Below are 144,179 nucleotides of genomic sequence, written 5' to 3'. Positions count from 1 at the left end.
AGTGACCACTTTAGCCTGTCAAGGACTATAGAGCACTTTAGTATGTAGATTAAAATAGCTGTATCACCCGAAATTGATCACAACTGCTCCAATGACTGTGCCAGCTAGGGATGATGGAGGTTGCAGTCCTATGCTCTTAGGGATACAAAATTGGAAATGTAGCATTTAATGAGAAAGAAATGATGGTCTTCAAGAAAATTGATTTTAATGGCAGCAAAGCGAGAGAGGGGTATGTGTAATGTGTATGTGTGTGGGGGGGGGGGTGAGTGGGAGTGTGTGAGAGAATCGTATTCAATGCTTTCAGACAAAGGTTTATTCCCTCAAAACATTAAAATCTGTTGCATGCATTCAGCTAAAGTCTCTTCTCTGAGCTTGCCCCCCCCCCCCAAACAATACTGTGAATTCTGATGTAGTCAATCAACTGAAATAACTCCTCTACATTTTCACTTTCCGCAAAAGATCCTAAGCTTCTTCTATTCTCATTGAACTGAAATAACTTTTCTAGGTTTGCTTTCTGTCATCATTTTGTAAAATGAGCTGCAAAATGTCCTCTTTCAAGGTTGCAAATGTTTATGTGCCTGCACATGGAGATGTTGGTTAGTTCTGAGGCTTTTATCAAGTCTTGCTATCTTCTGTTTTTATAAAAGATGTGGGAGAGTGCTTCTTGAAAGAGAACAGAACTCCCTTGCCTTTGCCCCAAGTGCAAACTAAGTTGGATTATCACTTATAGCTTTGACTCAATTCCATTCTCTTGAAGGGGGGAGGGAGAGAGAGAGGGACTGCTTCACAGAAGATAGACATAGGATTGGAGCTACAGCGTTTTCAGAAGTGAATTTGAGAGCATATTATTCCTGCGCTGTACTGAAGCTCACACTATCCAGAGTATCAAGAACTCTGAATCAATGCTTTTGTTCCTGGCTATTGATCTCAATCTTCGCTCTCACCGTCAGGGCTTCCCAGGCCTCCATAGCAACCATACAGCTGACGCCTGCTCAGTATTTTCACTGGCAGCATATCAAAGAACAGTAGAATTTGCAAAGTTTTAGGCAGGACAAGTAATACAAGTTGTCCTTGCAGTACCAAATCCTGAATGGCTTTTGTGGCAGGAAGTGCCATTTCTCCCCTCCCCTGCTGCTGGACTACCTATTTTTGACATTTTTCTTTTGTAAGCCAAAGTTAAGACAAAATCTTGATCATTACAGGCTTTAATTATAGCTACCTCTGAGAAAGCATAGCGTGTAATTGCCGATAACTGTATTAAATCTTTTTTTTCATTGTGTCCCAAATGCTTATAAATCACATGTAGTGTATTCTTTCATGGCAGGGATTTTGGGTTAGATTGTCCTTGGCCTCATCTACACTGGCCATATAATGCAGTTTCAAAATACTATTGAAAAAAGTGGCTTCACTGTGCAGGAATAGAAAATCCTGGAACGAGTTTCAGGTCCAGATGGTGATTACATAAACTGCAGAGAACTGATGGAACCCCAGGTGGAGCAATGGGTTAAACCGCTGAGCTGCTGAAAGGTCTGCAGTTTGAATCTGGAGAGCAGAGTGGCAGTTTGAAAACATGCAAATGTGAGTAGATCAATAGGTACTGCTCTAGCGGGAAGGTAACAGTGCTCCATGCCATCATACTGGCCACATAACTTTGGAGGCATCTACGGACAACACCGGCTCTTCGGCTTAGAAATGGAGATGAGCATCACCCCCAGAGTTGGACACAGCTATACTTAATGTCAAGGGGGAAGCCCTTACCTTTTCCTTTACAGAGCACTGATGCACATTAAGGGCTTTCTTTTGTGCAGTTTTATTGGAGTTTGTTGTCTGGGCTCTACAGTTTGAAGTTAGCTAGCTTCAAACTGCATTAAATGGTTAATGCAGATGGGAGCCTTGTGGTCTCTTCCAAATTGAAGACTTTATAGTTGTGTGATTCTATGTGTACATAAATTCTCTTTCACACACAAATAATGAAGAGAGAGAGATAGCACAACAAAGGTATCTGCAGGTCTGGCATGCAGTTTCATTTATCCACCTCCAACAGCAGACCAGAAGGGCCACTTAGTCAAAAATCCTGCCATGCAAGAATACACAACACATTTGTTACTGGTATGTATAAGCATTTAGGCAAGATTAAAAGAAATTGTTAATTTGGAGTGTTGTGTGGTTTCTGGGACATGTTCTAGTAGCATTTTCTTCTGATGTTTCATCTGCATTTGTGGCTGGTATCTTCAGAGGATCTGATGGTGATAAAAGCAAGTGGTAGATGTCCTCTCTATTGACTGTGAAATCTTCTTAGTTATTCACATGCTAATGGATAGACCCCACTCAAATATTTGCAAATCAGACTTGCCAATTGCACAGTTCCCACTTGATTAATAGACATTGGTTCTTTCCCCTACTCTGAATATTCAACAAGAATTTACACTTGCTTTTACCACCATCAGATCCTCTGAAGATGCCAGCCACAGATGCAGGTGAAAAGTCAGGAGAAAATGCTGCTATAACCCAGCCATAAAGCTCACTGCAGTGATTCAGTCCGTGGAAGCATTCAACAATACAAATTATTCATTTGTTAATTTTATGGATACAGCCTTGTGTCTGCATCTGACATTAGGGGCAGGATTAACACAAGTATGAAGGAAGCAACATGGAGTACTGTAACTAGAGGGAGCTGCCATCATGACATCATGACACAGGTCTGGGGCTGTTCCAAGGGTAATTTGTCTCAACATTAAAAGGAAACACTTCAACTTGGACCCACTATTTAAACAAAGAAACAGAGATCATCTAGAAGCTCTGGAGGTTTCCACAGATACCTTTGGGGTTGATAGATAGTCCCACAAGAGTATGCTGGGAGAACAAGAGATTCAGATTTGAAACAGTCTGATAAGAAGTGTCTCTAGAAGAGCAATTCAAAGGCTGCACAGGACAGCTGTGTGAATGAAAGAATGAATCATTTTGTTTTACATGTTACTTTTTCTTCCATGGCGGACATCAAGGCATCTTCAATCTCACTATATGTATAGCTGTTTTACACAAATTAATTTTAATGTTCTCATGGGGATTCATATGTTTTGGTTGTTTAGTGGTTGTTAAACATAGTATTTGTAACCATTTCTTCTTCTTTTCCTTTATAATGAAGCACTATCTGTAATGTTACCACCTAGAAGAATTGGAAGGAAAAGTTCATGCAACTTTCTTTTTTAGAGAGTGAGGGGAGGCATGTATATCTACTCATTTGTAGCCCATGTGGGACTTCAAATGCTTCACTTATCTCATATCGTAAAGTCAAAGCCGTGGAGTAATATTCACCAGACAAGTCATAAATCATGAGCAAAGACAGGTGCAATAAATACCAGTGTCAGAAAGTTACAAAGTGAAATTATGTTGTTTTGACAAGGTGTCCAAATGCATTGACAACAGAATAACTAAATGGACTCTTTTTTGGAGAGCTGGCAGAAAGACTGTGTAGGTAGTGAATGGGAAAACTGGGAGATAACTTCTTAAGAAAAATAACCCAAAGGCTTAAAGGCTTATCATCAAAACTCTGCTACTGCTGAACAACACCTAGACAGACATTTAAGACATTTGTCTTTTGCTAGCTTTCCTCCTCCTGCTACTCTGCTCACTCTTCCTACTATTCTTTGTCTTTCTCTCCTCCTCTTTTCATTGTAGATTTATTGAAATCAAAACTCTGACTCAGCAAACATAACATCACTTCCAAATCATGATAATGATGCCGATGATGTTGTTGTTGATGATGATGATGATTATTATTATTATGACAAATCTGTGATATTTTTGCATGGAATCCCATTACAGTGCCATACCTCCTTCAAGAGGTCCCTCTAGATACAATATGAATAATTAAAGTGGTCTCAAGAGCAACAAGACTGATAATATTGTTACACTAACTCAATAATTCTCAACCTGGGGGTCCCCAGGTGTTTTGGCCTACAACTTCCAGAAATTCCAGCCAGTTTACCAGCTGTTAGGATTTCTGGGAGTTGAAGGGCAAAACATCTGGGGACCCACAGGTTGAGAAACTCTGCACTAACTCATTTGGTGTTTTTGTTACTTATCATGGGAGTTAGATATAATGCAGCAGCTCTCTAAAGTGGAATATCTATTTTCCAGTTGTGTGTGTTTGCATGGGGGAGGCAAGTTGTAGTAATCTCAGAAGAATCCAAAATCTGTGTATCAAACCTGCATATTTGAGAGTTCTGGAGGACCAGGATCTATATGTGAGGGTCATCTTTGACAACTATTATAAGTGCCTTCAAGATCTCCTGTTTTGGGGTTTTTTGACATTTGCAAAGAAAGACTGATGTTTTCTTATAAAATAGCATCATGTAGAGAAGATAATCCCTTTGATATGAAATATAAGCAGAAAAATCTAGCACTAGTATATAACTTTTATATCAGTATAGAACAATTGATAGTTTCCCAATTTCATCTATCAAAATATGTGTACACATAGGGAAAGGTACCATACAGGCTAAATATTTATCTTCTGGTCGAATCATTGGAACTTTTAACTTTCAACATGACTTTAACACTGCTCCTTGACAAGACATCAGAAGATGCAATTGATCCACTTCACATCATACCTGATGTTTCTGCTCAAACAAAATTCTAAACTTCAAACAATCTCTGATCCTTCCTTTGTGGCACTGGAACTTGCTCTTATTTTCAGGGCCAATGTTGTAAAAGTGTGTGGGGTGGTAGTATGAGAGGAGGGTTGAAACATTTATTGGCTAGAATGACATGTTTGGCAGCACATCCTGTAAACTAAGCTGATACAGTGCTGTTGAAAGGAATGTGCTAGCCATAAATGAAGGCACTTGTAGGTCAAAGGCCACCGTGCCTAATTAGTAGAGGCCATTAAAAGAAGAATAAAAATCACATTTTATTAGCTGACTGGGGAGAAACTAAAGAGATATATATGATGAAATGAGAAAAGGCCAACAACATGTTCACAGTGAAAGTCTGCACATGCTTTAGATATTAAGTCCCATTGTGTCCAGAGAAATATTCACATGTGTATTTTGGGGTGTACAATCTTGCATCTGAGTGACACAGATCTGAACAGTTCCCATGAGATATTTTTCCTAAGTCCAGTTCTGCACCCTTGTACATTCTAGTCAACAGTTGCTCAGAAATTTGCTCTCCAGTCAAAATGCAAACACTTCTCTCCTTGTATGTCGTTTTCTGCCTCTTAGCTTCTCTGAGCTCATGGGGCCTAAAGAAGTGAATTGGGCTGTGGGGACAGACTACAAATTATTAATTTCAAAACTCCAAAGCAAAAGCTTTGAAATATTAGAGAGATTGTGGTTCAACAGCTTAACTAAAGAAGATTGGAATTATTTGAAGTTACTTTAATGATTTTTTAAAATAAATCTCAGGGGCTTCATATATCCAATATTTCACTTGTGCTGGAGAAATGAATAGTGAGGATGAAATAAATGAGTCAAGTTATTCATTCATTGGTTCTTAAAACATCAAGACTCAAGATACTCTATATTTTGATGGACAATATTGCCTTCTGTCATACATAAAGAACCCATAGAATACATTATTCTATGCACTATGATGATCACTAAATGGAGTCTCCTATACAAATAATCAGATGATGAATAAATCAGTGACTATGGTAGAACAGAAATAATGGAATTTCAGACTGATTGATCTGGTTTGCACAACAAAGTTCCACTTACTGGAACATGTCATCCAAATGTATTTAATTATTATTTTATTATTCCAGTTCAAAATGGTAGGGACAAGATTTGACTATATCACCCAAGTGGGAAGCTTCAGGTTTATATCGCCTTAGTTTGTCTTTGTCCCTGTTTCTTACTTCTTAGGGTGCTTCCAGATTAGACTTAAGCCCACTTTGAAGAGGGGTAAAGAAACCTGCTCTGAAGCGGGTTTAAGTCCCCACACCTTTCCCATATCTCGGGGTTTCCCAGGTGGGTGTTCCCATGCCTCCCCAAAGAAGGCTTAAAATAAATAAAAAGTTACTGGGTCACCATTGCCTTGCTCTGGCAGCCCTCCTGGCATGCTAAAATGACACACCAGGAGGTGCATGTGTGTGTGTATGGGGGGGGGGGGTGGCCTCATTGGGGGAGGGGTTTGACCTCATGGAAGGGGGGAGTTGGGAATGGGGCAGGTGCCCTCTTAGCTTCTCTGGGCTCATGAGGTCCAAAGAAGCTAATTGGACTGTGGGGACAGCCTACTGGGACTAAGCAGCCCCAGTAGTCTGTTCCCACGGGGCCCATACTCCATTAGAACCAGGCCTTTCAGGAAAGCCCAGATCTAATGGGATTTCTAAAAAACTCAGGACAAAGAATTGGGTCCGCTGCCATCCTCACAGACATCTTCTGTATTGGAACAATATGGAGGACAGATGGGGGACATTTGCCAGAAGGTTTTTTTTAAAAAGTGATAAATCACTTCGTTATGCACTGGACCTCATATGCATACATGCAAATATCTTAATATTAAGCAGATTTTAATGTGTGGATATGATGTTCAGCACATAAATGAGTGGTTAAAAAAAACTTCCACTGGATTTCTCCCTTCCCCAATTGTTTATTCAAGCTCTGTTTTATATTATAATGTTAAAATAAAGAGTTTCAGAGAGTTCTAATTGCTTTCCATTCATCCTCCCTTTAAATCAGCTCTGTGTCCATTTTACAGCCTAATCAGCTGATTATCTGTTTTGGGTTTTTAAAAAGTGGGCATGTGCTGAAGAAGTCTACACAGTGGAGGGAGGGGGAGAAATCACATGTTTTTTTCACGAGTTCGCAATGATGTGAGTATGCGCATTTTCCCACCAGAATAGAGGTAAAAGAGGACCTTTTAACCCAGTATTTTTCATTTGTTGCAGCGAATCAAAGCAGATTTATGGCTAGCGTCATATAGCTGCCAACCCCCTCCCCACCCTTTTAAATTGGTAACTTCCATGATTTAGGTGTTGTATAGATGGGCCCAGAGATGTGTTTTAGAGTGCCTTACACAATCAGTTTAACTTTTTTCATATCTTTGGACTTTGAGGATTCTGGTAAATTCTAATTAAAACAAAGTAAAACCAATCTGGGTTTTAGCTTGTGATTTTGTGGTTCATAATATCCTATTTCAGATTAAGACTCATTAATACAAGTCAACGTGAAAATTGGCCAATAAACAAAGAAACTGACCATCTTTTAAAACAAATGCTATGGAAGCCAGACACATCTGTGGACCTCATCCATAGCTACTTTTAAAATGTCACTTTTCCTTTTTATCATCATGTTATCTTTTCCCTTTATCAAAAAGTCTTTCTGACACTGGAAAAATACACAAAGTCTGACAGCTAAGGAAGGGGGAGAGAATAAAATCTGAAAATATCCCTTGTCAAATGTTGGCTGTTTCTCAGGGGGAATGTGAATGGAGGCAGTTCTATAAAAAAGGAAACAATTCACAAAGGGCAAACAGGCAAGCAGCCACCTCACCTGATGGTTAAGTGACCCATTAAAAGCACCCTGGGGAGCCTACAGTTGCCTGTTTCAGTTAAAATGGAATCAAATGCAGTTGAACCTGCATGCTGGACATTACAGTTCCTTAATTGAGCTGAAGGGCAAGACGTTGCCTTGAAGTCAAAGGTAAACTGTCAGTTACTTACTATTGGAGCAGGAAGGAAGTTTACATACTATAGATTGCCTAGAAGAATATATATTTCAGAATAGCTTTGTTTGATAAAATAATATTGTGGCTCTTGGGATATAATTTGAAGGGGGGGGGGCAGATTTTATTACTTCCACAATTAAGTAACACACTTATTGTCCTTCTTCCTGACTTCCAAAACTGAGATCTCTACATTACATGAATTTAAAATCAGAAGAACCAATATATTTCAGAACAGGAAGGGAATGGAGTTTTTCACAATACTTTCATAATTATTGTAAGGCAAGTATGGGCAAAATCTTAGGATAGGGAATGTACAAAGTTTCCTAAAGCAAACAGCAATTATTTTTCTGCTGTGTTGGAAAAATAAGCCACTGTTATCCATTAAAACAAATTGTTTGGTATATCAGCAGAATAATAGTTCCAGGAAATCTCATATATGGTCGAGTTGGAAAATAGGATGCATTCGCACCACACATCTCATTTAGACTGAAAAATTGTGGAGAGGGAGGGATTACTTTTCATCTGCAAATCGCTCTTTCTACCTCAGAGTTTCTACCTTGGAGTGTGGTGGAAGCTCCTTCCTTGGAGGGTTTTAAACAGAGGCTGAATGACAGTCTGTTGGAAGCGGTTTGTTTATTATTTATTTATTTGTGGTATTTGTATACCCTGAAGGGGATTCAGGGTGGTTCACAGTGGTTGGACTAGATGGCTCAACTCTATTTTTCTATGGTTCTATGAAAAAATGTCAGCATTGGAATCAATAAATCTTGAGAGTCATATCTTCAGATGTATGAACAAGGAGTAACTCCAGAAAAACATAATTTCTTCTATAGCTCAGCCTGGATCTACCACAGACACGAGGGGAAATTAAAAAAAAATGTATGTACATGGTCATATTCCAGTGGAGATATACTTTACTGAATAGCATGGGAAGTCATTATTTCCCAGTGTTTTAAATGTTTGGCCAGCTTTCAAAAATATGTCCATGTGAGGTTGCCACACATGTTAAGTTTAACCAGAAATTAAGATATTTGTCAGACCAGGAGTGGGCAAAGTGTGGTCTTACAGATGTTGCACTGCAACTGATAGGATTCTTCACTACTGTCAATGGCTGATTAGAAATTGTGGGAATAAGTAAGCATTTCTGATATTCCTGAAATTATTCTCTTTTCAGGACAGTGATTTCCTGTAAATTCCAGCAATCATGGAAGTTAGCAGCCCACTAGAAGATAATATAAGATGCTAGCAAAAACCGACTGCAGGACACCACAACTCTTTCTTCCTCTACATCTGTTTCAATTCTGCCCTTTATCTGGCTGCCCTTTCACAATGGATTGCCTGGTGGTGTGTATGTGTGCATGCAAGTGGGGCATTGTGCAATATTAAGCTCCCAGTGTGAATTACATAGTATCAGGGAACAAGGGAAAGAAAAGCTTTTAGCTGGCTTTTGATTTCCCTTCCTTGAGACTGGAGATAAAGATTGGCTGCAGAGCACAAGGTCCACTTGAAAAGGGCAATTCATACAGACCAGCTTATCAGCCCTCTGGAAGAGGAATCAGAGCTCACCCCGCATGCTGCATGGTGATAGTCGCAATCCCACATGAGGAGGCTGTGGGTGTGTGGAGATAAGACAAGCTTGGAGTTCAATTCCTTTCCAGACAAACTTGACTTTTCCTTTGTCTCAAGTCAGAAGGGAACATGTGTGAGCATTTCTGAGGCTCCCTAACGATGTTATCATTAGTTTGTGTTTAAGGTTAAGAGAATAGCCAGAAGTACAAAGAGGATGTGGCACTTGTGGTAAGAATTGCTATTATAGTTTGAATGCACAACTGATGTGGTCACATCCTAAAAACGATGCTCTTCTCCTTTCTGATTGTGAACACGTGTGTTTTTGGCACTTTTTCATTCATAATTTCTAAATTAAAATGTTTGTGTTCATTCAATTTTTGTATTGGCAAGCTTTGATTGATTTTTGATGGAATAACTAATTTCTAAAAGCCTCAACTGTTCTTCCTCACTGTTCAATTTCAAGAAGTTAATAATGCAGAAAGGAATATCTTGTCTGGTATTCAGGACATTTATCCCTTCTGTTACATTATACTTCCTCTTTCATCTTTCCTAGTACCAGAGTACAAAGAAGGCAAAATTTATTCGGTCACACAGACACAGACACCTAAAACAAATTGTTACTCATGCCTGGAAATACCTGTTAGATTCACGAGATTGGTAAGACAACACTTATGTGAATTCCATGGATCCAGTGGGTCAACTCTAGTTTGAACAAGTAATTGTATTTACTAGGCCTGGGCGGTTTCGTTTCGTTAATTCGTAATTCGTTAATAATTCGTTAATTTTTCCAATTACAAAACGATAACGAACCATTCTGGAGCAATCATTAAAAAAACCGAATTTTTAAACACGTTTTGTAAATGCTTCGTATTTCGTTATTGTATTCGTTTCGTTATTGTTTTGAGGTCGTTTCGTTATTATTTCCGCATGTCTGGGCCAGTTTTATGGTTTAATTAGTGAAAAAAAATATAATATCACACCAACAGTCAAGAACAGAGGGAGAGGGAAGCTTCAGAAGTTTTTGGAGGTTTTTTAGCATATTTCGCGGTCGCGTCCGCCATTAACGAATCGATTCGTTATTGTTTCGGAAATCGATTCGTTAATTTTTTACCATTTACGAAATTTCGTAAATATCGAACTTTTTAAAAGGAAAATTTTGTAATTATTTTAAATATCGAAACAAAAAAAAACCCCAAATACAAATCGATTTTAGAAACAAATTTTTGCGTTGTTACCCAGGCCTAGTATTTACACCATGGTTGGTTTGGTTTAATTTGTTTCCACTTGTGTTATGTTTGATGAACTCATTGCTATTTTTATAGACAGATTCATCTTAAGACAAGATTCTCACATGTGGAATATGCAACAAAATGGTACAATCCCATATAAGTGTGCAACTCAGTCAGCCATACTTTCTCCCAGAAAGTGCAATTCATTTCTCTGAAATAGGCAACTCACCCAGTTTTCATTGTTTTGGATGTTTTCCCCCCTTCCAAGGGTTTTGCTCTTGACAAATCTTGGTTTTCATCAAAGCTGAAGACAAATATCTCTCATGTTATTATTTTTGATGTGCAGTCACAGCCACCAGTGGAAATACTGGAAACAGAGGAAGTGGGTTTTAGATGACACTTTCTAGAATATAGAGTGTAACTATTTCATAGGATAACAAACAACCTGGTAGCAATTTTGGGGATATTGTTATCACATAGCATTGAATGTCCCTCTCTATAATGGATGTCTTTCAGTATACCAAATAGATTGATGGCTCTAATTTAACATAACTGTCACCTTTCCTCAGACAGTATACTCATTTTAAAACATTTTAATTATAGCAGCCCAGCAGCATAGTAAACACTACCATATTAAAAGCTGGTATACATAGAGCTGTTTATCTACTTCTCTTTGTGACTCTAGCATAGGCCTGGGCAAACTTTGGCCCACCGGTGTTTTGGACTTCAACTCCCACAATTCCTAACAGCTGGTAAGCTTTGGTTTGTGTTGGAGGCTATGTTACTACAGTTATTACTTCTGGGCTGAGGTTTAAATTTAGATTACATCATGTCACTAAAACCTCTGAAGAAAAAAAAAGCTGAAAATCCCATTGAGGATTTTATATCCTATCAATATTAATTCTTGAGACCACTGCAACCCTCATCCAATTACCGATAAAGACCAAGCTTGGCACACTGAGTCTCCATGACGCACTCTACATCCTGGTGTGGTTAGGAGGAGGATGCACCATGGACGATGGGACTTGCAATACCTGCACTCCCTTCCTAAGACCATTACAACTGCCAACAATGATGGATCAGGACCACAATTTACACAGAGAGCCCACATGACCCACTCTACATCCTGGTGCGGATTGGAAAAATTTGACAATGGATGATGGGACTTGCAGTCACTTCACTCACTTCCTGAGACCACTGAGACCCTCGCCAATGACCAATCAAGACCAAACTTGGCACACAGAGTCCCCATGACCCATTCTACATCCTGGTGTACTTTCGAGGAGGACAGACCATTGATGATGGGACTTCAAGTACCTCCACTCCCTTCCCAAGACTGCTGCAACCCTCATCAAATGACCAATCAAGACCAAACTTGGCACACAAAGCCCCCACGACCCACTCTCCATTCTGGTGCAATTTGGAGGAAGATGGATCACGTATGATGGGACTCGCAGTACCTTCACTAATTTCCTGAGACCACTGCGAGCCATATAAATAACTGAGACCAACCTTGATACACAATGCCTTTCTCAAATAACCCGGGCAGCGCCGGGTCCCAAAGCTAGTATGTTATAAGCTTAAAAGCTGTGCCAAGTCATCATATCAATAACATATAGCTGAACTGTGTTTCAATATGTATTTATTTATTGTGTCAGAAGTGAGTTGAGGGTACAGTTACCGCGTTGAGTCGCCAATTTAGGCTGAGAAACGGCGGTATACAAGGGCAGTAATAAATAATAAGTTATGTATTAAAAACACAAAGTTAAAAACTTGGCATTATACTAAATGTCCTTTGACAAGAAGCTGGTCACTTGGAGTGCCTCTAGTGTCACTATAAGAAGGTCCTTGAAGAGGTGCAGCAAAGGAGGCAAAGAGAAGGAAGAGGAGGAGGAAAAGGGGGAAGGAAAAGGAGGTGAAGGCTACTTGGAGGAACCAGGCCAAGGTGGCAAGGAGGCCCCAGACTCAATAAGGTAGAAGCCCCCAGAGTCTTCCTCTTGCAGGCACACATCCTCCACCCATGCCTGCCCTACAGCAAAGGGAACACGCTTCCTTCCTCCGCTTAGTCCTTGTTTGCCTCCTCACCTCAGCTGCCCTGGGAAATTATATATAGATAATATATAGATAGATCTCTCTCTCTCTCTCTCTCTCTCTCTCTCTCTCTCTAATATAATATAAAATACATAAAAGTGGATGTGTGTGTTTATATATAAAATACAAAACATATATATATATATATATATATATATATATATATATAAGTGTGTGTGTGTGTATATATATAGAGAGAGATACATAAAAGTGGAGATATATAAAATATATAAATACATAACTGGAAAAAAGTGGATATATATATATATATATATATATATATATATATACATAGAAAATAAAAGGGGAGACTGGGGTGGGGAAAAAGGGACTGGAAAAGGGGAAAAACTGAGCTGGGAAGGACTGGGGAGTGCAAGGTCTTTCTTCTGTTCTCAGCAGAGCAACCCAGGTGATCGCACTTCTGAAAGAGGAGAGGAAGGCAAGCGGGGGATAATGGAGATGGAGGGAAAGGTGCGCAGGGGCAAGGGAGGAGGTAAGAAAGGAGATCTGGGTTTCTGTGGGGAGAGGTCAGGGTCCCGCCAAGACCCTCACCCGGGTATAAGCCAAGGGGGCTTTTTAAGCCTTAAAAAGGGGCTGAAAAACTTGGCCTATGCTCGGGTATATACGGTAGTTTTTTATTTGTGATTTTCCCACTTACACTGCTGCCCTATACCCCAAGCTCCCTGAAAGCGGAGGGCCTACTGTTATTGGAAAACACCAAACATATTATAAATGGTTTATCACTTATAACCAAAAACTAGTAGAAACAATTTAAAACAATGTTTCTCAAACTGTGCTTCTCCAGGTGTTTTGGACTTCAGCTCCCAGAAATCCCAACCAGTTTACCAGCTATTAGGATGGTGGGAGCTGAAGCCCAAAACATCTGGAGGAGCACAGTTTGAGAAACTCTGATTTAAAATAGCTCGTACATGTGGGAATGGGATAAAATCAATTAGGCTCTGAGGGCTTTAACAAAAAGTTGTGTGTTTCATCTGGTGATGGAATGATGGTAACATTGGCACTCATCAAACTTTTGGTGGGAGATTTTCCTTAATTGGAGTACCACAGTAGAGAAGGCCTTTTCCCATGTTCTGGCAGAGTGCATTACTGCTACAAATGCTACATTTTGAAAGAAAAAGAACATACATTGGTGTGGAGCCTGCTTAATTTTAGTTATTTGACTTCTCCTGAATAATTGTAATGGCCCATCGGTGGATTTCAGCCCACTGTTTGAAGAAATAATAGGATATTAATCTAATTTCCTGCTTCAATGAAAGTCTCACCATTCATTGGGTGCACTTAATCTCTTACTACATAGGATAAGCAATAGGATTTAAGATTTAGACCTGGGATGGTGGTCAAGAAGTTGGAGAACTACAGCTCTCAGCTTTCCTCACTACTGGTTATGCAGGGGAGGGCTGCTTAAAATTGCAAGAACACATTGTCTTTTGGTGATTCTTAGCCTAGATACGTAAGTAATATGTTTCATTATATCTTCTCAACAACTTTCTGTATCAACAAAAAGAAGTGACTAAAATTATTTCTTTTGTGTTCAAGCCATAAGCTGTAGAATCACTCAAAACTGTTACAACTCTGCACCCAACAAAAGAGCAGTCCAAACCATAACCCATCTGTTAGTGATACAGGCAAGCCATGTATTCTCTACACACATATATACATTTCCTGCATTGCATATTATTTCAAATATTTGGTCTTGGAACTGCAAGGTGTCCTACTGTCATAACAGTCAAGTTATTCATTAAGCTGTCAGCACCTTTGCGTATTTCTACTCACACAGAGTCCATTTCTGATTTTCCATTCCCCTTTAGAGGACCTTCTCACTCATCACCATGAGCGGTTACTCTCATAACTGGTGCAATTGAGATTCTCATGTCAACATATGTAAACCAAAATCTAAACCTCCTTACTGCTAGGATTCCAACTCCTGAATTTCCTAGGGCACTAATGGATTTTGAGGGCCAGCTTGAATTTGCAAGAGTTTTGTTCCTATCAACATGATGCAGTTTTTGGCACTAACTTCTGAGCTGGGCTTGTAAAGTAGTATTAGAAGCTAAGAAGTAAAGCAAACAAGTATCAACTGAGAAAAAGAAAAAGAGCTATGATTGATTGCAAGCCCCAGTGTTTTGAAACTATACAGGACACACAAAAGCATAATAGCAAAATTGAGGCGCCACCATTGTTTGGACTTAGGATGGTGTTGTTGAACTACATATGAAGCTGCTACAGTAACAGGTAAATGTATGGCTGGGCACCTTCACCACCTATCTGAACCAGTGAACCACAGCACAAGCCAGGAAAATATACCAGGGTTCAATGTATCTTTCTATATCCAGCTCAATGGTTTCCAACGTGTTTGTTCATACTTATTTTCTATTTTATATCTGCATTAATGTGATTTTACACATGTAAAATGCAAGTCTCACAGACTGAATCTGGCTATGCTATTTTATGTGACTTGTAAGGCTTTCAATATCAGGGCAACATTTAAAGAGTCTTACAAGGGGCTTTCCACTTCTGCGCAGTGTTGGGGGGGGGGGGGGTGGGGAGAGCAGATTGCCTCCACCCCTGAAGCCAGAGATAGAAAGTTCCAAATCACTCACCTGTTGACCTTTGTTCAAGGTGAGGGGAGATCAAATGGCCTTAAAAGGGGGAGAGTCGGGCCTCAATAAATTGAGGGAGACTTCTCCATACTTTTTCCTTAGAGGTTGCCCAGGTTTAAATTACCAGGAGACCCAGGTGTTTCCACCCAAAACAGTCGAAGTGGTAGGCCGGTTAAGGATGCTACCTCGGCTTAGACACCAAGTTCTATACACACATTAGTTAGAGAAAGTTAAAAGTTAAATTGGTAACAATTCAATAAAGTTGCCCTTAATTTAACCCAATTATACCTTGTTGTGTCTTGTTATTTCGGGGGTTGGAAGGCAATTACAAATGTCCCTTTGATGGTAAGCATAAGGTGGATGTGGCCCTCTGTTTAAATGAGTTTGATGTTTCTGCTACAGAGCATAAATCATCCCATAGTCCTCTAAAATGTTGCACTGATTGCTGAATTGCAATTATTTCCTAAGAGGAGCTTCTTTCAATAGGACCATTCGTAGCTTGGACTGAATGTTCCTTGGCTTCAGCAAACAGCGCTGAAGAAGGCAAAGTGCTATCACTATGGAATCTCTTAGTAATTCTGAAAACCATTGAGTGTGATCTTTAATGACAGTAAGTGTGGAGACGTTGTTTGAGAATTGGACTGATAGTGGGCAACAGAGAGGCCCCTGCCTTCAAGCTGATCTGACCTGCAGCAGGGAGTTCCACAGTTCCTGGATGTCTAGTTGGGCCACCATCACTGGGAGTGTGGTCACAGCAGCAGTCTCAAATAAAAACCTTGGGATGCCCGGACCCCTGACCAGCCATCCAGGACCTTGGATGACATAGATTTATAGTTTACCTTTCTTCAATGAATGGATTCTGGTCCTCAGTGCTCACAGTGACCTCAGTGTACACCCCCATGGACTCTCATGGACATTTCCCCCTTTCAATGAACTCTTTGGACTTTTATTGAACTTTTGCCAACTTTGGGAAACTTTTTAAACTTTTTGGAAACTTTTCCTCCCCAAACCCCATGGACTCTTGATACATTTTATGAACTTTCAATGGACTCTGGAGGGTGGGAAGGGCTGATATGATTTCCTTTCCCCATCAACATGAATGTATCTCCCATGACCCCCTTGTATGCCTTTCCCCTTTCCTATATCCCTATATGAAATATAAAATATGAAATGCCACCTCTTCATGAACCAAGCATCTCAGGGCTCCAGGAAACTCTCTCATTTCCTGGACTAGCTAATCCCTAAACAAAAGGACTCACCAAGGACATTTTGTATGGCTGATAAACAAATGACTCTACTTCCTCAGACCTCAGAGAAGCCAAGGGCTTGCCCATCTGAGGAATGGATACTAAGGACATTCTAATTATCTTTCACAAAAGGTGATTTGTCACCTCCGTCTCCCTCCTTTGCGACACATCCCCTGGCCAATACTGACCCAAGATATCATCAACAGACTTCATCTCCCGGACCCAAGGACAACAAAGAGACTGACTTCCTAATCAGCTTCCAGGAACCAAAAACAATAGATGAGCTGGCTCAAAAACTTTAAAAAAGCTATCCTCCGCGCTTATACAAATATCAACCATTTAATCAATTCATCTTTTCTCCTGGTTCATTGTTTCCCGCCCAGACCGCCTCCTTCCTTCCCATTGGCTGAGAGGCCAAAGCGGTGCTGGCTCTCTGATTGACTGAGGCGCAGCTAAGCCAGCCGCACCTCCCAGCCAGTTGATGACTCCAACCAATCAGCATGAAGCCAGCGAGGGGGGCAGGAGCAGGAAATTTGAATTTGACAGCTCTGTATTTCCTATAAAAACTGTAATATTTCTCCTTGCAAAACATGTCGGCTTTGGCAAATGATTGCAGTTTGACATCCTCTCCAGCTGGAATGAAATAAACAACTTGGTGGCATTTTCTTCAACTTTGGTGAGATTTATTTGGGAAAATCCAGGAAAAATCTGTTTTGCGTGCTTCTTTCTCGCCAGGGTAACAGATCCTCGTTGGTGGGTCTGATGGGCCTCCGTCTCTAAGGCAAGACCCTCCAAATTCTTGCTCGATATTAGGACCAGGGCACGAGAAGACCAGGTTTCACATTCTACTCAGCTAAGGGAACTTCCTGAGTCATCTTAGGCATGATACACTCAGTCTCAAAAGAAAGTAAAGGTAAACCCACTCAGAGCAAATTCTGCCAAGAAAACCCCGTGATAGGTTCACCTTAGGGTTTCCAAAAGTCAGAAATGACTAGCAGTATTCTTATTCCCAGACTTACTGTGATTAGTGAAGTGCTTGTTAACAGCAATTCCTACACAGAAGCATATCGTAGAATTACTGTGGAGGACCTAGAAAATGCCTAGGGAGAATATATTGTGTCTGTGAGAGTAGATGGAATTTTGGGCACTGCTCCAGTGGGTACAGGGATCATACTATGTAATATATAACTAACAAGGATCAGAAGCAATATAGTAACATTTCAATCCTTTATGGCAACATTAAAAGTCACAGCAAATACTGGCTTGAAGGATAGAGAGATTGTCACTTGTCAATAGTGGTGCACAAGGAGAACTGACTATTTTTGTTGTCTTCTAGTCAGTTACCCCAAAATATCAAAGAAAGAAGTGAGTTTTTATGGATACCTATTAGGACTGTGCAAAACTTTGTTGTAATGCATTTTTATTTGTAATTTGTTAGAGTCATACATGCAAGGCAATATTTAGAAACACAAGGGGCAGCCATGAGAAAAACCTTAAGATTCAAAACACCGTTGTATGATTTTCAGATGAGTTATGTAAGTCTCGTAAATGGCTCCAGGTCTCCATCATGGATGCTGCAAAAGAGTTGGGTTTGCTTCCCTCAAAGGGCCTGAGGAGGAAAGTGAGACCAGATTGGAGGAAGAAGCTTTGCTTTTCCCCAAAAAAAGGCAGGGAGGGGGGCCAGGGAGGGAGGGATACCCGGCTGAATGATCGGGCAAGGGAGAAGCCTCTCCACACATGACTGGCCCAGAGAGAGAGAGACAGAGACCACACTCAGGAAATAAGCAGAAGTCCGGGAAATATAATCTGGGAAATGCAGTTTAGGGCAGGGGCTTTGGAATTCTATGGCACTGCTGATCTGGAGGCAATGCAGCACCTCCATTTTAAAAGTAACTTCTCCAACTTGGAGAAAGAAAACCCAAGAGCTTTAATGCAGAAAGCAAGCAGAATTCTGGGAAATGTAGTTAGGGTCGGGCCTTTTAAATTCTCTGCCACAGGAATCCTCACCTTCCCAAACTTTGCCAGAATTCTGCTTACTACCTTGTGCCTCCTCCACCATGTTAGTTCTCTAAAGGGATTTTGAGATAAAAGAAGGGAATTGTTGGGTTGAATCAACCTTGTGAGGTAGGCAAAGGTGAGAGGCATCAATACCAAACTTTACCTAGTAGGTTTGTTGTTGTTGTTGTTGTTGTTGTTGTTTTTGTTTTTGTTTTTATTATTATTTCATCTGTTGGGGGTACTTTGCACTTTTCCTGCCTGGCAGAATAAAGGAGGTTGAACTCTCCCCACTTGCACAATTACTTAATTAAAAATAACAAAGAATTCATTACTTCATTATAGTTATGATACAGACCTTTAACAATATTTTAGAAACACTTTAGAAACGATTATCCATGCTCCTCTAATTTAGTAATGAGTACTGAAACATTTTTTTCATTGATCACACAGTTCTAATGCTTATTTTACAGGGGCAAATGAGAAGATTTGTGCAGATATCTTGCCCAGATCCACAAAAACCTGAAGGCAGCCCCATTTATACAGAGCTATGTTCTATCACATATTATGACAAGTGGTCTTTTATCCTACATTGGTAGTATGATTAGTACTAGGGATTCTACTTACAGAAAATGCTTTACAAAGTGAAATGTGAAATGTCTGAATTACTGGAAGGAGATGTTTGTTTTTGCAGTCGGCTGGAGAAAATGAATCCACATTTAATGGTCTCGTTGGACCTAATGATACTTTGGTTTAGTGTTACGTGAACAACTTTGTGTGCTCCCCTCAGCTGTCTGCTTGCAATATGGTGATAATGGGATGGTTTCACATTTATTTTCAACTAAATGCAGTTAAACATTATGTCTGCATCCTGAACTGTAGATGATCTTAACGACAGTGTATTGAAACATGACATCTTATTAAAATGCAGCTTGATGTTGGGTTGCTTCATTAAATCATAACTAAAACAAACTGCATTTTTCTCATTTCTGATTTATAACTTAAAAATGGAAGCAAAACTTTCTCATCTCATTCTGGAGGCTGAATAAAGGGAAAGCCAGGAGATCACATGAATTTAAAGCTGATTTAGGAATGGCAATTTCTAATGAGACCAATGAATAAAATATTTGATCAATAAAATAACACTATTCCAAAACCTTCCTTCTTGATTCTTGAAGATGCTGCTCTTTCACAAAATGGGCTTTAATTTTTTGACTCCAATGTCAGGCTTAAAAATTCTTTTCATTTTCTTTTGATAGAATTTTGCAGTTCACCCTATCATTGAAAGCTGGGCACTTTTGGAGAGATTTTTCTCCATTATTTTTCAACTTTCCCAGCTTTCTAAGGTCTAAACCCAACTGCTAGTCCCAACTACAGAGCTTTCATTGAACCATTTGCTGAATTGTAAGTCAAGACCTAAGGGAACCACATTCGTTGTGTGGATCCATTTGGAAAACTGTGTACACATCTACACTAGCACTACAATGCAACTTGGAGCCAGTTTGGGAAAAACTCATTTTGCTGTGTGGGTGGTGACACTGACAGATTTGGAACCAGTTTGAGGTCACAAAGATCAATAATTAACCACAGAAACTGGCTTCAAACAACTCTGTTGTGCCCCCCACCCAAGTATATCTGACAGAGATATGACTTGGTATTCCAGAAGCATAGGAGGTGGAAAAAAAAGGGAAAGTGACAGTTAAGAGTGGAGGTACTATCTTATCCCTCCCAAGTTAGTCATCTATTCCCTTGGGCATTTTTGGCAGCCCCTTGCCCTTTTGTTCTGACTCCTACAAAGCTCTTCAACAAGGACAGGTACCTGCCTACAATGCTCTCTGCATCCCGTGGAACTAATTTCGCCATGGGAGCTGGGATATATTGAGATCTGCTGCAGTGAATTAAATGATTTAACTCAGACTTTCCTGCAACTTTCTTTAATGTGCTGTAAATCCTTAAATCTATGCTGTAGTATATATTGGAAGCATGCATTTTATGTTACCACAGTTTCAATTCAGCTTGGAGCCACATTAAATGGTTAGTATAGATGAGGATCATATGGGTGGAATGCCTTATGGTTTATTTCCTATGCCTTATGGTTTATTTCCTTGGTTTTAACATGGCATATGAAATTAGGGAGGCTGCTGATTACCAAAGACATTATTACATATACATCTGTTAATTACCTTTTAGAGCTGGGAATCCTGTTTGCATATTGGTTTTGGGAAGGGGGTTTTGAGAGGGAGGCTGTCTCCGGTTTCTTGGGCTCCAGGAGGCTAAGAAACCTGAGACAGATTTGTAGATGGGCACCGGAAGTCGTGCAGCACTGTCTCTAGATCTGTCTACACAGCCCCTACACCTGGAAAGACATGGGTCTTCTGAAAGACCCACGTCTTTCCAACAGACAAATTTCCTCAGCAAGATTTCCGGGCTTTGTGCCAAAAGCATTGGTTTTTCCCTAAAGTGTAGTCTGGAAGCACCAGGGGAAAATGTGGGAGGGTGTGCACTTTAGGTGCTGTTTGGATGTGCCTGCAGTTGCAAGAACTAGACTCTCGGGGTCCTCCCACACAGCCATATAACTCAGAATATCAAGGCAGAAAATCCCACAAAATCTGCTTTGAACTGGGCTATCTGAGTCCACACTGCCATATCATTATTATTATTATTATTATTATTATTATTATTATTATTATATTATAACTTTATTTGTACCCCGCTAGCATCTCCCGCAGGACTCGATGCGGCTTACATAGGCCAAGGCCTCAAAACACAATACAACAGTACAATACCTAGAGCAAATTAAAAGCAGTTAAGCAGAAATAAACAACAGCAATAACAATACATCAAGACATCAAGACAATATAAAACTAGGCCAGTCCAGAGTAATGGGTACAAGATTAAAAGTGCTGATGTGGCAGGAGGTATGCAGGATTATAAAGTAAGTGCAGTGTGCGGTGTGCAGCGATTTTAGTTCTACTAAAGTGCTTCTAGGACTTGGTATTGGGGGTTCCTAATCTGAAAAGGCACATTGGAACAGCCAGGTCTTCAAGTTCTTTCTGAAGACTGCCAGCGAAGGGGTCTGTCTAAGATCTTTTGGGAGGGCGTTCCAGAGTCGGGGGGCCACCACAAAAAAGGCCCTGTCTCGAGTTCCCACCAAGCGCACCTGCGACGCAGGCGGGATCACGAGCAGGGCCTCTCCAGATGACCGGAGTGAGCGTGTGGGTTCATAGACGGAGATGCAATCACGTAGGTAGGGTGGTCCCAAACCGTTCAGGGCTTTGTAGGTAAGCACCTGCACCTTGAATTGGGCTCGGAAAATAAACGGCAGCCTGTGGAGCTCCTTAAACAGGAGGGTTGACCTCTCTCTGTAATGAGCCCCGGATAACATCCTGGCTGCTGCCCGTTGGACCAGTTGGAATCTCCGAGCCGTTTTCAAGTGCAGCCCTACATAGAGCGCATTGCAGTAGTCCAATCTAGAGGTGACCAAGGCATATATTCTAGTTCAAAGCAGATAATGTGGAATTTTATTCAGCTGTGTTGAAGGGGCCTAAGAGAAGAATTTCAATGAAATTATCTGCTCTTTTGATAGCAAATTGGATGGGCCAAAGGATGGCCAAAAAGAAGTGCATATATTATAGTTCACATTTTTCCATTGTAATTTTGTAAAAAAAAAAAAACAACTTTATTTCTTAGTCATGGATTATCTTCTGTTGTAGACAATTCAACATAATTTCTAAGAATGTTTACTTTCATTTATTTTAGGTTTTACCTCAGTTTCTTCACTGGACAGACAGAGGACGTGCCAGGGTAACTTTCTCTGTCATAGTCTTTTGCATATTATAGTCAGGAAATAGCTAGTATTTTGTTTTATTAAATAGCCTTCACTTAGCCAATGTTTACAACTCTTTCTTGCCTTTTAAACAGCAGCCCTGTCCTTGAGCATTGACTCAAAAATGAGTAGGCCAAGAATATATGAATATACATGAATAATATACTATTTGAGGGGTATTAAATACCTAAAAGAGACAATATTGTGTCTGATCTTGGAAACTATGCAGGGCCGGGCACTGTGAGCTATAGACTATATTTCAGAAGAAAGACCAGACAAAACTACCTCTGAGTTTTTCTTGCCTAAGAAAACCCAATGAAATTAATAATAATGTGACTGGTATCTTGAACGCCCCCACACACAAGTTATTTCAAAATCAGAAGAGTGAGATTTTAACCCCTTGATATGAAATATTTCAAGAAGCTTTGTGCTGTGGTATTTATTTATTAACAGTGGGAAAGGATTTAGCCTTTTCTGACGTATGCGTGTTTGAGTCTACGGGGGTTGGAGGTGACGGCAATGGACAGGATAAAAACAAGAATCAGCAGAAGGAAGCATAGATACCATGAAATGAGGTCCAGGTAGAATGAAAGTAGTCAAAAGTACTGTATATTGTAGTGTTTTTTAAATGGCTTTTTGTGATATTTATTTTTATTATTTATATATTTGGTCTGTCTGTATGACAAGTGGGGTATAAATAAAGATTATTATTATTATTATTATTATTATTTATAAAATAAACTTGCAACAAAGACCATCAGAAGGAGAAATGTAGATTATAGAGCATTTTCAGGGCTGTTCCATTGTGACCAACCATATATTTCTGTGCATTCAGGAAATGCTGATTATAAACAGTAAGCTTGTAAATGTGCTTGGCTTTAACTAAACAGGCCAGCCTCTTGCTAGATACCTTCATTCCACAACCCCAAGCAAAAATCAATCAAAGGCTCTTGTCCAGCCCCAAATGCCTTGCCATGGATGGATGCAAGGCTATAAGGAGCCTGATGAGACACAAAATGTCATAAAGATTCCCATAAAGGCTGTATATAAAAAAGTAGAGAGCAAATACTTTAACAAGAAGGCAGCCATATGACTTGGCATTCTTGCACAAAAGTGCAAAGTAGTGACAATAACAATAGTATGCATTATCTTTCCCTTCCTCCAGGTGGCAGGGAAGGGCTATATTGAGGGAAACCAGAAAAATTATTTGTAACTTAATGTATGCATTCCTCAAGGGTTTGCTCTTACTGTTTTTATCACTGTGCCTTAAACAGGTATGTAACAGATTTCATTGTATTCCATACACCATATTTTCACACTTTGCACCAGTAGATGAAAGCACAAGTAGCCTTAGCACTATGGAACCTTACCAACTCCCTGTGGTCTAAATCTGTTGTTGTGATTTCTTGTATTAAAAAGAGGAGGAAAAAGGCAAAAAAGAAGAAATGTGTCAGTAGCTTTAAAACTAAATGCTTTTAATTTTCACATGGGCTTAGTGATGCAGCAGCTAAAAAAGTAAATGGGATTTTGGACTGCATCAAAAGGAGTATAGTGTCTAGATCAAGGGAAGTAATGGTGCCTCTCTATTCTGCTTTGGTCAAACATCACTTAGAATACTGTGTCCAATTCTGGGCACCACAATTTAAGAGAGATATTGTCAAGCTGGAAGGTATCCAGAGGAGGGCAACTAAGATAATTAAAGGTCTGAAAACCATGCCCTATGAGGAGGATCTTAAAAGCTTCTGTTTGACCTGCAGAAGAAAAGTTTGAGAGGAGGCATGAGAACCAGTCATTTTTAAATATTTGTCATAAGGAAGAGGGAACAGGCTTGTTTTCTACTGTTCTGGAGACTAGGACTTGGAGCAATAGGTTCTAATGACAGGAAAAGAGATTCCACCTGAACATGAGGAAGAACTTTCTGACCATAAACTGACTGCCTTGGAAGGTGGCAGAGACTCCTTCTTTGGAGGCCTTTAAACAGAGACTGGATGGATATCTGTTGGGAGTGCTTTGATAGTGCATTTCCTGGATAGCGGGGTGTTGGATTGGATGGCCCATGTGGTCTCGTCCAACCCTATAATTCTATGATTCATGGGTATAAATCCTTCTTCCGATGCAATGTCAAGTGGTATAATAAAGACTTCAGGTATAAAATCACACTAGAGAATGTTGTTGTTGTTCATTCGTTCAGTCGTCTCCGACTCTTCGTGACCTCATGGACCAGCCTACGCCAGAGCTCCCTGTCGGCCGTTACCACCCCCAGCTCCCTCAAGGTCAGTCCAGTCACTTCAAGGATGCCATCCATCTATCTTGCCCTTGGTCGGCCCCTCTTCCTTTTGCCTTCCACTTTCCCCAGCATAATTGTCTTCTCTAGGCTTTCCTGTCTCCTCATGATGTGGCCAAAGTACTTCAACTTTGTCTCTAGTATCTTTCCCTCCAGTGAGCAGTCGGGCTTTATTTCCTGGAGGATGGACTGGTTGGATCTTCTCGCAGTCCAAGGCACTCTCAGCACTTTCCTCCAGCACCACAGCTCAAAAGCATCGATCTTCCTTCGCTCAGCCTTCCCTAAGGTCCAGCTCTCACATCCGTAGGTTACTACAGGGAATACCATGGCTTTGACTAGGCGGATCTTTGTTGCCAGTCTGATGTCTCTACTCTTCACTATTTTATCGAGACTGGACATTGCTCTCCTCCCAAGAAGTAAGCATCTTCTGATTTCCTGGCTACAGTCTGCATCTGCAGTAATCTTTGCACCTAGAAATACAAAGTCTGTCACGGCCTCCACGGTTTCTCCCTCTATTTTTCCAGTTGTCAATCATTCTTGTTGCCATAATCTTGGTTTTTTTGACGTTTTTGACACTAGAGAATACTCCCAGAAAATTAAGTATATTAAGTTATAGGGAATCTCCAGCCTATGTACCCTAAGGTTCTTTTCAAGATAGCCCATGGGCATCCTACAGATTTCATCCCATTAGAAAACAGTTAAAAATGGGGGCTAGAGATCCTGCTTCCCTGTGATTTTTAACTTTCCTCTGAGATGTTTGTTTGGGAGAGGAAATATATAAAAAGCAAGATTATATACACATAGTACTATTCAGCTCTTAGATTGTGACATGGAGTTTGTGCATTTTCTCCTCACTGTATCTATCAGAACAATATGATCCCAAACGTTTACTACAGGGTTCAAGCCTTCTCAATATTACAATAAGGGTGCATCTTTGCTGCTACATTTACTGTGAAGAGTGTGTGTGAATATGTGCAATTGTGGATGCATGGCCCATAAACTGACACAGGGTAACACGGCCTTGGATTGTATTAATGGAAGTCACAGGGTTCTCCAGAGTTTCCACATAACCCTGCAATTTTTGGAACATGTTCCTATTTTGGAAGCTGCCACAGCTGGTTACATAGCTATCCTGCTTCATTGGAATTTGGGCATTCTAGGACAGAGGATGGTACCTACCCTGAATGAAGATGGCACAAGACATGAAAATGGCCCTGGGCACTACTCAGTCCCTGGAGTGAAAAGTATTTTCTCATCCCTCCCCCCATCCCCTCCCTTACTTTGTCTCATTGTTCTGGATGTTGTCACTTTAGGCAGCAAGTGGCTCCCAGAGTCACTTTTATGCCCAGTGGGCACCACAAATAGCACTTCAGTAGGGGCAAAGAAAGGCCATGGGTAACTGGCGATGAACCTGTTCTGGCACTACTTAGCCATGTGCCCACCATCCAGCCACTGTGATAACTCAGCATCGTGGACTAAAGTTTCTAGTAATGCTCTTCTGGAGTATCCACTCTGGATCAACATCTCAATTTCGGACTATCAAGATGGACCCCAAGAGAACATGTGTCTAAGAATAAAAGGAATATTTGGGGGGGGGGGGGCGGCAGAGAAAAATATGTCTTCAGTGCTTGGAAACACTGAGAGAAGAATCCTAAACTGATGAGAAAATTTGCAGTAGAGGACTTATTCTGTGAATAGGAAGCTAATATTGCTTAGTTTAGTCATCTACTTTTTCTATATTATTTATATAACCTACTCTATGTTTTAAAAATTAATAAGTTGAGTACAAAATACTTCAAATGTTCATTATCATCATCATCTTTTTATCATCATCCCTATCACAATCATTCCACAACTAAGCCTTATTAAACAGTCAATACAGGTTGCATATCCCATATCTGAAATGCTGTTTCTTATGCATCTTATGAACATAGCTTAAAGATAATTTATACAATATTTTAAATAATTCAATGAACCAAAGTTTTTGCATACTGGGCCATCAAAAAGCAAGGGTATAACTATCTCAGCCACCAATGTGGACAATTTCAGGTTTTGAAATGTTGTAGTTTTTGGAAATCCAGATAAGGTATGTTCAACCCATACTTTAAAGCTGGAATTTCATAGTCAAAGGCAGCAAATTGCATACCTAAACCTGCAAGGTGGGTATAGTCCAGTATAACTGCACCTTTCTGCCATACCTTTTCTCTTAAAAATGACATTTTATTCTACTCTAGCTTTAGCAATAGCATCTGATTCACCCTTCAAAACTATTTAAAACATTCAAATGTTTCTTTCATCTCCTAGTTGCCCAGGAAGGGCTGTCGGGTAGGTTTCTCTTTGTTTGAGAGGTCTTCTCAAGCAAATAGCAGGAATGGGCAAAGTATGCCCCATTAGAGTTATCCAGCAGGTGGGAAAGTCCAGTCAGCTCCCCCAAGAAAATATGGGTGTTATTATGTCTGACCTTATTTTCTCATGTGCAAACTTCCAAACGCTTTTAATAAATGCAAGCAAAGTTTCCAAGGAACTGTCTCAGGCTGAGCTGTTTGATAAGAACAATGTCATATTAAACATTCCACACGACTCTGCCAAATGACATTTGGTGAAACCAAATCTCTGTAAAATACCTGCTTTTATTAAAGTTGGCCAAGTTTTCGTCATAACACATTTTTGAACTGAGACAGATTTTAAAACTGGAACAGGATGAAATTCCAAATGCTCATTTTCTAATTTTCAAGTAATCGCAGTCAATGGCATTTTCTCTCAATGCATCCGAAGTAATCTAAGTGTATGTTATGTTTGTTGGTCTACAAGTCAGAGCTTCAGGCTTGCTAAAGCTTTTTATCATCTATGAGAGAATACGTAGAGTAGAGGTTATATGAAATGTCCATGAACATAGATATCTGGCTCATAAAGTGTGGTTAACCTTGTATGTGTATAGCAAAGGTAGAAACTATTTTACTAGAATGAGGTTTGTTTGTGTGCTTTTGTGTGTATTTTCACTCAAAATTGTGATGGCATAGAGTGGCGTTCAAGGGACAATCTCAACAACTTCTCTCCCCATAGCCTTTGATGAAGGCCAAATATGGCTGCTTGTTTCCTGCTGCAACCAGGGATGACATCACATAAAACCAAAATCATGTCTGATGGGTGTCTGGACCCTGGAATTATCCATTAACTTGCTTTTTCTGGTGATTTCATTTATCATTTTAGGTTCCCCAACTGAAGCTAAAAATATGCTTTAGTGAATTAAGTCATTACAATTCACTTGAAATTATTAGGGCAGGTGCCTCTTTCACATTACACAAAACAGGAAGATTATGCTGCAGAAAGAGAAGTGGGATTAACATTGAAGGGAATTCATTGTTTGCTTCTTTTGTTATGTAAACTTGGTAGAAGAAGAAAAGTGCTTAAACTGAGCAGCAAAAAAATCCCAATAAAATAATAAAAAGCAATTTAAAAAATGACTTTCAGGGGTGTGGTTTATGGCGAGTGATTTATTTAAAGACAGAAGCCCTGAAGCAGCAAGAGTTATTTCACAATGTTAAACCTTTTAGGCATAAAAAGTAGGTTTCTCCTCAGTTCCAGGCCTGCAAGGAAGGAAAAGGATTGGAATATTTTGAGGGGTGTTGCAGTGCTTTGTGAGTCTCTTGGATAGCTTCTTTACTCTGTGGGAGAGTGTAATATCAGTTTGGATTGTATAATTTATGATATTACTTAGGTAGAACTGCTATACATTTCTTTCTAATCTTGCTCCCACAGTGGTTGGATATGTTATCCTGAAGCCAATCTTCCCTCCCTTCCTGGTCTTCTCCCACTTTCTGTCTCAACATACAATTTTACTTCCCTGTCGACTCTACCTCCTATTTTTAATTATACAAGTAAGGTAAGAAGGGCAAAAAGGTCTGGGCTTGTTGGAAGCCAGATCATTATACTGAATGTTCCACAGACTGAAGTTGTGACTATTTTAAAGACTGCTGTTCCTAAGTAGAAGCTGGGAGGCAGAAAAGATGCAGTGATTCAGTTGTACACACAAACATTCTGCATATGATCTAAGACTTTCAAAAATTTCAGATTAAGAAATTATCCACTCTTATTTTACTGACTGATCCTTGCTGCTATCCACTGGCAATAGATGGGTCTCTTGACCTTTCATTCTGAGGAGAGGCAGTTGTTGTCCACAAAATGCACTTTTCTCCTGGTCTTTGGTGGGAAAGCACAGGTTTATTCTTGCTTACAATACTTACACTGAGAACAATTGTTTTTCTTGCACTCCATCACAAAAACTGTTGGACTACAGAGGTCTTCATAGGGGCCTGCATGGCCGGCAGGCCCTTTGGATATGTTTTGGAAGAGGGAATGGGGCGAAGGGAGGGGGGCTGGGGGGGGGGGGGTGCCATCCCGCTCCTCCAGGCTTTTGGGAGCCCAAAGAAGCAGGATGGCTGTGCAGACTGGTCTCTGGGACTACAGAAGCAGCTCAGGGAGTCAGTCCCCAAAGCACCCTCAGCACCTTTAATTTCCAGGTCTTTACACGTGTTTTTAAAACCTAGATTAAACCAAGTAAATATGGCTTACTCCAGGTTGAAACGGATTCGTCTTAAATGTAATCTGGATTCCTCGACTAATCCATTTTTAAGCCTGAGTTTTAGTTATATGTAGAAGTTGATATTTTTCATTCTCCAATCTACAAGTTGAGGTGGCTTAATTTAGTAAGATTCTACAGAATCTCTTGTAAATATTTTGGCACGTTGTAAGACTACTGCAGTGAAAGTCCTTTGTGACTTATATATTTGTATTCTCCTTAGCTGCTGTGTTTGGTTTGAGCAACTTAATAGCAAACACTTGTTTAATGCTGCCTTAATTTTAAAAGGGGATTTAAAAATACGAAACCCAGCAATTAGGAACAGGTTAGAGTTGGATAAAATATTTTTTTCTATTAGGCTTCTTTGAAAAATTCACTACTAATATCTCTTTGAATTCAGAATGTTTTAAATCTATGCTGAAGGAAAAATGGCTAAGACTTGAACATCATTGTGCTTGAATAGTATAGAACATGGTGATCAGATATTCTGAGTGCTAGAATTTAACACCATCTCACTTGTATAATGTCAAGTTGGATGATTCCAATATTTTTTTGTGATGCACAGAGGGCCTTTTTATATTGTGATTAACTGCTGTGTTATGTCCTGTGGCATCTTGGGAGTTTTGCAGTTTGATCAAAAAGCTTCATGGCTAAGGATTCTCATTACAAATCCCAGTATAATTAGAAGCTGAATAATAAACCTATAACCACATATGGAAAATAAACAATGGTCCAATGACTAGAGACAATATAAATGTTCCAGCCATGTTCTAGAAGCATTCATGGCTATATGGCCATGTTCTAGAAGCATTCATGGCTAAGGCTTCTAGAACATGGCCATATAGCCCCAAAAAACTACAACAACCCAGTGATTCCAGCCATGAAAGCCTTCGACAATCTATAATATAAATCTGTAAGGGGCGTCGTACGGAGCCGTATAACTCCACAACCCCCCAACGAAACTGAACCAGAATTGCCATGCCCCTAGGGCAACCCACTCGGTACAAACTAATGTACTCCAAATTAAAAAAAAAACACCACAACAACGACAAAAACACCGCAAAACAACTGAACATGCGCACTGGCGCAAACTCCCCGGCACGCGCGCACGCACGGCCCCTCCCCCCCTCCCCCCGCGCGGCACACACACACGTGCGCGGTGCAAACTCCCCGCCACGCGCGCACGCGCCGCCCCTCACCCCCCCGCGTGGCACACACAAAGGGGTGGGGTGAAGGGAGGGGGCGTGTCTAACCGGAGAGGGAGGGAGGAGGGAAGGAGTGAGTCACGGAGGAAAGGGGTGGGGCGAAGGGAGGAGGCGTGTCTTCAAATTCGCCCCCTCCCTTCTCCCCACCCCTTCCCTCCCTGAGTCACTCCTTCCCTCCTCCCCCCCCTCCGGAAAGACACGCCCCCTCCCTTCGCCCCACCCCTTCCCTCCCTGATTGACTCCTGGAAGGAAAGGGGTGGGGCGAAGGGAGGGGGCGTGTCTTTCCGGAGGGGGTGGGAGGAGGGAAGGAGTGACTCAGGGAGGGAAGGGGTGGGGAGAAGGGAGGAGGCGTGTCTTCAAATTCGCCCCCTCCCTTCTCCCCACCCCTTCCCTCCCTGAGTCACTCCTTCCCTCCTCCCCCCCTCCGGAAAGACACGCCCCCTCCCTTCGCCCCACCCCTTCCCTCCCTGAGTCACTCCTTCCCTCCTCCCATCCCCTCCGGAAAGACACGCCCCCTCCCTTCGCCCCACCCCTTTCCTTCCAGGAGTCAATCAGGAAGAGAAGAGGTGGGGCGAAGGGAGGGGGCGTGTCTTTCCGGAGGGGGGGGAGGAGGGAAGGAGTGACTCAGGGAGGGAAGGGGTGGGGAGAAGGGAGGGGGCGACTTGGAAGATAACAATGATGGATCCGGACCAAAGCATTCAATACGCCCTAATATCCACACAGATGGAGTTTGAGGGAAATAGACCTTGACATTTGGGAGTTGTAGTCACTGGGATTCAGAGTTTACCAAGACTCAAAGAGCATCCTGAACCCCACCAACGACAGAATTGGGGCAAACATGCCACACTGAACCCCCATGACCAACAGAAGATACTCAAGTTTACACACAAGCATAAAGAAGGGGGAGGACGGAGGGATGCCAGAGAGAGAGAGAGAGCGAGAGAGAGAGAGAGAAAGAGGGGAAAGGAAGGAGTGTGAGAGAGAGAAAGAGGGAAAGAGGGCGAGTGAAGGAAGGAAGAGAGGCCAGGCACAGACTTCAAAACTCTTACTAAAAGCCACAGCAACGCGTGGCAGGGCACAGCTAGTACAATATAAATGTCAATTCTCCAAAAAGATCATGACAAGGATTTCAGTAACCACTTTGTGCTGATCAGTGACTGTAATAAAGTGTTGTTGTTGTTGTTGTTGTTGTTGTTGAGTCTATAAGACCTGAGCAGAACTGTTGATGACAGCATGATTGGAGGTCTCTCATTCATGGGGTCACATAAGTGACAATGTTTAAAAACAATAAAATGCATTCTATGAAAGGGTTGAAGACTGAGGCCAGCAAAAAAACCACTCAAGATGGTCATAAGCCCCAAACACATTTGGCAGATGCACTAGTACTCATGCCAAAACATGGAACCTTTTTTTAAAAATAGTTATGTCACTTTTCATAGAATCATAAAGTGTAATTTGTTGCTATTATTGTTACAAAAAAAGATTCAAATTCATTCCTTTATCTAAGAAAGATGTGTTAAAATTCCCTCCCCTGTAACTTTTGTGGAACGAAAGATGTGGTTATCAAACATTTGTAAAATTGGTCATTATAGTTAGAACCTTTTTTGCATATAACTATAGTGACAAATTTTACAAATGTTTAAATGATAACCACATCTTTTGTTACACAAAAGTTTCAGGGGAAGGAATTTTAACATGTCTTTCTTGCATTAAGGAATTAATTAGAATCTTTTTCAAAATTTATCTTTTAATGTTCTTTTGGCATGACACAATGAGTTATTACACTGCTGACCATCATTTCAAGAAAGGATATATGCCTTTATATAATAATAATAATAATATAATCACTTTGTGTTGTCGAATATTTACTTGGCTAGAATCACTGGGTTGTCCAGAAGAATTCTCTCCTGCCGTTTTGCCCACATCTATAGAAGGCATCTATAGAAGGATTGTGAGGTCTATTAGAAACTAGGCAAATTAGGTTTATATATCTTTGTGTCTACTTCACACATTTACACTTGCCTCAAGCAGACAAGAGTTCTTTCTCCCACCCTGGACATTCCACAGATTTATAAACCTTACTTGCATAGTTTCCAACAGACCTTGCAACTTCTGAGGATGTCTGCCATAGATGTGGGTGAAACGTCAGGAGAGAATGCTTCTAGAATGCTTCTAGAACATGGCCATACAGCCTGAAAAGCCTACAACAACCCAAAAATAATGATATTACTCATAACATGTTTTTGAATAACAAAGTCATTGCATACAGTACATTATCTCAGCAGCAAATACATTTCTCCAAGGTGCTTTATCACATACAGGTGATCTTTTATGGGAGAGAAGTGTTGAAAAAAATCACTGCCTTATGTGCAAACTGTAGTGGTACAAGTCCAGAACCCAAAAAATTCATAAATCTAATTTCCTTTGACAGTTTCCAGTTTTAAAGAACAGAATGTTGAGGTCAGAGGTGTGGCTTCCCAGAAGCCTGGGTCATTTAACACACAAAAAAATTGACCCAAAAAATTAAGCACTATAGTTTCCTTATTTCAAAATGTTGAATTTTTACTCTATTTATACATTCTAGCTGTATCACACCCAACGCATAAGTAGACTAAAAAATACCTAAAATGGAAAGGAAGCAAAAGGGGAGATCTACTGTGAAATCACCCTTCAGGCCCACGTCTGGTCAAATAAAGATTTATTCAACAACAACAAAAATTGGTTTACAGTTTTTTGAGGTTATTACACCAGCCTTCTCTGGACAGGATGTGAAAATGTGCAGCTACTGGTTTCAAGCAGGGCAGACACCCAGCTAGTGGCCTTCACTGCCGCTGCCGCTGTTCCTTAAAATCACAGTGTCCAGAATTATTGTATTAACATCAGACTCAAAGAATAACAAGGAGAACTTTCCAGCATTTTCCTAGACTCCCTTGCCAGATAAGTTTCCTCCTCATAATTATGTGGTCACATGTTGGGACAAGGGATAAATAAGTCAATAAATGAAATAAGACACATCCTCCTACATCCTAGCAAGGATACCAAGGACAACCAAGAGCGTTCTGATTGAGAAAGGCTATGGGCAACATGAGGGAACGGGTATATCCTGGCTGAAAAGTGCATTAGCCCCTATGAATCATAATTCAAACTCTGTTAAAGTCTTGCTGCTTCCACTTCATCAGATAGCCGGCGGCAGAAGGAGGAGGCAGTCCACTTCACTGCAAGGCATGGGGCATCTGGCTCCCCATGCCTAACATTGCCCACCTTGTTGGGAGGGCGATCCTATGGGAGGGAAGCATGGAGCATGCATGCTGCACACAGCTCCCCCCCCCCATAGATTGGGCAACACAGGAAGCTTCCTCTGTTGCCAGTGCAGCAGCACGTGCCAGTTCCGGCCTTCTGCACGCATGGAGTTGGCACAATGTCATTTGATGGGAGACAGTCAGCTCTGTGGGTGACCGAAACTAGATTGGCGTTTGCTGCTGAATCTAGCCCCAGATGATGAGTTGTGTAAATGTATGCAATTTTATTTGGAAAGGAAGTCCTATTCAGTGAGCTCGTCTCTTGAATTCTGCACAAGAAGTGTGTTTTATGTCATAATTCTATGAACATCTTCATAGAAATGGAAATAAACCCTACTGAGTCCAGAAAACCATGCACTAAAATATATAGGAATATTTCTGAGCCACTAAAATATCTCAATGAAAGAACTGTGAAACTAAACTACATATTTTGGGACTTTGTGTGAAGATTTGATAAAAGAAGGTTGAACAAACACCAGCTTTGAGCAAAATACATTATTCTTTGTGGAGGGGGATTTGTTGTTTTATGCAATAAACATTTTTGAGCAAGGGAAAACATATTGTATAAACTTTTAAAATCTTAATCTGTAAGTGAAACATTAACTACTTGGTCTACACAATAGATATTGCATGCCTTCAAGTCATTTGCCACTTATGTCGGCCCTAAAGTGGAGCTTTCATGGATTTTTCTTGATAAGATTTATGTACAGGAGGCTTCCACTGCATCTGAGACTGAGATATTGTAAATTTCCCAAGATCACTCAGTGGGTTTCCAGGTCTATTTTGGGAGTCAAACCCTACTCTCCAGCACTCCTAGTCCACTACTCAAACCACTGCACCACTCTGGTTCTATCCTGCACAACATTACAGTCTGTATCACAACTACTTATGTGTGGACTGATTCTGTACCCAAATACAGTGTCCAAAGCTGGATATTAGATGCTTGTGCTCTAGCTATGTTGCCAGCTATTCATTATTCATCTATGGGCCCTTCCAAACAGGCCCTATATCCCAGGATCTGATCTGAGATTTTCTGTTTATCCCAGATTCTCTGGCAGTGCAGACTCATATAATCCAGTTTAAAGCAGAAAACCTGGGATCAGATCCTAGGATACAGGGCCTGTTTGGAAGGGCCATATGCGTGCACTTGGATGGAGAGAGGAAAAACAGAAGAAAGAGTTTCCTTAATTCAGCCACTGTATTTCTTAAACGAATCAGACACAGATTATGCTTAACTACTTACCTCTAACTTTAATTTACAGTGTGTTGTGGGGTAATGACAGTAATGTTGTCATCATTCTCTCTCTCCTTACTCTATAACAATTGAGTCTAGTTTTAATGTCCTCATTTTGACTGCGATGGCAAGCCAAGTCTTGCCTGCCTGCCTTTCCACTCACCACTCAGCTAAACACCCCATGATAAAATAAGATGTTAAAAAGGGAAAGCATGCCAGCAGATGCCAAAATCTTTCCCATTTCTCTCTGTCTCTCTCTCTGCAATGTATTCTTTTTAATAATAATGTTTCAAACTGAGAAAGAAATCCAAGGAATATACATTTTCTACAGCCACAACCAGCTTGTTCAAAATGGTGTCAGAATTCAAGAACATGACAAGGAAAATACAGCTGGAGCAGAGGGAACAAACCACACATCGAGTAGGAAATATTGCATTCCTATACAGTTTTCAGGCATGCAAACTATCAGCCACATTAAGGAATGTGGGTGAACCCTTGATGTTACCCAGATAGGTAGCTTATTTGAGACAGACTCATCTGATTTTCCAGGCTCTGAGAAACTTAACCCTCAGAACTCCTTTGGGGGCCATACATCCTGATTGTCGCAGCTAATGGCTCGTGAAATGGCCTTGGTTTGGCAGCAGGATTGGAACCTGGGGGTTATATGAAAGTCCTTGTGTGCAGCTCATGGCCACAGAAGCAGGCATCCAAAAGTTCTTAGTTACTGATTTTATGAAAATCAAACCCCCTGCCAAATGAAAATCAGAGCAAACCACATGATGGCCAGACATTATAGTTGTTTTTGTTTTCCAGTTCTGAAATGCAAGGAAGAGTGGGATTTCCATCACACAAATCATAATTTAGCAGAGACACTGTTTAAAGTGCCTGAGATATTTCATTAACATTCTTAGAAAAAGAAGCAATTCACCACATTTCCCCGAGTATTAGAAAGTTAGAAAGACTTTAGAAAACATTGGAGCAGTACAGTTGCACTGTAGAACTTTATACTGTGTGCACATACACGTGAATGAAAATAAATTTAGGGGTCCACTGGATTTTTAATTTCCCCAGTGTTCCAACACACTATCAAAATAATTTAAATGTTTAGTTTAAGAGGAAGCTTGCTGAAAACCAGGATTGCTTCCACTATTAGGTAGAAAATAGCAATCATCTTAGGTGGCAAATGTTGTGTGTATCTGTCCATGGTGTGTTACAGCAAAAATAGTCCCTTGGCTTTTCCTCGTGAATTTTCCTCACAAGTGGCCTATGCGGAAATGGGAGAGAAGAGACTTGCTGACCAACCAATGAAGTAAAGAGACTGCACCAAAGATATGGGTTGAAATATGGACCACTTTATTTTAATTTTAAACTATTTAAAGTTTTATGTGATGTGCAACTAACGGGATAGCACTTCAACTGCTTTCCCTAGATGAAATCACCAGAGATCCTGAGAGAAGCTACAATATTATCTCAGTTGTTCCCAGACCAGCTCTTTATAGGAAGGCTAACCACAAAGTGGCTATCCTCAGGTCCCTTAACCCTTTTAGAGGGCATAATCAAGGACAGTCTCTTTCCCTGCCCCTCACTTACCTGTGCTTCTACATAGCTTCTTACTGGTAATCCAAAAACAGGCTGTGAACTAAAGAGATCTAGTTCAGCTCCTGAGAGTTTCCACAGGCACCCTGGGAAAGACAAGGACCCCCCCCCCCCCCCCCGCATTCCTCAGTGAAAGAAATGTGAACAGAAACAGCCTATCAGATGATAACCATCAGATGATAATGGGAATCATGACGGCAGAGGTGGGGGGAGGTGTTTATTTATCTGCATCAGGATATTTCCATAATCGCTGCACATGTTGCCCCTGAATTCCTACTCCTTAGTGACCATACACTGGTCAATTCCAATTTTGGACTTTCTAGTGAGTTCTTAAAATGTGCTGTATTGTGCTAAATGGTCACTCCAGTGCTCATTGGGGGTGTGCATTTTCTGAACACCCCTCCCCTTTCTCTCTCTTCAAGATTTTCAGGCCTGTGTAGATGGGGCTTGAGACACAGGGGGAATGCCATCTTCCAATCCAACACCAAATGTGTGTCAAAGGTGCTCAATGTATTCCTTCATTTCTCTCCCCGCTCCCATTCTCTACCAATGGTGACCTATTTGAGAAACATCTTGACCAGTGTCAAATGATTTAAGGTAGCAAAACTCCTTCAGAGGGAAAAAAATTCTACACAGTCCAGAAGCAACCAGCAAACACACACTTGGGAGGGTTAATTGTGGTGAATCCACACCCCACATCATCCAGCTTGCCAGCCAGGCAATCTCACAGGAAGAAGCGTCAACTGTCCAGTTTCCTCCCATTGATCCAAGGCAACACAGGAAGCCTTGCATGTTTCTGGCCTGGTGGCATGCTCCACTTTGCCACCCCTTTAAGGACAGAGCCTCGTGGGAAGTAGCAGTGCATTGTGTAATAGGGGGTTGTATAAAAAAGGCAGTGAAGTGGATCATGCCATTGATTCTTCCCCCGTCTGAGACACAAGAAACAACAGGGCAGTGTAAATATAGATTTTATTCACTGTTGAATAGTGCTTACTGCCAAGAAGTTATTCCTAATACTTACAAGGAATCTCTTTTCCTGTGGTTCTTCTCTATCCTCCTTTTGGGCTTTTCTGCCAGTAGATACTAGCCAGCAGGGCATCTCTGTCTCAAGATTGCAGCTCAGCCTAGAGATTGCTCTGTCAGTGTGTCTCTAAAGTCAGCCAGAAGAAGGACACCTTTGCAAACAAAGAGGTTTGTGCCTCATCCAAACTTCCTACAACTGGTAGTGCTTTGAGTTAGGATTGCATTAGGACTGCCAAAAGTCCAACACATCTATAAGTGGCAATGAACATTAGTTTTCTATTTTCAGGATTACTATTATTATGAAAAAAATGTTTGCTTTCAGTTTTTATATGGTTCTATGTATAGTTGTACCTAGATTGGAAAGATAGATCCAATGTGTTAGAATACACATAAGTGCATATACATTCTTGGTGACACCACTAAAGTACCTTTGGGATTAATCAATTTCTTATGGCATGTGTTAATAAAAATTGCCACATTAGTGATAAAGGTACATGAACAGCCTTCTTTGCTTAATTATAAGCTCTGAAATATGAATTTAGGTGTTGTCACTTACACTTAGTTTCAATGTTCATTAACATTTTCAATGCACTTTTCAGAATCAAGAGTAAAATGGCAGGGAAATAAAAAGGGAAAAAATAAAGCTCTTCACTGTTGCTGCTGTTTCCCTAAAATAGTTTTAAAAAATAGTCCAAGATATTGAAGCCAGAAAAGCTGTCTGTGAAACTTCAGCAGGTTTTCTTCACAGCTGGCCATGCCTGTACAACTTCAGACAAAGGACTTCCGTCTTTATCTGCTGCTTACTGAGATGTCTCATTCAGCTGTAGATAAAAGGGGAAAATGGGCTTTGAAATCTAACCATTAGGGTGTCAAAGACATCAGCATGCAAATGCCAAATGTAAACAAATTCAAGATGAAATCTATGGGCTAAGTTTTGATGCCAGACAGTATTTGCTTTTCCAGGGAACCGGAGCAGGGAAATATACTTTCTAAAGTTCCTGGATCTCTTTCAATTCTATACATACAGTAACTCAGTAAGGAGATGCTCAGATATTATTCTGGCAAAAAACAGAGTGTCCATAACAAAACCCATAACTTTTCACGTTGCAAACAAAAGGAGAGAGCACAATTGCTTGAAAATATGCAATAACTATTGCCTTTGATTTATGGCCATGGCTTCCATGGTAGGCCTTAGCTTCAGTAACTCTCATTTTAAAAATCAGATATCTGGATAATAAGCAAACTTTGTTAAGTCGAATTTGGTCTTTCATCTTTCATGTTACAGCATGTATACTGCTACCGCACTGGGGTGCACTGGGGTGGGGTGGGGGGGACTGAAAAATGCAGTACCACTTAAATGCTACTAGGGCCAAATTGATGGAGCATAGCCAGTCCTTTTCACATTTCACCGTTGTTTATTGGCTTTAGATACTAGTTGATATTTTCCAAATAGCTTGAGAACTTGATCATTTCAAGCTCTTTATATTCCTCTTCTAGTCCACATCAGACTATTTGCTCCATTTTTCCTTCAGACTAATGTGCACCAAATAGTTCTTCATCAAGATTATGGATTGTTCTTAGATCTACTGGTTATCATTTCTACTTTTTCTTTTTTTTTTAAGAATTTATAACCTTTTATATTGATGAATAGAGTATATCTATGCTGGCCTTGAAGACATGCTGACTCTTTTGTGGATACCAGTTGTATTTATTAATCATCAAATAAATACTTGACCCTGTGGCCTCATAGCTGTCATCCTCAAAATTGCTTTTGTGTGGTGACTCTTGTAAGGCCCTGATCTATGGCTTCTGCCACTTGCTGAGATGGCAAGTGTGGGCTGATGCTTAGAATCAGCCACTGGCTTACATATTGTGTGCATGTATATATTTATGTAAAAATTAGTCAATCAAGCTAAGCTACTCAATTTGTTTCAATAATGACATATTGCATTCAGTAGTATTGCAAACAGGGAGACAGAAAAGAACCAAGGGGAAAAGTAGACATTGGTAGTTTCCATTCTAGCTGGTCTCTTTGAGAACCTTTTTCGGCATTTGCTTCTGCATTTGCTCTTTTCTTTGTAGAATCCTGTCTTTAAGATTTAAAGCATGAGGACAGACACTCTTTTTGATGATAGACACTCTTCCAAACACATTTTCTGCTAAATGCTTTTTAGATAACTAAGTATCAGTCAATTGAAACAAGTGGGGAAACTTTCGTGGGCAGGTGATGCATTTGTGAGATAACATCTTCTTATAGATAAGCTATTTTTTTATACATCACTACATACAAATATAGACCTTTTCATATGCAGAAATTGGAGGGTGAAAGGAGAAAAACTTATTTTATAGGAGCCTCCAGAAGTAGTAATTGACTTTTTAAACTGTTTACAGGGCTCCCTGCACCTTTTGAAATCAAAAAGTAAATGTTTTCCCCAAATAGAAGTTGGCATCTGTCTTCTTCCATTGTTGTTGCTGTTTTTGGTGATGATGGTATTGAGATGATGTGTTGGTAACATATATGGTTCCCGAGGAGTCACAAGACAAAGAAAGACTTGCTGAATTTGTCCTTGCCTTGATTAACTAATATAATAAAAAGCTGAAGGACCATCAACCCTTTGCAAGTAAAAGACAATTCTGGTGAGGGTGGACCAGTAATCTCATTGCATAAGGAAGCTTCATATCCCCAAAGTCAGTAGCTAAAACTAAGAGCTACTTTGCATTATTTAAATTGCTAAACCCCCCCCCCCCCAACTCCTGTTTAATATGAAAGAGTCTTGGTGCTGTCACCTGAGAAGTTCTATAGTTCCAGTGCTACTTAGGGAAACAGAAGCCCACAGGCATTGTAGCAGGGCAGGAAATCTCCATATATTTGCTTCAGCATTCCATAAAGCAGCCTTGGCTTAACTAAGTTGCTGACATTCCTAGTGTATCTACTGTCTGCCGGCTTGCATAGGGACAAAAGGCACAGCTACTTCCTATTAAGAGAGTTAATAACTTAATTAAAACCAAGTTCTAGGCTCTGCAGGATCTAGTTTGTCATCAAGAGGCCTTAAGTTGCCTTTTCCCTTTTAGTTTGGTTGATAATCTATGCCAGATATTTAATCATGGGACACCCTGATATAAGCTTCAAGCCTCCATAGCCAGCAGAAAGCTTGTCAAAATAAATTTTAACTTCTGACCGTGGTAGAAGACCCACTACAGGGTATTAAGAGAATCAAGCCTGTCAATCAGAGCTCACGCTTCTGGTTTATATTATTAATTCCAACTCTGGTGGCATGGTCTTGGGATAACAACCATCCTAAGCTATATTGGTCCAAGAAACACAAACCAAGAGTGGAATATATTTCTTGCAAGGATGACGTACCAGTGTCCAGAGCTTGTTGGGTTGGGACTCCCCCCCCCCTCCCTGAAAAGTGAATGTTTTATTAGATTACTCCTGTTGCCAAAAGACACAGCTACTGTCTGGCTTCTGTTGCTGACTCCTTTCTTTCCTTTTTAAAGATATAGATACATTAGTCCCCACCCCCCTCCTCTTCAAAACCAATTAGCACACATTCAGACTGGTTTCTCATTTTATTTGCTCCTGCAAATTTCACTTACTTAAAAAAGAAACTTTTCCAGTTTTGAAATAGCACAGCCATCCAAAGTGAAGCTTGCAAGATGGCATTTTATTACAATGCAAAAACAGCAGGAAGGATTCTGTGGAGAAAGAAGAGAAGCATGTTAATTGAAGAAGAAAAACACGTTGGAACCTCCAGAAACCAGTGGCCCTAATAAAATAGGACAGTACAATGTTGTTGTATAACTTGGGTATCAAAGTCAATTTTGCCTACAGAAGAAGAGAAGAAATGCAGAGCTTTCTTTTCCCTTTTCTTCATCTGGCTATTTAAAAAGACTGGGACACTCAGTTTGCAATATATCAAACTGAAATTTCATCACAACTCTGCTTTTGTCTCCTCCGCCTATTAATCAAGAATTGATATTATTCCAGCACAAGGGCTCCGGATTAAATAACACCGGAGAAATGTCCTCTACTGACCCTCTTTTCTGTTTATTGTGGACTTCCTTAGCCCTGGGAGGCCCTGGATCAAACACCCCTTACATTTCCTACCACTCACCTTAATGTTTCTAGGTGAGGGCCTTATGGAAACCAAAAGAATTGTTAAATACATTTAAAGAAAGCTCAGGTTAGCCACTCGCCTGCTGCCTGTGATCAAATATCCTTGCCTACTGATAGGCCAACCCTAGCAAAGGAATGGTAGTGGTTCATCTCACAAAGTAGGTGATGGGGGTCTTGGCAAGATTAGCAGCTATTGAGTTTTACTTTCTAATCACAAGAGATAGCTTAATCACAAAAAGGTGGCAGATGAGCAACAGGATGCACACAACATCAAGAATAGGACCTACACCAAAGGTGATGGTCCAGCTCCAGTGCTGGTTTGTCTCCCTCATGTAATAAAGTCCTAAGAAGGAATTCACTGGTGCAAATGTATTTTTCCCTGTATAGATGGGATGTCCCAAACTTAGAACACACCCATTTCATCAGAATCATGGAACTGGGTGATGCTTTTTATTTTTCCTTTGCTTTTATATGGCACTTTTCCATAAATCTGTCATGCCTAGGGGTAAGCAAAATGTTTATTTCTGTTCATTTTTTTTAAAAAAGAATAAAAATGCATTTCTCTTCATTTAAAAATGATTTTCGTGTGTGTGTGTGTGTGTGTGTGTGTGTGTGTGTGTGTGTGATAGCTATTCCCATCCCCACTTATTTATAAGGTCCATTTTTGCTTTTGTCCTTAATTGCTTTTGTGCAACTTTTATCAAGTCAAATTAAATTATTTTGTGTTTTTGAAATGTCTTGAAAATTGAAGGGTTGGGATGAATTGCCACAGTTTTCCAGTAGCCATTGTACAAAGTGCAAGTCAGTCAGTCTGTCTGTGACGTGTAGAATTTTTGAAACACTGAAATCAAGTGGTCTCTAAAATACTAATTGGTGTTTCTGGTTGACTTACTGTCGTCAAGAGAAATTTATTTATTTTGTCTTCTCAATTTACTTTTCCTCATGTCTGGGTATTGTGATTTCAGGAAGAAAAATACATATTTGCTCAAGTACAATCTTCTTACAAACCATGCCAAGAATAAAGTGGATGAATGAAGTCTACAAAATACACCAGTAGCTCTTCAATATTATTTCTGTAAAACGTAATATTATTTCTGTAAAAAAAAAAAATAGAATGTGGATGCAAGTAATTTAAAATAAGACTGGATAACTTCTCATTTTCAGTATGAAGATATAGAAGTATTGGAGATCACCCTAATAGACTAAACTGAGATAAAAATGGTGGGAGAGATAGCTAGAAATCATGGTTATCCTTTAGCTATTTGATCTTCTTGATTTCTGATATGAACTGACAGGATCCTGGAAATATAGATAAATTGGCTTAAAATGAATTCTGCACTTACTCAATACTCTTGACACACAGAGATATGTCAACATGTATTTTGAGAGAAAATTCATTAAATATCCAGACATGAGATAATAAAATAATAAAATATGCTTAGAAATGACTTTGCAATGTACAAAATATGTGTCTGTATGTTTTTTAATATGTGTGTTTATATTTTATTGGGTTATTTTATGGATTTTGTCCAGAAAGAGAACAAGACCAAAGTGTGACAAAACATATAAGAAAAATGATACAGATTTTATTTCAAATTAGTTTGTTTCAATGTATTGTCGAAGGCTTTCACGGCCAGAATCACTGGGTTATTGTAGGTTTTTTTCGGGCTATATGGCCGTGTTCTAGAGGCATTCTCTCCTGATGTTTCGCCTGCATCTATGGTGAGCATCCTCAGAGGTAGTAAGGTCTGTTGGAACTAGGAAAATGGGTTTATATATCTGTGGAATGACCAGGGTGGGACAAAGAACTCTTGTCTGCTGGAGTTAGGTGTGAATGTTTCTTTTTTTAAAATATATTCTTTATTGAAATTTTTCTATTACATAATCATTAAAAATCAGAAAGAAAAAGAAATCAAGAGGTGAAAGTTTGGGAAAAGAAAAGGGAAAAGGGCAATGGGAAAGAGAGGGGAGGGGAAAAGCACAGAAAGTTTAAAAAAAGAAAAGTCAAGAAGTGGTCTTTCACCACTCAGGGTGTCTCTTCTTCTTCTTCAAGTTGACTTCCAGGGTTCCTTGAGGAGGGTTTCTTCCTTTTCTTTCTTTCTTCTTCCTTCTTACTTTCTTGAGTCTATATCATTTTTTCATTTTTTATTTTTGGCTAATCTATTGAACATAATTGTTGATTTACAAGTTTATACTTTTATTATTCTTATTATACACATTTTCTTCTTATTTATTGTCCTCTTACTTCTCTTGCATTAAATATTCATTTAGTAGTGTCCAATCTGTATATTTCTCTGCCACTCCTTTATTTCTTTGTATTAGATAACTGAGACTGTCCATATTCTTAATATCTAATATTTTCTTTTTCCATTCTTCTATAGTTGGTATTTCTTCCTTTCTCCACCTTTTGGCGTAGCACATCCTGGCTGCCATTGTGGTTAGGAATATCAATTTATCTATATTTTCCTCAATTTTCATATCCGTTATGCCCAATAGAAATAACTCGGGTTTTAGAGGGATTTTAATTTTCAGAATTTTTTGTAGGTTTTTTTTATTTCTTTTCAATATTTTTTTTGCCTTTTTGCAATGCCACCACATGTGGTAGAATGTTCCTTCTGCTATTCCGCATTTCCAACAATTAGGTTTCAAATCTGTATAGCATTTACTTAATTTGTAGGAGGTCATATACTATCTAAAAAATATCTTTGTCCAATTTTCTTGCATGTCGTATGCTCGTATGTAGCATTTGTTGGATTTCCCTGGTGGGTCTGTAGATAGTTTGTATGTTGTGTTTCCTCATCAGCTTCCCTATGCGGTCAGTGGTTCCCTTGATGTATGGCAATAACACTTTTCCTCTGGGTGGATCTTCATCTTTACTCTCGTGGCTTGTTCTTGGTCTTGCAGCTCTTCTGATGTCTGAGGTGGAGTATCCATTGGCCTGGAGAGCCCAGTTGAGGTGGTTCAGTTCATCTTGGAGGAGGTGGGGTTCGCAGATTCTTTTTGAACGGTCTGCCAAGGCTTTAATGGTGCTTCTTTTTTGACTAGGGTGATGGTTGGAGTTTTTATGTAGATATCTATCTCTGTGTGTGGGTTTTCTGTAAAGAGTGTGACCCAATTGTTGATCTGGTTTACGGATGACTAGGACATCTAGAAAAGGCAGCCTTCCTTCATTTTCTTTTTCCATGGTGAATTGGATGCTTGGGTGGATGCTGTTAAGATGGTCCAGGAACCTGTTGAGTTCTTCTTCTCCATGGCTCCAAATGGTGAAAGTTTCATCCACATATCTGAACCATATAGTGGGCTTTTTTGCTGCTGTTTCCAGGGCTTGTTTTTCAAAGTGTTCCATGTAGAAATTAGCTATGAACGGGCTGAGAGGGCTCCCCATAGCTACTCCATCTTTCTGTTCGTAGAATTTATTGTCCCACTGAAAGTAGCTGGTGGTGAGGCAATGGTGAAACAGCTGTGATGTCTTCTGGGAACTTCTGGTTGATTAGTGCAATGGTGTCTGCTACTGGGACCATGGTAAATAGAGACACCACATCGAAGCTGATCAGTTTGTCATTGGTAGTTAGCTTGAGATTGCTGATTTTTTCTATGAAGTGGGCTGAGTCCTTGATGTAGTGTGTAGTGAGCCCAATATGGCTTTGTAACTGTGCTGCAAGAAATTTTGCTAAGTCGTACATGGGGGATCCAGTGGCACTCACGATGGGTCTGAGTGGCGTGGAGTCAGGCATGTAGCTGGGGGGGGGGGACTTGGGGGGCTTCAGCCCCCCCTCCCGAAATTCTCATGGTGGTCTGCAAAAAGGCCTTACTGGTACATTATTTAAACTGTTATGTTTATTCATATCATGATCTGATTCACCATGCTCAATATATCTCATATGCATGGGGGTATTGGGGTAATGATACAAAAGGTTTGCTAGGGTAGACTCTTTCACTCAGACTCAGCCACCCCCCCCCCCCCCCCGAATCAAAATCCTGGCTACGGCCTGGGTGGAGTCCTTATGGATTTTTGCAAGTCCATAAAGCCTAGTTTGTTTCCTTTGTCCATCCATGGCAATGATGCTTGTGTGTTGAACATTTTTTCTTCCAATGGTTTTTCATCTACTTAGCAAGGAAGTTCATTCTAGAAGTAACGATTATACATTTAATTTGATTACTGAAAATAGGAAATAGTCGTTAAAGACTCTGCCCAAATTCACATGCTTCTTCTTATTAAGAATAGGAAGCCATTGATGCTTAAAAAATTAGGAGAAAATGAAATTGACAGTTTGTCCCCTATCTAAACTCTCCATGCCAATACATTTTAATTATAACAGTGATGAGAGTTCTTTTCACTACTTTTTGATATTGAAAGTGGTAACTGATGGTAGCGCAAACGACTATATGGAATTAACTACTTCTGTACTTCTGTGATGTTAGTCATGTCCCTTAATAGTTGTGTATGTCATTTTTTTTTTACTGCAGCATCATGTGGCATCACCATGAATCACTCACATGGAAAGAAATGCTTCCTATTCCCTCTCTGAAGTGGAGGGAGGGAGGAAAAAACTACTTTGAACTAAATTCTGTTTTTTACATTAACGAGTAGGCCCTTGTCAACCCAGTGAACACATTAGCTATGTGTGTGCGTGTGTGTGGTGTGTGTATATATATGAAAAAGCTGTATGCTCAGGCCCATGAAAGAAAGCTTCTGACATGTCAAAATGATGCACCCAGAGCTTTCTTTGAGGGGTCTGAGAATGCAACCAGGTCTCTGCCATAAGTTTAGGGAGCAGACGGGGAGGGGGGCTGGTTGACCCAGGTGGGTATGTAGCTACCACCCCCTTCAAAAGTGCCAGGGTTTGGGCCAGCTGTCTGGGATTTGGGTCTGTGTAGAAGGGCTCTCAGTCAATCCCAGTTTGTGGAGAGGGACAGTGGTGAACAGGGAAGGATGTTTCAGCATGGTGTGTGTGTGTGTGGTGGGGGACTTGGCATCTGTGAGTGCACATCATTCTTTTTGCTGAATGTGTTCAGCTAGAGCAAACTGACTCCTGCTTGGCAACCCTTTCACTTTTAATGTGGAATCTTTTCACTCCCCCTTTTTACCCTTCTCTGTAGACATATGTCTGGTTATTATTCAGATACAAAGTCTACCTTTGAGTACATCAGTGGCAGTAAAATTATTTAGAAGGAAAATTATGCCAAGAGTATTCTTTCTGTAAAATTAGCTTCCCACTCTACCCCTGCCTCCAGATTATGAAAAATAAATACACCAAGCTGAATTGTTCTGTTTATTTAAGACACAGTTACAGCTAGACGAATCAGGCTACAGTCTCTGACCATGCCATTTAATAGAGAACACAATAAGCTCTGTGGTTGAAGGCCAAGGTACAACATCAAGCTATTCAAGTCATGTAAAAAGTAGCAAAATTTGATTACTGGAATGCAAATAGCACTGGTAGACCAAGGGGGGAGGAACCCCAATCTACGTCAGGTATAATATTTATTGGGAATCTGACACCCATGTGGTCACCTTTGCTTGTTTACCATAGAAATGTAATTTGCTCAATTTTGTAGGCTATAAACCTTTGCTATATAACTAGGAAGGTAAGCTGCATCTTGATGAAGCATTACTTTAAAAAGAAAGTGTGAAATCCTTGCAAGCCAACAAGCAAGATATATAGAGCAAGATCTAGGGTATTTTAATTTCGCCGTTTCATGAACATTATACTTTGAGAACCAGATGCTATTGCATTTACACTTGGTTTGTTTCCTTCCTTTTCTACTTTGGTTGCATAGTAAAAATCAAGATATTTTCATTTTTTTTCCTCTTCAGTACTTCATTTAATACTACACACACAAAGTCTGTAAGGCACAATTCTGCATATGTTACCCATTTTAAAATCCAATTGACTCTAGTGGGAAGATTTAAGCATGTCTCCAATTATATATCATTGAAAGGGCTGGCTTAATATATTACAGATATGAGATGTCATGAAACATTTAGGATTTATAAATAGAATCATAGAATAACAGAGTTGGAAGAAACTATATAGGCCATCTAGTCCAACCCCCTGTCATGCAAGAAAAGCACAAACAAAGTACCCCTGACAGATGACCATCCAGCCCCTGTTTAAAGCTTCCAAGGAAGGAGTTTCCACCATACTTGGAAGCAGAGTTCCACTGCTGATTAGTTCTTATATTCAGGAAGTTCTTTCTAATGTTCAGGTGGAATCTAATTTCCTGTAATTTGAACCTATTGCTCTGAATCCTAGTCTCCAGGAAGGCAGAAAACAAGCCTGCTCCCTCTTCCTTATGGTACCCTTTCACATATACATGGCTACCATGTCTCCTCTCAACCTTCTCTTCTGCAGGCTAAAGATGCCCAGTTTTTTAAGATGCTCCTTATAGTGCATGGTCTACAGGCCTTTGATCATTTTTGTTTCACCATAACTTCCCTCTATCTATTCTAGACACTATATTCCTTTTGATGCAACCCAAAATCCCATTGGCTTTTTAGGTTGCTGCTTCATCACACTGCTGGCTCTTGTTCAACATGTTGTCCAGTAAGACTCAAGATGTTTTTCATATGGACTGTTGTTGAGCCAGGCACCACTCATCCTTTATCTTTGCATTTCATTTTTTTTTTCTGCCTAAGTGTAGTAAGTGGGGAGGCCCTGCTCTCAATCCCACCTGCAACACAGGCGCGGCTGGCGGGGACGAGAGACAGGGCCTTCTCGGTGGTGGCCCCTCGGCTGTGGAACGCCCTTCCCACAGACATCAGATTGGCCCCCTCATTGATGGTATTCTGGAGGAAAGTGAAAACCTGGTTATTTGAACAGGCGTTTGAATAAGCAGTGCAATGAATTTCAGGAAATGGAACTACGACTGACGAGTTTGGATCATGATTCTAGTTATGAGACACCACTGAATGTTTATTACTGTTAAATTGTTTAATTTGCTTCTGTGTTAACTGTTTTTAAGTACCTTGTTGATGCTGCATTGAATTTTTGCCTTGATTGTTTGCCTTGTTTTTGCTTGTTGTAAACCGCTATGAGTCGCCTTAGGGCTGAGAATGGCGGTATACAAATGAAGTAAATAAATAAATAAAATAGTATCTTATGTTTTTTCCTTGTTGAAATTTATTTCCTCCATCTCTTAATAAATGGCACCTGAAGGCATTTCAATGAGCAGGTTTAACACAGATTGCTTCATATGGATGAAGAACTATGAATGTTCTCTTGACAAAGCTCTGTTATGTCTTTTGAGAGAATGCCATCAACTAAAATATATCTTTTCTTAAAATATGCCCAGAGCTTACAAAATGTATTAATTCATAGATTCCACCTCCCCCCCCCCCCCCACACACACACACCAAAAATGTGGCTGAATGTCATAAATTGTAAGATAAACACTGAAGTTACTCCTTCTTTTTAATTATTTTGCTATATTAGGTTACAAATACATAAAAAATAGTAATTTCTTGAAGGAAAATGCTGCCAACATCAATAACATTTTGAACACTTTCCTATTTAAATGTTCTGGTATATTCCATTATCTGGGCAAACTCCGAAAGGGGGGCTAGACAGAGAAGGATAGTCCATTTTATGGTTGGGTGAGAGTTGAAGGAGGAAAACCATTTCTCCCATTTTCACTGATTATTCCCCCTCCCCACTTCCCATTTCATAAACAAAGGTTGTTTCCACAACAGGGACATGGGTGGGAGAAGGAACAGGAAACCTAGATAATGGATCAGTACCAATTGGCTTTCCAATCCACTGACATTTTATTCTATTTGCAAAGTGTTACATTTCAGACAAATAGGGAAATATGTCATTGTGTTAAAGACAGGCAAAAGGAGAGGTATCTCTTATAAGCTTCCAAATACCTTCCACAGTACACCTGGTTGCATTTCTCCTGATGGTGATTTCATGTGTTTGCCACTCAGGTTTTTAAAGGGGAGTTTGGACATGCTGACAGGAAACAGGTTAATTATCAGAAAAATTTCCTCCTCCTACAAATATAGATTTCCATTCAAGGCATAGCTACAGAGGTATTACTCCCAAGTGTTCCCAATAAATGAAATTAGGTGGATGACCACAAGAGCACTTAGCTTAAAGTAGTTTGCTTGCTCTTACTTTTGGTCTTTCTTAATACCTAATGAAGAGTGTTTTCATTTATGTGTGAACATGCCTTCAAGTCCCTTGTTGACTTCAAGGAATTTAATAGAATTTTCTTAAGACAATGAATATTCAGTGGTTTTGCCACTTCCTTCCACTGAAATGTAGCCTACAATATCTGATATTCATTAGCATGGTCCCATCAAAGTCTTAACCATAGTTAACCCTGCTTAGCTTCCACGATAAGATGAAATCTGGTGCTTTTAGGATATTTATCCAGACTTTTAAATGATAAGTAGTCTTCAACTCTGGAATCCTTTTGTTTTGTTCTATTTCAGCTATTAATTTGGTTTTCTTTTTTTCCCCTGGGTGCTTACATATTTTATACTGATTTTTAAAAATTGTTTAGTTTTTGTATTTTAATATTTATTATATGCCATAAAACATGCTGTATGTAAACATATGTTAAATCAGCATTAACAGGAATAGCTGAGATTTTATCCTGCTTTCATGGTAACTATCTCTACTGTTTTATACCATTACCTAGCTTGTAGGAACAGGAAGAAGTTCCCCACCAGCAGCAGTGTGCAGTATTCATTCCAGGCTTGCAGGCAGACATGTGTGAAATGTTTCAATTATCTTTAAAATAATGTTTAACATATTCCAGACATACGGCGTTAACCAAATACCTAAGTAACATGGGGAAGCATATTCTGTTTTTCATTGCAAGCATATTTAAACACATGTTCAGAATATATTTCATAGACTGCATTTGTAAAATATCATCAGATTTATAGAGGCGGAAACCACACACCCAGAGCCCCAGACCTTTGTGAAAGTAAACCTTTTAACACCACTTGATCAGAGCCCACCCTACTCTGACTATGTAATACTGTTTTAAAACAAGCAAAACATAAACCATAAAGCATTTCTTTTCACATGAGAAATGTATTGAAACCATTTACAACGTACAATTTATTTTTAAAAGCACATCTCAAGTACTTTATAACTAAAGTTCATCCAATTGAAAAGCATTCATCTGAAGCACAATTCATTTTCATCAAACCCTAAGAAGTGTTTGTTTCAGTCCAAGAGTTAACAAAAAGTTATCCTACTGCCTTTACATTTTTCTATCCTCGTCATCCTATGATAAATGAAAAACCTCTTAAGATTTGCACTGCTCAAATCTTGCAAACTCTAGGCTGTTGCAGATTCCTTGACTGAGTCTATCTAGCTGTAGTGTGGTTTCTCTTTTCCCACTGCCTTTTAGTTTATCAAGCATTATTGGCTTTTCCAGTGAGACATATGATCTCATGATATGTCCAAAGTAGATAGCCTTGGTTTAGCGAACTTTGTTACTAATAAATGTTTATATATGACTAGCTGTACCTCGCCACGTGTTGCTGTGGCCCTCAGAAAACAGGATTTGCAGACATGAAGCAATCTGGGTTAGGGAACTCCTCCCACCAAAGGTTTCCTGCTGGCTAGTAGAAGCCAGGCTGTTAAGGTGGTATGGAAAATAAAGTAATGAGAAGCAGCCACTGAAGCTGCAAGGCTTTTCAGTAATATTCATGCTGGACAAAACACTCAAAAAAGCCTCTTTGAAACAGAGGCTGGGTGGCCATCTGTTGGGAGTGCTTTGAATGTGATGTTCCTGCTTCTTCACAGAATGGGGTTGGCCTGGATGGCCCACCAGGTGTCTCCCAACTCTAGGACTCTCTGATTCTATATTCTTATCTTCCCTTCACCAGTTTCCCCCTTTCTTTCTCTGTTCCTTTCCTGCCTCTTCCCTTCCTTTCCTCTCCCATCCCTGCCTCCTTTCCCTTCTTTCCTCTTTCTTTGCTTCTACCTTTCCTTCCATTCATAATCTTCTCTTCACCAATCCTTTTCTTCCTTTCTTCTCTCCTTTCCCTTTCTTTCCCCTCCTTCCTCTGGGAAGTTTGTAAGGGTTTTTAAAGGGTTTTTTTGGGAGGAGGTGAAAGGGGGGATGTGGAGCCTAAGTGGGAGAGTTGCTGCCCATCTCATGGTTCACATCCTCCCTTCACCCAATGGGGTCGGGGGTGGTGGTGTGCAGCCACTCCTGCAGTCAGGCTTGCCTTGCAATCCTCTGGTCTTGAGGGAAGAGTTGTGTGGTAGCCATGTGGGCCTCATGGAGCTGCTGCGGTGGCTCCAGCTGCTACCGGGGCTTGCCTCGCCACGCCCCCATCCCTCCATTGGGCCAGGCCTTCTCCTTCCTTCCCTCTTTCCTTTCCTCAATCCCTCCCCAAAAGAAAAAGGACTCTGCCTTCCTGCATGGAAAGGGACTCCATGGTGAGGCTACTCTTCCCTCACAACAGTTGGTGCTTCATTCTTCTCGCGCAAAGGGGAGAGGGGCTTTTGTGCATGCTCTGTAAGGCATTTTTTCTTTTTGGGGAGTTTTAAGTTTTTATGTTTTTTTTGTTTGAAAAACATAAATCGGATTAAAATGTGTTTTGCTGCCAAATTTGGTGTCAATTCATCCAGTGGTTATTGAGTTCTGTTAATCCCACAAACGAACATTACATTTTTATTTATATAGATTTGCTCCAGAACCCAGTCATTTGTATTTTGAACTCTTCACCAAAACCACATTACAGGTGATATATGTAAATGTGGTTCTGCTGAAGAGTTTTGTGGATCTCTTTATAGCAGTGGTTCTTAACCTTTTTTTTTTTTTACCAGAGACTACTTGAGCACAGACCACTTTGACCAGGGACCACTCTCCAACTTTAGTACTAAAAAGGTTACGAATCAGTTTTTGGTCAACTTTAGATTTGGTTTGGAGTGCTGATTCAGAAAATTGCATTGGATAGAACACATCAGCTCTAGTTTCTGATACAGAACATATGCCATGGTCAGTGACAGGGAAGGAGTGGCAGGTGGCATGAAAGAAGTGGAAATATAATAAATAAATAAATAAAATAAAGAGGAAGGAGGCTCACGGGTTAAGAACCACTGCTTTATAGAGAAAGAGAGATCAAAATAAATCTAAGAAATGCAGAAACTGAAATTTTTTTGTATTATTTGAACTACTGAATTCTGAGAGAAAGAAAGAGCATGCAAGTAATATGTTTTTTGATTCCAGCTGAGTCAAAATACTGGATTTTGTCAATATTTTTGTATCCTTCTTGAAAAGAGTCCTTTTTAGTATGGCAAGAAAGGGAATGTCTTGGCTAATAAAGCAGACCCGTTCCTGAGGCAACAGGAATATTAACCTGTCCTTTTTAGAGTAATATAAACGGTGGGTGAATTATTGGCTTTCTTTCCCACATCCACATGGTCATATGGCAAGATCTGACTGACTGTATTATGGGATACTGTCATATTTCCTTTGTGTGTGATTCCTGATTGACGGGGTTATAATTACTTCAATAAGAGTTGGATGGGTGAAAGAATAAAATTATTGATGGCCATGTTCAGCTTTATTTTGGTAACATAATCATGAATGGCACAGTGCAATTCATTGCTTCAGTGCTCCATCCTCTGAGGTGACCAACCCATGAGGTTACTGTCTGCAAAAAGGCAATAGCAGAGTTCAGTCAAGCTGGAAGGTGCTTGATGTGATTCTTCCAACTGTGGAAAAAATGAATTCAAACAATGAAATAAAAAGATGAGGTACTTTTTAAATAGACTAAGTCTACTTTTATTTTTCTTGGCAGCATGATATTGACATTTGAACTGTTCACTCATACATATGTCCTACTTAGTTAAATGTGAATATTTTTTATATTGTTGGCAATGTCACTTTTCTTTGCAATGCAAAGTCTGTCAGGGAATCCAAACAGCAACTACAATGATGTGGATAAAAATGAGGCATTTTCCCCAGTCTATTTCCCTGAAATATAGACTATATTAACTGATCTCCTATCCATATTCTAACCAGAGCTGACCCAGATTAGTTTCCAGGATAAGATGGGGACTGTGCCTTTAGGATAGGTAACAATGAGTAATTTCAATTATTTTCCCACTACAAGATAGTCTGGAAAAAACCCACACCTTTCCCAAAGAATATTAGCAATTCAAGTCTTATTCTCCGCAAAATTCACACTTCATTGTTTTACACAATGAACAGTATTTTATGCATAGGAAACAGCACTTTTAATGCAAAATAATGATTCAATGCAGGAATATAAATCTTTTCCAGAAAATACTGTTTTCTGCTCAAATTGTATTGTATGCAAATCATCCATGTGCAAATTTTATGTAGAATAACTCCCCAATAGTATAATTTTCTACACAATAGTATATATTACTTCCATGCAGAAAATGCTGTTTACTATGTAGAAAATGCAGGGTTTTATACAAGACAATTGTTGAGGCATGGTGACCCCTTGTCTATCTTTTACTTCCCAATTAAATACTAGGGATCGAGGAGATACCATAATACCATAGTTTAATTTTGCAGGAAGAAAAATACTAGGGGTGATTACAATCAAGTCAAATAAGTGCCATACTTGATTGTCTCTGGATCATGGGTTTTATAATCCCAATTGATGCAAACATTCACATGCACACACATATATCAACACTCTCTTTTCCCTTCTTTCTGTAATTTTCCTTCTCAGCTCACCACCTCTGTCCCAGCATCTCTGTTCTTTCTGTTCTGTAACAATTCTTGTTTTCTCTTGTTGTTCCAAAATGAAGCAAAACAATTTCCTACACATTCTGAAAACAATTTTGCTCATTCTCTTCCCTCTCCCATGTCTTGAGATCAACTTGGTATCTCTCCTGATCTTCTACACACTTCTCGTTAGCAACATCTTAATAACCTTATCTATCCACATTCATTTACTCCTCTTGCTCCTTTTTGCTTTCTTCCCCATTCTCTCTTTACATTTCCTCTACATTCTAACTATGAAATTATACTTTCCTTGTTCCAACACAACCACATTCAAACTTCACACAGAATGAGTTGCAAACTACAAACATTCTTATCAACATTTCCCCACATTTAAGAAACATTTTTGAATATTTTTTCCAAAAAATATTTGTTTCTATAGTACAGTGTGTTGCTGATAGGCACTGGTGGCCCATAGACACACAGTTAACTTCATGATATAAGAGAAACTCAAACCTGAATCACCCTGTTCCATGTTCACCACTTTAAACACTACTTTGGATTGATTCTCTATGATCAGTTATAAATAGGACGAGGGTTGAAACAGAAGTTAAAAATGAGCCATGAATGTACTGAATTTTCCTAATCAAATTGGAAATTAGAGTTTTTGGGCAAAATATTAAAATTAGATGTCCTGATTTGGAGAAATCAAATCTACTTTTTGCTATGAAAAGGTACACTAGTATAGATAATAATAAGAAGGAGGAGGAGGAGGAGGAGGAGGAGGAGGAGGAGGAGGAGGAGGAGGAGGAGAAGGATATTGTATGTATGTGTGTGCTTGACTTCAAGTTATTTGTCGACAAACGGTGACCCCATGAATTTCAGAGGCAAGGAATACTCAGACGTTCCTTGATATGTGGTGGGGTCTCCTTCTTTGGCGGTTTTAAAGCAGAGGTTGGATTATCATCTGTTGTGAATACTTTTTATCCCTTCATAGTAGAATAGGACTGCACTAGATGCCCCCGGCAATCTCTTCTGACTCTTTGATCACTCCAAAATAGAGGATATTCACTTCTGAAATATTCTTTGTCATGTCACTCAGGCCAAAAAGAGTTCTACTGCTCATTTTAAAATCGCTGTTTCTATATTTTCCAATCCTAAGGCTGCATAAATGCATGCTTGAAGCCAGTGATGGGGAAAGTGCAGCCCATGGGCTACATGTGACCACCAAGGCCAATTTAAGGCCCCAGAGCTTCTCGGTATACTTTTGAAAATATCAAAATCTGTCTACTCAGTGCTGCTGCCAGAAATGAACCCCATGAAATACTGGACTAGGAGAGTTTAAAAAAAATCAAAAGGTCTGTTTCTGGTTGATTTCTAGTGGATTTCTTATTTTTAAAATACCTCTGTTGGGTCTAAAATGATCAAAGAAATTTGTAGCGAAATCACACAGTGTTGCGAGGCATTTCATTCAATATTTAAATAGGGGATTTAAAAGAATTTTGGGGAGGACAGTGAGGCTGAAATCCTTTAAGTTCCCATGGAGAGCCAATTCGGCAACCCTCTCCCCCAACCCTTGGTAGTTGCCCACCACAGTTTAGGTCAGTGAAAACACTTCTGCTGAATCTGGGTGGGCTGAGCAATGACAACAGAGCTGTGTGCAAAAGCAAAATCCAAAGATGATGCCTTGTCTGGATCTGTCATTTGCCCAGGCTCTTTCGCAGCAGCCTTTGTCTGCTGAAGCCTCAAACTGTGGCATTCCACTGGTCTTCAGAAAATAAATATATAATAATAAACCTTGTGTTGCTGTTATTTTTACTACTGGAATCAAAGAGTTCAGTTAAAATGTAATGGTAGGGTTTCCTTTTCTGATTGGAAATTCTTACATCATTGTCCAGTCTGGAACATAAAACCATCCATCAATTTCACAACCCTCTACTGTCTCCCTTTTTTCCTTCCCCCGGGAGTTTCCAGAGTTTCCTGATGGATTGATGAGTGGGATTATTGGACTCCTACCAGCTTATTTCTTGCTGCCATTGTGCCTTGCAATCACAGCATGGCTGCAGACCCTCTCATAGGTATTGTGGTGTCAGCTTGCATTATCTTCCTTTTGGGAAAGGCACTGGAATAAATCCCAAATCAACACAAGGATTGTGGGTTATTGAGGCTGACAGCTGCTTAATTTTGGCTTAGTTGGTCATTTCTCTATTTATTCCTGCTCAACTATTAACTGGTTTAAAATGTAGAGCTGGCTAAGGTACTTCAGTCTTGCCCTGAACATCCTTTGAAACACAGAGCTGATTTCTGTCGAACTCCCCCACCTCTTTCTCTGATCTCCCATAGTTTTATCACTCATGTTCTCTCTTCTTTGCAGAGATGCAGCTTTATAAAATGACAGAGCCATGTGCACAAAAAGCAAAAATCTTTCCCACATTGTGTCAGTGTAAAATCTCATTATTATCTTCATCAGGAAATGAAGACAATTTTTTCTGTCAGTAGAAATTTTGGCATACACATACAGGGCGTCATCCTTCCACATTTTAGAAAATCTCCACAAACAATAACTGTCTTGCCACATCTTAAAAAACTGAATTGAAAGGGCAAGAATACCACATTTGTTTGTTTGAAATTAAAAATTTAAAACAGTCAAGCAGACAATCCAAAAGCAGCAGAGGACAGTGGCTTTAAACTAGCCAAAATGCTTGACCATATATTTTGTAGAAAATACTGATTAGAATGTATGTTCTATGATTGTCAGTTATTGAAGCCAGTGTATTATAATTGTCCGAGTCTTGGACTTGGAAGATCCCAGTTCAAGTCCCCACTGCATGACCCATTCTTTTGTCTCAGACTGATCTATCTCAGAATATTGTTGGTACAATAAAGCAAAAAAAGAATATCCAAGTGTAACATCTCAAGTTCACTGAAGAGTAAAAGGTAAAGGTTTCCCCTTGACATGTCTAGTTATGTCCAACTCCTGTGCTCATCTTCATTTTAAGCCAAAGAGCCAGCATTGTCTGTTGACACCTCCAAGTTCATGTGGCCAACATGACTGCATTGAATGCCATTACCTTCCCGTCGGAGCAGTACCTATTGATCTACTCACATTTGCATGTTTTCAAACTGCTAGGTTAGCAGAAACTGTGGCTAACAGTGGGAGCTCACCCCGCTCCCCAGATTCGAATGGCCAACCTTTTGGTCAGCAAGTTCAGCAGCTCAGTGGTTTAACCCACTGTGCCACCGGGGACTCAGTACTCACTGAAGAGTATTGAGTTGTAAATACGAGTAAAGTAATGAATAAATGAGAAAATACTGATCGTACTGTTGATCCTGATCACATGAATTGTAAAATGGTATGAGACAACTTCTTGTTTTTGTGTACCTTCAAGTCATTTCTGACTTATGGCAATGTGAAGGTATTTCTACCACAGGTTTTACTGGCAAGATTTTTCAGAATGAGTTTTTTTTTTTTGCCTTTATCTAAGGCTAAGAGAGAGTGACTTGTCCAGGTTCACCTAAGGTTTCCATGGCCGAGCAGGGATTCATGCCCTGGTCTCCAGAATCATAGTTCTATGCCCAAACCACTAAAGCATGCTGGCCATCTTGGTGGCAACACAGCTTCTTCAATATCCTGGTGGGTCAATGGGGATTCCAGGTATCTTGGAATTGTATTTAAGTTGGGAGGGCTCAAAACATTGGCAAGCAGACTGTAATTGAATCCACGGGGGGAGGGGGGAGCATAAGCCATACAGCTTCCCCCCATTGCTTCCTAGGTAACACAGGAAGCCGCAGTGGCATGAGCAGACTGCTCTAGATAATTCACGGAGTCCCTCCAGAAGTTCCTGTGCATAGTTTGATGGGAGCCGTTGGGCCACATGGATGATCTAGGGCTTAACTGGCATATGCAGTTGGAAAAAGCTCCATCTGATGAGGTATGCCCAGGATTTACAGCCATTCACCAACTCTTGGAAATCAGTACCTAAACCATCTGATGTCCTGCTGCCATTTTTGAATGAAAAAGGAAGTTGAGGGAAGAAAAGAGAAAGGAAGATGGTCACACCTAGCTCCAGCACCTTAACTTCTGTTTCACACAATAAGAATCACCTGTGCAACTTGTTTCTTGGTTTCTTCGTAGCTCTTGTGTTTTGTATCTGTAATTCCTTTTCCATTGTTTCAACTTCCCTTAATCATTCCACACATTTTGTCTGGTGTCATTTCTAATATTTGCTAAAAGTTGTACATGAATACTGCCATATGTTAAGAGAATGTACATTCCAATGCCTCCAATCTCAGAAGTCATGTTTTTACATTATATGCAGCTGCCACTGTCTGACCTAGAGAAACAGCTGGTTTCTGGAAATCATTTTCTCCCATATGTACTTCGTAAGAAGTCTGCAAAACAAATTAGAGAAAGAGACCTGCTCATAACCAGCTGATTACTCTGTGGACCTGCTATAATTTCTGGTTTCACTTTGCCACTAATTTTAGTTTCTAAACTCTTTTCTCAACCACGTTATTTCATATGTTTCCAAATATATTTAAATCTCTATGCCACCCTCTTGCTTAGAAACCTCACTCAGAGTTCTTCATCTGAAACTGCCAGGGTCTGGTTTGAGCTTGTTAGTCTTTCTTGCTGCCCAGAAACATGCCATCCGGGCCTTTTCTAGGATTTACCATCTAAACAGGATCTTTATTATTTGTCTAGATAGTTTCCTTCCTGTACAGCAGACACTCAGGTACTACAGGGTGATTTCTTTGGACTATAATCAGCCCTATCTAGCCACCTGAAGTAGGTATTAACTGTTCTAGTTGGTTTCAGATGCATGCAGCAGAGTTTTAAAAGGGCTATAATACTCTCTCTCCCTTATATAGTGGCTATACTTTCTTAACCCTTCCCCCAAGATAATTATGGGGAATACCCTAGAATGTAAAAAAAAAAAAATCAAACAAATGGATCCTAGAGCAAACTAAGCCTGAACTCTTCTTGGCAATCAAGATGATTAACTGAGACTGCCGTACCTTGGAAATATTATTGGAAGACATCTCAGTAGAAAGGCAATCAATGTAAGATATGGTAGAAGGCAGTAAGAAAAGAGGAGAACAACATTATAGGTGGATAGATTCAATCAAGGAAGCCACAGCCTTGACTTTGCTGGACTTGAACAGAGCTATTGATAAGGGGATAACTTAGAGGTGTCTCATTCATAAGGTCATCATATGTCTAAATGAACTTACTAGTTAACAACAGTAATTTAATTATCAGGTTGGGCACCATGGACAATTATTTGTGGATGCATGGTATACCCACACTATACTACTACTACTACTACTACTACTACTACTACTAATAACAACAGCAACAACAACAACAGATTTATTATCTGCTTCTCCCTGCAGCTTACGGTGGGGTACAACATCATCAAAATAAGAGCTAAAACATTATTAAAACACATACAACGAGATAAACAAAGTTAAAATAGAAGATAAAATCCACGGATGAAATGCAGGTTTAAATTCACAAGTTAAAATTGACTGAGTAGGTCTGTCAGAAAAGCCAGGTCTTAAATTGTGTCTTAACTTATGACAGCTGATTTAGCTGTTGGATCTCTTCCAGCAGGTCGTTCCATAGTCTTGGGGCAGCTGATGAAAGGTCCTCTGGGATGGTCAGGTTCTGAATGGTTGAAGTAACCTAAGATAACCTAAGTGTCATAAGGGGTGGATTTCACAGGATAATGTGATCTTGTAGGTAACTTGAACCCAAATCATTTAGGGCTTTAAAGGTCAAAGAAAACACTTTTATTTTGCCCAGAAACTAATTGACAACCCGTGAAGGAATTTTTGTATGGGTGTGATATGCTCACTCCTGATGTTCCTGTAACTAGTCTGGCTGCTGTGTTTTGAACTAATTGGAGTTTCCATACTTGGTACAGAAGTAGCCCAGCATAAAGCGTATTGCAGAAGTTGAATCTTGAGGTTGCCAGAATGATCCTCTGATTTGAGGAAGGAGGCACAACTGGTGTATCAGCGAAGCTGGTAATAAGCACTCCTGACCAGCTTGTGTACCTGGACTGACATTTGGAGAGGCGGATCCAGGAGCACTTCCAAGCTGTGAATACACTCTTTCAGGGCCAGTGTAACCCTATCCCGAACTGGTTGACACACTTTTATCCCCAGGTTAGTTCCCTTGTTGACAAGCACCTCTGTCTTGTCTGATTTCAGTTTCAATTTGTTTTTCCACATCCAGTCCATTATCACGTCCAGGAATTCATCCTATACTTTAACTTTCAAGGCTCTAATGGAATTGTGGATTTTGTAGGGTTTTTTAAATGCTTAGCATTCACTGCTAAAGAGGTGAAGTACTGTGGTTTAGAGATGTGAACCAGAAATTCTAAGTGCTTCCCCAAATGATTCTGTAAGGTCAAACTATGACTGGTAAAATGCTATAAAACTGTTATAAACTTGGGAACAACTGCTAAACAGTTAAAGCTACAGTATAAAATGGAGTGTATTGTGGTCTTTTTTCCCGAGGTGGGTTCATATTGTGCACAAGATGCCACCATCTAGGACAACAGTGTCATTTTCTCTGCCATGGTGGCATCCTGTAAAATTCTGAGGTTTTTAATTGGGTGAAACATTAGAACTTTCTAGCTAACAATTCTTAATCATCTTTCCTAAATTACCAATCTCCGAATTTGATTGCAAAGGGCCACAGCAGTTAAAATGGAATCATTGTGCTGTTGTTGTGTAGTGTGAAAAAGGGGGGTAGTGACTTTTAACTCAGATTTGAGAGGGCTGATCTGAGTCAAAAGTAGTGACCTAGATGGACAAATAGCTAAACCTGGTGTAAGTCAGTTCTCTATGTTACATAGGTAGCACCCTAGCTCCTGAACTTCCACCTCAGGAAGAACACTTCATGCAAGCCAGTTGTCCAAAATAAACTTAAAGAATAAAGCCCAGAATGTTCATTTCAAAACCTCTTTTCTTAGCATTGCTATCATTATGATTTAATTTTTATTAAATTCCTCTATTTTATTTCTTTAAAATTACTGGCATATCATATGTAATAGCCGGCATGTTATAGTAGTTAAACTTTCACACTGTTTGGTAGATAATGTGCAATAGTAATTAGTATTTGACAGCTCAAAAATTGGCTCACAATGCTAAGGCCTGCCAAAATAAAAGCAGTCAAGAAATGCCAACACTCCTAAATGGTTGAATACTAAAATTAACAAAGAACACTCACATGCAAAGTATGAAGGCAAGTTTTAAATCTGGATTTGGGCACTCAAAATTGTCATGGAGGAACAGGACAAATTTAAAATATTTCTCAATTTTAATTTCAGCTCTAAGCATGCATAAACATATTCTATAACAACTTTCACCTACTATCATAAAAATAAGTAGAGACCATCAACTGGCCTGGCATCCCAGTTTGCAGCTTAGTGGGTAGTGATTTTGCACGGACAGGAAAGTGCTGTCTACATCCTGTATTTTTTTTTTAAAGTCTTCATGCTCCACGACATCTTTGAAGCCCCTAAAGAAAATTTTGTCTTTGAATGATGGAAAATCAGACAAAACACAGCCGAAGAAGAAGAAGAGGAGGAGGAGGAGGAGGAGGAGGAGGAGGAGGAGGAGGAGGAAAAGGAAAAGGAAAAGGAAAAGGAAAAGGAAAAGGAAAAGGAAAAGGAAAACAAAAAAAGAGTTGGCATTGTTTTCCCATGACTAACATCAACAGCCCAAGAAAAAAAACTTGTGCTAAAAGCCATATTTCAGTTAAAAAGGGGAAGGAAGGAAGGAAGGAAAGAAGGAAGAAGGCTAAACAGGATGTGATGTAATTGTTGCACCAAATGTGCCACTGTGGTTATTTTATAGAGGGGCAGGAATAAAAGATGTCCCCATTCATGGTCCCCATTCAAGCCCACCCCTAATATGCCTACTATCTCGAATGCTGGTGAATGGAGACCCGTCTCCATACATGGGAGTTTAAAACAAGCAGAATAAGATTTCCATATATTTAGAACAAACACTGGCTGTGAATTTTAACTATTAATTCATTGGCTTCTGGGCAGAATCAGAAAATTCTCTCTCCATGGAAAAACCTGAGTTTTATAGCAACACTTACAGGCTCATTGTTCCTCCCTTTCAGATGAAACTAGATGTATCAGAAATTCTTTTGTTAACTTGAGTTTTAGTCAACAGCTATAGTAGGCAGCATTGCAAGAAGGCAGGATGTTGAGCCAATTTCAAACTCTATATTTTTTTTTATTTATTTCAAAGCTATTAACAATTTTTAAGACCATATGGAAGATAGCACTAACAGAAGATTTCTGAGTTTGTTCATCTAAAAGCATGGAAGCAGCAGAAAAGGAGCTGCAGAAGTGAGCAACATGGTCATTTATATTTCAGTTTTTCAAGAAAAGTGATAATCATCCAAATGTAATCTTTAATAGAGATTGTTTGGGGTTTTTTAACATTATACTTCCACTATAATCCATTCTTAAAATTTCTCATTCTTTCAATCCTGCATATGAATAAGTCTGCAAGTTTTGTGTACATGTCTATCAAAACAATCTTTTGATTTCTTTTCCATCTACACTGGGCAAAGTCCAGGTATTTTCAGCAGGAAGAGGACCACTTAATGTTTATCTTCCATGTTGAAGCGAGGCCTCTATATGGAAAAAAAAAGTGATAATCCTAATTCAGTGTTACAAACATAGATCAGCAGAGACTCAAATCTAGTTTTTAAAGAACTAAGCATTCAAGAGCCCTTAATCCATGTGGATGTATCTCAATTTCATTTTCACCAACATTAACACTTCGTTTACATTAGAGACATAAAGTTCTTTCCATCCTAGTTACAAAGAAATATTATAACTCTAGTAATCCCTTACCAAAACCAAGCCAAAATTGCTCTCTTGCATCTTACCCATCTTGAACACTTATCTTAAAGTGTTTTCCCTGCAAAGGTGCTTTCAATAAAATCTGCAGCAGCTAGCAACTTTGACTGTGAAATGCAGGTACAAACACTGCCGTTGTGCTCAAGACATTAGCCTGATATGCAATATCTGCACCAATTAAAAGCTCTATTTATTTCAGCTGATTGAGCTTCAAACTGTCTAACACATTATCCTTCTGCAATACTAAAAGATAAAATTGAAATTGGAGCATTTGCTATGCACATCTGTCTCTTACAAATTCTGTTCAGCTTCACACATACAGAACAAATTCTAGGCAAGAGGCCACAAGGAAACTGTCCAGTTCTCTGTACCCTATGCCCAGCTCTGTCAGACTGGCTGCAGAATAATTTATTTCATGTAGCTTACCTGGCCAAGGAAAACATATTTTTGCCTTGTGGCATCAAAGTACTGAAATAGAGGCCCTGTGTTGCACATTATATACCCCAGGAACTGATTTTTTTTGAGCATGTACTGCCTCACCTGTAAACCCTTTAGAGCAAACAAATAGGGACACTTGGAATCACTGCATATAACTATTAACATACAAATGAAGTATAATGGCAGACTGTGTATATGTATATGTATGTGAATCTCTACCCCCTTGATAACCCCACTTATGTTGGCTTTCTAATTCTTGTTTGCTCTTGTTTAAATAGTGGATTGACTGCATCACCACCCTTTATCTGAAATCTGTGGATTCTATATACATATGTGACTACTGAACATAAAAGCTGAGCAAAAATCAATGGTTTTTTAAAAAAATACAGTGTGAGTTTCCAAAAGAAAATGCAGCTGAACTCATGGCTATAAATCCAGCTGAATTTCTCAAGCCATCGCATTCCACCCAACACTGCCTTGCCAATCTATCTTGGCTTTGTTTTTCCATTTGCTTGGTCCATTTTGGCTCCTACATTTTCTTCGTGAAAGGAACATTCTGCTTGAACCCAAGGGTTTCATGGACAGGCAAAATATAACATATTTTTTTGCATACTAGAATGAAACCCTCCAAACCATTCCAGTAATTATGGATTCAGGTAAATTGCACTGGTATTTATATAGGCTTAAAGCAGTCAGAACGAAAATGAATTTGGATAGCTAGTCTGGAGATATGATTCATTGTACTTTTCACGTAGACAGTAGTCACTTCTTCCACAGCCGTGACTGATGCACAACAATTTAGAGATCGACTATATGTGTTGGTGAAGTAATATTCTTGCGATTATGGTAAAAATCTTTGGGGATTTTAAACTGAGATAACTTTCAGGGGAAAGAATTAAATTCACGTTATATACTTCCTTTAATGCCTGCAGTGGTGGACATCCCAGGTATCAAAATTCAAATTTCTCTGCACTGCCATCCACATCTGTATCTATGTATATAATAAAGGTGAAAGTTTGTATGCAGCGGACAAAAGTGTGGCGGTGCGATGGGAGGAGTATGTGCCAGCGTTTTGATTGGCCAGCCTGAAAGTTCCAACATTCAGATTGGCTGCCGCAGTGGTGCTATTTGCATATGGTCTCTGATTGGCCAGCTTCAATAGGAGCCCCTGGTGGTGAAAAGAGTTCATGGAAGAAACGGGGACATGAGAAGGAAATTTGCATATGGTCTCTGATAGGCCAGCATCAATTCCAAGATTCCGAGATGAGAGGAAAGGAAAGAGAGGAAAGGAAAGGCCAGGGGCTGAGTCAGAACATTACCATTACAGACCACACTTGGCACACAGAGCACCCATGACCCACTCTACATCCTACTGCAGTTTGGAGGAGGATGAACCATGGATGATGGGACTTGCGGTACCATCACTCACATTCTGAGACCGCTGTTAACCTCATCCAATGACTGATCAGGACCAAACTTGCCACATAGACCTCTCATGCCCCACTTTACATCCTGGTGTGGTTTGGCTGGGGATGGACCTTGGATTATGGGACTTGCAGTACCTTTGCTCAATTCTTGAGACCACTGCAACCCTCATGCAATTACCGATAAAGACCAAACTTTGCACACTGAGTCTCCATGACACACTCTACATCCTGGTGCGGTTTGGGGGAGGATGCACCATGCACGATGGGACTTGCAATACCTGCACTCCCTTCCTGAGACCATTACAACTGCCAACAGTGATGGATCAGGATCACAATTCGCACAGAGAGCCCACATGACCCACTCTACATCCTGGTGCAGTTTGGAAAAATATGGAAATGGATGATGGGACTTGAAGTCACTTCACTCACTTCCTGAGACCACTGAGACCCTCGCCAATGACGGATCAAGACCAAACTTGGCACACAGAGTCCCCATGACCCACTCTACATCCTGGTGCACGTTTGAGGAGGACAGTCCATGGATGATGGGACTTCAAGTACCTCCACTCCCTTCCCAAGACTGCTGCAACCCTCATCTAATGTCCAATCAAGACCAAACTTGGCACACAGAACACCCATGACCCACTCTACATCCTGATACTGTTTGGAGGAGGGTCGACCATGGATGATAGGACTTGCAGTACCTTTACTCACTTACTGAAATCACTGCGACCCTAATCCAATGACCGATAAAGACCAAACTTAGCACACAGAGCCCCCATGACCCACTCTGCATCCTGCTGCAGTTTGAAGGAGGATGGACTTTGGATGATGGGACTTGCAGTACCTTCACTCACTTACTGAAACCACTGCCACCCTCACCCAATGACTGATAAAGACCAAAGTTGGCACACAGAGCCCCCATGACCCACTCTATATCCTGCTGCTGTTTGGAGGAGGGTGGACCATGGATGATGGGACTTCAAGTACCTTCACTCACTTCCTGAAAACAATGCAACCGTCATCCAATGACCAATAAAGACCAAACTTGGCATACAGGACCGCCATTACCCACTTTCTCTAATAACCTGGGCAGCGCCGGGTCCCCAAGCTAGTATATAATAAAGAAGAGTGTTTGTATGGGAAGGACAGAGGTGCGGAGGGCGGAAGGTGTATGTGGCAGCTTTCTGATTGGCTGCCGCTGTGGTGCTATTTGCATATGGTCTCTGATTGGCCAGCTTCAATAGGAGCCCCTGGTGGAGAAGAGGGTTCATGGCAGAAACGGGGCATGACAGAAAGAAATTTGCATATGGTCTCTGATTGGCCAGCCTCAAATGCAAGATTCCAAGATGAGAAAGAGAGGAAAGGAAAGGCCGGGGGCTGGGTCAGAACACTCCCAATACAGACCGAAATAGGCACACAGAGCCCCCATTACCCACTCGGCATCCTACTGCAGTTTGGAGGAGGATGAACCATGGATGATGGGACTTGCAGTACCACCACTCACATTCTGAGACCGCTGTTAACCTTATCCAATGACTGATCAGGACCACACTTCACACATAGACCTCTCATGACCCACTTTACGTCCTGGTGTGGTTTGGCCGGGGATGGACCGTGGGTCATGGGACTTGCAGTACCATTGCTCAATTCTTCAGACCACTGCAACCCTCATCCAATTACCAATAAATACCAAACTTGGCACGTCTCCATGACGCACTCTACATCCAGGTGCAGTTTGAAGGAGGATGCACCATGGATGATGGGCCTTGCAATACCTGCACTCCCTTCCTAAGACCATTACAACTGCCAACGATGATGGATCAGGACCACAATTTACACAAAGACCCAGCATGACCCACTCTACATCCTGGTGCGGTTTGAAAGAATTTAGCAATGGATGATGGGACTTGCAGTCACTTCACTCACTTCCTGAGACCACTGAGACCCTCGCCAATGACTCATCAAGACTAAACTTGGCACATGGAGCTTCAATGACCCACTCTACATCCTGGAGGAGTTTGGAGGACGACAGACCATGGATGATGGGACTTCAAGTACCTACACTACCCAAGACTGCTGCAAAACTCATCTAATGACCAATCAAGACCAAAGTTGGCACACAGAGCCCCCATGACCCACTCTACATCCTGCTGCAGTTTTGGAGAAGGCTGGACCATGGATGATGGAACTTCCAGTACCTTCACTCACATTCTGAGACCTCTGCAAACCTCATCCAATGACGGATCAAGACCAAACTTGGCACATAGACCTCTCATGACCCATGTTACATCCTGGTGTTGTTTGGAAAACTTTGGAGATGGATGATGGGACTTGCAGTACCTTTGCTCACTTCCTGAGACCACTGAGACCCTCGCCAATGACTAATCAAGACTACACTTGGCACATGGATCTCCAATGACCCACTCTACGTCCTGGTGCAGTTTGGAGGAGGAAAGACCATGGATGATCGGACTTCAAGTACCTCCACTCCCTTCCGAAGATTGCTGCAACCCTCTTCTAATGACCAATCAATACCACACTTGGCACACAGAGCCCCCATGATCCACTCTACATCCTGCTGCAGTTTGAAAGGGGATGGACTTTGGATGATGGGACTTGCAGTACCTTCACTCACTTACTGACACCACTGCCACCCTCATCTAATGACTGATAAAGACCAAACTTGGCACACAGAGCCCCCATGACCCACTCTATATCCTGCTGCTGTTTGTAGGAGGATGGCCCATGGATGATGGGACTTCAAGTACCTTCACTCTCTTCCTGAAAATAATGCAGCCATTATCCAAAGACCAATAAAGACCAAACTTGGCATACAGAACCGCCATTACCCACTTTCTCTAATAACCCGGGCAATGCCGGGTCCCCAAGCTAGTAGAAAGAATAAATTCCAAATTAAAAAATGTTAATTATGACAGCCCCTATACAGCTAGGGCTACGAGGAGCATGCAAGCTCTGTCTCCATCCTATCAACAAACTGGTTTTTACAGTTTTCATCCTTACAAGTGAGGTCATTTAGGTCTATTAGTCATTAAGAACAAGTATATCCTGAAATAATTTGCAATGCACCAAGTGTAGTTCCTCAACTACTGTGAAGATTGTGAAAATGTGATAATAATGGCATTGCCCCTGTAAATCCCATTGTCTTGGTGCTCTGACCTTTAAATATAGGCTTTTCTAACTGGCATGTCTCACTCTGCTCATGGAGCTGCTGTTGTGAAACCTCTATTTACTACCTGTCTTCTTGTTGTCTCATTTTCTAGAGTGCTATTAGCTGTTCCATCTTGGCTTTCTCCTGAGTTCACAAATTTCTTCTGGGAAATGGCTTCCATTCCTAACATAGCAGCATGGTGTGCTTTCCATGTCCCAGAGTGGGAAGCAACATGATCAAATTCAATGTTTTTTTAGATTTAAAAAATACAGATTTCATAGCAGAAATGAGTGGAAGCATATAGCCACTTTTACAATCAGCTGATTGCAAATCTACTATGCTTGCCATGAAATTCGAAGACAGCACCCATACGTTTCCAGCATCCAGTTTTCTTGCTGAAATGTTTCTTTTGCTTTCCCTTTAATCTGAGGGCGTCACCTTCCTAAACTCTGTGGGAAATTATACCCCCAAAATGGGAGACAAATACCCATCTTTCAGGAGAAAATTCCCTGTCACATTTTCTTTTGTCAAAAAAGTTAAGCACTGTTGGTGTCCCAGCTGCAATGTGCTGGTGGAATGCTTGTCCGGTGTAGCTGTCCAAATATAGGAACTGCTGAATTCATCAGAGAGGTTACAGAAGCATATACCTTTAATGTAATGAAGCAATAGTAAAAAGTGCTTTCCTTTATAAATCTTTTAGTGGCCACCTGTTCAATCTAGCTCATCTGTGTTGAGGCTTGGAAGTGTATGGGAAGTTAAATATATATTGTTTCCTTTCCACCTGGATGCTTTGTTAACATGTGTTAATTCTCTACCTTTCCTTTGTAAATACATTCCTGGATTTCTTTGTTATACTTTAGAATGATTTTGAATAAACAACTGGAGGCAAAGCTTAGATGTGATACAAAACATGTCACTCAAAATCTCATTACAGTACTTTAAAAAAAAAGACAAATAGCAGATGTTGGGCAGGAGTTTTTACCGTGATTACCTATGTGGGATATTTAACCCTTTTCTTCTCATATGTGCTTTTCGTGTGATCACTCCCTATACATTCTGTTATTAACATGGGAGAGTATGAGAAGGTAATGTAAATGCAATACTTGTCTTCTAAAAGCAGATTGCTGTGGTTTCCAGGACCTAGTCTCAGATATCTAAGCAATGGTTGTTGGTGAAAATGAGCAACCAAATTTCTTTGACATTTCTCTTTTTAAATGACCTCTTTCACTTTCTTCATTATTCCTCACTGGTAGCCAGTTGCTGCATAAATTCAGTTTCAGAGTGATTCAATGAATGGTGTGCAGAAAGTTCTTTTTTCAAGACCTCTCAGGGTCAAGGTGAAGTCTGCAATAATTACAATGTTGTGCAGAAGGTTGTTTCATATAATCAGGTGAAATCATGTCCTGGTTTTTCATATCAAAATTGACCTTAAATTCTCAGTTGCATGTGGTTTCATACGTGTCTGTGAACTATGGTCTGACAGTGGACAAAAGGGTTAGAGAAACAGGGAGTCTGTCACTCAAGGATCTGATCTCATAATCATCAAATATATGAAGTTATTATTATTATTATTATTATTATTATTATTATTATTAAGTTTCAGCCAGCTGAGAAACATAGTATGCCAACTTAATGTTTCTGTCAATGCATTTTTTAAAAGGGACTCTTTATAGTCTCAGTCTTTGAGAGCAAGTAAGTACCATGAAGAAGTTACTTGTTTGTTTGGTTTATTCTTGTCATCTCTTCTTTTTGCATTCTGCATTGCCTACCCCCCCCCCCAATCTTTCCCTTGTGGTTTTGGATTTGTGGTATACATACTAGAAATGTGTGATCAATGGAAAAAAATGTTTCAATACTAATTACTAAATTTGTGTGTGTGTGTGGGGGGGGATCCATGTTGAAACTCTAATGAGATAACTACTTTTTGATAATTTTGCTCAAGTGGGCTCCTTTCTCCCTGATTTTTACAGCTATCAAGTTGAAGTTGGCTATAATTGTAGTACACATTTACCACTGTTAGCCCAGCATGTGTCAGAATGTTACACTCATCCACTACACTTTGGAGAATTTTTTAATTTTTTTACAAACAATACATTTTTTCAAAAAAGGAAAAGAAAGAAAAATGGCAAGAGCTATCTACTTGAATTTTATATACAATGCACAAGATAATCAGGATGCAGATCCCCCCCCCCCCCAATTTCAGAAAGATTCACACATCTGCTGACTTTTGGGGATTTAAAAATTTGAATGAATAAATGAAACAGCCCTCATTGGCCTTTCTGATGCTGAGCACTGCATTCTGGGAAATGTAGTTTAGGGTAGAGCCTTTTTAATTCTCTGCCATAGGAGGCCTTGCCTTCCCAAGCTACATTTCCCAGAATACTGTGTTCTCAGTCTCCCACCCAGCCTAGCCAGCTATCTTTTATGGCAACCAGCAAGCAGTCTTGGTCTAGCAATGACCTCTTTGGCTTTATCAAAGTTGCTTAATGCTTATATTGAAAATTAAACTGACTTTGGGAGGCTTCCAAATGTTACAGAATCTTAAGAAAAAAATTGGTGAGTGTTTTGATTCTTAATTTGTTCTCCCCCTTTCCTGCATGTTTCTTAAAAGCAATTTGTTTGTATGAATCTAACAAATTACTAATCACTTACAAGACTAACGATAGTTTTGCACAGCCCTACTAGAAAACCCCTTTTTTTGAATTATTTAGAAGATCAGAAATCCCCACTGCTCTTTTTTTCTCCTTTCTTTCTTTTGGAAAAAAAATATTTTTTCCATTTATTCAACATTTTCAGCAGCAAATTGAATCAAGTTAATCAATGTTAGCTCAGCTTTCAATGTTTCACATCCAAAGCTAGATGGAAGAAAAGCAATAGGTATAAAGTTATATAGTACAGATAATGTAGGAAAAACATTTAGTTATATATATATATATATATATATATATATATATATATATATATATTTAAAAACCCAACATCAGCTTTTACCTACCAGCTAGGTATAAGTGTTTCATGAGTCCTACACACAGTTGGAAGGAAAGTAAATTGGAATAAAAGAAGAAGCCAAGAACAGCATTTACTGAATGGGAATGTTAAATATTTTAGTGTAGGAAAATACCTATATCACACTTGTAAGGTACTTTAACTATTAAAAGTTTAGTTGGGTTCCCCTTTACAGACATACATTTCAATACACCTAAAACATATAATTCAAATGAAGGGCAATTTTCCTCATGGTTGTATATATGTACACAAAAGAGTCTGTTCACAAATCAAGGGATTTTTCCCCAACATGCTTCTGTCACATATGCTATATATCTATCAAACACCTCCGTTGTCCTCTCCCAAAATGACTGTGGTGAAAGCATGTATACCAATTTCTTTTTAAAATTAAATATGCACAGGACAATGTTATCATGCATATGTTAACTGAAATTGTTTGATAAGTGTGGCTTATATATTTTTATTTATTTATTTATTTATTTATTTATTTATTTATTTATTTACTATATTTACATACCGTCCCTCTCAGCCTGCAGGCGACTCGAGGCAATATACAGTTGGTAATCTATATGTTATATTTGACTAGTTTGTTTGTTGAAGGCCTTATTGAAATCAAGATATGCAGGGGCGGCTCAACCCATTACGCAAAGTAAGCATTTGCAGTATAGTTGATTTTGCCCAGGGGCACTCTTGAGGCGCTCTTGGGGGAAAATAGATCTTGACATATGAGAGTTGTAGTTACTGGGATATATAGTTTGCCCAAAATCAAAGAGCATTTCAACTCCACCAATGATGGAATTGAATCAAATATGGCACACAGAACTCCCATGACGAACAGAAAATATATATCAATGATTGGTTGGGGGGGGGGCGCCAATATACTGTTTGCTTACCGTTGAAAAATACCTAGGGCTGCCTCTGAAGACATGCTAAATCCACAACAATCCCTGCAGCTACCAAGCTTGTTACTTTTCAGATGGGGATAGTGAGGAACTATGGGGTTTGCTTGTGAATTTGAGATTGATTCACTGCTGCTATCGCTACATACATTCTTAACTAACCTGGTTACTCTTGAAGACCTGGCTGGAATGTCTTGACTTGTACAATTTACAATTTAGTCATACATGAACTCTCAAACAAGGGCTGGCCACTTCTTGGTGGATAGGTCAGGTAAGGCCACACTGACAGATGACACTTGACAAGGCAAAGAATTAGATGAAGTCTCTTTGGACCACAGACATCTGGAAGTTTCTGGGGTGACATGGACCATTTACCTTGATAAAGGAACCTCAATAACCACACATTACTATCTATGTCTAAGTAAAGCAATAGCTTGAGATGCAGTATGAAAAATGGTGGATCCATGTAGGAAATCCCTATGCCCACAAGCATTTCATTGCTATGAAAACAAAACGAAATCCCACCAATGTTGTGTGAATCCACATGAGGACAAGATACCTTGTGATTTCCCAATTTTCCTCTTTCCTACAAGCACATCAACCTTCCTCTGAAGATTGCCAATGAAGGTGAACATCCTATGTCATCAGAATCTTCAAATATATGGAATTGCTTTGTGCTCAGCTGGTCCTATGTCCATTACTTGCATGGACTTCTTGAGGCGGTTTCTCTGTGCTTTTAGGCAAGCCTAATTTTAATTATAGCTGCCAGGAGTTACATTTGAGAAATCTGTATGAAAAGCATAAACTGAGCTCTGCTCCTGAATTATTAGCTTTTTGGAGGAATTACATTTACAGATCTTGTACTAAAGTTTCTAGAGAACTTGAGCAATGAGCTATGAACATTGTAAAGTTGTGAAATAATATCAATTCACTAGAAATGAAGAGTCAGAAAAGTACCTATTCTCTTAGGTCACAGGTTGTAGATTATGTTCCATTTTGGAGGGATTAAAAACACAATCATTGCCAAGAACAGCCGACACATTCTAGGGAACTATTTCTAAATGAATTATTTGAGAATGAAGATCCAGACATTATTGGCTGTGATTATTATGAAAATAAAATGTACCAAATGTTGCTGGTACACTGTGGGTATCAGCTATGATACTGGGTAACCAGCACACATGGGACACTGATATATTCCTGTTCATAGATCTTGTGTTCCTAATAGTCCCATGTAAAGCCCTAAAATATAGCCCACCCTAATTTGGCGGTTAACATTCCTATCACATCATTCCAGTAACATAGCTGCTGAGGTTTTCCTGTGCTCCATTCACCACCGGCAAAGGGAAGGCCAAGAAAAACTTCAGAATTGGTGGTTCCCTCTAAATACTTCAAAAAGAATAGGATGTTTCCATCCACCTCTGTATATTGACTCTTGCTATGTTACTGACAGTAAATCATTTGATGACATCATATTGTTATATTTGAATCCAAGTACAAATAAGCTGTCCCTTCCATGAGGGCACATAAAATGGTCCATTTTTACTCACTCTACAAACTGTTTATGGGTTGCTCACAGCTTTCAAGGCTTTTATAAGAGAACATCCACTGTTCCCCCCTGGCTTGGATCCAGACTAGACATATTACCTTTTCTTAATTTCCAAAGACATTTGGCGATAATACTTCATAACACATGAGTGTTACTAAGCACCATCTCTTTCTTTTTCGTTATTTTAATCCAAGCTAAATCGAACCTACTGTTTTATTGGCATCTTCTAAACAACAAAAAGTAAGTCCACTTCTTAAAGATCAGTGCTACTGTGTGGAAAGACCACTGGGTAACTAAAAGGCTTCATGAGCTTACTGTTGTTAGAAGGGGGTTTTGTACACTATTTGGACTTCATAAACTTTAGGCAAAGGAATGCTATACTGTGAACCAATTTAATATTGCTCAATTTCACACAAAAAACAACAAAACAATAATGTTGTGATGTCATTCAATTGGGAAACTGATTTTGGACTATTGCTACTCTTGGCCCACACAATTATTTGGGATTCCAGGAATTGTAGTCTCAAAAGTCACTTTCCCTAGATCTGTATAGTGTTTTCTCAGTGTCTCTGCATAGTCACAACAGAGATAGTGCATGCAAAGAAGCAGAGTTGGGAAGAGTTCATTGTTTCATAAAAGGGCATCACACCAACTCAGTGTTGCAGTGTCATTAGTGTTCATACATATTGGGCTATGCACTTTTGGTATTTCACTGATTTTCAAGTTTGCAATTGTACTGATTTGATGATCTATGGTCCCGTGATCATACTTCCACATATCTGCAAAACCCTGCCTTCTAATAGTACAGCTGTTCCATATTTTTATGGGGGAGTGGATAATCTGAATCCATGACATCATTTAACTGCTGACATGCTGGCACAGAAACATGCAACAGACCCATTGCACCAAAGCAAGTGACAGAAAAATTGCAGGATTGCAGGATTGAGATTGATTGACAGATTTTATCCATCAGTAGTAAGGGATTTGATAATTATAATTATAAGCAAGATGCACATGTCATCGTGCTTAAAATCATTACCTTTGGTAATACCTTCAAAATATACTCAGTTATTAAAATTGCTATATACCACTCCAAAGAATTAGTCCCAATCAAGCTTGCTCTCAGGTAAGAACTATACTTCAAATTTGCTCTGAAAAAAGCTAGAAAATCTTGAAAAGCTGGAAAATCCTGAATTCTTAATAACATGATACAACATCTCAACAAGCCTAATATATCATGCACCTTAGCACAGAGGGGGAGGCATGACATTTAGCAATTCTATACAGAAAAAAAAATGTCTATCCTTGCTTTTCTGAACTCCCCTAGCTAGGAATAAATTTATTTCATTGCCTCCTTAGTAAATGGATGCAGAAATACTAAACAGAAATCATTAAAATGGCAAATACCTATAGCATAGATCAGAGTGATCGGCAGATTTTTTTTAAGAAGTTTTTAACTAAATGAAAACATGTTTCAAGGAGGAATAATTCATAGCTGTTCTACAATGTGGTGGCACCTAGGGTTAAAAACTGAGTACCAAGATCATTCTTATTATAAATTAAGCAGATAACAAGAAAAGGAGGAAATAAATTTCATTAGTCAGGTTAACCCCCTATATAATAGACTGGGCCACCTAAAAGTTCTATTTTGTTAGTTTAACTTGGGCAGTATATCAGTGGTCTGTAACCAGTCAGGTGATTTTAGCTGTTAAGCTTTTTTTCTTTGTAGAACATATTTCATTTGATAAAGATCAGTCACAAGAACACTTCTGCCAGTTTGCTAGAACAGCTATCAATGGTACCAAAATATTGAATTTCTCAGGGTTCAGGGATGTAAAGATCAGATACGATATGGTGGCAAATCCACCAAGGAAAGAAGAAAGAATTTCCCTTCCATTTACTGTAAACTGAATAATAAACATTATGAAATGTCTTCATTCAATTACCCATTTGATTTTCCAGTTGGGAAGGTTCCCACCATATTAGCAAGATTCACTATAGGAAAATACGAAATGCTGAATTAAACTTTTAGATATCTTGACAAGTCATGCTTGGCCTCGCTTTCTGAAAGCACAACCTAGCCAATATATTTCTGAGAAATTGAAACCATATGGTGTAGACTTATTTTTTTTAAAAAGTGGGGGGATGTAATGCCAGTAGATTTTTTTAATGCATTCAGAGTAACCATAATGCATAGCTTGTATTCCAAAACTAATACATATGATGAGCTAATACTGGCAGCCACAAAAGGGAGGGTATATTAATGGAAGCTTAACTGGTTGAGTTTCTATTGTCATATTTATCTCTGTATCGAACTAATTATTTCCTTTTTCTAGCTCAATTACTTTTGCAATATTTATAGCAGTGATTGCAATATTCATAGACCAGGGATGAGAAACTATAAAGGACCTCCAGATATTGTTGAAATATAGCATTCATCATCACTTGTGGTGTTGTCTGGGGATAACTGGGAGTCATAGTCTAGCAATCAGGGACAGCTGAACCATAAGGCAAATTATACTTTTGCATTGGGCACTGTCCTCATGGGCACTTACCAGTGCCCCTCTCCTGGCATTGATAAGTGTGAGGGGAAGAGGCCCTGGGAGCGTGCATCCAGGGGCTGAGTGAAACTGGCTGCAGAGGCCGTGCTTCACCAGCCCCTGGCGTGTGCTCTCAGCCCTCTTTCCCCGGCGTAGGGCTCCTAAGCTTGGAGTTCTTGCAGAGCCATGGAGCAGGACAGGCTCTGCTGGAAGTGGCAATGAGGTGAGAGAAAAAACAAAAGGGCCTTTTATTTGTTTGTTTTAATTATCTGTGCGAGCATGAATGGTATGTTAAGGGGGAGGGGGACAAAATGAACCATATTTGGGGGGGGGAGGGAGTTTCTATTTAGGTAAATGCCACTTAGGGGTGTACACGTGTTTGGTTGTTCGTGTGAATAGGGTTGCTAGCCATCCAACATGGGTACAGAGACCCCAGTGGGAGGAATCAAAGGGCCAGAGCCTCTCGAGGCAAGGGGGAACATCTACTGTACAATTTGACCTCCATGGCTCAAAGCTATGGAATCCTGGGATGTATAGTTTCCCCAAGGGCTTCAGCCCTCTCTGCCAAGAGTCCTGAGATTTGAAGTTTGATGGGGCCCCAACACTCTTTGGCAGAGAAGGCAGAAGTCCTTGGGAAACTACAACTCCCAGGATGTGCTGGTACCTTAGCAAAGTACTACTCTCAGGATTCCATTGCACTGAGCCATGGCAGTTAAAGTGATGTCAGGCTGCATGTAGACACATATAATCCAGTACAAAGCAGATATTGTGTATTATCTGCCTTGATATTCTGGGTTATATGGCTGTGTGGAAGGGCCCTCAGTCCCCATATATATACTACCACATAAAATCCAAATAATTTGCTTTGAGCTGGAATTTGTAACAATGTAGACACATATAATCCAGTACAAAGCAGATAAATCCGGATTTTATATGGTAGTGTCGCTGATGTCCCAGGTGTCCCACGTCCCTTCTACACTGCCACATGATCTAGATTATTAAATCAGATAATCCTCATTATATCATTTGAACTGGATTGTGTGAGTCTACACTGCCATATAATCCAGTTCAAAGCAGACCATACATATTTGATATGTCAGTGTGGTAGAAGGGGCCTCAATCCACACTGAGGGTTATATGCACTTCAAAGCCAGGCAACAAAATTTCCACAAAAGCAAGTCCTTTATGAGTATCAGTGCTCTGCTGTTTGTGAAAACCCCATCCCAGCTTCAAGCTGGTTTTCCTATGTAACCATCCGCACATACAGTGAAACCCTGTTACAATTTCTACATAGTAGACATTTCTGGGAGACTCCTTATCTTTCACAGTTCTTATTGTAGTGGATGCAGCTTGATCATTTTCAAGCTTCAAACAACAGTACCTATTGAATGAATTGGTGCAAAAGAAGATAAATTATTTCAGCTTTCTTTTGGAGAATTTACCAAACTTAATAAATGTTATCATAAAACATAAAGAAATTCAAGTACTAGTATTATAAATCCAAACCTGACAGGTCTCTCTATCATCTCTCTTCCATACAGAAGGATTGACGTCATCTAGTAACAGATATACAGAAAACATAGGGGCCTCTACCAAGAAGGCAGGACAGACAGGTGGGAGCTGTCTATTCTTACCTTTCTATCTTTGGAAGGATGAACCATAGCAGGAATGTGATGATTATAAATTTGACATCATATAACCAGACATGGGATGTTGTGAAGGAATGAATAAATATTGAAAGTATTGATTGAGACTTGAATAGTCACAGAACTTTGATCAGCATGTACCCAGAAATCATTTTATCTATAACTTCTACTAGTCAGTACAAAATAAAATATGGTAGTACTGTATATCATTTGGAGCTATCTCTTGAAACTCAAAGTCCTTTGGGAAAGTGCTTCTAAGGTAGGGGTGTCAAAGTCATTTTCACTGAGGGTCGCATAAGCCTTATGGTTGCCTTCAAAGGGCCATTGAATACATGGTGGAGAATCTGTGGATACAGAAGGCCAACTATAATTTATTCATATAGTGGTTGGTGCTCTTGACTGTTTACCTTGTTTGGGTTCCCAGATGTTGTTGAATGACAACTTCCATCACTTTTGATTATCCACCATGCAGACTGGGGGTAATAGGAATTGTGTCTCAAATGAACTTGTGGCTCTGAGGCAGGGGAAAGATTAAAGGACATTTTAAAGTCAGACATCTTATCCACAATTCTTGTATCTAAATTCAAACCCCACTATACTGACAAAACAAAGCAAGCTCCAGCCTTCCATGTATACTGTATCACAGCTCCCATCAGCTCTGGTCATAATTACTAATGATGAAGAATATAGGAGTTGTAGTCCAGCATTTGAAGGCCCACATATAATGACATGGTGGGACAGATTTGGCCCATGGGCCTTGAGTTTCACACATGTGCTCTACAGGTATTTATGGGATTACCAGTTGTTCTTCTATTGTGCTAGAAAGCAGCATCATATGCATGCACAATTTTTTTACAATTACTATTTTTTTTCTTTAATGGAAACTCTAAAAGAAGCAGCAGCCAATGATTTGGGGATTGGCACCAATTCATGGACCACCATTTTGAGTAGTGTTGCTTTATGGCACTGTTATTGTCTGATAAGTACATCCAATGAAATGGGTGAGTGCAAGCTGTCTCATGGGTCATGGCTAAAAATGTATGCATATGTACAGCAGGAAGACCCAACTAGTGTTTGGAGATAGCAGCAAGATCCTAGGCAAAGCTGGAGCATTGTGGATTCTGCTGAGATTTTCGTCAATTCTGTCTTTATTTTTGCTCATACACCTGGAAAGATAGCTGATTTTCAGTATATGCTACCAATGTGATTACAAACCTCCTCCTTACACAAGAGGGTTGCAATTCAGTTTAGGGAGCTTAGAATAACTGTGGCAGATTTCGGCTCTATCTTCCAAAATGAAAAACTATGAGAAAGCCATGGGGAACTTTCAAGAAACTGATCCTGCCACTCTTTAGTGTATACAACTTAGGAAGTCCTTTCAGTTCATCAAACGGTAGGATTGGCCTCATGGAAAAGGATCAGAAACTTATGAGGAAAATCAACTCTTGCAAAGAGAAAAAGTAAGTGCAGTGGCAGTGTCTCTTCTTTCCTTTCTTCTTTCTTTCCTCGTTCCAAAATCAGATGGCGCATTTGAAAAATACAACAGACAACAGACAGAAGGTTAATCTTCCATCTCTATTTCCAAGTTGCTCAAACTGCTGGATATGCAGGAATTTCCATTAACTCTGAATACAAGTTACCCCGTTTATTGAATGTGCTTTGTTTTCTTTAAATGAGATCTGTTTTATAATGACCAAGGCTCCAATAAAATTGACATTCCTAATATAATTTTGTAAAGTGAAAATATGAGGGGGGAAAGATAATCTTCCATTAAAGCAAAAAATGACAAGATTTTATATTTCAAGAGGGCAGTATGAAAAAGTCCAGAGCATTGTAAAAGACATGGGAGGAAGGAAGACACAGAACATGCTTGAATACAGTTGTCTTGCAGAGTGGTACAGTTTTCTTTTAAAAATCTTATTGCATCCTTTGCCCTTAAGAGACCCAAGAATACCTGAATTTAAGTTGTGGATATGTGTAAATGGGCTGAAAAGGTATCCTTCACTTGCTTTATACTATATTATACCACCATACTAAGAATTGGAAATACTATTAAACCTAATTAAAATCTTTAAAGATTATGTATAATTATCAGTGATTTCATTATCAGAATAAAGAAAAGAATAATTCTAGAAACATTCTTTCCACTGAGAGAAAACTGCGAAAATTGCACTGCCTTCAAAATAAAATCTTACTCTATGCAAAGTTTGCACTTTTAAAATTCAAGAAACAGATTTTTCTGCACAAGAAAGAGCATTTTCTGTTTGTGAGTAGAAAAAGTTGTGTCCTGTTCATATGAAACCCTTCAGAACCACGTTTTTTACCTGAGAAGGAAAGAATATTCAATTATATTAAAATGTGCATATTTTAATATTCTTTCCCTCACACGTGTGTGTGTGTGTGTATGAATCACACACAAACAAAGAACTGACCAGAAATCCAGCCCATGGTCATAAATGGAGACCAAGTAGAGCGGGTGGCCAGTTTTAAGTTCCTGGGTGTCACTGTGAAAGGGGATCTGAAATGGGGCACCCATACAGCAGTGTTGGTTACGAGAGATGTACAACAGAGATGTACTACCTGAGACTCCTAAGGAAGCACCAACTGAATGTTGCTGACTTTCCATCGCTGTGCTATAGAGAGTGTCCTAGCCTACTGCATCTGTGCATGATTTGGCAGCTGCACAGTGGCAGGTAGGAAGGTGCTCCAAAGGGTTACCAGTCACCACTTCTGCACAGCAAATCATTGGTTGTACTCTCCCCTCTTTAGAAGAACTTTATAATTTCTGCTGGCATAAGAAAGCTCAGAGCATTCTTGGGGATCCATCTCACCCGTCATACTGTTTTTTAAAAAAAAATATTGCCATCTGGCAGATGATACAGGGTGATAAAGACAAGGACAAACAGATGGAAGGATAGCTTTTATCCTAGAGTGTGGCTATGTTGAACTCCATGGTTTCACACTGATGTGACATTCAGGGCTGTATGCTGGTGGTGGTTGTGTGTGTGTGTGTGTGTGGAGGGGTGCATGTGTTGTTTTGTGATGTGTGGAGGGGAAGGCATCTAATTTCTATTGTAAAATAGCACAATGACAAATAAAGTTATTCTTTTCTATTCTATTCTAGTAGATATTAGCAAATATGATTAAATAATTCCGTATTAGAAATGCTGGCCATTTAATGAAGGGTCTTTTTAAAACATATAAAAGGAAATTAAGATGCAAGAGTTTATTTAACTGTAATGAAATTATGCAGCCAGCTCTGTTTTTAAAATTAGTCATCGTATTTTCTGTGCCACTTGGAGCAATTGATCCTTCCTAAAATAAACAGCTAGATTCACATTCTGTTATCCTGACAGTTCACAATAAACCTTTAAACTAGTTTTTCTGTCTTGCTTTTTTGAAGCATTATAAAATTGGTTGTGAATGTATATATTTTGCTGATAAATGTTGCAATCACTGTTCTGCCATTACTAAAGAGTTCACTTAACCAAAAAGTATTAACATCCAATAGGCAATGGCTGAACTGTGTAAACAATTCAGCTTCATGGACTTCTACCTTATATATAAAGCTCAGTATTGAGAAGCAATGTCCTCTTGGCATGTGATTGAATCATTGTGTTTTCCAGTATCAGATACAAAGAGGGAAGTTGCATTGAATCTTTTATCTAGGAATGGTTCCAACCCTAATTTGCTTTTCAAATGCAAAGAAAGATCAGGAGAAACATTGATTTCCATACTGCAAAATAAGTTTCTGTCTCTAAAGATATGGACCTTAGTCAGAAATAAAAATGACACCCAATAGATATGAAATTGTCATTAGTGAATGATAGTCCCAACACCAAAACCAGTAAACCAGATGTGAAACAATAAACAGGCAAGACTCACATAGTGTTAACTAGTGATGGACAAAAGGACCTTATAATACTTAATTTACTCATTAACTTACAAATCTTAAATTACAAATTTGAATAATGATTCTCTTTTTGAAGAAACTACAATTTTGAGCTGTGCTCAAAGGACATACTGTAGATAAATTAACAGAACACTAACAATAATATGGGACTCTCCACACCAACACAGTTGGTGGGGAGAGCGATTTGCCCCACCCCCTGAAGGGAGAGAATGGGAGGTTCCAGTTAGAACCTCCTGGAAAAGGGGCGGGGGCTGGCTTACCTCGTGAGCCAGCTCCCCTCCTTCAGTCTTGTCTGACTTTCCACAAGACAGGACGTGTCGCTGCTTGCTCCAGGTCGGTTTTGGAGCAGCCGGGGAAGGAGGGCGCTGCTGCTGCTCCTTCCCCTCAGGAGTCTGGAGGCAATTTCGTGGGGCGAGAGATCGGCGGCTGCCGTTTCCCTCCGTCTTTTTCTTCGCGCCGGCCAGGCCGCGGGCTGCGCGAGGCGCGCTCTCGCGGGGAGGACAGTCACGGCCGCCGGTCTTTCTTTTCTGCCGCGTGGGCGCCGCTGCAGTAGGCCGCGTTTTAAGCGGCTCAGGCACTCAATTGTTTCCTTTTGTGGCCTGGGCACGAGCCGGGAGGCTGCGGTGCGCGCAGGCGTGCCATCGGGGTTGCTGGGTGATCTCGCCTCCCCTTGTGGAGTTATCGCCGTGGCTGAGGCCGGGAGTATGGCTGCGTGCGGCGCGGTCTTTTCGGAGGCGGGATGTCCTTCGGCGGCTGCGGGGAGAGCGCTCCTGGGTCTCGGCGGGGCGCTTTTCGGCGGGGGTAAAGCGTTTGCGGCCGCCATTTTGGTTATGGGATTTGGCGGCAACGGTCGCCATTTTGGGGGCCGCTTTTTACGGCAGTTTTCACGGCCGCCATTTTAAGAGCGGTCGAGGCCCGGTTTAGGCAGGGGTGTCTTTAAAGGAGATTAATAGTAAGGCCTGCAGCTGGCGGCGGGGCCGGATGACCAGGGAATTTGTTTAGGGTATTCCCTCCCTTAGTTGTTCACCATCGTTGTGATGAACTGTGCACTCAGCAAGGGGCTAGGCCGGAGGCAGGGCCTTTGCCCTTGAGCATTATAGTGGGCGGCTGCCGTTTTTCAGGGCAGTGCCATGGGGGTGGCTGCTAAGCCATGGCCTGGGTGTTTGTGCTGACTGGTGTTTTTTATGTCTTGAATTTGCGTGGTGCAGCAGGGAGATTTGGCGGTAACGGCCGCCATTTTAAGGCCGGATTTTCAGTTCGTGCACTAGTGGCCGCCATTTTGAAAGCGTCTGTGACGCAGTTATTGGGGTTTAGGCTTGGAAACATTGTGAGTCTGTGCCATGATCCCTGGGGGTGGCTTGGGATTAGTGCACTGCCATCAGAATCAGGAGGTGATAGTTTGATCCCTGCTATAAATGAAAAGGGAAATAATAATCCTAGAAAAATACATTTAAAATAAATGAATGTATTAGTGAACACTAAATAATTTTTAGAAGTGGGAAGGTTTTTTGGTGACTTTTAGATGGGCATGGGATAACCCCACACACACCCCTTTCAAGTTATGGGGGTAATCTTCATACCCTCTTCACACCTTGGGGTTGATGTTGGTTGTATATTGTTGTTGTAAATATGTGTATATATATATATATATATATATATATATATATATATATATATATATATAAAATAAGAACACGATCTGTTTTGCCCACTTAATTGTGCTGTTGAGTGCCTCCTGTTCACCATACATTGGAACTTAGTCGGGGGGTAGGGAATGGCATTGTGTGTCTCTTCCAACTCTTTGATTCTATGTTTCTGTGGTGCTGTGGGCACTCTCGCATCACTGGGGGGTAAGGAATGGCACAGGGTGTCTCTTTCAACTCTTTGATTCTATGTTTCTGTGGTGCTGTGGGCACTTTCGCATCACTGGGGAGTAAGGAACGGCACAGTGTGTCTCTTCCAACTCTTTGATTCTGTTTATGTGGGGCTGTGGGTACTTTCGCATCATGGGAGGGGGGTTGCCATGGGGGCGTTAGCGCGCGGTGTGTGGAGCAGGCTCTCATGGGCATTCTACCCCCTTTTATTTTGTAGGATGCCATCAAAGAAGAACAGGGGGGGCCCTAAGGGGAAGGGTCCTGCGGAGAAGACGGGTCACAAGCGCCCCCTACGTCAGGATGGGTCGTCGTCGGATGAAGATGGGGTGTCTATGGAAGATTTGGAGGCCCTTCTTCAGCGTGTCAACCAAATAGAACAAAATAGGGGGGTTGGTTTGGGTGGGGCTGGTTCAGGCCCCACTCGCCGGGCAAGTAAGAAACAGTTGTTCAAATCTCTGTTGTCCCGGGTTTCTATTATAGAATCAACCTCAGCCGTGGGGGCGGAAAGGGCGGTCCGGCATCCCGAACAACTGGCGGTTCCAGGGGCTGCTGTGGGCTCTTCTATGGTGTCTTCGGCTGTGCAGACCATCACCAGCCCCGAAGTTCATCCGTCTGTGCAGGCTTCATCTGGCTCCTCAGCGGCTGCTGTGGCCAGACCCAGTCAGCCCATGGCATTGGCCTCCACGTCCAGTGCTGTGGCCGGGTCCACTCAGTCGGTCGGGTCGAGTGTTGCTGCTGGCGATGTAGCAGGGCGTGAGCAGTTGGCGACGGCTGTCCCAGCAGGTACTTCCACCACACTCGCATCGGCATGTGACACACTCACATCAGCATCTACTGCTGCCTCACTCACTTGGCCATGGGGCCAGGGGCGGGCTCAATCGGTGGTGGGGACGCAGACACTTGTTGCAGTTGGGATTCCGTCGGAGGGTGGTTTGGACCCCAAGTTAGGGGAGAATAAGGATGAGGCCAACGCTCAAGTAGTGAAGCCAGTTACTGTCACCTTAGAGTCGGCCAGAACGGGGGAAGCAAACAAATTTTGGGGGACTGCAAAATGGCCTCCACAGGCGACACCTACCGTTAGCCTTTCGGGGTTGGGTTCCCATTTGGCATCGAAGACAATGGAAAAGATATTAAGAAACGAATATGTGGATATCTTTTCTTTATACTTTCGGGATATGGATAAGAAAGAGAAGGAGGAGTTAGATGAAGACAGTAAGGAGAAGATCAAGAAGCGCAAGGTTGAGCAGAATTGGGAGAATTGGCTCCCTTGTTTCACAATGTATGCCAACTTGCTTTCTGATGCTGCCCCGGAAAGGGCTACGGCTTTGTGGCAGTATCAGAATATCATTAACAAAGCGTACGTTAGTGGCCCTCCTAACGCTTGGCTGGAATATGATAGGCGGTTTAGAACCGAGGCGGCTTCACATCCGGACAAGCGTTGGGACTTGATTGATGATCAAATTTGGATCGAAGTGATGAATCCATCTAGGGCTTCCTCTGCCTTGAAGGCGGACAGTGGGCACACTATTCAGAACACAGCGGGACAGCCCTCTCGGCAGGGGGCTCCCCAGCTGCAGTCCCAGGGCCAAAAGCCTTTATGCTGGGAATTTGTGGCTCAGGGAGCCTGTTCACGGAAGGACTGTCGCTTCGCGCACTCGTGTGCCATTTGTTATGGGACTCACCCATCCCGAAATTGCCCCAAGGGGAGAGCTGCGAGGGGTAATACTAGGAACACTCAATTCGTTAAGAAACCTTCAGGACAGGCCGCAGTTGCACAGGGGCTTCAGCCTAATTAAGTTAAATCAGTTGAAGGTTTGGCTGGATCAGTACTCCCATAAGGGGGCAGTTAAGTACCTAGGGGAAGGTTTTAGAAGGTTTTCATATTCCTGTTTTGGGTCCCCGGTTTATCACATTACACCAAAATGAACGGTTGAATTGGCAATGGCCTCAAGCCATAATTTAGCTGCGACTAGTATAGGAATACTTCCGTAAATATTAAGTCTGTGGGAGCCCCTGCGCTAGGATTGAGTCGGGGGATATTTGTTTGCCTTCAGGACTCCATCCCTTCGCAGGATATCAGTTTGGGCCATCACAGATAGGGCGCTGAAGATGCTGGGGTTAGGGTGCCCTTAAATTTGGCACTCATTCCTTTCATATAGGGGCGGCATCTTTGGCAGCTCACTAGGGTTATAGTGTTATGGCCTTTAAATTACTGGGCGGGGGGAAATAGGTCGATTACCGGCGATAGGTTCGCCCGGCGCTTGTTTGTCTGTTGTTTATTTTGCAGGAACTGCCAGGCTGGTGCATAGATGGAGAATCCTTGTTGTGGGCATAATTATGTCCACTGGGCGGAGAGATACGCCAGGAACTCATCCTTTGGCCAGCATCTGGGTGCGCTTCCACTGCATTGGGCGAGTGGAAGGGTGTTCGGGGCCCTCGTTGGGCCGGTGCTCCATATCGGAGGTAACGTTCTGGGCCTGCTTAACAGCAGGGCCCGGTATCTACAAGCCCGTGCTGGCATTTTTAGTTATGGCTGTCATGGCCCAGGGTTCACATCGCTTGGTCGGCCATCGTTCCACGCCTTCGGTGGCAGGAGGCGGTGATGTCAGGAAGCTCGAGAAGGCCAGAAAGCGTGTGAACCGGGCCATGCGCACGGCTTTAGCACGGGGCAGGGGGTCTTACATTCCACATACGGACATTACGCATGACAAAACACAGTTTTACCGTTCTGATGGGGTTCATTTAACAGATTTGGGTAACGCACACTTTTTAGCTGATTTGCAGTTAGGCATTCAGGAAGTTTTAAGGGGCTTGGTGGGGGATGGGGGCGAAATGGACATTTGCCCCCAATCTGTGGCATAAATAGTTCAGGAAAACACTGACATGGAGGTATACACATGGCACCCATCAAGGGTGGGGGGCACTGTACAACAAACACTCACCTAGAAGTCAACAAATGGGTGAGGGGACATCCATTGGCCCAGTTAAGAGAGAAGCTGAGATCAATAATTGGACAGGCTTCTCCAGACTTTTACCTTCAGGTTGCCCGGTTGGGGATCCAGGGCACACTGACATCACACACTCAGTAGCTGGGGACGCTGCCTCAGCTTGCCACCAAGTTCCTTGACACTTAGTTTAGTTCAGGTAAAGTTAAATAGGTAACATTCAATAAAAGTTGCCCAATTTGAATCCATGCCTTTGTTGTCTGTCTCGTTATTTCAGGGGTTAAGGGGCAAATGCAGCATATAAATGTTATATATAATGTATATGCAATATTGTATTGAAAATGCAACAAGAGATAATAGCAGAAGATGACATTCCAGATCAGAAGGCATTCAATGCACTATTGGGGTACAGCAAAGGATAACTATAGTGTTTTAGCTAATGATGCAATGGGTTTAGGAAAAACAATCGAAAGAGTCTGACCGAATAATATCAAGAAGGCTTCATGGAAAATCCTTCAATATAACTATGATCTAGATTTATGCTCCAGAAGCAGAAACAGAAGTAGAAGAAAGAATGGAAAGATGCTGTGATAGAGTCCAGGTGGATATTGAGCACACACCAAAACAGGACCTATTATAGGCAACTGGAATGCAATTGGAAAAAAAAAACAGAGCAAAGTCAAAGCTTGTAGGGAATTGTGACCTAGGATCAAGAAATGAATCCAGGAGAGCAATTCATAACATGCAGAGCACCAACATGCTAAATGGAAGGGGGTATTCTCCCTCCTTCCCCCTTCTGCATCTGGCAGAAAATCAGGGAACAGGTAGGTACTGTGTCACCGCTGAGGACCTTTGTAACATAGGGGATTTTGTGGACCACTAGAGTGTTTGCCCACTGATACCAAACATGTTGGAGATCAGAGTTTCCAGTGTGGTGTCTTAATTAAAATCACAGTGCCAACATTATTAGTACCATCTGTCCAATAAACAATGCTGTTCTCCATTTGAATTTTGTTTTGACAAATTGACTCCTCCTTTCCTAAGAAAATGTCCTTCTGCGAGGAAATTAAAGCTACCTATTTTCATCATTATAAAAGCAAAATCCTACAGCCTATTTCTAGAGGCACAGGAGAGAAAAGAAAAATGTTTTAAAGGAATAGATCTTTGGTGTGTATCTAGATTTTTCTTTTAAAAAAAACCCTCATATGCAATAGTTATACATTAAGCATTAGGGGTGTGACATTTTTTCATTAGTCATCATAAGTCTTATAAAATAAGTTAAATTGGTACTTACAACATGATATCTGGCATGGCCTTTGCCAAGAACTTAATCAAAACGTATTCAACACTTTAAAAAATTTTTTTTTGTAAATCTCAGAAACCTCCCAAAATCAGTTTTATTTTCAGCAAAAGGAAGCAAAGCAAAGCCAAAAAGGCTGCCTTTCCTCTTAAAATTAATGGCCTCTCACCATTAGGAGAGGGAAGCATCAAGGAGAAAGCAGAGTTCTCTGGACAACAGACTGGAGAAAGCACAGAATTCTGGGAAATGTAGTTTGGAGCCCTATGCCAGAGAATTCAAAAGGCCCTGACCTAAACTACATTTCCCAGAATTCTACTCAGCATCAGAAAGCTCCAATCAGGATAGGAGAGAGATTTGTCCCTCCATAGCGCAGCTAGCCAGAATTCCAATAAACGGTTGAATCCACAAAGAGGAGGCCTGGCTGATATTTCTAGTAAGTAAATCTTTGTACTTGCCTGGGAAGAAATCCATAAATGGAATTTTTATTGGTGAATATGAGACATTCAATGAAATAGCTGTTGTGGCTTTTACAAAAATGTTTTTGTCAAAACTTTAAGAAATTCCCTAAAATCAGTAGTTGTATGAATATTCTGAAAGCTGCGTATGTTTGTGTGTGTGTGTGTGTCATTATATAGAAAATTCAAGGAGGTAGCTCTTGTAGTTTCTTTAAATGTTATTTATAAAAGTTTTGCAAATCCCCAAAAATCCTTTGATAAGTGAAACCTTTTGAAACTTGATGGACTAACAGTGGTAAATGTGTTCTACCATTGTAGCAAGTTGCACCCCAACAGCTGTAAAAATGAGGGAGAAAGGAGTCCCTAAAGTGTCTCCACTTGCACAATTAATATAGTGAAAAAGTAACTAAAATTTTACTAATGATACTTTAGAAACACTTTAGAAACAAAATACCAGAACCCCCTCATTTTTGTAATTACTTTTGAAACTTTTTTTATCAATCACACAAACCTATTAAGCATCCATATGATGGAAAGACATGATACAGCGAAGAGTGGCTTTTAATGTAAAGACATGCCAAATGAACTTCCATAATTTGCTCTTTTAAACAACATGAAGTTAATAAGGCAAGGAGTATTTTGGCAGCCTCACTACAGCAACCCTAGTAAGTTCCCTGCTGTGGTGTTCGCTGCAGCATGGATACAGTCCAAGAAACAGCAAAGGTGAGCTCTTCCAAGCATAGCCTCTTTCTTGCTGAGATTTCTGGGGAAGAAATTGTATATATATATATTCCAGTAATATGCCTTTTTAAGGCAACATTTCCCAGCATTAAAGAACCATCATATGTATGCACACTGTAGCTTCAACGGTTAAAATCCAGGTTTCAGCAGTAAGACAGAAGAAAAGCTAATATAACCCAGGCTATTTCTAGTCTCATGGCTATAGAGCCATAATTCTACTTTAGTTTCATCCTGCAGAATCAGAAAGTTTGTAGTCTGGTGAAATGCTTATAATTATCTGTTCCAGAGTTATTGTATACTTTGCTGAACTGTACCAACATTGTTCTCTAATCTATCCAAACTACAAACCTTCAAATTCTTCAGAATGGTGTGTATGTGTATGAGTGTGCATGTGTGTGCCTTCAACTCTGCTATTGACTTATGATAACCTTATAGATTTCATATGACTTTTTAAGGCATGGAATACTCATAAGTGGTGTCAAACTGCTACAACTGTATGGTGTAGACATGCCCCCAGTTTAGGCTATGGTGAATGAAAAGCACTCCATGTCTGCAAAAGGAGCCCTCAAGTACTCGTATGACTTCTTCATATGCCCATCCCTAGAAGTTTCCCTGAGTTCAACAATGTATGATATGAAGTACACAATAGTATAGGCAAAGCAATCACCATTCCCCAGGCTTCCTAGCAGGGTAACATCACTCTCAATGCATGTTTTATCTGGATCAGCCTTATGCAGCCAACCTCCTCTAGAGTTACCTCTGCCAAATGAAGCAAAAGAGACTCCTTTCAGTGTTGTAACACCCTTAATATAGCTTCATTTGGTACCTATGCAGCAGGCAAAGGCATTTTTTATTTATAAGCAACATCATTTTGGTAATTAATTTTAGGAGTTTTGCATATGTACGTTTTCCTATTTTTATTATTGGTTGTACTTTGGTTTTATAGGCTAGTTTTTGTGTGCCACTTCTCATCTTTTTTCATACAATGTATTTATTCATAGTAATCAGAGACTTCAGATTCTTAAGGAATTGGTGGGTTCTAAAAGTGTCATCAGTCAATGTGGGATGTGAGCCAATTGCAATGTAACAACTCAACTACTACATTAATCCAACTTTCTCCTTATTTTTATCTTCAGTAATGATTTACATCACTTTAATGATGTGCATGTATTTTGTCAGAAAAGCGTATTTCTTGTTCTTTCTTTCTTTAAAAAAAGGTAAAACAAAAATTCTACATATGTACCCATGCTTCTATAAGTTCATGCATAAACATTTGGAGCATATGTTCAGAGATTTTGGTCCACTTGTGCATTTAAGGAAAAAGTTGGCATTTAATATAGTATCAGCGTAAGCTGTACTCCTCCTAGTTATTTGTTTCCATGCTATTATTAGGTTGTGTTCATCACCTGAGCCAAATCAAATGTTGGTTAATGTGGTTGCATTTTATTGGGGATACAAAAATAAACTTACATAAAACAGAGAAGATGGAAATTAGGTTTATAAGCAACATCATTCCTCTTTCATTTGCTATTTGAAGGTAATGGAAATTATTATGATGTCCTGTGTAAACACATTGCATGTGCATTATTAATCACAAACAGTGGCAAAAGTGTAAATGTTGTGTCTGTATTACAGGAGGAAAACACACTGAGACAGCAAGTCTGACCCTGCACACACTTTGATCTTCTGGATTGGGCATCATGACTTCTGTAAAATTTCTGCTGAGCTATAAAGATCATAGGATGGCTTTATATAAGTTGCCATATGGGATCAGCTATTTTGGATTTGATTTTAATCAACTAAGATGAACTTGTCAATGAGGTGGAAATAGTAGGATTCTTGTGTGGGAGTAACCATGTCCCCTTGGGAATTGTTATATAGAGGAAAAAGGAAGCCAAACATAACCAGACATTCTGGACTTCCAGACAGTTGGTTTCACTAAGCTTAGGGAAATACTATGTGAGATCCTATGGTCAGAAACACTCAAAAGGCATCTGTGTTGCATAAGGGTTTCCCCCTTTAAAAGTGAGATATTGAAGGCACAGTTTCAATGGGGAGAAAAACTAGGAGGTGTCTAAAGAAACCAGGGTGAATGTGCAAATAACTTTCAGATGAACTGAGATTTAGCAGAGAGACATATGAGATTTGGGAAAAGGGGGAACCTTTGAAGAGAAATATAAGCAAATATCTAAAACTTGAGGGGGAATGTCATAAATGCTACAGTTTATAATATACTAAGGATCTAGTGAAGATTACAATAATAAAAAGCTATGTTAAAAGCAAGAGGAAGAACAAGGAAATGATGGCTGCATAGAGAAAACGGTGAAATGCTAACGGGGACAGAAAGAAAGCTGAACCGTTTAATACCATTTTTGTACCAGACTTCTCCCCAAGGGAAAACAGTACTACAATTGGTTTAAAAAGAACAAATCATTTAGTAAGTGGACTACAGTCAAAAACAGGTAAAGAGGTAGTAGAGAAATACCTAACTATGCAAACTGAATTCAGAGCCAGGTAAGATACATCCAAAAGTACTAAACCTACTTGCAGTTGTAATCTCAGAGCTACTCTGAGAAATCTTTGTAAAAAAAAGTAGGACATGTGAAAGGATTTAGCGGTCTTTATAGACAACAAACTAAGCATGAATGCTCACATTGAATACCTTTTCCAGTTCTTCAAGAAGGAAACAAGATGTAATGTGTTCAGACATGTATAAACAAGATAATCATAATCAAAGTTATGCAAACTAAGCCTTATGTGGAACCTTTTAAGTAGCTTGATATATATAGCTTGGAGAAGAGAAGACTGAGAGGTGACACAATATGGATGCTATGTAGAAGATAGAGCCATCTTGTTTTCTGCTTCTCCCAAGATTAGGACATGAAACAATGGATTCAAATTACAAGTTAAGGAGTTATAGCTAAAAATTGGAAATATCTTTTTACACTAAGTGTTATTTTGATAGTGAAATAGGTTACCTTGGTAGAAGATTGACTCTCCTTCTATGGAGGTTTTTAAATACAAGTTGGTGAGAATATTTCAGAAGTACATTAGGGACCTTGTCACATGGGGCATTTTAGCCCCATTTTGCCATTTTTAATCGTGGCTTGGATGGGACCTGGAGTGCACCATCACAAGACACACTGCAGGCCCTGCCCACATTCCTCCCAAAGTGGAGTTGAAGTGCTAGAAGGGAGGAAATTGTATTTTGGGTAGCTGTAATGGAGCTACCCACATTTTCCTCCCCTTTTCCCTATATGATGGAGGACAGGATAGAGGGGCAACATGCCACATGTTGCCACCCTTTCTCCCATATGATGGGGACAGGGTGCTAACATAACTTGTCCCATCCCAACAGTATGATGGAGGAAGAAGGGAGGGCGCATGGGGTCCCATGAACAACCCCACATGCCTTCCCTTTCATTGGCCATTGCCAGAAAAATGGCACAGCTCAAAACGGCCGTGTGAAGAAGTTCTTGATGAGTATTCCTACATGATAGGAGAAGATGGCCCTTGCAGTCCCTTACAACTTTAAGATTCTATTATTTAAGAGGGGTTTTTTTTGTGGGAGAAGAGGTTGAAAATCCTTTCTTTAGTGGTAGCAGTGGAGGAAAATTAACAAATAATAGATGCTGTTTGGATTTCTAAATCATGTGACAAATTCAAAAAAATGTCTAAGGCAAGATGAGCTTCCACATATCAACTTACTACAAAAATAAACTTTCAGTAGAAGCCAAAATGATTAAACTAGATTATCATACCTTGGCCTTATCATTGGATGCATTGGATGCCATGACTCCTTCAGAAATACAATAATGCTCAATAAAGTGGAAGAAGTCAAGCAAAGAGAAAGACATAATGCAGATGGATTGATTCAACTGAGGAACCCAATCTCCTGACCTTGCAAGATCTGATCAGAGCTATTAATAACTTTTTAAAAATATTTTTTTTATTTCTCCCCTTCTTTTCCTTCTACCTGCTGAGATTTTTTTTGTTCTGTGTTTTCTCATATTTTATTTCTTTTTACTTCTTCTTTTCTTTTAAAATACATTTCTGTATTAGGATCTAATCTGTTTCTTTTCGAGTTCTTCCTTGCTGCTTCAACATTAGGTATGACAATCTGGCCATTTTTTTTATTTCCAGCACTTTAATCGGCCATTTTTCTATGCTGGGGATTTCCTTTCATCTCTAAACTTTAGAGTATATGATCCTTGCAGTAGTTATCATTTTCCCAGTATTTTTTCCAGCTTCTCATCTATCATTCCCAGCAGATATTTTTTCTTTTTTTCTTCTCCTTTTTTTCTTCTTTCTTCTATTCTTATTCTTCTCTCTTTTTTGACATTTTAATCATGTATGGCAAAATAACAATAAATATTATTTTTTTAAAATCAAGACAAACAATAAGATATAAAAATCAGTTAAACATAAATCATTATTGGCTGATGCTACTTACATTTGGCACATTCGCCATTTCATTTCACAGAATTCCAGAAAACAGTGTGTCAAACCTTAGAATAGATTTTTGAAGGGATATTTTCTTTCTACATCTTTTCAGAGGTTTTTCAAATATCTCTGTAACACCTGACCTCTCCTCCCCGCAAAACAATGAAACAAATAGAATTATTTACTTCTGAAATATTGCTACATTGGAGGCAAGGACACTGTTAAGAAACCCAATAACAGAATCGGTATTAAGATTCAAGAATTTCTGTTTAAAAGTCCTTGACTGTCTCCTCATGAACACCCTTCCTCGCCTCCCAGTCCATGCCATATTAGAGCAGATTGCCATTAACATGAATGGACCTTTTGTCCAATTCATTCTGAGTTTCCTTCTAGCCACAAATGTTTTGAAAAGCAATTAAGTTATATAAAAAAGTAGCCAGCATGCCTGTTCTCAAACAGTAGTTACATTTAAAGTGAGTAACCCTTGCTGCTCCACTTTATTTTTATTCAGAAGGAATTTTACATTTTGGTGTGTAACATAGCTGGCCTTCCTGCCAGATCTTTGACAGAAGAATATCTACCATTGAGTCTTAACATGATGAAGTACTGGTAGCTCCATTTCAGAAATAATTAAATTGAAACAGATATATGGAGAAAACTGAAGCAAAGGTAGTTGCTACATGGAATCATGGAGACATAGGTTCTCTATGCAGAGATGCCTCTGGACATTAAATGAGCCATGTTAGATCAGACCAAAGGTCTACCTAGTTCAAAATTGTATTCCCACCATTGCCAACCAGTTGCCTATAGGAAGCCCATAAGTGAAACCTAAACACAGTAACATTTTCCCACTACCAAGGCACTCATACTGACAAGCACATTGCTTGAGATACTGCTGATAGCATTGATGCCAGTGGGTGCTTCGGTCAGATACTTCACCAGATCAGTTCTGATAGCAAAGCCAACTCCGTGCATTCTTTGGTCTTCTTCAGGCAGTCCCCTCCAGAAAAAGGTGTAGCCTCCTTTTTCTTCCTTCAGCTGTGCATCTCCTGCTCTCCGGGTCTCCTGAAGTGCTGCTATGTCAATGTTAAAGTGTCCCAGCTCCCTTGCAATGATGGAAGTTCTGCATTCGGGGCGTTCACTGTCAGTGTTGTCCACTGTCACTGCTGACAGTTTTGTCAGTGTTGGTGATAAACTAGCCATCATAGAACCCCTGTCATCAGGAGAAATATGTTGGGAAGTTGAAGTCTTTGTTATTCTAGATTTTGTTCTATTTCAAAGTACTAGACTATTTTTTTTGACAATTCCTAGCATGAGTCATATCACTTTATTGCCACCTTCAAGTTGGTTTCATTTTATTTCTAAAACAGGTTGGGAAAATATGCTAGTCTTTCAACTTTTTAAAACAGTTAGAGTGATGTAGTGCTTCATGTTATCAGTAAAATTCTTTTGTACTTTGGCTATATATATTCTTTTAAAGGGAAGATAAATTATTCATTTCATATCATACAACTACTTCAGCAAGCCACACCCCAGTTCTTTAAAAAGTTATTTGCAAGAAATCTCTAGAACAGTGGTTCTCAACTTTCCTAATGCCGCGGCCCCTTAATACAGTTCCCCATGTTGTGATGACCCCCAACCATAAAATTATTTTTGTTGATACTTCATAACTATAATTTTGCTACTGTTGTGAATTGTAATGTAAATATCTATGCTTCTCCCATCTCAGAAGACCAGAAACAAGGAAAATCTATGTGTTGTGGGGGACACCACCAGTGACACGTGTACCCTGGTTGTCCTTCCTTTTCTTTGTCACACCTTCAACTTTTAGCTACACGTTATGATTGCTTCAGAGTCGAATTCAGTTGATGACAGCAGAAAAGGTACATAAGAAAGAGGAAGATCCTGAAAAATGTCACCCAGTTCTGACAAACAGAAAAAATATAATAGCCACATCCTGGTTTTAGTTGGATCTATGAACATTTGGATACCTGAAATGAGATTGGGACCTGAGTCCAACTAGACACACTATAAATCACCAGAGCCCCCGGTGGTGCAATGGGTTTAACTCTTGTGCTGGCAGGACTGAAGACCAACAGGTCAGAGGTTCAAATCCAGGGAGAGCATGGATGAGCTCCCTCTGTCAGCTCCGGCTCCCATGCGGGGACATGAGAGAAGCCTCCCACAAGGATGGTAAAACATCAAAACATCCGGGCATCCCCTGGGCAACATCCTTTCAGACATCTAATTTTCTCACACCAGAAGTGACTTGCAGTTTCTCAGGTCGCTCCTGACATGAGAAAATAAAACCCCTGATCTGAGCTGTTTTTAAAGTAATACATCAAAATCTATACAAAACTTTGGTATGAGTCCATATTTATATTATATGATTATGCTCCATACCTCAATCTAAACAATACTAATAAACAATAAATCTTGCAGTGGATATTAAAAGAGCATTCAGGATGTGGAAAAACTAGCCTGAGACCTGAAATGAAGGGGGGAATAGGTTATTTACAAATAAAATAGCCCACTGGTAGAAGAAAAAAATATTCACTATTGGCTTTTTGTTAATATTTGTTACCCATTAGCAAGGTTTGTGTCAAAGAGAACAATTTAAAGCAACAAAAATATCCCTGGTTGCTTGTTTTGGATGCAAGGAGTGTCTCCCAAGCTTGCTCTGGAAATGATGTATCTCCTTTCTGCAAGGTTCCCTTGGACTAATCCATCCTGCCTAAACAGCATGGCTTCTCTGCTGGAAAATTCAACACAGTGTAGGAATACGACATGCATCAAATGAATTTATTTTCAACAATTGACAAATGACTGGAAACCTCCCTTGGCCTCTGCAGCCTTAATGTGAGGCAGAGTGGTTAAAAATGGAATGGAGGCTGTTGACCAAGGGAACACCCCAGGATGGATGGAAGATGTTAAACATTCGGCTTGATAAGCAATCTGTGGTTTTTCTCTCCTTGGGCCTGTTCCCCACAGAGTACGCCGTTACCTGCGGAAACTGAAAGGCACTGGTCTGTGTGTACGGCCATCTCCAAAGTCTCTGTGTAGACAAGTGGAGCCGGAGGGTTGATTCCCTGGCTTTTACACACAGCCTTCCTTTCAGCACCTTCCTTTTACACAAAGACCAACTTATCCCACCTCCTCCCCCCCATCCTGTCTCTCCTGCCTGCAGCCTGTGCAATGAAAAGCTCTCCACGCTCAAACTAATAAAGTCCTTTGCCACCTCCTCCCTCTTATTTTCCCCCTCCTCAATCCCAAACCCAAGAGCACGTCTGCCAACAAAAAGAGAAACTGGTGGAGATTTAAACCTGGAACTCATTTGGCAAAAGGGACCTTAGTTAACAAGAAAGTTACCTATCATGAACTGCCGGTAACACCTTGAGTGATCCTAAATCCATTACTCAGAGACTTAGCTCTGGCTGAGCTTGGTTTTATGAACTGTGAGGCTGCAATGTTGAAAGTCTGCAAATTGAACATAAATTGGACTGCACAAGTCTGGGGAAACTAAACACGATTCCCCACCACTACCACCATTGCTCCCTCTTCAGAGTGACACAATAATCTGCAGCATCCAAGCAATGAAACTGCCACTGCTGTGTGAAAAGATGGTATGGGATATCGAAGAAACATGTAACACTTTCTTTTCTGTGACTGACTGCTTTCTAGCTATTACTATTCTCTTCTACTCTTATCTATATGAAATGCTGAGAAATCAAACATATCATAAGAATCCCAATGAGTTATTACAGGATTCTATGGACATTCCATTACCATAAGCTTAAAGATGTGGTAAACAAACAATGAAAGATCATAGATATTTTATACTGTTTTCCCTCTGATCTATTCAGTCAGGCTTTGCCAACACAGAGAGTGGCTTTCTGGGATTTGATTAAGGAAGTTTCCTAACCTTATCTAGATATTTCGAGGATTAAACCCAGGAACTTATGTATGCAAATCATACTCTTTAGCAGAGAGTTATGGTCCTTCCTTCTCCACTTCCATCATTCTTTAGGGAAAAAAACCCAGAAATTGTAGACCCCTGAAGATGGGCATGTTTAATTCTCAGCACCTTTGCAAGGATGCTGTTGCAGAACTTACATAATTTTTACTTTAGAAGTCAACTGTCAACCTCCAGCAGCTTTTTTCTTAAAGTATTGTGAAAAATACAGTTATGGATAGGGGATTCGATATTTATAACACCCCCCCCCCCCCTAAAAATTCTGTTTCTGTAGAAGGGATTTGTGATGAAGTGATAGAAATGTGCCTTAACAATGTATAACAGACAGGCCCGTAGCCAGGATTTTGTTTCGGGGGGAGCTGAGTTTGATTCGGGGGGGGGGGGGCTGAGTCTGAGTGAAAGAGGGTCTACCCTAGCAAACCTTTTGTATCGTTACCCCAATACCCCCATGCATATGGGATATATTGAGCATGGTGATTAGATCATGATATGAATAACATAACAGTTCAAATAATGTACCAGTAAGGCCTTCTCACGGACCACCATGAGAATTTGGGGGGGGGGGAGCTTGGGGGGCTTCAGCCCCTCCCCCACCCCCCAGTGCAGAGGTCAGTGATTAAACCTTTCCTAACACAGCAACATTCTTTAATAATTTTCTTATTATTGTGGTTAATATTCCATTTTTTCTCTAGTGCCAATTAGTCCTATTTGTTAAAAGGTGAAATATTGCACATAGAAGGTATAGGTTTATAAAGGCAAAATGCATACAATTGTCTCCAGGAGAGTAAAATCCATTCACCATATTGTATATTCCTTATAACCTTGACTCACAAAAAGTTTCATTCTGCACAGGGAAGATAAGCAAACCTAAGTATTCACTGTGCAAGTACTCTCTGTTGACATATCATTTAACTAGAACCTCCTGAAATCATAAAAACCCAACCTGCTTTGTGTCTAAGTGTAGTAATCTTTATTGTACTATAGCTTTAGAAATTGAGACTTCCTCCTAAGAAGTAAGGAGAATAATACAATAACTGGTGCCAAACTTACTGCCAGTGAGTAGTTTTGTAGGGGATGGTTATCTTAGTTTGAGTGCCTGGATCAATCAGGATCTTTAATGAATCAACATTGTTTTGTATGAGCTTCAGCAACTAGTTCTATAACTAGCCTGGCAGGGGTCTTTTCCCAAAGGGTTTTTGCTTTTTCCCAGGTAATTGTGGATGACAACAGTCTCCCACCTAATTACCACCAAAGACACTGTATTTGTTAAGAACAAGGCCACAACTTTATTTGGTTCAGATAATCATGATTGGCACTCAAATGCATCCTGGATTCCCTTCTTTGCTGCCATGTTCAAGATGATACTTTTGATCTTGAGACAACTGCTGGAATGCCTAGTCACAGTCTGCAGGATGTATCATGATATAATGCAGTGTGACTACCGTGGATGGATGTTCCTGGCCACACTGCATCTGGGAGCAAGGGTTCCCCCATTTGGAAACCACATACAACTGCCAAGACCCACCAGCACTGATAAATAACTGGATACAGGAGCTATGCCAACTGCCCACCAGTTGCAATGAAATAGCAAACACAAGCTTATATAGGGGAAAGAGAGGGGGGTAAAGTTCCCTTTGACCTGGCTGCATCTCTTTGGGGAGCTGGCTATTTAAACCTGCTGCTGTTGGCTGGCTTTTTAGTCAATACAAGTCAAGTAATGTTTACACCTGACCAGCTTGAGGGGGGCAGGTGGCTCTCAAGCTACAAAGGACTGATGGGAGGCACCATGTGTTTCCTGGCCACCTCTCTTCATCCCCCAGGAATGAAGGCTTGTTGATACTGGCAATGTTTTTCTTCCCCCACCTAGGTCCATTTCCCTCTTTTCTCTGCTATTGGACATCTTCTCCCTAAAGCTTTTCTCACCTTTCCCAAATTTCTTGTGAACTCTTCTGCAGTTTCTGCATTGGACTCCAGAATAAATAATTCATATCAGTTGCTGTTTCTTTATGTGCTTTTAAATAATTGTGTTGCTCTTTTTTATTGTGTTATTGTAATTGTTTTTTTTTTTACCTGAAACTTGGTAAACCTTCTTGGGTCTACAAACAGGGATTTGTAACTGAAATGAGTAAATACCTGAATTTTTGTTGTTGTTGTCATTACTATGTGCCTTCAACATGACTATGGTGACTCTATAGTTCTCTTGAGAAAATTTATTCAGAAAGTTTTGCCATAGCTTTCCTCTGAGTCCAAGAGAGCATAAATTGCTTAAGGTCACCCAGTCACTTTAAATTGCTTGGTAGGTAATCAAACTGGTCTCAAAAAACTCTAGCCCAACATTCAAACCACTACAACACTTTGGCATGCAGTGATTTATAATATAATAGCTAGGAGAGATATTTTGTGCTGTAATGGTCATAATCAAGTGCTCTTTGTTTGAGAAGAACAAACTGTTTTGTAAATTATTGTTTTGCTCCCTTTAACGCAAGCTTGAGGTATCAATACTTGTTACACAGCAGCAGGATTTCACTTTTTGTAAATCTGCTAGTCCAAATATATATATTCCTTGATTAGCATAGCAAAACTTATTTTTAATGTTAGTAATGTGATGACAGCAATTTCAACATTTGGTACATGTGCAAAAAAATCAACAAATTCATCTGATTAAATTCTTAGGCTCCTGGTTTCCACAATGTTTCTTTAGTGGAAGATGGATGATGAGTGATTGAGTGAGAGTGTGCATGACAGGATTAGCACACACTGAATCTTTTGACCAAGTTAAAATGTGTATGTTGGTTTAAAGGCATGCACCCTTAGGATTTGGAAAGCAAAACACTGAACCTAGCTGTTTTGGTTCATACTGAACATAACAGCCTGTTCAATTAGAATCCTTTTATTTTATTTAAATGTAGAAGCCCCGAGCTCTTGAATAAAAAACAACTGCAGGACAACAGACAGCATCCAACCACAAAGCAAATTATTGGTGCTATCCAGGTTGGATATCCCTTATTCAAATTGCTTGAGACTAGGAGTGTTATGATTTTTTTTTACACACACACACATACACATTGAGATATCTTGAAGATGAGAGCAAAGTCTGGACATAAAATTCATTTATGTTTCATATGCACCTTTTAAACAATTTTGTGAATTGAAAAAAGTTTGTGCTCTAAAGGAAAGCAAAAGAGTCACTCTCCCAACCACCAAAGTGGACAAAATTGTGTATTTTGGAGCATTCATATTTCTGGAAATAGGTGCTCAACATGTACTATCAAATAATAACCTGGCTGCAGCAATTAAGTAGTTTGTGTTACTATCACAATTCAACAAACAGAATGTACTAACAAAGTTACAAAAAAACCCAATTTTGAACCCCCAAGGTGCTGAAACCATTTGGGAGATAGGAGAGTTCATGGCTTAGTTTGGACAAAAAATTGGATTCACTGCCCTACCGCTACATGAGTCACCACAACTGCCAACGTTAGTGTAGAGTGACAGAAGTAATTTTTGAACAATGGGAAACTATCACAAAGGAAGAGCCCAAAAGTTGTAACAAAGCACAAAGGGCTAAAAAGAAATGAATGTTAGATGTTTTTGGTATTATTGTGTTATCTGCCTAATAAAAGGGGGAGGGGGAGAAGGTAAGAGAGAGAAAAGGAGGATAATGTCATTTTTATTCATTTCTTCATCAATCTATAAAATTTTCATAAAATAATTTTAAAATTTCAGATTTTTCTTACTGAGCAAAAGACAGATAGGACCAATGTATTGCCGAAGGCTTTCGTGGCCGGAATCAATGGGTTGTTGTAGGTTTTTTCAGGCTATATGGCCATCTTCTAGAGGCATTCTCTCCTGACAATTTGCCTGCATCTATGATAAGCATCCTCAGCAGTAGTGAGGTCTGTTGGAACTAGGAAAATGGGTTTATATATCTGTGGAATGACCAGGATGGGACAAAGAACTCTTGTCTGTTCGAGTGAGGTGTGAATGTTTCAACTGACCACCTTGATTAGCATTTGATGGCCTGGCAGTTATTTGGTGTGGCTTTCTAGTGCCTGGGGGAATCTTTTGTTGAGAGGTGATTAGCTGTCCCTGGTTGTTTCATCTCTGTTGTTTTGCTGTTGTAATTTCAGAGGTTTTTTTAATACTGGTAGCCAGATTTTGTCCATTTTCATGGTTTCCTCCTTTCTATTGAAATTGTCCACATGCTTATGGATTTCAATGGCTTCTCTGTGTAGAAAGAGGATCCCTCTTGTCCTTTGCTGAATGTAGCATTTGTTGGATTTTCTTGGTGGGTCTGTAGATAGTTTGTATGTTGGGAAGCTGATGAGGAAACACAACATACAAACTATCTACAGACCCACCAAGAAAATCCAACAAATGCTACATTCAGCAAAGGACAAATGGGATCCTCTTACTTCTGCAGGAGTCTACTGTATACCATGCAGCTGTGGACAAGTCTACATAGGGAGCACCAAATGCAGCACCCAAACACGAATCAAGGAACATGAAAGGCACTGCAGAGTACTTCAGCCAGAGAATTCAGCCATAGCAGAGCACCTGATGAACCAACCTGGACACAGCATATTATATGAGAAATGCTGGACCACTCAAACAACCACCATATCAGACTACACAGAGGCACTAGTAAGCCACACCAAAAAACTGCCAGGCCATCAAATGCTAATCAAGGTGATAAGTTGAAACATTCAGACCTAGCTCAAGCAGAAAAGGGTTCTTTGTCCCACCCTGGTCATTCCACAGATAAATAAACCCATTTTCCTAGTTCCAACAGATTTCACTACCTCTGAGGATGCTTGCCATAGATGCAGGTGAAACATCAGGAGAGAATGCCTCTAGACCATGGCCATATAGCCCCAAAAAAACCTATAACAATCCACAGATAAGACCATTGAATTATTCTGTGCAGATGGGATTTTTAAAGACCAATCCAAGGCAAAAAGTAAAAAAAAAGTCAGAGAAGACAACTGGAGGGAAAAAGAGATTGCAATCTCTAAAGAATCATTCTCTATCTGTCTGCTTCTCTGTCTACCCATTCCTTATAGTAAAAAATATCTCAGACCATAACAGATAGCCACATCTATGACGGTGTATTGCTAATGACTTGTTGCTTTCATGTATAATTGAAGCCCCATCACCCTGATGACATGTTACTGTCATACATCACCACAGCAGCATCCCACAAGAGCAAGAGTCCTGGAAAACCAAACAGAAGCACCATAAATTTTCTAATATATTTCTCCTCCACCTTCTGCCTTGTGCCCATTTTGTCCTCTGTTCATGATTTAAGACTCTGAATGTGTACATAGAAGGCAGCTCCCATGGTTTTATAAACTCCCCTTGTAATTAAAGGCTGTGTGTGCGGGTTTCGGTGCATTTTTAAAAAATCTTGTTTTTTGTTAAATATGAATAAATTGGTAGTAAAGGAGTGTGAAATGTCGACTAAATGTTTAAGGAGGAGAAACAGAATTCATCCCTAAAACAGTTGACTGATTCCTAAAACAGTGATCTCCAATCTTTGCTCCTCCAGGAATTTTGAGATTCAGTTGCAAAAATGTCTTACAGATGGCTAATCCACCTGGGAGTTCTGGAGCTTGAAGTACCAAACAATGGATAACCAATGGATAACCATTGTTGAAGACTACTGCTCTAGGATAATGGGGAACTCTGCTGGCTGTTGAATTGGATCACACGTTAGACACTTCCCAAGTGTCTAGGACTGTGTGATGTATCGGCAAACAATGTGTGCAGATCCCAGTAAGGTGGCCTTCTGCAGCTGGCAGATGGTAATCTTGTCAGTGCTGATTGTGTTTAAGTGCAAGCCAGGCATGTAGCCGGGGGGGGGGGGCTCGGGGGGCTTCAGCCCCCCCCCCCAAAAAAATTTCATGGTGGTTCGCGAAAAGGCCTTAATGGTGCATTATTTAAACTGTTATGTTTATTCATATCATGATCTGATCACTATACTCAATATATCCCATATGCATGGGGGTATTGGGGTAATGATTAGGGCTGGGCGGTTTCGTTTCATTAATTCGTAATTCGTTAATAATTCGTTAATTTTTCCAATTACAAAACGATAACGAACCATTCTGGAGCAATTTTTTTTTAAAAAACGAATTTTTAAACACGTTTTGTAAATGCTTCGTATTTTGTTATTGTATTCGTTTCATTATTGTTCTGAGGTCGTTTCGTTATTATTTCCGCATGTCTGGGGCAAGTTTTTTGTTTAATTAGTGAAAAAAAATTATAATATCACACCAACAGTCAACAACAGAGGGAGAGGGAAGCTTCAGAAGTTTTTGGAGGTTTTTTAGCGTATTTCGCGGTCGCGTCCGCCATTAACGAATCGATTCGTTATTGTTTTGGAAATCGATTCGTTAATGTTTTGTAATTTTTTTCACATTTACGAAATTTCGTAAATATCAAACTTTTTAAAAGGAAAATTTTGTAATTATTTTAAATATCGAAACAAAAAACCCCCCAAATACAAATCGATTTTAGAAACAAATTTTTTCGTTGTTACCCAGGCCTAGTAATGATACAAAAGGTTTGCTAGGCTAGACCCTCTTTCACTCAGATTCAGCCCCCCCCCCAAAACTCAGGCCCCCCCAAAACCCCCCTGAAAAAAATTCAGCCCCCCCCCCCCCCCGAAACGAAATCCTGGCTATGGGCCTGGTGCAAGCCAAGGTCTTTAGGCACTGCACCCAGTGTGCCGATCACCACTGGGGCCACCTTGACTGGCTTGTGCCACAATCTTTGCAGTTCGATCTTTAAATCCTCATATCATGTCAGCTTTTCCAGTTGTTTCTCTTCAATCCTGCTGTTACCTGGGATTCAGGCATGTAGCCAGGGGGGGGGGGCTTGAGGGGCTTCACCCCCCCCCCCCGAAATTCTCATGGTGGTTTGCGAAAAGGCCTTACTGGTGCAATATTTAAACCGTTATGTTTATTCATATCATGATCGGATCACCATGCTCAATATATCCCATATGCATGGGGGTATTGGGGTAACGATACAAAAGGTTTGCTAGGGTAGACCCTCTTTCGCTCAGACTCAGCCCCACCCCCAAAAAACAAACTCAGCCCCCCCCCCCCCCCGAATTGAAATCCTGCCTTCGGGCCTGCTGGGATTGCAACATTGACAATCCATACTTTGTTTTTTAACATGATTATGAGGTCAGGAGTATTGTGCTCCAAAACTCTGTTTGTCTGAATTCAGAAGTCCCAGAGGAGTTTGACGTGTTCATGTTCATGTTCATGGGCTTATGATCCCACCAGTTCTTTGTCGCAGGCAGATGGTATTTGTGGCACAGGCTCCAACGAATCATCCGAGCAACCGTGTTATGCCTCTGCTTGTAGTCTGTCTGCGCAATCTTCTTGCAGCAGCTGAGGCTGTGATCTATTGTTTCATCTGCTTCCTTGCAGAATCTACATTTGGGATCTGTCATCGACTTTTCAATTCTGGCTTTGATGGCATTTGTTCTAATGGCTTGCTCCTTCTCCTTTTTCAAAGTTTATTTATTATTTATTTGGGGTTCTTTTACCCCGCCCTTCTCACCCCGAAGGGTACTCATGGCGGCTTACAGAAGCAAGGCATGATTCGATGCCTGCAGTAGAAAACAATCAAGACACAAAGTTAAACAATTACACAATTACATCACACTAATTCATATATCAATAAAATCAATAAAAACCAATACAAACCCAGTTCTTCTCTTACAAGGTCAGCGATTGCTAACTCATAGTTCTAGTTTTCCATTCCACTTCATCAATCGTGTTGATCTTATTCATCTGATTGTCTTTTAATTGCCTGATTGCCCGAAGGCCTGGTCCCACAACCACATCTTCACCCTCCTCCTGAAGGAGAGGAGGGATGATGATGCCCTGATTTCCCCCGGGAAATCCCCACAGGTGAGGGGCTACCACTGAGAAAGCCCTGCTCCTCGTCCCCACCAGCCTCACTTGTGAGAGTGGTGGGGTCGAGAGCAGGGCCTCCCCAGATGATCTTAGATTTCGGGGTGGGATGTAGAGGGAGATACGTTCGGACAGATACACTGGACCGGAACCGTACAGGGTTTTGTAGGTCAAAACCAGCACCTTGAATTGTGCTCGGAACTGAACCGGCAGCCAGTGGAGCTGACATAACAGGGGGGTGGTATGCTCCCTGAATGTCGCTCCGGTGAGTAATCTGGCTGCCGCTCGTTGGACTAATTGAAGTTTCCGAACAGTCTTCAAGGGCAACCCCACGTAGAGCGCATTGCAGTAGTCTATTCGGGATGTGACAAGAGCGTGGACCACTGTGGCCAGATCAGACTTCCCAAGGTATGGGCGCAACTGGTGCACAAGTTTTAATTGCGCAAAAGCTCTCCCGGCCACCGCCGAGACTTGGGGTTCCAGGCTTAGAGGTGAGTCCAGGATCACTCCCAAGCTGCGAACCTGCGTCTTCAGGGGGAGTGTAACCCCACCCAACACAGGCTGTAACCCTATACCCTGTTCGGCCTTCTGACTGACCAGTAGGACCTCTGTCTTGTCTGGATTCAATTTCAATTTGTTAGCTCTCATCCAGTCCGACACAGCAGCTAGACACCGGTTCAAGGTCTGGACAGCCTCCTTGGTGACAGGTGAGAAGGAGTGACAGATCTGGACATCATCTGCGTAGAGATAACATCTCAATCCGAAACTCCGAATGATCTCTCCCAGCGGTTTCATGTAGATGTTAAACAGCATTGGGGACAGGATCGAACCCTGTGGGACTCCACACGACAATGGTTGTGGGGCCGAACAGGTGTCACCCAGTAACACCTTCTGGGACCGTCCCTCAAGAAATGACCGGAGCCACTGCAAGGCAGTACCCCCAAGACCCATGTCTATGAGGTGTCCCAGAAGGATACCGTGATCGACGGTATCGAAAGCCGCTGAGAGGTCCAGCAGAACTAACAGGGACACACTCCCCCTGTCCAGTTCCCTGCGAAGATCATCTACCAAGGCGACCAAGGCTGTTTCCGTTCCATGTCCCGGTCTAAAGCCAGACTGTGCCGGATCAAGATAATCAGTGTCTACCAGGAATCACTGGAGTTGTGCTGCCACCACACGTTCCAGGACTTTGCCCAAGTAGGGGAGATTGGAAACTGGCCGATAGTTGTCTAATTGAGTGGGGTCCAGTGATGGTTTTTTCAACAGCGGTTTGATAATAGCTTGTTTTAAGCTCGCTGGAATCCTGCCCTCCTGTAAGGAGGCATTAACCACCACCTTCACCCACTCTGCCAAACCCCCTCTGGCTTCCTTTAACAGCCAGGATGGGCAGGGGTCTAGGATGCATGTGGTGGGTCGCACCTCTCCAAGGATCCTGTCCACATCCTCAAGCTGAACCAATTGAAAAGAATCCAACACAACCTGACAAGCAGATGCTCTTGTCACATTCTCAGAGACTGCAGATAAAGTGGCGTCAAAATTCGACCAAATCCGCCCAATTTTATCCACGAAGAATCGAGCAAACGCTTCATAGCGAGCTCCAGAGCTGTCAGGGATCTCGCTTTTCAGCGGGTTTAACAGACCCCTGACAACTCGAAAGAGCTCAGCTGGACGATTCTTCGCAGATGCAATATTGGCAGCAAAAGATGTTTTTTTGAGCTGCCGCTATTGCCACATTGTAGGACCTTAGAAAGGCATTCAGATGTGTTTGGGCTGAATTAGTCGGATTCCTGCGCCACGCATGCTCTAGCCACCTTTTCTTTCGCTTCATTGCTGCCAGCTCCTCAGTAAACCAAGAGGCCGGATTAGCTCGGTTACTCGAAAGGGGGTGTTCCGGAGCGATTGTGTCGATTGCCCTAGTCATCTCGGTGTTCCAATGAGAGACCAAGGCATCGGCAGATTCGCCAGTCAAGGAGGTGGGAAATTCCCCAAGAGCCGTCAGGAATCCATTTGGATCCATAAGTCTCCTGGGGCGGACCATTCTAATAGGTCCACCACCCCTGCGGAGGGTTGGAAGTTCAGTAAGTCTAAACCTAATCAGGTAGTGATCGGTCCATGACAAAGGAGCGATGGTCAGCTCCTCCACCCCGACACTATCACCCCATCCCTGAGTGAAGACCAAATCCAGTGTGTGTCCGGCAGTATGGGTGGGACCAGATACTAATTGGGACAGGCCCATGGTTGTCATGGCTGCCATAAAGTCCTGAGCCGCTACTGAAAGAGAGGTCTCGGCATGGACATTGAAATCTCCCAGGACCAAAAGCCGCTGGGAGCTCAGCGCCATGTCCGAGACCACTCCTGCTAGCTCAGGTAGGGAGACTGTCATGCAGTGGGGTGGTCGGTACACTAACAGAATCCGTATCCTGTCCCGGTCACCTAACCTAAGTTCCATTTGTGAGCCACATCCATGTTTTTTTCTTTGTCGATTTGGCTCTCAATTTTTCCTAGGAACTGTCCATGGAGAGTAGGCCTGGGTAACAACGGAAAAATTTGTTTCTAAAATCGATTCGTTTTTTGGGGGTTATTGCGTTTCGATATTTAAAAGAATTCCGAAATTTTTCTTTTAAAAAGTTCGATATTTACGAAATTTTGTAAATGTTTAAAAAATTACAAAACATTAACGAAACAAATACGAAACAATAACGAATCAATTCGTTAATGGCGGACGCGACCTTGCAATACGCTAAAAAACCTCCAAATGGGACAGGGGGAACTTCTGAAGCTTCCCTCTCCCTCTGTTGTTGACTGTTGGTGTGATATTATATTTTTTTTTCACTAATTAAACAAAAAACAACTATAAAACGTGCCCCAGACATGCGGAAATAATAACGAAACGACCTCAAACCGATAACGAAACGAATACATAACGAATCCGAAGCATTTACGAAGCGAACTTAAAAATTCGTTTTGTTTTTAAGTTGCTCCAGAATGGTTCGTTATCGCTTCGTTATAAAAAAAATAACGAATTTTTAACGAATTACGAATTAACGAAACGAAACCGCCCAGCCCTAATGGAGAGCCTTCTTTCGCCAGCTTTCTCTTCTCCTCTGGATTGTGTTTTTACGGTATTATTATTATTATTATTATTATTATTATTATTATTGCTCTCCATACACAGCTGCATTTGTCAGAATGTCTGTGTTTGAAACCATTTCTGTTTAATAAAACAGCACAGCAGAAGAGAAGAAGCAAATATGATATCCCTGGTTTTCTCTGCATACAGAGCATTACCAAGCCCCCGAATAGCTTCAAGGAATTAATCCTCAAGAACTTGACAGTGTTGAATATAAACACCATAAATAACTCAAATAAATCCCAGATCATTGAGTCACCTGGGAGATTTTTAGGACAGAGTGAGAGAAGAGTGTCTTTTTAATAATGTGCTGAAAGAAAAGGATGTTCAGAAGGCTAAACACCATGTGCTGATGGATTCAGTTGCAGCATCAGCTAAGCAAAAAAGTTCATTGAGAAAGGATTAATCATTGTCCAAAAATATCATCTTAAAAAAAATCTCTTTCAGGTAGCCAAAGTAAAATGTTCTCTGAGGCCTAGGACAAGCTATTTCCTAGTTATATAATAGTATTTTTTTCCACAGTCTGTGCCGAGTATCATGTCTGTGGATTTAGATTTATGCTTTTTTTTAACCTATCAATAGAATCAGGGGCGGCTCAACCCATTACGCAAAGTAAGCATTCACAGTATACTTGATTTTGCCCAGGAGCGCTCTTGAGGCGCTCTTGGAGGAAAATAGACCTTGACATATGCGAGTTTTAGTTACTGGGATGTATAGTTCATCTTCAATCAAAGAGCATTCTGAACTCCACCAGTGATGGAAATGAACCAAATATGGGACACAGAACTCCCACGGCGAACAGAAAATATATCTCAGTGATTGGTTGGGGGAGGGGGGTGCCAAAATACTGTTTGCTTACCGTTGAAAATTACCTAGGGCCACCTCTGAATAGAATCATAGAATCAAAGAGTTGGAAGAGACCTCATGGGTCATCCAGTCCAACCCCCTGCCAAGAAGCAGGAATATTGCATTCAAATCACCCCTGACAGATAGCAATGTCATATCTTCTTGGTTACTGGGGTTGAAGAACTTGCAGACATGCTGTAGAGAGTGACCAAAAAGTGGTTTATTTATTTATTTATTTATTTATTTATTTACATTATTTATATCCCACCCATATCAGCCCACAGGCGACTCAGGTTGGTCTACAAATCAGTTTGGGGACAAGAAAACAAACAATGGGCCTTATGTGTTTACATTAACTTTTTTAGATGCATTAGGAAGGGGAAAGACCTCTCCTCAGAAATGGGCATTTTACTCCTTTTTATCAGCACTGGAGAAGAGTTCTGTGAGTATCCTGGATTGCAAAAAAAGGTAAATAATTGAATCCTAGGGTAAATCAGACCTGAACCCACCCTAGAAACAAAGGTGACTGAATCATTATTTGTTGGCTATATCTTGAGAAGACGTGATTCACTAGAAAAGACATTAACGCTTGTATAGGAAAACGTCATGCTAGTGAGGTAAACCAGTTACAGTTGTACCTTGCCTGTGTGTGCCATCAAGTTCACTGTTAAGTGATGGTGACCCATAAATTAGATGGGGTTTTTTTAGGCAAGTAAAACTCAAGAGGTGGGGTTGTTAGGTCCTTCTTCTAAAATATAGCCCACAGCATCTGACATTACCTCCAAGCAAACAGAATTTCATGAATTTCTTCATTCCTGGCAAAAGAGCTATTTCCTCAGATTTCTGCCAGAGATGGGGAGATCTCTAAATATTTAAAGAAAATAATTGTGACCAGGAACAAAGGGAGAACAAGAGTGTGTGTTTATGTATAAATTGAGATAAGTGGTTATTATTATTATTATTATTATTATTATTATTATTATTATTTGAAACACAACACATTCTCTATAACTTTTTCCGGCTTGTGATCCCACCAGTTCTTTGTCGCAATTATTATTATTATTATTATTATTATTATTATTATTATTATCTTAAACATATTTAGTGCCTAAGATTCTTTCGTGATCCAAACTAGTCTACAGAATAGTGTGGGAGTAAAATTGTTTGCATTCCCCAGTTCATTACTTAATCTAATCACTTAATCACAATAAAGAACTTGTGATTAAGTGATTATACTGCTCGATGGTTTTCTTTGTTATCCCAGTATTCTAATTATTTAGGCTGCTGGGTCTAACTACCACTCCATCTTCTGGATGGTTGTTTAGATCCAAGGGGACTCTCCAGTCTGGTGGGTGCTGGCTGGTATTCCATGGGTCCTCTGATAGTTGGGCCTCCTTGTATCTGGACTTACTATCTGCTTTAACAATTAAGCACTTATTAGAACGTTTTAGCACTTTATTAGAACTACTTGAACCCCTATTGCTGCTCAGATTACAACTATGATTTACCCTGGCCCTCTTACTACTATATTGATGCTACTCTAAGTTAACTGCCTTAGCACTTTATTACTTTACAGCAAATCCTTGTAGCTATAGTAGCTTATATTCTCACCTTCACTTTTCTTCCAGCACTTACTCCCAGTATGTCATTAATTAATTATTTATTTATATATCTACCTCCCTTGTTGATTCCACAATCACACTTTTTATATTCTAAGGGAAGGGAGAAATCTGGAAGCACTTGGAGGCTTCGAGGCTGGGGGGAGGGTAAGTTGGGAACTAGGCTTAAATAACAATAATGCATTATCTGCCAACTCTTGGGACAGGAGGGGAGAAAGGGTCTTTCTGAGGGGGGACTCTGATGGGGGAGAGGCCTGTATTGAAGTAGTGATGGGAAAGGGAGATACAGGAAAGGGAGATTTAAAAAACTGATTTGACCCAAAATTTATAACAGAACATTGGCCTTCCCAAAACGATCTCCTGACATGGTAAAGCTGAGCACCCAGGTTGGCAGAGCCTCCCGCTTAAGGGTGGTGCTGTTGAACGCCAGGTCTGTAAATAGAAATACCATCCAAGATTTAATTCTTGTTGAGCAAGCAGACCTGGTGTGTATAACTGAGACCTGGCTGGATGAGGTGGCGGGGGGGGGGGGGATCTCTTCCAGCTTTGCCTGCCAGGATACTCAGTGCAGCACCAGCCAAGATCTGGAGGTTGGGGAGGGGGGTGGTGCAGTAGTCTATAGGGATTCTATCTCCTTGGTCAGGTGTTCTATCCCACAGTCTTCAATGTCCACCTGAGGATTGGAGGCTGGGACAGAATAGGGATTCTGTTAGTGTACCGTCCACCCTGCTGCACTTCAGTCTCCCTACCTGAGTTAGCTGGAGTGGTCTCAAGCCTGGCATTGGAGTCTCATCGGTTCATAGTGCTGGGGGACTTCAACGTCCATGCAGAGTCCACCCTATCAGGAGCAGCTCAAGACTTCATGTCTTCCATGACAACCATGGGGCTCTCCCAACTAATATCAGGCTCCACTCATTGTGTTGTACACACATTAGATCTGATTTTCTTCCAGGGATAAGAAGAAGGTGGCAGTGTAGAGGAGTTAACCATCTCTCCGTTGCCATGGGCCGACCACTTCCTGATCAAGTTTAGACTTACTGCACCCTTTACCCTCTGCAGGGGTGGAGGACCCATTACGACGGTCCACCCCAGGAGATTTATGGATCCGGATGGATTCCTGATGGCTCTTGGAGATATTCTTGCCACCCTGTTTGGTGATCCTGTCAATGCTCTTGTCACCCATTGGAATAGTGAAATGACTAGGGCAATAGGCGTGATCACTCCAGAACGTCCCCTCTCGAGTAGCCGAGCTAAACCATATCCTTGGTTTAGCAATGAAGCAAATGAAGTGAATGGAGACTAGAGAGCGTGTGGCATAAAGAGCCTAGTGAGTCAAATCAAGCACGGCTGGATGCCTATTTAAAGGCAAACACTGTGGCAATAGAAGCCACAAAGAATTCTTTCTTTGTAGCCAATATGTGTCTGCAAAGAACCGTGTGGCAGAGCTGTTCTGAGTAGTCAGAGGGTTGTTAAATCCCATCTGCCAAGATGGGATCCCTGACAACTCGGCAGCCCACTGTGAAGCATTTGCTTGTTTCTTCGCAGACAAAGTTGCTTTGATTCATTCTGGCTTTGCTGGGGGACTTCAATGTCCATGCCGAGGCTACCCTATCAGGAGTGGCTCAGGACTTCATATCTGCCATGGCAACCATGGGGCTGTCCCAACGGCCCCACTCACAGTGCGAGACACATGTTAGATTTGGTTTTCTGCCAGGGATGGGAGGAAGGTGGTGGTGTTGAGGAGTTGACCATCTCTCCGTTGCCATGGACCGACCACTACCTGGTCAGGTTTAGACTTATTGCACCCCCTAACCTCCTCAGGGGTGGAGGACCCATTAAGATGGTCTGCCCAGAAGGCTTATGGATCCGAATGGATTCCTGATGGCTCTTGGAGAGTTTCCCACCACCTCAGTAGGTGATCCTGTGGATGTCCTTGTCACTCTCTGGAATGGGGAGATGACTAGGGCAATAGACATGATTGCTCCAGAACATCCCCTCTCAAGTAGCTGAGCTAAACCAGCTCCTTGGTTCAATGAGGAGCTGGCAGCGATGAAGTGAAGGAAGAGGGAACTAGAGAGCATGTGGCATTCGGATCCAAGCGAGTTTGTGGCCTTTTTAAGTGCATATGCCGCGGCAATAAAGGCCACAAAGAAATCTTTCTTTGTGGCCATTATTGTGTCTGTAAAGAGCTGTCCGGCAGAGCTGTTTCAAGTTGTCAGAGGCCTTTTAAATCCCACCACTCAGGATCGGAGCCCTGACAACTTGGCAGCTCACTGTGAAGATTTTGCTCGGTTCTTTGCAGACAAAGTCACTTTGATCCGCTCTGGTCTGGACACCATGTTAACAGCAGTCTCTGAGGATGTAACACAAGCACCTGCTTGTCTGGTTTTGATGGATTCATTTCAATTGGGGAAACCCGAGGATGTGGACAAGATACTTGGAGGAATGAGGCCAGCCCCATGCATTCTAGACCCCTGCCCATCCTGGCTTTTGAAGGAAGCCAGAGGGGGATTGGCCGAGTGGGTAAAGGTGGTGGCTAATGCCTCCCTTCAGGAAGGTGAGCTTAAAACAAGCCTCTGTTGAAAAAACTATCACTGGACCCCACTCAAGTCGACAACTATCGGCCAGTGTCCAATCTCCTCTTCTTGGGCAAAGTTCTGGAACGTGTGGTGGCTTCACAACTCCAGATATTCTTGGAAGACACGGATTATCTGGTTCCGGCACAGTCTGGCTTTAGACTGGGACATGGAACCAAGACAGTCTTGGTCGCCTTGGTGGATGATCTATGCCGGGAGCTGGACAGGGGGAGTATGTCCCTGTTGGTTCTGCTCGACCTCTCAGCGGCCTTAGATAACATTGACCACGATATCCTTCTGGGATGCCTTGTGGGAATGGGCCTTGGAAGTACTGTTTTGCAGTGGCTCCGGTCCTTCCTAGAGGGCTGATCTCAGAAAGTGTTATTGGGAGACACCTGCTCAACCCCACAACCATTGTCTTGTGGGGTTCCTCAGGGTTCGATATTGTCTCCCATGTTGTTTAACATCTACATGAAGCCACTGGGGGAGATCATCCGGAGTTTTTGAGTGTGGTGTCATCTGTACACGGATGATGTCCAACTCTGTCACTCCTTTCCACCTGGTACAAAGGAGGCAGTTCAGGTCCTGAACCAGTACTTGGCCGCTGTGACGGTCTGGATGAGGGCGAACAAATTGAAATTGAATCCAGACAAGATAGAGGCACTTCTGGTCAGTTGCAAGGCCGAACAGGGCATAGAGTTACAGCCTGTGTTGGATGGGGTTACACTCCCCCTGAAGGTGCAGGTTCACAGCTTGGATGTGATCTTGGACTCATCGCTGAGCCTGGAACCCCAGGTTTCAGCGGTGACCAGGGGAGCATTCGCACAGTTAAAACTTGTGTGCCAGCTGCGCTCGTACCTTGGGAAGTCTGACTTGGCCATGGTAGTCCATGCTCTAGTTACATCCCATAAAAACGACTGCCATGCTCTCTTTGTGGGGTTGCCTTTGAAGACTGTTCGGAAGCTTCAAATTGTCCAACGTTTGGCAGCCAGGAAACTGACAGGAGCGGCGCTCAGGGAGCATACAACTCCTCTGTTGCGCCAGCTCCACTGGCTGCCAGTTTGCTACCGGGCACAATTCAAAGTGCTGGCATTAGCCTATAAAGCCATAAATGGTTCTGGCCCAACTTACTTTTCTGAACGCATCTTCTCCTATGAGCCAGCTAGGACATTAAGATCATCTGGGGAGGCCCTGCTCTCGGTCACAAGTATGTCTGGCGGGGACGAGAGACAGGGCCTTCTCAGTGGTGTCCCCTCGGCTGTGGAATGCCCTTCCTACAGAAATTAGATCGGCCCCCTCCCTATTAGCATTTCAGAGGAAAGTGAAGACCTGGTTGTTCGAGCAAGCATTTGAATAGGCAGTGTAATGAATATAGGAATATGGAACAATGGATAATGAGACTGGATCTTGATTCTACCTATGAGACCCTAATGAGATGTTATATTTATGTTTATTTGATTGTTTATCATGTCATTGTTTTCATTGTTTTCTAACTGTTTTTATGCTGTTGAGCATTGAATTTAGAGTCGCCCAAGGGCTGAGAAAAGCGATATATAAATGAAGCAAATAAATAAATAGAAAAATAAAGGTAGGAGGAGACATCACCTACCCATGTGATGAGAAATTAAGCAGATGGTTGAGCTAGAAATGGGAAGGGGCGATCCTGTGTGAGTAGATTCTGCATCTTCTTTAAAGACTACAGAATACCAGGCAAAGAATGCGATTCCACCTGCTTTCCCCACTTGTAAGATGTAGTCCTTAGGATCTCATCACATGAAGTCGCCTAATGTGGGCGATAGTGGGATAAATTTGCCAGGCAACATGGCGAATCTGGTGGGCAGTGGGGGGGGGGGGGGAATCCATTACCTTGTACCCTGCATCACTGTGAAACTTCCCTCCCTTCCCCACATTTGCCCCATTGCTGGCAACAAGGACATGGGAAGCCTCCCATGATGTTCTTGCCCCTTGTTAACACTTCTTCAGGAATGGAGCCCAGTTGGAAGTAGCTCTACATTGCTTGATGGGTGTGCTCCATCCCCAAACTGTGCTGGATGTGTCCTAGGACAGGCAAAAACCCCAATGTGATTGAGACCTTCGTCTCAGAGGAAAATATTTACAAACTTCCTCTGAATTAATGTTGGCAGGAACATTTTTGATAAGGTTTCTATCAGGGTTTTTTATTTATTTAATGAAATATAATAACAACAAATTATTTATATTTTGCCTCCCCTACCCCAAAAACTGGGGTACAGTGCTAGTCATAAAAGTACAGGTACAAAATGCAGGCTGAGTCCTTGATATATCCAATTCTGTACTTTTGAAACTCCTTCACCCAAAGTATTCTTTTCATTTTAAAGGAATTCCAATATCAAAATATCAAACAAATTTTATCAGATGCTGTAAATCTATTGAATTCACCAAATGAGCCCATAATTTTCAGCAATAGTCTACAGCTCTTATACTGGGGGTAACAGAAAACACTATTTAGGAATAAGTGTGCATGGGCATATTACACACCAACAGCATGTATCTTTCTGCAAACAGATTAGTCCACCCAGGCCCATAGCTAGGATTTTGATTCGGGGGGGGGGGGGGTGAGTTTGATTGATCTGAGTGAAAGAGGGTCTACCCTAGCAAACCTTTTGTATCGTTATCCCAATACCCCCATGCATATGAGATATATTGAGCATGGTGATCAGATCATGATATGAATAAACATAACAGTTTAAACAATGTACCAGTAAGGCCTTTTCGCAGACCACCATGAGAATTTCGGGAGGGGGGGGGCTGAAGCCCCCAAAGCCCCCCTCCCCCCGGCTACATGCCTAAGTCCACCTAACTAGTTTCCTTTTAGAATGATGTCTATCTGGTTCAAAACGATCAGGTACTGTGATTTCTGATTTGAGTCTTATTTTGCTTTTATTTTACTGTAAATGTTAACTAGTCACTCCACTTGGCTCTACGCATATTACCTCTAATAAAATTCATATCATGTTCAACAGAGGTTACTCACAGGTAAATAAGAGGAAAGCAGCCCTAAGCAGCACAAAGAGTAGTTTTTTTAAAAAAAAAAATCATTAGATCTCTTCCTACAGATCAGGATGCCCTTTTGTCATGGGGCTAATTTCCAAAAGTGTAAGACACTTGTATAATTAAAGCTAGATCTGGCCTCTAAAGGTCAGCTTCAGTTCTTCCTTAGTACTTTACAAACTTTACTGGAATGCTGATAGCAAAGAGTTTGGATCCAGCCTTCTAGGATCACAGACTTCCTTTGTCCAGCATGTATTTATCTGTTCTGTCTGTCAAGGAAAGCAACAGATTATCCATATCTCTTTTTTAAGTGCCTTCCAAATATGCAGCTCCTTCTGCCATTTTCCCCGGGGCCACAGCTTTCAAATGAGCAATCCAAAAAGGAAAAAAAATGGGACTCCATCTGCTTCTGGTGGAGGAAACCCCATATAGACACCAGCCAGTCTGGAATCAGCTGTTTCCTTGCCTTTGATCTGATGGAACAAGGCTGCTGGAAACCCCCAGAGGCCTGCAACTTAGTCTCTTGTGCTGTCCACGTCATGCTGATAAACCCTCCAAGGCCTTTTGTGGCATTGTGTTTGTGGAAGGGATCCCCTATCAAACTGAAAGTCTACAACCTTCTCTTTCCAGCAGGAAGCCCTTTGATATCCTCCGCCCATGACAATTAGAGTCTAATTGAGTGATTAACAACCCAAGGAGGGTCAAATACTTATGGCACAATCAATACAACAAGCTCTTGCATGAAGCGAAGTCCATGGCACCTTAACCAGTTTGTTTACAAGGGATTCCAATTTTCAGCAGAACAGACCAAAATCTAACATTTTCTTTCTTCAGTTTGGTGTTTTTCTCATTGTTTACTTCTATAAATGTTAAAACATCATTTTTTTCAGGATAATCATGTAATAAGTCCCTACTTCATAAAAGCACACCATCCCTGTAGGCACTAAAAGTCAATCAAGATATGTGATGCTTAATTAAGTGAGGCAGATATGCTTGTTAGTGCCAATATTAAAATAAGACTTCTTTACTAGAGAGTAGAATTAGAGAGATTTTCTAAGCGGAAATCTTGTTACTGAAGCATCCACTATCTAGACCATTGTTTAGCAGAATATTTGGAGGGAATTAAAATATTGTTGTGGATTTAGTTTAGTTTTGATTTGTTTTCTGGCAGTCAAAGCTGTGAGCAAAGGGCACAGATGAGAATATTTCAGAGCCCCAGATTATTTGGTTTTATTTACTTCTCCTTGAAACAGCATCCATGAAGTTTTCTGTCATTTTATTTCCAGATTCACAAAGTGAAAAGAAGTGCACACTGCTATTATGTGGACGTCCTGAGTAAGAATAGGATGCCTCCTGATTCTCCTCTGCTTCCTTGTTCACACTGATATCCTACACCATTTATCATTAAAACTGCATATCTGACACATTATCAACTTTGAAGAGTGTGGACTCTATTTTAAGCCATTCTCTTGAAGAAGAAGTCTTGTTTAAATATGATTTAAACACTGTTAGAGAGGATAGCAATGTCCTCAAAGTTGCCCATCCACAAATACCCCTTGGAGGCACATTGGTCATGTGACCAAACTTTGTAATATAATAATGTGTTCTATTTCTATTCAAATGATTTTCAGATTTGCCATATATATGTGACCAGCCTATGCAAATGTTACATCATTTGGATAGGCTAGTTTACATATGGCAAATTTGTCTGATACGGTTCAGGCCCAGACTACTTGAGGGACCGCATCTCCTCCTACCAACCCACATGAACCCTGAGATCATCAGGAGGAGCCCTTCTCTTGATCCCACCACCATCATAAGTACGGTTGGTGGGAACGAGAGAGAGGGCCTTCTCGGTACTGGCCCCGTGGCTTTAGAACTCTCTCCCCAAAGATGTGCGTTCAGCCCCCTCATTACTGGCTTCTCGTTCCTAGACTAAAACCTTTCTGTGTAAACAGGCCTTCCCCGACAACCCATAATAAGCTATGACTAGGCAGCTAGTGATTAAGGCCAAGATGCATCACTGAAGGCTATCTTGGTCTGGTAAGGTACACAGGGCAAAAGATTTGGAGATTCAATAATTTTTAGCATAATTGTTTTAAGGATAACCTCAATGGCCTGAGGCCTAGGGATTTTGAATGATAAATATTAGGCCTGGGTAACAACGGAAAAATTTGTTTCTAAAATCGATTCGTTTTTGGGGGGGTTTTGCGTTTTGATATTTAAAAGAATTCCAAAATTTTTCTTTTAAAAAGTTCAATATTTACAAAATTTTGTAAATGTTAAAAAAATTATGAAACATTAACGAAACAAATACGAAGCAATAACGAATCGATTCGTTAATGGCGGACGCAACCGCGCAATATGCTAAAAAACCTCCAAATGGGACAGGGGAACTTCTGAAGCTTCCCTCTCCCTCTGTTGTTGACTGTTGGTGTGATATTATAATTTTTTTCACTAATTAAACAAAAAACAACTATAAAACTTGCCCCAGACATGCGGAAATAATAACGAAACGACCTCAAAACGATAACGAAACGAATACATAACGAATCCGAAGCATTTACGAAACGAATTTAAAAATTCGTTTCGTTTTTAAGTTGCTCCAGAATGGTTCGTTATCGCTTCGTTATAAAAAAAATAACGAATTTTTAAAGAATTACAAATTAACGAAACGAAACCGCCCAGCCCTAATAAATATTGTTATTTATTATGTTTATTTTATATGGTTTATACATTGTGTTTTGTTTATTGTTTACTTGTTTGGGTTGGAGGGATGATGTTGTGCTTTTGTATTATTTCTGTTTTTAACTATTTGTTTGCCACTTTGAGTCCCACCCGTGGGAGAAAAGTGGGATAAAAATAACCAAATGTTAGCCCCCGGTGGCACAGTGGGTTAAAGCACTGAGCTGCTGAGCTTGTTGATCGAAAGGTCGCAGTTTCAATTCCGGGGAGTGGCGTGAGCTTCCGCTGTCAGCCCTAGCTTCTGCCAACCTAGCAGTTCGAAAACATGCAAATGTGAGTAGATCAATAGGTACCGCTCCGGCGGGAAGGTAACGGCGCTCCATGCAGTCATGCTGGCCACATGACCTTGGAGGTGTCTACGGACAACGCTGGCTCTTCGGCTTAGAAATGGAGATGAGCACCACACCCCAGAGTCAGACATGACTGGACTTAATGTCAGGGGACTACCTTTACCTTTACCTTTTATCCTATCGAACAATATTCTGGCAATAGTCTTGGTAATATGGGATCTGCGTTGTTGGAAATTTAGTTAGGATTAAGAAGACCATTTTCTGCCAAAAAAGCATAAGATGTGGATTTGGTGTTAGTAGATGAAGAAATACTGGGAAAGGATGTTGGGGTTTAACAATTCTGTCATTTCACTTTGGGTACATCAATGTTGTCGGTGTTGCTAGCTACTACTGTCCCTTCAGAGTGTGAAAAATTAAACAGGCCATCTATTCAAATAAATAAATAAATTCATAGATTTGGGAAACTATGAAGTTTGGTGTGATTAACAAAGAACTGTGTCTTTAGAGCCAGGAAAGGCAGCTTCAGGTCCTCTTTAAACCATGAATCTCAGTGGGTGGCCCTGGTTAACTTAATTCTTAGTTTGTCAGCCTAACCTAACACCAAAGGGGTTTGTAGGGGGTTTGTAGGGAGGGTTTAATAGAGATAAGCACTGCAAAGTCCTGTAGAAATGATAAATAATAATGAAGTATGTTGGCTGTTTAATTTTCAACATTTTTAAATCCTGAAAGGTACTGTATATAATTTAAGTCCTGCAGGCTCAGTATATTTCATATGTGTCTGTGTCACAGCAAGTGTGTTTTAGCTATTTTTAATCTTTTAGTCTTCTACTCCCACCCTAAAAAAACAGCATGGGTCTAAATGCACAACCTTTTACCAACCTGTCAGACAGAACATATTCAAAATAGAAGGTCCTGATGAAGAATGCCTGCTCCATGTAGCTGCCAATGTAAAAATTGTGTGTGTGGCTTCAACTTGTTTGGCATAGGAAAATCTATAGTAACTTGAGAAGTCATTACCAGAAAAATACAGGCCTCTTGCCATCCTCTAATGGCTTTCTTACAGTTTGAAAGGCAAAATTTACAAGGAAAGTCTTAAAGGAAATGACAGGAAAATCTCAGAAGATAACAGAATTGGACAGGGAGATTAATGGAGACCTTGGATTTTTTTAATCCACGGTGATTAATAACTTGGCGTTTCATGATCCTTCATTTCCACTGGAGTCAGGAAAGGATCAGCTCTAGCTACTAGTCTTTAAATCAAGGCAAACCTCACTTTACACAGCCTAGTTGGCCTGACTGTATATTTGATCGGGATAGAGGGAAATGTCCATTTGTGCCACAGAGACATGGCTTTCCCTGGCTGGGTAAATTTGCAGTACCCGTTACTTCTTTGAGTGGCATTTCAAAAGGTGAACTGCTTAGTTAGTAAAGGTGGAATAAGTGTTCAAAGGAGGACACTAAAAAATCAATTTGAGCTGGCTTCATGCCAGTCCTGACAAATTGGATTTGATTGCCACCTCCTGTGTCCCTGGCGTTCTTGCAGGTCCTCTTTCTCTTCCCTGCTCAAGAGAGAAAGTTCATTTCACTGCATTTATAAACATTTTTTTCAAGAAGTAAATTCCATTGTGTTATGTATATTCCTAGGAAAGTGTAAAGAGTAATGTATTCTTATTGTTGTAGGTAGCAAGGGATTCTCATCAACATAGGAAAGATGCTATGGGGTTAGCCCTGGCAGAAAAAGATGGCTGGAGTTACTGTTTGCACCAGGAATTGGGTGATTGTCTTATGTACTCTGTCAGTAGATGATACTCCCTGCATAATTTGTAGCCAATGAAAGGCAAATACAGTTGCTCTCATTATCACAGATGTCACCACCATCGAAATTAAAATATATGCATTCCTTTTCATTCTAAGAAGAACTCTCAAGGTGTTCCCTCAATAATGGGCTAAATCCAGTTGATAGTCTTAAATGTGCTGACCGCTCCTGATGGTTGCTAATTAATCTTGATTCCATGACCAGTTGGTTACCTGTGTACTTTATTAATTGTTGTATCTTGCACTTTATGCCATTAGCACTTTAAACTACTTCTCTGTGCACTTAGCCACTATAGCACTTTAATTTCGACTGTTACAGCTAGTGCTGAATCAGGCCTCCATGACGCACTTTAATTAATATCTAGGGTCATTTAAGCCTTCGCATTTCATTGCTGCTTTACTGTGTTGTGCTAAAACACCACCTGTATCTCAACTGCGTAATCCTTGCTCTAACTGTGCTTAACAACTACGACCCATGCTACTACCTACTTCTTGGCATCTGTTAATTTGGTTGCTAATTGCATATGTAGGTAAGAAGGAATGGAATAGCACGAGGGATCTCGAATATGACCTAACAGGACTGAAGAACACGTGGAAGGCAAAGCTATGGCAAACTGAAATTGTAACATGGCATGTATACTATAATGATCCCGGGTTTATTAGTATAAGCACCAAACGCGTCATGGAGGAGGGAGAGGCTTCCGTTAACCGAGGAGCCCCCATAGAAGTCATGGTGGGGAAGGGGAGATACGGGAAAAGGAGACCTTTAATTCGGCCTAGGGAACGTGGAACAACTTTAGTAATCCCAAAACGGTCTCCTGATACGGTAAGTAGGTGTAACCAGGATGGTGGTCCCTCAGGATTGAAAGTGGTGCTGTTGAACGCCAGATCTGTCAATGGCAAAACAACTTTCATCCAGGATTTAATCCTGGATGAGCGGGCAGATCTGGCGTGCATCACAGAGACCTGGCTGGACGAAGCTGGAGGTGTAAACTTGACCCAGCTTTGTCCACCCGGGTTCTCTGTGCAGCATCAACCGAGATCCGGAGGGCGGGGAGGCGGGGTTGCAGTAGTCTATAGAGATTCCATTTCTCTGACCAGGACCCCCATCCCGCAGTCAACAAATTTTGATTGCGTCCACCTGAGGGTGGGTGACCGGGACAGTTTAGGGATTCTGTTAGTGTACCGTCCACCTCGCTGCACTACAGTCTCCCTTCCTGAGCTAGCGGGGGTAGTCTCGGACCTGGCATTGGAGTCCCAACGGCTGCTTGTGCTGGGGGACTTCAATGTCCACGCCGAGGCTGCCCTAACGGGAGCGGCTCAGGACTTCATGTCTACCATGGCGACCATGGGTCTGTCCCAACAAGTATCTGGCCCCACCCACAGTGCTGGACATACATTGGACTTGGTTTTCTGTCAGGGATGGGAGGAAGGTGGCGGTGTTGAGGAGTTATCCATCTCTCCGTTGCCATGGACCGACCACTTCCTGGTCAGCTTTAGACTTACTGCGCCCCCTAACCTCCGCAGAGGTGGAGGACCTATTAAATTGGTCCGCCCCAGGAGGCTTATGGATCCGGAAGGATTCCTGATGGCTCTTGGGGATTTCCCCGCCACCTCGGTTGGTGATCCTGTTGATGCCCTGGTCGCTCTCTGGAATGGGGAGATGACCAGGGCAATAGACACGATCGCTCCAGAACGTCCCCTCTCAAGTAGCCGAGCTAAACCAGCCCCTTGGTTTACTGAGGAGCTGGCGGTGTTGAAGCGAAAGAAGAGGGAACTAGAGAGCGTGTGGCGTTCGGATCCGAGCGAGCCAAACCGAACACGGTTTGTGTCCTTTTTAAGGTCATATGCCGCGGCAATAAGAGCCGCTAAGAAAACCTTCTTCGCGGCCACTATTGCGTCTGCAAAGAACCGTCCGGCTGAACTGTTCCGAGTTGTCAGAGGCCTTTTAAAACCCACCATTCAGGATGGGTGCCCTGATGACTCGGCAGCTCGCTGTGAAGCTTTTGCTCGGTTCTTTACAGACAAAGTCGCTTTGATCCGTTCTGGACTGGATGCCACATTAACGGCAGTCTCTGAGGATGTAACACGAGCATCTGCTTGTCCGATTTCGATGGATTCATTTCAATTGGTTCAAACCGAGGATGTGGACAAGGTGCTTGGAGGAATGAGAGCTACCACATGCATCCTAGACCCCTGCCCATCCTGGCTTCTAAAGGAGGCCAGAGGGGGATTGGCCGAGTGGGTCAAGGTGGTGGTTAATGCCTCCCTTCGGGAAGGCATTTTTCCAGCCAGCTTAAAGCAAGCTGTGATAAAACCGCTGTTGAAGAAACCATCACTGGATCCCACTCAATTGGTAAACTATCGGCCTGTTTCCAATCTTCCCTTTTTGGGCAAAGTCATGGAACGTGTGGTGGCCTCACAACTCCAGGCATTCTTGGTAGACACGGATTATCTAGACCCGGCACAGTCTGGCTTTAGGCCGGGACATGGTACCGAGACAGCCTTGGTCGCCTTAGTGGATGATCTCCGTCGGGAGCTCGACAGGGGGAGTGTGTCCCTGTTGGTGCTACTCGACCTCTCAGCGGCCTTCGATACCGTCGATCACGGTATTCTTCTGGGACGCCTCGTGGGAATGGGTCTCGGAGGTACTGCTTTGCAGTGGCTCCGGTCATTCCTCGAGGGCCGGTCTCAGAAGGTGTCACTGGGGGACTCCTGTTCTACCCCACAACCTTTGTTTTGTGGGGTTCCTCAGGGTTCAATACTGTCCCCCATGTTGTTTAACATCTACATGAAGCCGCTGGGCGAGATCATCCGGAGTTTCGGGGTGCGGTGTCATCTGTACGCAGATGATGTCCAGCTCTGTCACTCCTTTCCACCCGCTACTAAGGAGGCTGTCGAGGTCCTGAACCGGTGCTTGGCCGCTGTGACGGTCTGGATGGGGGCGAACAAATTGAAATTGAATCCAGACAAGACAGAGGTGCTCCTGGTCAGTCGCAGGGCCGAACAGGGTATAGGGTTACAGCCTGTGTTAGACGGGGTCGCACTCCCCCTGAAGACACAGGTTCGCAGTTTGGGTGTGATCCTGGACTCATCGCTGAGCCTGGATCCCCAGGTTTCGGCGGTGACCAGGGGAGCATTCGCACAGTTAAGACTCGTGCGCCAACTGCGACCGTACCTTGGGAAGTCTGACTTGGCCACGGTAGTCCATGCTCTGGTTACATCCCGCCTTGATTACTGCAACGCTCTCTACGTGGGGTTGCCTTTGAAGACGGCCCGGAAGCTCCAATTAGTCCAACGGGCGGCAGCCATGGTATTAACAGGAGCAGGGCGCAGGGAGCACACAACTCCTCTGCTGTACCAGCTCCACTGGCTACCGATCAGCTACCGAGCCCAATTCAAAGTGCTGGTTTTGACCTTTAAAGCCCTAAACGGTTCTGGCCCTACATACCTATCCGAACGTATCTCGGCCTATCAGCCCACCAGGACCCTAAGATCTTCAGGAGAAGCCCTTCTCTCCATCCCGCCTGCTTCACAGGTGCGGCTCGCGGGAACGAGAGATAGGGCCTTTTCTGTGGTGGCCCCCCGGCTTTGGAATGCCCTCCCTACTGAACTAAGATCAGCCACCTCGCTAATGGCATTTCGGAAAAAACTGAAAACTTGGATGTTCGAGCAAGTTTTCAATTAATTTCCGATGTTGAGGTTATTTTGATCATGGACTTGCAACCAAGGATAACGAATTGGATTACGATTTTAACTATGAGATGTTTCGATTTGTATTGGTGGCCCGATACTAAGTATGTTCATACTATGTATGTTTATGGATGTATTTTGATATTTTTTATTTTTTATTTTTAAAGTGATTACTGTATTTTAACATGTTGTAAACCGCAATGAGTCGCCGTACAGGCTGAGATATTAGCGGTATACAAGTGTACCAAATAAATACAACCAATTATTTTAATCTATAGCTGAATAATAAGTTAACAGTTGTATTTATTTCCTTGATTTGGTGGGTCTCGCAATTAGATGTAGCTTCGTATGAAGGCTTTTTGCAACATGGACAATAAAATGTTCATTTTTGTGTGTGTAAAACAGTTCTTGAAAAACAATGAAAAGGAAAAAAAAGATCTTTCATAATCTTATTCAAGCATAAAAAATGAAATCCTACAAATTTAAAAAGGAAATTTTGGTGAACAGAAGTGTTTGGATGTTGTATTTCATCAGATTGGCTTCAGTAGGATAATTATTCCATGTTTAAGCTGTGGGGATTGAGACACACATATATTGGTACTGTGGGTATCTGTATGTGATATGTTAGTGAGAGGGGTTGCATGAGTCTGGATGCATTTTTATTGTATGTGGGAATAGAAATGCACAAGAAAGAAAATGAAAGAGAGATAAAGTGCAGGCATTGTGTGAAAGAGGGGAGAGAAAGAGAACAAGATGGAGGAAGAGGAAGTGCCTCAATATAGTTCACAAAGGGCTGACTAGAGTCTACTGCAGGAATGAGGAGCTGTATGGAGACTGTGGACCAACTTTAATCCCTGCAAGCCACACTGGCACGTGCTGTCATGTTGAAAGTGGTGTTGTATGACTTCAAGTTGCTATCTACATCTGAAAATGAGAGAGTTTTGGATTTTGACTTATGGAGAAAGGCTAATCTCTAGTTTTCCATGTGGTTTTTAGTAGTTTTATGTAGTTTTTAGGCAGAATATCGCCTCCACATCATGTTGTTTTTTTATAAAGTGGGGGCTCAGCTTCTTTTGGGGATATCCCTAAAATCAAGAAGGTCAGATTTAGAGTTTGCATGTGGGCCATGGGTTTTACTATTCCTGTTTTAAAAGGATGCAGCGTTTGTTGGCCTCTAGAGGGTTCAAGAAGCAGGTTTTCTAGACCAATCTGTATTTCCTGTTTTGGTTTTTTGGTTTTTTTTGCAAAAAGAAACAGTACAGTATAGAAGATGAAAATAACTCATGTGTATAGATTTTTAAGGAAGAAAGAAAACATGTAACTTTTGCAATGCAATCCAAAGTAAGGATGGTAATGGAAAGAGATGCATGTTAGATTTTTTTCCGGAAAAAAATGAAATCAAGAATAAGGACCTCATCAGATGCTGTGTTCCCTCCATTTCTATAGACTTCAAAAACAGAATCCCACGGAGCCCATTAGATGATGCAAGATTGTTCTGTGGATTGTCCATGCAACTCTGTTTTTGAACTGTATGGAAATGGGAGATTTTAAAGATGGGCAGGAACTGACTCCAGTGGTCTTCCTGTGGATAGAAATGGCTAAAAGCTATTTAATGTGGGATGAGAAGTGTTCTATTTCTCCATCTTCAGTCTATTTTGTGATGTTTCAATGTGGGTGGTAATGGGGGGGGGGGTCTCTAGATGCCTCTGAATGCTGCTTTTGTTGCCATTAACACTTTGGACATGGAGAAGAACTGGTAAAAAAGTAAACACAAAGAAGAAGAAATGGGAGGAGACTACATGAGAAATAAAAAGGATGGTCCATTTCAAAATGGGAGAAGGCAATCTCGTGTGATGGGGGTGATTGAAAAAAATTAAAATCATGGTTCTGGAACCAGGCCTTCAGACTGTAGATGTATGCAGCATTTCAGAGGGACATTGACTGGAACGGCGATTCGACTGATGAGACTGTTTTATTGTTTTAATGCCTGTTGATGTATTGTTTTAATTGTAGTTTATGTTTAATTGGGGTTTTACTATTGTTATTGTTTGTATTGGCATCATATTGAATTTTGCCATTATTTATGTGTAAACCACTTTGAGTTCCGCCAGGGGTGAGAAAGGTGATATATAAATATTGTAAATAATAAATAAATAAATAAGATTGTCACAGCATGCCACATAAAGAAGACAATTATACACATTTCTCCACCACCACCCTTGTGGGATGAGGTCTTAAAGGTGTCTCATCACTGTCCCAGGTTACCATTGCTCATCTTTTGGGAGACAGCAGTATTCTTGGAAAGATATACATTGTCTGACTTACATGATCCCCTTTGCACCAGCATTTCCTAAGTGGTTCAAAAAGAAAGAAAAGGCCAGGGAGTGATTTGCACAGATAAGTGAGCTCAGAATAAAGCACTCTCCTGGATATACCATTGCTCAATACCTTTGCTCAAAGTTACTCTCTCCAAAATACTTTTTCTTAAAATGGAAAATAAAAAATGGGGAGGAGGGGTGCTGTCATAATTTGGCTACAGGTGTGATGTGTGTGCTTAGGCCTTCAGGCTTAATCACAGAAGCCTTGGTAAACCAAAGCAGGGCAATTAGGAGCATGAGTCACTGTTAGAGGGGTATCAATTGCAAAACCGTGCCAGGTTTTGGCAAGGTGGAACTGCATTTTATCAGCAACACAGGTCTCCCTTTCCACCCAACACACCACCCCCAATGCCCACCCCCAAGCACAGTTCCGTTGGCAGATTTAGAGGGGAGTTTCTTTTACATCCGCAAAGCCATTTCGAAGTAAAGTACTAGCCAGACAGCTAATAAAGTTGAAAAATTATGTCGCTCCAAAACATTTTTTTTAAAAAAAAGTAAAGTGGAGGCCTACTTGTTTAAGGAAAAAATGGTGAATGTGTTTTTGACATGGTAGCTTAATGGACTCATTAGCCTTACATAAGTATGTGTGTGTACATGTGTGCCTATGTGTGTCCATGCACATGTGTGCATGCAAGCACACACACACACACACACAATTTTATTTATCAATTCCGGGGAGTCCTGCTTAAAATAGTAGCTTTTTGTAAAAGGTCATTTCAGAAGGTACTATTCCTGTAAGTTTGGCTGCAACAGATGGCAGACAATCAGAAAGAAAGTGGTTCATGGGACTCAACATTGAAGGGACTCATCTGAGTAGCAGCAGACATATTTCTAGCAATGAGTTATCTATCATTGAGAACTTTTCCTGTGCACACACAGCCAAAGCAAATTGAAGTGTTTGTGTGAAATCACTTGTGTGTGTTTATTTTCAAAGCTCCTGGTCTTTTCAGTGCCTTGCAGAGGCTAGTGGCACATTGTGATCCATGAGAGCAGTGCACAAAGTCACAAATTTCATATAAAACAAATCCCTTTAATCAGTTACATGAGGGGAATGGGAAACTGGCACAAAAGAGTACAGCCACATTACAATTCAAATCAAAGATAATGCAATGAACAAAAGTTAAGTCACCATATACTGTACGTTCATCTAAAAATCAACCTCGGATATATGTCGAAGGCAGGTTTGGCACCAAAAAAATGGATTTTGATATGACTTATGGATACATTGAGGGTTATTTTATGGAGAGGAGAAAATGCTAAAGATATCTCAGGGAGACAGCCATCCTTGACATCTCCACCTAGGCTTTCAAAGAAGCAAGAAACAACAGTGTGACAGAGGGAGTAGAATGGGTCAGTGCTTCTTTTAAGTTAAGAGATTCTATTTATGTTTATAAAACAAAATACAGTGTTTGTTACTTGACATGCCTTATTCACAGTAAATATATTACACACACACACACATCCCATCAGATTTGCATAAAGGAAGATGGGAAGAAAAGGAAAGAAATTATTTGGTAGAATAATGACAGGAAGACAGATGAATGCTCCAAGGAGTATGCAAGCTTAATGAAAGTGTGTTCTTTGCAAAAGCGTAGTGTGATACTTGGATGCAGTTATTCAAAACATACAGAAAAGTGAATTCTTTTTCTAGTTAGGTTATCTAATTCTAGTTTCTTATTTGGACAACACATTGTATAAACTCATATTTACTCCCAAGTAAACTTGGGAGTAAATATGGACTCATTAGCCTTACAGAACTCGTCATTCAATAGGATCTACTGTATTTCCACAGGTGTGCACATAGTCTTAGTCTTATTTGTAACAGGCAAGATAATATTACTTAATTGATGGTTAATACAGAGAAAAAGTGTCAAATGGCAGAGCCAACAACTATGGCAAACTGGTCTAATCCATGACTCATGTCAGGTTGACTCCTTCTGATGATCCAGAAATAACACAGTTCAACCAAGTCGAGTGTGGTGAACAGAACTACCTTGTTTCAGTATGCCACAAACCAGTCCTAGCCACTCTCCACAGCACCTGTGCCAAGAAGGAATTGCCTTTGGGCAGCTTGTCAGGGAAGCTTTTGCAAATTGCAAAAGACTGGAAACTTCCCATTAATCCTATTGGGTCCTCTCCATATAATGAAAAACTAATAGTAGCAAAAGTGAAACTGTTTGTGCCCTAGTGGCATATCTGGACCTCTTTGTAAAATATACCCATATGACATATACTCACTCTCTCTGCACTTATTTGGAATATCCCTACTCTCTCTGCACTTTGTCTCACCAGTATCAGTTATAAATGCCTTCTTTGATAGGAGAGAAATTACAGAGTAATTATACATTTCTCACACATTTCCCAAACATTTTCCCAAATAAATCCTATCCTTTTCATCAGGCAGGCAAGCATTTTGCATTCAGCATTAGGGCTCTTTGGGCGTAACGTCATTTTTTCAAGGTGTTTTTTTTACTACTCACAGAAGGAGAAGCAGCATAATTTTGGAAGGTGCATGTTCTCCAAAGTACTGCCCTTTGTCTAAATATGTCTTTTAAAAATAAACCCATAATTTAGACATGCATGCTGTTTATTTTTGAACACAAGTTTTTGTCAGGGAATGGGCAGGCCAGCCATATACTTTGACAGAAAAATGTTTACCCAAAGAGTTAACACAGATGAGTAATTTTGCATTCCACTGCCAGTTCTCGGGTGGTGGGATTCCAGTAAACAGCCAGACACTTTGAACTCAGGGTTTTCACTTTATGTCACACACTAACCACTAAAACAACATGCTGCCATGGAGTTCTTCCCTGTTGAAACCAAAAAAACATAAACTCAGCCATGGAAACTTAGACTGGGAGTATCTCTCTGAAGAAATCTCTCCTTCATCACATACTTTCTAATTTGTCCCTGTCTTGAAACATGCACTGAAGCATTACTTGCTGCTCATTAAATGGTCTCTTCTTATAGACAAAACAGGTTCTTCCCTTACTACATCCTTCATCCAAGAGATGGAAAAAGCTGTGGAAATGTTTAATGCTTGGAAAGTCACTAAGGATGTGACCGTCTTCGGTATAGGCTGCACATAATTATAGAATTGTTTAAACACCTAAATTAACCCTGTTCCCTTCTTCATAGATTAATATCTATGGTACTAACCTGGGATAGTGTTATTTTGTAATGTGCTTTTGGGACTGCTTCATAAAATCAACATCTAAAGGGTCAATTCAATTAAACAAATTGCATGTTGCATGAACACTAAGATGATGTTCAACCACTTATGGACATGAATGTGCTTAAATTTAACATTTTAGTTCTTTATTCTTTATTCTAATTACTTTAGCTTTGATACTATTGATATTTGCCTGTAAGTAAATACCACTGAAAGCAAGGAGATTTACTTTTGGTGTAGATATATTAGAGTGTACCGCTATTTCCGACAGTATTACCGCTTATAAATTTGTATACAAGCATTTGTATAGGTGTACAACTCTCATATATGCATTGCATGTTCTAAGGGGTGGTGATGAAATTTTGTACTCATCCCATAGTGGTATCACAAGGTGTCTACTCCTATGAACTTACCACGGGCTGTAGATTATTTATTTATTTATTTATATCCTGCTTTTCTCCCAGAGTGGAAGTCAAAGCAGCATACAGCATATAAAATCAGAAAACAATTACACAAATAAAATACAATCATATGACACAAGATGTATAAAATTAGCAACTAATAAACGAGTAACACAAAACATAAATTAGACATTCAGTTTAAAAGACTCAGTAATATCCACTTCTTTAGGCCATAAACATAGATGTATTTATGCATCTATGTGTTCTCAATAGTGTCCAAGGATTCTGCAAACATGGCATCAATAATCCATGGCTTAAAATATTTTTAATGACATCTCAACATGTGTTCTAACTTACAGAACAACATGTGTTCTAACATACAGATGTTCATCCAGACAACACAAATCAAAGCTGTTTACTCAAAAGTGTGAGCATAAGACATTCTACCTTATCCCTAGTAGTAACGTCTTGCATCCAGATGTAAAGACTAACCTGAGCTCCCCAAAAGCTCATTAGGGCAAATAGGTAGCTGGTTATGGAGCTATCCATGATCTAAAATAGTCCACTTCCAACCAAGACACGGTATTTGACCCTTATTTCCTTTCTACTGTTTGCTATACTTCTAAGATTACCAAGGTGCAACAACAGTGAGTATAACATTAGAATGCAGTGTCTCTCCATTTCTATTTGGGAGAGTACTACTGTGTGTTCTGCTAGATCCAGCGCTACAGGCAGTCCCCAAGTTACGAACCAGCTAAGTCATGTAGGTTTGTTCTTAAGTTGAATTTGTTTGTAAGTTGGAACATGTACTTTTTAAGTGAAACTCCAGCCCAGCCATATATGTACACACACACATACACACACACACTCGTGCACACACACACACATCACCAGGAAGGCTTAACACCCCTGTGGTGTTTGTTTTTCTGTCTATGCCCCCGTTGATAAGATTTCATGTCACTTTCTGCCCCTGGGATAACTGGATTTTGGAAAAAATGACTTGTTGTGAAAACAAGGATTGGTAAGGAAACTTCAGTGGAGACACCTTTTTCTCATGAAAACTCTTTGATGATGTTGCTTATTCATTCAGTGGCTTCCAATTCTTCATGACCTCATGGACCAGCCCACGATAGAGCTCCCTGTGGGCCATTGCCACCCCCAGCTCCTTCAGAGTTAAGCCAGTCACTTCAAGGATACCATCCATCCATCTTGCCCTTGGTCGGCCCCTCTTCCTTTTTCCTTCCATTTTCCCCAGCATCATTGTCTTCTCCAAGCTTTCCTGTTTTCTCATGATGTGGCCAAAGTAGTTCATCTTTGCATCTACTAGCCTTCTCTCCAATGAGCAGTCGAGCTTTATTTCCCGAACTATGGACTGGCTGGATCTTCTAATGGTCCATGGCACTCTCAAAATTTTTCTCTGACAACACAGTTCAAAAGCATCTATCTTTCTTCGCTCAGCCTTCCTTATGGTCCAGCTCTCACATCCATAGGTTACTATGAGGAATATCATTGCTTTAACTATGTGGATCTTTGTTGCCAATGTGATGTCTCTACTTTTCACTATTTTATCGAGGAGTGCATTTCTGAAGAAAGTAAAAGCAAATTCCTCCAAATAAATCTTGTCAATAAGACCCCATGGCAGGACTGCCATAAGTCAATTCAGGTTGACATGAGGGTACATAACAACAATTAAACAGCCCTTGAAATGCTGGAAAATGGGGAGAGAGATAGCCAAAGCCATTCTTCTTTCATTCTAGTTGTTGTTATCCTGCAGAAGTTAGAAAGCAGAAATGGTGGGTCATTTGCCACAAAATTTCCTTCACTTTCTACTCAAACATAAGATTTTTCTACTCATTGCCCATTTCCAATCACATCTAGTAGGGCTATACTGAAATGTTTTCCCCCCATTCCTGTCTTGGGGATAGATTATGCCACTCACATTATCCTATTACAATCATGAACAGAAGTCTCCAGGGAGAAGTTAACCTAACAAAAGTAATGTGCCTCGTATGTTAAAAACATTATGTTAAGAGCCATTGGATTGCTTGGTGTAATTCCTTCTCCAAATGCATTGTATATCTTTCAAGGGCAGCTTAAGGAGACAAGCTGCTGCATATCACAATTGCTACAATACTTTGTAATGCCTCTAAGTGTGTGAGGACTTTTTAAAATGACTACGGTGCAGTCAGTGATGAGGGAAACTTAGAAAATACATGTGATTCACCAGGGAGAAAAGCAATCTAAAGCTCAAATTCATATGATAGATTAATGATCTGTAAAATGTCATTTACTGGGGTGGTATTTCCAGTTAGAATGTATTGCAATAATGAGTCCCCTTACCACCACTTAGCTAAAGTTCAGGAGAAAAAGAATGGGGTTCCTGCTGAAGTCTGGATTTCACAGCCTTAAGTCAATCATGTGAAAAGTCCACACATCCTCCCCCCCCCCCCCCCGCCCTTTTAAGCCTTCTGCGTGGAATGAAGAGTGCCTAGAAACGATTCTTTCAAAGATTGATATGGATCTGGTTGCTGCAGTGATACTTGATAAGGCTTCCTTCCTACATAGTGTGCAGATGCACTTCAGGACTGCATTTTTGTATTTAAATAACTCATATGAAATGTTTAAGAGCTGAGTTAAACTCAAGAAAAAATGAAAATGACCCTTCAATTGCCAACTACAGCTCTTTCTACCAAGTGGTAACCACCTCATCCATGCCCAAAACTTGCTAGTGCAATGCGATATCATCATTAATTTTATGTTGTGGGTGGGAATTGAAGATGCAATGATCTCCACCTGGAAATACAAATAAGTGGTTCTGTATTATGACCTTGACACAGTAGTAGAAAGTAGGGCTGGGCGGTTTCGTTTCGTTAATTCGTAATTAGTTAAAAATTCGTTAATTTTTTTATAACGAAGCGATAACGAACCATTCTGGAGCAACTTAAAAACGAAACGAATTTTTAAATACGTTTTGTAAATGCTTCGTATTTCGTTATGTATTCGTTTCGTTATTGGTTTGAGGTCGTTTCGTTATTATTTCCGCATGTCTGGGGCAAGTTTTATAGTTGTTTTTTGTTTAATTAGTGAAAAAAATTATAATATCACACCAACAGTCAACAACAGAGGGAGAGGGAAGCTTCAGAAGTTTTTTTAGCGTATTGCGCGATCGCGGCCGCCATTAACGAATCAATTCGTTATTGTTTCGTTATTGTTTTGTAATTTTTTTTACCATTTACGAAATTTCGTAAATATCGAACTTTTTTTAAGGAAAATTTTGTAATTATTTTAAATAACAAAACGCAAACCCCCCCGAAAAACGAATCGATTTTAGAAACAATTTTTTCCGTTGTTACCCAGGCCTAGTAGAAAGGTCCAAATGTCTTGACCAAATGTCCCTTCTCCTGTGCCAGCTGTTTCTAAGGGGAAACAAAGTAATTATTAGAATGAATGGGATTTTGTTCTCCATGAAAATAATAGTCACAGATTAGATTTGTAGCTGTCTGGGTGCTAACCTAAAAGCTCCCAATGCCTATGTTAAGATCCTACTCTGAATCCTTCCAGTTACTAAGCAAAAAAACCTTCCAGTTACTAGCAAATAATTGTGGATGGGAATGTTTGCCAATGTATTCTGTTGTACAGTAGTTATATAGTTTCATGAGCTACATAATCATCTCTCATATTTCTATGGTAGACATAAGTATTATTCCAGGACTTACAATTCAACAATGTCTTAATTATCACCCTGACCACCTATGTCAAAGAAAATCTTTTTAATAAAGAACTTTGATAGTGCAAATTCAGATTTCCTTGAATATGTTGTCATTATTGTTGGAAACCCTACATATTCAAACTTATTGATTGTGAAGATCGGCTGTACAAAATTGTGTGATCATCCCATAGAAATCTGTGCCTGCCCATCTATGCATTTAATGTGTGCAATGAGTCAAATGCCTAAAAGAGCTTTTGATAAATAACTTATGAAAACCTCTCATAAGTGAGACTCCACAATTATTTGGAGACCAAACTGCTTATTAAAGAACTGCTTTGTTTACTGATAGTTCCATAGCATTAGTCAATAAGAGCTGAGGGAGGGAGGCCCGTTTAACAGTAATTGTGTGTGGTATTTATGCTTATGCAGCTATATGCACAAGGAAATCCTTTTTAAGACAACCCTGTTTTAGACTGGTGTACTTCAATAAAGTATTTTGGAAAGCACCACTTAAAAATGTTAAACCCCAGTGGAAAAACCAGTAAAAACAGGCTTCATGAGTCTATGGAGACTAATGCAGGGCATCACAGGCAAGAAAATTTCTGCCTTCCCATCTTTGCCATATCCTTTAAATCAGTTCTGATGCCACTTCATTTGCCCTCTATATGCCATGTATGATCTTGTCTTAGTTACTTATTTCACCCATATGCCCATCCACCAGTTTTTGCTATGTTGTTTTCCTTTGAGACATTTCTGAATTATAATGACCCTAGGCTGAAACTATCATGGGGTTTTCTTAGAGTATTTTTTCAAAAACTGAGAGAGTGTGAGTTGCCCACGGTTAACAGCCACCAATGTCTTAGCGGGAAAGTTGTGTCCACCTCTTTCTGAAAAAGCAATTAGCATGGCAGAGTAAAGGGTCAGTAATGTAAGAAGATGCTGCACCAGAAGCTGATTCAAAATGGGAGTATCCCATATCACCCTATCTTTAAATGTTGTTGAAAACCTGGGGATATTTAACTTCATATTCACAAGATTTTTGGCTGTATGGGCCAGTTAAGTAGCTTTATATGTACAGCAAAGATGCTAGCACTCTGAGCCTGAATAGCATTTCTATTTGGAGCATTTTTTTTATTATCATTTTCCGTTCCCATTTTCCATTTTTCATTCCCAATGACAAATTCCCAATTTGATATCCTTCCTCCATCTTACAGAATAAAATTAAAGTACTCTGTCTGGTGAGAAGAGAAATTCTTCACAGCACAGAGCAGATGTTCTCTTCTTGGGCTTGAAAAGAACAAAGCTACCTCCTAGCTTTATTTTAAACAAGAGCTGGCCACCCACTGTTCTAAATGTGCCTACTGAGAGGAAAAATAAATGGCTGAGCTTCTCACCAGATGCATTTGTGCAGTGAACATCCTGAGCAAGAAGCTGATATGGGGTGTGCAGGGTGGAGAAGCAGTCCAATCCCAACAAGCTGGAATCATAGTAAGACTAGGGACAGCAATCATGATATTCTGGGTCAGCATTCCGTATGATATTCTAAAATACTAGAATATGTATCTATGGTTTAAGGGAACTATGAAGCAATAGAGTGAAGTTATGTATGAATAAATCTGTGGGCTAACCATGCTAAAATGAGCCACGGTGATGGATATGCAACAAAGCAAAAATTGAAAAAAAAAAAAAGAAGAATATTTTCATAAGTTTCCAGGAGAATGTAATATATGATTGAAAGAGAAGTTCCCAAGTGAATCTGTAAGGGTCCAGGGCATATCATCCATAGCTAAATAGGCTCAGTTGTACCCATTATATAACCAAGGTACATCTGTTCCATTTGGAACTCCATGGAATGTTACTTAAAATACAATGTATGTAGCCCCAACTTCCATATAAAATGCAGGAAGGAAAAGTTTAACTTTCTTGTTCTGATGGTAGTACAAATATTGTAATGCCACAAACAAAACCATTGTGTTCTAAGACATGGTTGTACTACTGTTGTGCTCCCACATTTTGTGTCCTACCTACCTCTGCTGTTGCTTGTTAACTCCTTTGGTATAATGTCTCTTTTTAATGCTATTTCCATATAGAACTTTAAAAAGACATCAATTCTAACACATCCTACAATTCTAATGTTATGTGTTCTCATTCTGTTTTATTCTTTACCAGCCTGGAATCTGGCTAGTAAAGAAGGCATTGTTTGTTTTTGGGTATTTGGTATTATTGGTTTAGTAATGTGTAACACTATTTATTAGGAAAAACTCAGTCTCTACTTTTGTTTTCTATTAATGCTCCCATTGGAAAATACATAAGGATGTGGGTGAACTACAATTTCCGAAATCGTGTGTCAATCCTCCACAAAGTTGGCCATGTTGGGTCTGTGTTTGGTTTGGTCCAGGTTCATCATTTGTGGTGGTTGCAGTGGCCTGTGAAAGTGGGAGCCAATCAGAAAGCTGTTGCATACACACATACCCACATACATACCCACCCACATACATACAAGCATACAAATATATTATATACTAGTTTGGGGTCACAGCGGTGCCTGGGTTATTTGAAAAGGACATTTGATGGCTGGGTTATTTGTCAGCTAGGTTCAGTGCTCTCCTCTGTGTTTGCTGTGTGCCATAGAAAAGGGTAGGAGAGGGTTAAGGGAGAGGCAATGGGGGTATGTAAATCCCACACAAAGAACCCTGGGATGCCTGCCTGTGGTGGAGGAAACATGTGAAATCTAGGATGAAGGTCCCTGAATGAAAGCATTCCTTTGGTGGTGGGCCATAGTGCTTGGGAGGACATTAGCAGAGTTTGGGCTCCACATTCATGGTGCCCGCTATAATCTGCAATGTCAGTTGAGGGATTGCCTTTGGAGGCTTCTCAGCACTTGGAACTATAGCCTGTTTGTGGAGGCGGAAGACTGTGTAAGTGGGAACCTCTGACACATACACATTTTTTCACTTTCATTATGTGTATAGATAGATATTGATGGACCGAGATGAGAATATAGGCAGCAGGAGTTTGATCTTTTAACAAAGGATTTGTATCCCACTTTACCTAAATAAAAAAAAATCCAAGACAGAAAACAAAGACAGAGGCGAAGAGAGTTATTCTAAAGGAGGACTGGTTGGCTTTGTGACCATATTCCATTTGTGACCATACATCATTCATTCCATGCTTCCCTGAAGAGATAGATTAAATATTCACATTCACAGCATGACATGGGCTTAGTAACTGGTCTTGGGCAAAACATTCTCTTGGGTAAACAGGACAAGGATAATGGCAGCAAAGAGCTTTGAAAGTTTCAGGTACTTTATAAATAAATTAACTGCTGTTGATTTGGACAAATGTGTTCTTTAAATAACATGTTACACTTTTTTCTAAGAAAAATATGAAAATATAAAATCATTTTCATTTCTTCAACATGATAAACATCTGCACTTTTATTCTTCTTTTAAGATGGCATTCTTTTTAAAGAATAATATATCACCCCATGTTCTGGCTTTCAGGAGTTGAGAAGTGGTGTATTTCACAGAAGACACTGCATTCAAGTGCAATGATATAAGGGTGGGATTATAAAGTTATTAAAGGCAAACAGCTACAGCCTGCTTAAAATGTGTTAATACTGTTTTTGTCATTAACTGGGCACCCACATTTATGCATGACATTCTATATGGTTTCAAAATGATTAAATAAGACTGAAAATGGTGAGTGTTTGGAAAGAAAGAAAGACCCCCAATAGATTTGCATCTGTGAAAAAGGATTTCTCTTATATGAGCAAGTACATATATAAAATAGAAAAAGAGAGCAGCAATAAAATGAGGTCATCGGGGTTGTATAAATCCTGTTACCCTACTCTGTCCTACCATAAATGCCAATTTGCACTTGAAGAAAATAATTACAACATTTCGGCTTGCCTAATTTTTCAGGGTATCATGGGTCTGGAAAATGACAATCCATTAAGCTCAGGATCAGACTGTTAAGAGTCATTTTATTTCCATTATTTTTTCTCTGAATATTGCTTTTAAAACTTTTATTTTTATTATAGTTAATTCCAAGCATAATATATAGGGTTTGTGTGCCAGACTGATTTATTATCATTTAAAACAGTAAGGTGTTTGCAGTTTCAGCATACATTGGAAAGAATGTGACTTTGCCTAAATGCAAACCCACCAGTTTTTTTAACTAAATCGATTAAAATGGCTTCCTTCCTCTGAGTTTAATCATCCTCTAAGTATCTTTCTGAAGAAAAAAAAACCCTCCTCTATATAAACTGCACCTCTGCACAGGATGGTCCTCTGTACTCATGCTGCTATTTCTCGTAAATGTGACTTAGGTGATCCCCCGTAGCCCGAGGATGATGGTCCTCCAAGTGTAGTGTCTTGGTGGTGGGTCCATAGGTGGCTGTGGAGCCCTATTCTTGACCTGCATGTTCTTCCCCAGTGAAGACATAGGTTTCCAGGTGGAAGGTGATCCCGGTCAGGGTTGCGTTGATATGCTTTCCTCTTGACACATTTCTCTCTTTCGCCCTCCATTCATACCTCTTCATGTTCTATAGCACTGCTGGTCACAGCTGACCTCCAGCTGGAGTGCTCAAGGGCCAGGGTTTTCCAGTTCTCAGTGTCTCAGCACACTTCTCCCTTTTGTAAATGTAAGGATTCAGCTACAGGGGCCATTTTGTTGGAAAGCCCAGTTTGTGTCTCCAAATCCAGGGTTGCTGTTCCAGATCTGTGGAATGCCATTCCATTCCGTGCTTCACATCTTCTCTTCTTTCATCCGGATGTTATTTTGGATACTTTATTCGTTGTTCTATCTTGTCATTGCATTCAGAAACCTTACAAGATTTCTCACAAAACTGTTGCCACAATTTTCATGATTACCTGCTTTCTTCAAGTCCTCCATAATATCTGCTAGTAGATGGATCAGAGCTTCTTGGGTCAAATTATCTTCAGTAGGATATGATGGCTGAGAAACATAGGATGTAACATTTCCTTTGCATCTTGCATTCAAATAATACAATTCTGGAGGCCCGTCCAGACAGTACTTCTATTGCGGTATCTACAATAAAGGAGGGGCTGTCTAGACAACATTCTGAACAGTCCTGAATTAATTCAATACAAACCAGGAAAACCTTGGTTTGTAGCAAATTAATTATGATAGTGAATTTAAATAAGCCCGGTAAACTGTGGAAATACCCACCCCTCCTCCACCAAGCCCCCAGATCCCTTAAAAAATAATGAAAACTTACCTGGCCTCCATTACAGGCTTTGGCTAGCTCTCCTGGTGCATAGAAATGATGAGCCAGGAGAGCGGGGGGGGGGGGGGGAGGGAGGAAAATTGCTGAGCCCCATTGCTTTGGTGCATCATTTCTACGTGTCGGGAGAGTTGGTCGAAGCCTGTAATGGAGGCCAGGTAAGTTTTCATTACTTTTCTAAGGGGTCTGGGGGCTTGGGGGAAGAGGGGGGTAGTGCCTCAAGATGTTCTCTCGGGCTAGTCCCAAGATAACATCTGGACACCCAAACCAGAAAATCTGCATTATTAAAACGTGGATTATCCTGGGATAAATGCCTGTCTGGATCCGCCCTAGGTTTCCCAGCAGAAAAAAACAAAGCTAAGCAGAGAATCTGTCTTTTGCTATTTACTTATTCCAAACTATTTCTATCTCTTAGCTATCAGACGAAGGCTTTCTCAGTAGCGTACACTCATTGTAGGACTTCATGATGTAGATAAATTAGTCTCACTAATGACTGTTTATCCCTCAGAATGTCTGTTGAATTATAGGTGGTGGTGACTATTACGCAATGGAATACAGTGCTTCATCATAGAGGTGACACAAGGGTGGCTTTTTTTTTTAAAAAAAAAAAAGAAAAATCATAGACAAATACATTGTTTAGCACACACACAAACTCATAAACAACCATTTTCCCCAAAAATGAAATAAAAAATATGATTGGAAAATGTACAAATATTTCAAATTCTCCACCTGCCAGAAGAAAACTCTTGCTCTTATGGGTGAGATCAAATGAAGAAAGATGCATCATCATAACCTTTTCATGGATAGAGATTCCCTAATTCTGGAAACCTAATCATGCAGGACCCCAGCATACAGAAATGTGTTATGTGTTTAGAGGTAGATGTATGTGTTTTTCCGTTTTTGTAGACCATCGCAACTAATGTGTTGACAGTTGAGTAGATGCCAGCCAAAGCCATGGGTCAAAGGGACAACCCCACAAATATGCTATGTTTGATACTCCTTCACATAATCCATGTGTGAGGCGGACAGTAGTCATTCTGCAAACATAGGAATAGTTTAGATAGCATTTTTTTTGTAAGACATAGTATCTATCCTTGTTATGGTATTTCAAAATCTGATAAGATAACAAGGTGTAACCTTTGGTTAATCATATGTACAGCCTAACCCAGGCATGGGCAAACTTCCAGGTGTTTGGGACTTTAACTCACACAGTTCCTAATAGCCATCAAGTTGGCTGGGATTTCTGGGAGCTGAAGTACAAAAAACCTGGAGGACTAAAGTTTATTCATGCCTGGCCTAATCTCTCAGGATATTCCCTTATTTTGAGCTATGTTTGGCAAGATAACAGGATTTTAAAGTTAGCACCTGCTTGAAAATTACAATGCCCTTTGCCAGAAATTAATGTAAGTGTAATGTTAATGCACATGTTTTCAAAATGTTAAAAAATTGTGTTAGGATTATTTTTCTTCACAGCAATTTTGCATCATTTTTAAAAATCTAGACTTGAAAAGTAAGAAAATTAAAACAAAATGATAATAGGATGTGGATACTGTTAATATGAATCCTTTTACTGTGAGAAAGGGGGAGGGGTTGTAAAGTCTCCCATTGGACTTAATAAGATACCAAAGTGTTTAATACTGAGTTCATTCACTTCCAACAGAGCTACTCCATCTCTCAAATGCATTCTCAGATCCACACTATGATCCTGAGGTTTGGATCTTTCTTATTGCACTCACAAAAAAAAGACATTTTAAAGCATGTAAGAAATTTGTTAATTTGTTAATAAATCCTCACTCCAATATAACCTAGAAAATGTAATCATTCTGAAAGAAGGATGGATTTCTAACTATTGCTGATAAAATGTGTAATCTCTGGTGTAGATCTTGTAAATGAAGGAGACAGCATGAATAAAACTGATCTAAAGAATCCTTATTTTATTGCATGTATATTTCTACCATTATCACACATATACTCCCACTCAAACAGTGTGGCAGCGAAGATAGATCACAGTAGTGGAGGAGAGAAGACAGGACCTTTTATCTTTCATCATTAATTATAGCCATAAATCACATGCACACACAAATTACTTTCAGAGCTTTCTTTTGCAAGCTTGTAAAACAATTCTGCCAGCATCCATATTTTCAAATAGTAAATTAAACAGGCTTTTTAAAAAAGAGTGTGTACATGTTCATCTGCAAGATGTACATGCATGTTTTCACTTCTCTGTGACCTGGCAGCCATCCAAAAGTTCCTCCTGAATGCTGATAAACCTTACTGGATGGTGTAGCTGATTGACTTGGGAGGATCTAGAAAACAAGAAGGTATTCATGAAATTATCCCACAAGAGGGCACTCCAGTAGTTCCAATATTCTGGCCCTTCAATTGTTTTGGACCAGTTGCCAGATGCTCAGGCCGATTGCCAAAGTGTCTAAGGATTCTGGGAGTTCAGGTCCAAATACTTGTAGGATCAGAATTTGAGAACTACTGGTCTATCTTATTCAGTAAGATGTTCTGAGGCACAGAAGAGCGTTTTTTTAAGATGGAAACCAAGGGAACGAAGGATTGAAACAGTTATCTTTCTTCAATCCCTTTATGGTACCCAGACCTGTTCAGTCAAGATTTGCACAGATCCAGTATGCAATGTGTCCCATCAAATTTGCTTCACAACAGCTGAATTTTTCAGTTCTCAAAACATCTATAGAAGAAAATCTCTATGTAAACTGCACGTGTGTAAATTACAGACAATATATTTTTCCATTCATTTAATTTCTGTCTTAGTTTTCTCCCAAAAAGGGAATTCAAGCAACTGAAGAATACAACCTGCAGAGTTTCCTGGCCCCTTTCTTTTATGTTGTACAAAAATTCAACATATCATTAAAAAGAAAGTAAACTACAAAGTTGGAAGCTTCAATTTCAAATTTCTTTTCAATGAAGAATTTATTAGGATGACTTTGCGCAAGTAATCAAGGATATAAGGAAAACTCTAGTGGATAAGATCAAAGACACATGTCTTCCAGCATTCTCTTCACAACTAGGCATCTTACCACATGGATGTTTCCCTCCTTGTTCTCTCCATTTTCACACACTGACAAAATGGAATCCCACTGAGATCATTCTATGATACATGACATTTCTGGTAGCTACCAGTAGCTGCTTGTAGGACTCCATCTTGCCAGCATGCTACAATGGAGAGAAGACTCCCTTCTCAGGAGTTGGGTGTTACTCAACTACTGCTTCCAGAAACCGAGGGAGAAGCAAGGGCAAGCATAAAAAAGTCAGGAAAAGGTTGTGGGGTGGCTGGCTATCCCCAAAGATGGATTCTGACATGGGTAAGATATTTTCCCCATTTTGCCAACTCTTTCCCCTACCCCTCCTGCTTCCTTCCCGATGAAGTCCCAGGTGACAATGAGAAGTCCAAAAGGAGGCATGAAGGCAGCAGCTCCCTCTCAATTGTGTTCCTGAGCTACTGGTTTAAAAAATAATGCTGCCTTTGGTACTGGAAAACCTAGCATACTGGCCTGCCAGGACTACTGAACTAATGGAAGTGAAATGCACTGAGTATATATTTTTTTTAAAAAAAAAATGCTACAAAATGTACAAACTAAGTAATATCACCATCTTAGTAATATAACAAATCAGAATTAAATAATGTACTGCTTTAACCAGAATGTATTTGACTTCAAAGGAAAGGGGAAACAAAAATAAATAACCAGTTTGGAATGCATAATGAAGGAGAAATGGATCAATGAAAATTTGGAACAATTTATTTATTTATTTATTTATTTACAGCGCTTATATGCCGCCCTTCTCACCCCGAAGGGGACTCAGAGCGGCTTACAATATATATTTTCATACAATATATTATATTATTAGCAAAGTACAATATCAGTATATATTACTATATTGCACTATACCATTATATTGTAATATTATTAGTAATATTACATGTAATTAAATATATAATTATAATATTGAATTATTATTACTAGTATTATATTGTATTACATTATAATATTATAAATATTATATGTATATACAATATACTATATTATATTATTAGTAAAGACAAGATGGCAGTGTCTTCTGCTCCCCTCTGTCTTCTCTCTGGCCA

Source organism: Anolis sagrei, chromosome 2 (genome assembly GCF_037176765.1).
Source record: "Anolis sagrei isolate rAnoSag1 chromosome 2, rAnoSag1.mat, whole genome shotgun sequence".
Classification (NCBI taxonomy): Eukaryota; Metazoa; Chordata; class Lepidosauria; order Squamata; family Dactyloidae; genus Anolis; species Anolis sagrei.
This window is presented reverse-complemented; position numbering follows the sequence as displayed.